At 36.5% G+C, this 107193-nt stretch overlaps 12 protein-coding genes, 1 long non-coding RNA gene and 5 other non-coding genes across 22 annotated transcripts; 10 read left to right on the top strand and 8 right to left on the bottom strand.

Moving 5' to 3' along the window:
- The first annotated feature begins 1892 nt into the window (after positions 1-1892).
- Positions 1893-3438, top strand: ATL63 (TOXICOS EN LEVADURA 63). The gene has a single exon (XM_021960643.2). The coding sequence runs from the start codon at positions 1992-1994 to the stop codon at positions 2967-2969; it is 978 nt and encodes a 325-aa protein (XP_021816335.1). The 5' UTR covers positions 1893-1991; the 3' UTR covers positions 2970-3438.
- A 4858-nt stretch (positions 3439-8296) lies between these two features.
- On the bottom strand, positions 8297-8370 carry TRNAI-UAU (transfer RNA isoleucine (anticodon UAU)). Its single transcript has one exon. It is a non-coding gene; the product is annotated as a tRNA-Ile (tRNA).
- Positions 8371-9127: 757 nt separating this feature from the next.
- On the bottom strand, positions 9128-11243 carry ZIP6 (ZIP metal ion transporter family). The gene is made up of 2 exons (XM_021960644.2): positions 10404-11243; positions 9128-9617 (listed from the first exon to the last, which is right to left on the bottom strand). The coding sequence occupies exons 1-2, from the start codon at positions 11130-11132 to the stop codon at positions 9303-9305; spliced, it is 1044 nt and encodes a 347-aa protein (XP_021816336.1). The 5' UTR covers positions 11133-11243; the 3' UTR covers positions 9128-9302.
- Positions 11244-12697: 1454 nt separating this feature from the next.
- LOC148294105 (uncharacterized) lies at positions 12698-16759 on the top strand. Its single transcript, XM_088254730.1, has 2 exons — positions 12698-13143; positions 13453-16759. The coding sequence occupies exons 1-2, from the start codon at positions 12698-12700 to the stop codon at positions 16757-16759; spliced, it is 3753 nt and encodes a 1250-aa protein (XP_088110856.1).
- A 1345-nt stretch (positions 16760-18104) lies between these two features.
- LOC110758726 (uncharacterized) lies at positions 18105-18827 on the top strand. The gene is made up of 2 exons (XR_002526981.2): positions 18105-18359; positions 18499-18827. It is a non-coding gene; the product is annotated as an uncharacterized LOC110758726 (long non-coding RNA).
- A 7882-nt stretch (positions 18828-26709) lies between these two features.
- Positions 26710-28468, top strand: LOC110758652 (Acyl-CoA N-acyltransferases (NAT) superfamily protein). Its single transcript, XM_021960562.2, has 2 exons — positions 26710-27162; positions 27288-28468. Exons 1-2 carry the CDS (start codon positions 26989-26991, stop codon positions 28299-28301), a joined length of 1188 nt encoding a protein of 395 aa, XP_021816254.1. The 5' UTR covers positions 26710-26988; the 3' UTR covers positions 28302-28468.
- Positions 28469-34570: 6102 nt separating this feature from the next.
- Positions 34571-37055, top strand: LOC110758642 (BAG family molecular chaperone regulator 4-like). Of its 2 annotated transcripts, none has more exons than XM_088254084.1 (4): positions 34571-34973; positions 35623-35771; positions 35848-35994; positions 36663-37055. In XM_088254084.1, the coding sequence occupies exons 1-4, from the start codon at positions 34781-34783 to the stop codon at positions 36861-36863; spliced, it is 690 nt and encodes a 229-aa protein (XP_088110210.1). In that variant the 5' UTR covers positions 34571-34780; the 3' UTR covers positions 36864-37055. The 2 variants fall into 2 exon arrangements, with proteins under 2 accessions (XP_088110210.1, XP_021816243.2); XM_021960551.2 differs by having other exon boundaries at positions 34579-34973; positions 35515-35771.
- A 531-nt stretch (positions 37056-37586) lies between these two features.
- On the top strand, positions 37587-37659 carry TRNAE-CUC (transfer RNA glutamic acid (anticodon CUC)). Its single transcript has one exon. It is a non-coding gene; the product is annotated as a tRNA-Glu (tRNA).
- A 2466-nt stretch (positions 37660-40125) lies between these two features.
- Positions 40126-44452, top strand: LOC110758723 (BRAP2 RING ZnF UBP domain-containing protein 1). The gene is made up of 11 exons (XM_021960642.2): positions 40126-41079; positions 41505-41613; positions 41711-41825; positions 41943-42040; positions 42417-42523; positions 42689-42941; positions 43052-43105; positions 43208-43351; positions 43487-43551; positions 43882-43936; positions 44026-44452. Exons 1-11 carry the CDS (start codon positions 40766-40768, stop codon positions 44185-44187), a joined length of 1476 nt encoding a protein of 491 aa, XP_021816334.2. The 5' UTR covers positions 40126-40765; the 3' UTR covers positions 44188-44452.
- A 3696-nt stretch (positions 44453-48148) lies between these two features.
- Positions 48149-48221, top strand: TRNAE-CUC (transfer RNA glutamic acid (anticodon CUC)). The gene has a single exon. It is a non-coding gene; the product is annotated as a tRNA-Glu (tRNA).
- A 1307-nt stretch (positions 48222-49528) lies between these two features.
- LOC110758647 (SAGA-associated factor-like protein) lies at positions 49529-51629 on the bottom strand. The gene is made up of 4 exons (XM_021960559.2): positions 51472-51629; positions 51197-51268; positions 50098-50409; positions 49529-49963 (listed from the first exon to the last, which is right to left on the bottom strand). The coding sequence occupies exons 2-4, from the start codon at positions 51242-51244 to the stop codon at positions 49781-49783; spliced, it is 543 nt and encodes a 180-aa protein (XP_021816251.1). The 5' UTR covers positions 51245-51268; positions 51472-51629; the 3' UTR covers positions 49529-49780.
- A 77-nt stretch (positions 51630-51706) lies between these two features.
- TRNAE-UUC (transfer RNA glutamic acid (anticodon UUC)) lies at positions 51707-51778 on the bottom strand. Its single transcript has one exon. It is a non-coding gene; the product is annotated as a tRNA-Glu (tRNA).
- Positions 51779-51852: 74 nt separating this feature from the next.
- Positions 51853-51924, bottom strand: TRNAE-UUC (transfer RNA glutamic acid (anticodon UUC)). Its single transcript has one exon. It is a non-coding gene; the product is annotated as a tRNA-Glu (tRNA).
- Positions 51925-64938: 13014 nt separating this feature from the next.
- On the bottom strand, positions 64939-68215 carry FOLK (Phosphatidate cytidylyltransferase family protein). The gene is made up of 6 exons (XM_088255772.1): positions 67805-68215; positions 66783-66850; positions 66572-66703; positions 65705-65820; positions 65434-65548; positions 64939-65343 (listed from the first exon to the last, which is right to left on the bottom strand). The coding sequence occupies exons 1-6, from the start codon at positions 68168-68170 to the stop codon at positions 65166-65168; spliced, it is 975 nt and encodes a 324-aa protein (XP_088111898.1). The 5' UTR covers positions 68171-68215; the 3' UTR covers positions 64939-65165.
- Positions 68216-80329: 12114 nt separating this feature from the next.
- LOC110758664 (pentatricopeptide (PPR) repeat-containing protein) lies at positions 80330-83120 on the top strand. The gene is made up of 2 exons (XM_021960576.2): positions 80330-81594; positions 82080-83120. Exons 1-2 carry the CDS (start codon positions 80866-80868, stop codon positions 82851-82853), a joined length of 1503 nt encoding a protein of 500 aa, XP_021816268.1. The 5' UTR covers positions 80330-80865; the 3' UTR covers positions 82854-83120.
- Positions 83121-85372: 2252 nt separating this feature from the next.
- On the top strand, positions 85373-89988 carry EOL2 (ETO1-like 2). Of its 3 annotated transcripts, XM_021960574.2 has the most exons (6): positions 85373-85751; positions 85839-87829; positions 88171-88462; positions 88545-88854; positions 89231-89349; positions 89483-89988. In XM_021960574.2, exons 2-6 carry the CDS (start codon positions 85860-85862, stop codon positions 89576-89578), a joined length of 2787 nt encoding a protein of 928 aa, XP_021816266.2. In that variant the 5' UTR covers positions 85373-85751; positions 85839-85859; the 3' UTR covers positions 89579-89988. The 3 variants fall into 3 exon arrangements, with proteins under 3 accessions (XP_021816266.2, XP_021816264.2, XP_021816265.2); XM_021960572.2 differs by having other exon boundaries at positions 85373-87829; XM_021960573.2 differs by having other exon boundaries at positions 85375-87829; positions 89231-89988.
- Positions 89989-93542: 3554 nt separating this feature from the next.
- Positions 93543-98220, bottom strand: LOC110758663 (Protein kinase superfamily protein). 2 transcript variants are annotated; one of them, XM_088254148.1, is made up of 10 exons: positions 98163-98220; positions 97849-97972; positions 97620-97758; positions 97023-97094; positions 96750-96893; positions 96518-96658; positions 95659-96260; positions 95037-95227; positions 94795-94927; positions 93543-94380 (listed from the first exon to the last, which is right to left on the bottom strand). In XM_088254148.1, the coding sequence occupies exons 2-10, from the start codon at positions 97967-97969 to the stop codon at positions 93782-93784; spliced, it is 2142 nt and encodes a 713-aa protein (XP_088110274.1). In that variant the 5' UTR covers positions 97970-97972; positions 98163-98220; the 3' UTR covers positions 93543-93781. The 2 variants fall into 2 exon arrangements, with proteins under 2 accessions (XP_088110274.1, XP_021816267.1); XM_021960575.2 differs by having other exon boundaries at positions 97849-98048; positions 98163-98219.
- A 4973-nt stretch (positions 98221-103193) lies between these two features.
- Positions 103194-104648, bottom strand: LOC110758666 (Glutaredoxin family protein). The gene has a single exon (XM_021960579.2). The coding sequence runs from the start codon at positions 104175-104177 to the stop codon at positions 103434-103436; it is 744 nt and encodes a 247-aa protein (XP_021816271.1). The 5' UTR covers positions 104178-104648; the 3' UTR covers positions 103194-103433.
- Positions 104649-107193: the final 2545 nt, after the last annotated feature.

The raw sequence follows: 107193 nt of genomic DNA on the forward strand, positions 1-107193 counted from the left end.
ATTTGTTATTGTACACTAAAAATAATCGAGTATGTCAATAAATGAGATCAAAATTGAAGAAAATTTGCGGATTCGTCCGGTCTTTGAAAGGGTTAGCAGGAAAAGGTTTTGCTGGGAAATCGGGGGTTGTCTTTGATTGTTGAATAGATCTTGACCTATCAGCTTATTTGACCCCCAAAACTTTGCGTGAGGGGGGTGGGGTCCTGGTCTAAGTGAAGAATCTCATGAAAGAGAGCCAAGTGTGTCACAGAATCGTTTTGCCGCTGAGACTTGACTGGGTCAGGGGAGAAGTCACGAGCCAGAGGCCAGAGTCTATACCTACCGTTTAAAGGTTAAAATCAGCACCAAAAAACATGCATCAAAAAAGGGTAAGAAGAAGCCATTAAAGATCCACCGGTATTTATGGAGCAAACAGAAAAAAGTCTGGCTACTTTCACATGGGATCCCTCATCTAAGAATTGACACCTCAGAGGAAGAATCTTACCACAATTTGGGCCCCCTCCCTTCTCCATAGTTTTCTGCCATGAAGAAAAAGAAAACATAAACACACCCAAAAGAGCATTAAGAAAAGATTATTCTAATGTTTTTGCTTGATCAAACAAATGATTCCATTCTAGTACGTTTCTCAAGACGATTTAATCATCATTTAATCTAATGACATTTAGCTTCTACTTTCTTAGAGAAGCTGTTGAACTCAAATTATGTGAATGACAATTTCTCTTTATGGGCAAGACTCAAAACCTTATTATGAATGTGAGGTAAAAATGTTCCAATGATACTAGTGATTGTGTATTCGTCAATGAATTCCTGTTAATCGTTGATGTATGTGAATTTCAAGTACGTATTTTGACCAATGCATGTTAAGAGATTTATTTTAAAATTTACGCTTATTAATGATTCAAATTGTGTGACGTGATCATATGTGCACGACTAATACTAGCAATAAATGGCTAATATATTATAAAATGAGACAAAGATTGTCATACGTTATACAATGAGACAAAGACTGTCAAAGAGCAAACCTCTTTTGAACACTAATATACAATGAGACGATTTAACCATAATCCCAATTATAATCATCTCACAAGCAAAAGACAAAGGAACATTACAAAAAGACACAAGCAAAAACAAAAACACTGAAAAAAGAAGGTGAAGGAAAATGTGGTTGATTGGATAGATCTCAAGGTTCTCGGGATTCCAGCACCTTCATTAAAGAAATACCACATGAATCCAATACTTCCTCTTCCGCTGCTGCCGTCGCCTTCACGAGTCTACCGTTGCATTATGCATAGAGTCTCCCCATTCCCATTCCCCGGCCATCCCCTTGGATATAGGGATCTTTCCTTTGACTTCCAACCGCTTCCCCCATTATTTTATTCCCATTTGCATTAATCTACTGAAACCCACAGACCCTTTGGCAACCATTACACGCAAATGTAGGAGCACACCAAGCAAATCCCCCCCAAAACCCACAATTTAATCCCATTACAACAACCCCTTTTTCTTCATTTTCACGTCAACTCAATTCTCTCTCTCAGCAGCACATGATCACAGAAAATACTTGACCCAAAAAAAAAAAAGGATCACAGAAATAAATAACAAAAAAATTTAATTTAATTTAATTTAAATACTTTGGCTTCTTTATATCTCATTCGTTAAACTTATGTAGCCATATTTATCCATCAAATAATGTGTCTGTACACGTATTCATATCTCATATTTGAATGAATAAATTACTATCACCTTATTGAATTAGTGAGTGTTTTAAACATACTATATTAAGAGAAAGAAATCGAACAAAAGACATCATGTGCATAGATAAATGCTACCAACCATTAAAAGTTAAAACTATTAAGCCCACTACATTGTACTCTTCAACCTTCATTGCTTGCACCTTTTGTTTTTTGGGTATTCTTCATTGGTTTTTTAATTTTTTTTGTTGGGTAATTGGCAGTTTCTTCAGTCTTCATTTATTGACTAGCTCCATTCATATGACCCCATTATATCTATCTAACCTTTTTCAGTTTTCAATTCTCACTCCCATCATCATCATCAGTCCCCTCCACACTTACACCAACTTAGCAAAACACCAATCCCTCGTAATGTTCAGTCCCACAGACACGCAGCAGCAGCAGCAGCAACCCATCAACCCACTCAAACAACTCTTTGCCACCATTTTCTCATACGACGGCAATGTCTTGCTTGCTGCCTTGGTCTCTCTTCTTCTCGTCATTCTCTTTGTCCTCCTCCTCCATGTCTACGCAAAATGGTTCTTAGCCCAAGCTCACCACAGGCGCCGCCGCAGCTCCATGACCGTCACCCGGGTTCTCGGCCCTAACCGGTTCCAGCATTTCCACACCTTCACCTTGGACCCAACGTCAACAAACATCAACAGCCTCTCGGGCTCTGCGTCGTCGAAAGGCCTCGATTTGAAAACAATCTCTGCAATTCCTCTGTTCGTGTACAAAACAGAGGAGGAGAAGGAGGAGGAGAGAAATTATGAAAATGGGTTTTTGGAGATGGAGTGTGTGATTTGTTTGAGCCCGTTTGAGGACAACGACGTGGGGAGGAATTTGCCCAAATGTGGTCACTCTTTTCATGTGGAGTGCATCGATATGTGGCTGGGTTCACACATGAACTGCCCAATTTGCAGAGCTCCGATAGTGACCAGCGCTGATGGGATTGGGATGGGGATTGATACGACGTCGGATCAGTTGGTGGGTGAAGAAGAATCGGTTGTAATTGATGTTTTGGATTCTGGGTATGTTGAAAATGATGATCTTGTTCGTGTTGGGGTGATGAGAACTGATTCTGAACCCACATCTTCATCTTCTTCTTCATCCTCGTCCTCATCGCCATTAACGGTGGGTTGTTCATTGAAGAGAATGCTGAGCAGAAACAGGCCAGAAATCAGCAAGGTTTTCCCAACCACAAATGGGAATGATCACAGCAACCAAATGGATGATTGATTCAAATCAGAGTGAGATTTGGGGTTTGTTTGTAAACCAAATTTGTATAGATTTCTTGCAAGCAAGCAAGCCATACATGGAATCTGTTTTTGTGTGTGTTGTTTATTTTTGGTGCGTCTCAGGGATGCCTTTTATTGACGTGAGTTATTGAGTGACTTGTTCATACTTCTATCTTTCCTGTTGTTTATGATTTTCTGATGCGACTTCTGCTCAAAATTTTGGGTCAGTTTCAGTTTTTGAGATGCAAAGGCAGGAAGATATCAAGTCTCAGATGTGACATTTATAAATAGTGTAGAGTATGGTGGGGGGTTTTAACAAGTATGCCAGTCTGCAGTTTTGTTACACCAAAATGACTAAATAGTCTCCAATCTTCTCATCCCAAAGACTCCATTTTCAGGCACAACACAATGCTGCAAAGTTCAGAAACACACAAAGGTGATTGGAGGAGCCTCATCTTCCTTCATTTGGACATTGTTGCACTAAACTAATTGGTCTTATTGGTTGGCATTCTCTCATCAAGTTTGTAATCTTTGAGAAAACAGTCTTAGCTTAGAGCCAAGTTTGTAATCCCTTGTCAATTCGGCAAAGGGTTATCAATTGGCATATAAAGAAAAAGTAGGCCATACACACTAATATGGAGCCCTTTTGGCAAAACCTCATGTTTGTTTAGTGCGTCTTAAATTAGAAGAAATATCGACATGTTTAGTGTGTGTGAGTTCACGGAAGTTCTTAATCAAACTATCAAACAACAAAAAGCTTGGATTATGAATTCGAGGAATGAATTCGGATAAATTCGAATTAAACTCGAGTGGTTCAACGAAGATGTAATCCAATCTATATATACTTGAATTTGGGGTTTAAGCTCAAGCGTTTTTGTGGAGGATATTGATATGGTAGTTGGGTTGTGACCAGTTGATCAATAATAGAATAGGTAATAGGGGGGTGGGGTGGAAGGAAGAGAGGTGCTGTGGGTGACGTGGGTGAGGACGAGGACAAAGGGTGCTGTCAAGTCAAATCGTCCATGTTTTCTGGTCAATGTTTTGGACCATTGCTTTCGCATATATGTGAAGGACAATGGTCAAGAAGAAGAACGAACTCTTCTCTCATGGTGCCTTTTCTCTTACATTTAATACATATCCTTGCCTGGACTTCCGGTCCTCCTGCATTAAATTTCCCAAAAAAATATTGCCCTTTATTTTGTGGACGAATCATGATCTCTACGCAAAAAAAAAAAAAAACAAAAAAAAAGTGTAATATGTGTGTTATACAAATCATTCATGTGATTATAGGTAAATCTTAAGGTAACCCGTGTGGTAAAAGAATCATACACGTGAGAGTCCGTTATTAATCTTAGTCAAAATCAATATGAATTTCATTCAAAAGTTGTACGAGCGGCATACCATGTATGGACAAAATTTGAGCCTTACTATTAACTTTTGGATGAAATTTGAATGATGAAACCATGATTTTGACCAAGATTGATAAAGGACTCTTAACACATTTGTATAATTCACACTTTTCTTACTGCACAGGTGACTTCGAGACATCCCTATAATCATAAGGAATAGGAAATTCAATGTTAACTTAGAGCAAGTCCAGCAGTGGAGGCTGGGCTCGGTCTGGGGGGTTTGGGTGAAAAAATGATTTCCAGCAGAGCAGGCAGGCCCGGGCAGGAGGTGGATCCTAGCAAACTGGACTGGCCTGAGGGTGAGTTCAGCATGTGTTGTGAGTTCAAGCCCGGGTTTGTTAACGTTAGCGATGACATCAGCAACAAAAATAATTTTAAAAAAATCTAAAAGAAAATATAAAAAAATTCAAATTTTTTAAAAATAAATAAATACTTGATCATATTTTTCACTTCCCACATCAACACTCTATACAAATTTATCTCCTCATATCTTATGTGAATAGTTGTTGCCATGGCAATTGATGGACACACCACAACCTTTTGCAAGGACAGCCACTATTCATGTGAATAGTAGCTGCTCCATTCCCCACTTGCCATGGCAAAGAATTCACTGCTAGAAGTGCTCTTATGAGAAGGAGCCGCCTGAGAAAGGCATATGGGTTGTAAGAAATATATTTTCCTCGAGAAAAGCAAATGTTCAAAAAACTATTCTTCAGCATAATTGATCGTACGGGAAGTGGATGTTCATCCAACTGCCATATACACATGCATGCTGCAATTAACCTGTAGCAATTTGGAAACGCCAACTTTATCTTTTGTTTCTTTTTTTATTTTTTCTTTCCAATTTGGTGAATAACTTGCATATGCAATTGCCAGGGTTTGTGTCAAAAGACACGTTGACACAATGGGACTTTTTACTCATGGAAGGAAATTAAATATACAGGACCCTCTAAAGTCTAAACCGCAATTTCGGCACCTTATAAATATATAGGACCCTTTAGATTTACTTATTTGGACAAGTGAAAGAAGATTCATACATGTAAAGTTATATAAGCAACAATATAAATTACTGCCTTTAAAAAGTAAAAATAAAAACTATATACGGTACCTTACTAGTTTCATTTCAAGTTGTGCTTCGTGAATTTTTTTTTTATCCCGTACGGTGTGCTTGTTTTACATTAAATTAGATTGGATAATTCACTAAGGGGGTGTATTCAATTGTGATTTTAATGGATTGTTTTGAAGCTTAAAAGTACATCGGTATTCAATTAGGACTTTTAAGTAATCAAAAGAAAAAGTACCGTGGTATTCAAAAACGTACTGATTTTGAGGTATTTCATTAAATGATGTATTGTGTGAGACTTTTGAGTGTGTAATATAAATACAAAATCACATAACAAATCTCATCTTCCTATGCATGATTCTCATATACGCTCTCATACTTTTTTTTCCCACTATTTTTGTATGCTTTCGACTGTACATAAAAAAAAACTTTTCATAAGAGAGACGATAAAGAAACATTAACAAGAAAGACGATATTGCCTTTTCTGGAGCTAATGGGCATTTTCCAATAGCTCTTCTTTCCTTGTAGACAAGCTTATTTGTAGCAAAATTATATTTTCGATACTTTTTTTTTAATATTTTTAGAATCTCCTGCTCATTGTAGACATTTCCTTGCAAGGAGTTGCAGCCCTCCACAACTCTGGTGGTGTGCCCACAAGTTGCTTGATCTAATGCGTCAAAGAGGCTTTTTTTTTTTTTACTTTTTTTTTTAATTTTATGCGTAGCTGCTGCACATACAGCGCACATGGCTAAATATTTTTTCTAATTCCCTGTCCCAAAACGTTTGGGACCAGGACAAAACAAAAAAAGAAAGAAGAAGCCTTACCCACAGTCTAGAAGAAACGTTGATAAGGTGCAAGGTGTTTTTTTCACTCCACAGTTTTGGTTCATGCTTTGACAAAAACTAGGAGTAGTCATCGGGTTGGGCTAGGAGTTTTCAGTATGTTTCGTTATTTGTATTTATGGTGCTATCTGTTTTGCATTAGGTGTTGGTGGTTTTGGATGTAGCTTTTAGCCTCTACTTAAGCTTTTGTATTTCTATTGTTGGTTTCTCAGTTGTGTTGTGTTTCTTTAACGTATTCATTCTGGCCATGTGTGGCTATGTTGGGACATTGTTGATGTCGGTGTACTCTCCCTGGACTAACCTTTGATGGTTATTGTGCCTCCATCTTTGTATTAACCCTAAAAATTGGGTATCTTTATCCTAAAAATTGGGTATATTCCTTCAAGTTATGTATTTAGATGAATGACGATGGGTGATAGAGTTCAAGTTTGTATAGAAATATAAGCAAAATTATGTAATTGCAATTTATTAAAATCATAAGTAAATTTAAAATCATAAGTAAAATCATGTAATTACAATCTATTAAAATCATGAGTAAAATCATATAATTACAAATCCGGCTGAAATCCATTACATTAAAATCATGCAATTAAAATCTATTAAAATCTCAATTGAATACACCCCCTAAATTCCTAAATACCAAACGCGAACCAGAACCCACAATAATCATCACCAGAATAACTCAACTTTCAAAACTATAAACGATCTCCGTGTAATATTTTGCTTATTTCAATCCTTTTCAATATATATATGCGGTACCAAAAAAAATAGTAAGATAATTAGTAGATGCGGTAAAATTCAAGATTGACGAAATTTTGCATAAAACTTATAGCTATTGTAGTTGTGTGGTTATTCAAATCATCATATGCGTACAAAACCTAAGGAGAGTTAATCATAAATTCAATGAAGAGATAGATGTATATATAAATATATCTAGGGAGAGTTGATGACTCGGAGGGATAATCTACAAAGCGGGCAGCTTGACTGAACTCTGAGCCACTTGTCCACGCACTCAGAATGATATGCATGGTGGCACTTTGGTAACACCTTGACCTTCTCTTCTCCTTCAAATACCACAAGACAAATACAGCATTCAATTTCAGTGGCTTCAATGTCACCGGCATTAGGGTTAGCGATGACCACCGACCGATGCAAATAAACTGGCAAGCTTTCAATGGTGGCAGCATCAAGCCCATGAGAGTGTATTGATGATGCAGAATTTGCAGCCACGGAGGTTGTTGTTGTTGAGGAGACGACCTACACAAGCCCAATAAGCATGGAAGAAGAAGATGGTTATGGTGAAGATGAGAGAGAAGAATAGGAGGAGTAGAAAGAGGCCTCGGCTGTAGATGTGGAAGTCAGAGTGGTTGAGGTCGGTGAAATGCCACTCAAAGAGTTTTGGGAGGCCATAAGAAAGAAGTAAAGCTTTTGGATAGGTTCTCTTGGTTTTGAATAAATGGTGGTGATAATTGTGGCGGTGGGGTGCTTTGTATGCGCTTTCTTAGTACTCTGTAGGGTATGTTCGGTAGTACTTACGTACAAAGCACTTTCATCAGAAGTCCTTCTATGAAAAATACGTTGGAATTAAAGCGTTTTTGGTTATCTGAAAACGCTTTATCGGTGGAATCCAAGAAAGGGAGATTATATTGATTGCAAGTAAGGGCTCCCATTTTGAGTAGATGCCCATATACACACGTCTAGTGCCTTTAGGCGTTAGGTAGTTGCGAGCATTTGTGTTAGTGCCATTTCTGTGTGCTCTCACTTGAGGCTGTTTCTTCTTCTTTTACTTTGGTGAGTGTCGATTTGAGCTTTGTTTAAAGAGATTGTTGTCTAACCAAAGATGAGAAAGAAGAGCTTTTCTAACAAATATGTGTTTAATTTGGTCATCTACTTCTTATATTGGGCCAACTTCAATGAAACAAAACCAAACTTCCTGGGCCTTTTGTTGGTCCAGAATGTTCTCTTTTTCAAGTAGTCCAAAAAAATAGAGGATTAAAAGTAATCGAATCAAATTGGTCCCGGCGGGGCTCGAACCCGCGACCTTCGGCTCATAAGACCAACGCTCTAACCAACTGAGCTACGGGACCGACTTGCTAACAAGTATCGCTTTAATTTATTAATGTGAAAATCGGATCCAATTAACCAATTAAATGTTTGCTTCTATCTCCCCTATGATACATTTATGGCTTCTAAATATGTAAGCTTATACTACCTTCAATCTCGCCGCGGATCTGAATTGAGTAATGTTTAATAGAATTCAATGACGCCTATTTTCTAAACGCCATTAAAATTACGTCATCAAAAGATATTTCTGTTGTATAGTAATTAGCAGAAATATGCTGAAATGAATTACTTATCCACAGAAGAGTAAGGCTCAAAACTGTTTTATCATTCGAAACGAAAACTTGAAAGGTGATAGTGAAATATATGCAGAAGTTCATAAAGACGCTGTCCATTGAACCACTGACTGAACAAACGTATCAATCTGTATGATCTGCTGCATGCACTTTTACTTTTCGTGTTTATTAGTTGGAGATGACATAGAAGGCAGAAACTGGAAGTAAAGCAAAGTTAAAGAGAGTGGGGCCAACGATGTGTCATGAGCCTAAACCACTAACCAAACCGATTTTGTCCTTAATTACTTTCTAAACCATAACCAACGAAAATATACATGCAAATGTGAATTAGGTTAGTTGGTCATAATTGTGTACCCGCCATGTTTCACTTGAGTTCAAAACCCTTCCTCGTCAAACAAATAAAAGAAATTAAAGGCACAGACTAAGAAGATTCATAAGCTTGCACAAAGTTCTTTGGTACGTCGATCGTTTCACAACTCACACTCCATCTCATATAAGTGGATTGCATCTCTATTAGAAGATTTCGTGATCACCAAATTGTACATGTACGTAACACTACTACTCACAACAAGCTTGCCTAGTCGCCTAATCGATGAACATTTCACACTTCACATTATACAACCCATGATATGATTATTATTATTTGCAAAACAGAGGAAATTTTAGGCCCAAAGGGCAAGGATAGACATAGAGATAGAGCCGAGAACAAGAGCAATGAATGATATTTTTCGCAGCCATGAATCAGAGCTCATCAACTTGTTGTGGAAGAAATCAAGGGCTATAAGATCCACGAGAGCCATGTAGATAAGTACACCAGAGGACAAGGAGCCCAACAAGCCCTCCAAGATGAGGGCATTAGGGTTACTGTCGTCATAACCTGTCACTGAGAATAAGATCATCCCCAACACTATCCCCATCGGTGTTGTCACTGCAAACATGAAGCACATGTAGGCTGTTGTTCCCAACTTAAATCCTGCCTGCAATATCCTAACCCATATATGTCAGATACTATATCAAAATCAGTCCCTTTTATTCAGGAATCCGTTGATCAACGGTTCCGATTATTAAAAAATATAAGATGTAATTAACCCTAACAACGGTGTCTCACAAATAAACTTAAGCCATCAGAATTAATTCTGTACCCAAAAGAAAAATGATGATGTTAATATGAAGTTTTCAAACTAATCTATTTTTTACCCACTTCCGCATACATGTAAAGCACTTTAGTTTGTTAAAGTTAGCAACATTCATTCCAGGTGGTCTGAGAATTTTTTTAAGCCACGCGTCAATATCTGTCACGGGGGACTGAGATTTTTATCGTTTATTTTAGAATATTCATAGAATCCTACCAATCTAAATCTGCTTCGTTATTTTTGGCTATTAGTTTCTGATATTGTAAAATATTAGTTTGTGGATTCTTTCTTTCTGTACTTTTTAAAGTTTAAATCAACCACAAAACACTTCTTTATTATTTTACTCATTCGTTTCATAATTGAATGAATTCAAAACCCAAATTGCCTATTCATATCTGATGAAAGCAAAATTTGATATATTTTAATTTTAAAAGATTATTATTTTTAATATAAGCGATAATCTAAATTATAAAAGAAGAAGTATCTCACGCGTGCTATGTAAGTTCGAACTTAACATCACTCGTCTACATGTCACTAGAATAGACTAACTCATTTTAATTCTAAAGAGAACATCAGCATAATCGTTTCTTTCTTCTTATCTTATAATTAATGGATATAGTAGTCAATTACCTGAGCAATGCAGCCCCCAAGACCCATGCCTTCAAAGATCTGGTGAAACGCAAGCGCAGCAACCAAAGGCCTAATGGTGCACTGATTCTGCGACATCCCCAAAGTGACCCCAATAATCACCGAGTGGAAAATAATCCCAATCTCCAACACCTGAGACACAAGCCTCTGCTTCAGCCTCACCAACATTTCCTCACTACCCCCACTGCTATTGCTCTCCGCACCCCCCGCCACCGACTCCACATCCATCGCCAATTTACTACTATTACTAATACTATTCTTTCCCCCCAATTCCTCCCTCGCCCCAATCGGAACGACCTCGTATTGCCCGTGGTGGCCGCCACCGGGCTGCGATTCCATGTGGGAGGTCGCCGTGAGGTCGACGAGGAGCGCCAGCAGGGCGCCGACCATGGTCACGAGCCCCGAGAAGGGGTAGTCTTTCCAGGGGTGGTGGGAGGACACGCGGCAGTCGGAGAGCGCGATGAAGGCGTCGGGGAGCACGTGGACCAGGGAGGTGGAGAGGATGACCCCTGCCGCGAAGCACTTGATCAGAAGCGTGGTTTTTTCGTATGCGGGCTTTCCCTGGAAGTAGCGGGACAGGAGGACTGGCGACGAAATTCCGACGACGCTCGTGATGAAGATGACGATGATCGAAATTAGCTTCAGCTGCGAGGCGGCGTGCCCGTCTCGGCACGATAGGGTCCGAGACGTGTCCGATGCGCAAGCAGCCATGTCCGATATCCGAAACGCACGACTCGGGGCCGATATGTGTGGGTAGACTTGTAGTCTTCCGGAGGAGAAGATGAGAAATTAAGGAGGGAGAGAGAGGGAGGGAGAGTTGCTTGACCCGGGTGTTAAATGGTGTGGGGCCAAGAGGTGGGGCCTAGCAGTTACGTTGATGACGTGTTCACTAGACCGTGCTGGGCTATTGCATTATCCGTGAGTTTCCATTGTTGTGAAGTGTGAAGTGTGAAGTGTGTGTGTTTTCCACTTCCAAAATTTCTTCTTTTTTAGTAAGAAAAGTTTTCTACTTTTTATACAAAAAGATAAAAAAAAAAGAAAAAAAAGGAAGCAAAGTTATCTGCTTTTGTTGGTGTGTGGATTTGATTTTGATTTGTGTTAAATTTTAACTTAGCCCTTCGAAAATTTGTATATTTTAAATTAATCCAAAGTTGAACTTCCATTATATTTTTTTACTGTAAAAAATACAGAGATTTTTGTTTTCTTTTGAATTTGGTCATGTACGGATTCCATTTTGTTGAATGAAGGCGACTTGAGAAGAAAAAACAATACACAACAATTTGTTTTTGGTGGGTTCTATTGCTTTCACCAATTCAACAGCCATTGGATTCATGACACCTCATCTATTAGAATTGAGAAGGCAAACATTTCCTAGAAATTCATTAGAAAATGCAACAACTTTTCTTAGTGCCTTATTTTTTTAATTACAAGGGCATTTGGGATTATTATTTATATTCATCCCACCTCATTCATGCTATTTGAGCTTGAGCAAAACTTTTTTTATTTTTAAATAATTTCATTTCATTTGAGGGAATTTGCAAAATAGAATACTCCCAATGGCCAAGAAAGCAGAAGAGCCTTTGTATGTTTTAGGGCCTGAAGAATAAAGATAACGAGAGAGCACATTGGGACAAGCTCTTATACTTTGAGGCCAGATTTTTTGTTACGCAAGGCCAAATCAAAATGGAAAACATAGGCCCAGCAACAACTAACCAAGGCCTAACAAATTCAAGCTTAGCCAGCCCTGCCCTATTTGGTGGGTTCATTCAGAATTTCAACTATCCAAAAACAGATAAGCATAAGTCAGAAGAAATATGACAGACCACAAAACCCAACTCTTGATCAAATGTAGGGATTGAAGTTTTCTCAATGGGTAAGGGTTTTTGCAGGGCTTTGATTTTAATGGGTCAGGTATGAAGGATAAAAAATGAGTATAGAGACAGATATGGGGAATTTTTCGGGTATAGTGTTCAGGGAGGAGTGGGGATGGTATTCTAATGCCCCATTTTGAATATATATAATTTATTTTTCATATAAATATATTATTAAGATGGATGATGTCTTGGACAAGTAGTTTTGACACATATTAATTATTTTTTTAAATAGTCTTAAAGTTTAGTTAATAAAATTTGAATTGATAGATATGTTGTGCATATAGTACTTTTTTCTCATTCAACAAAGTATTTTATGTTGACTTTTTTTTTTTCATTATGGGGCAAGTTTGGGAACTCGTTCCCCAACAAAGGCGGGAATTGGGAATTCCCAATTTTAATATTATGGGTATAAAGGTGAGAATGCTTAACGAGAATGAGGATGGGAATGGTATACCCACCCCTAATGAGGATGGGAATGTTGATCTTGTGGGGTTGGTTGGTGGCCTAAGCTTTGGTGCCCTCGATCTTGTTTGCGGACTCAATTTTATGTTTATGTGCTTACAGGTTTTTGATATGCTTTTTCTCCTCCCACCTCTGGCAGCTGCGTCCCGGCGTCTTGTCTTCACCACCATCGCCAGCTCCTCGACTCCACGAAGGTCTCTTTTACTTGGTGACTCTTATGGGGTGGGGGATGTTTTTAAAGTGCTTTTGTCACTTATTACTTGGATTATGGTAGTGCTCTTTGTAGCTTTGGTGGCTTGTCCACCACCATTTTCTGTTCATAGCTTTGGTTACTGGTTCCTCTTCGGTGGGTGTGGTCGTGCGTCGATGCTGTTCAGTTATGGGTGGTGTGGCATCCAGGGCCGGCCCTTGGCTAGGGCAACTAGGGCCACGATTGAGAAGGGCACAAAAAAATATATATATTTGCTTATATATATATGTGTATATGATCAGACAAAAAATATATATATATATGTATGCCAACAGAGAGAGTAGACTGAAAAATCAAGAGAGAGAGGCATGCATATGGGTATGCCAACAAATCTTTTTTCTTTTTAGATTCTCTATGAAAACTGACTTGGTAGTCTACATTAATTGTTTTCCAAGAAGCACATGGACTCTTTATCTGTTTTGTCTGCTAAGCTTGGCGCCTGCAGGTATGAACTTCAGAATTGGAGCAGAAGAAAGTTTCCAAATAATCTTTCTCGCATTAACTATTTGACGAAGGAACTGGAGGTTCTTCAGTTAGGTGTGCATGGGGATAATTTTCGCCATCAGGAAGCTGCTATTTGGGATGAGCTTTCTTGCTTATGGAGCAGAGAGGAAATTTATTGGAAACAACGTTCTCGTTTAAACTGGTTGCAGGCTGGCGATGCGAACACAAAATTTTTCCATCTTTCGACCCTCCACCGCAGGCAACGTAATCGTATTGAGTCTTTACTGAACTCAGAGGGGGCTTGCATCATTGGGGACCAAGCAGTCGGGGATGAGTTTTGTCACTTCTTTGACGATCTCTTTAAGTCTCGGGGTCCTAGAAATTGGGGGGGTATCCTTCATTGCGTTCAGGGTAAAGTCTCAGATGCAAATAATACAAGGTTAACCGCTCCTTACTCTGTGGATGAAGTCCGAACAGCGGTCAAACAGCTTGGCTCACTAAAGGCGCCCGGCCCGGATGGCTTCCCGGGTCTCTTCTATGATCATTTCTGGGATATCGTTCAGCGCTCTATTAATGACTTGGTATCCGAGTTCTTTTCTGGTAATTGCAGGCTGGATCTCCTGAATCATACACACATTGTCCTAATCCCCAAGGTTCCTAAGCCAACCTCTGTTAATCATTTCAGACCAATCAGTTTGTGTAACAACTCTTACAAGATCCTATCTAAACTTATGGCAAACCGTCTCAAGCCCCTACTCCCGAATCTGATTAGCATGCATCAGAATGCCTTTGTCCCTGGGAGGCAAATTCAGGACAATATCCTGCTGGCCCACGAGGCTTTCCATTATTTGCGGCTCAAATCCTCCAGGAAGTCTTTTGAGCTTGGTTTGAAACTTGACATGAATAAGGCGTATGACCGCGTCGAATGGGATTTTTTGGAGGACACTCTTCGTAAATTTGGATTCGATAGCCGGTGGTGTTCTCTGGTCATGTTATGTATAAAATCTGTCTCCTTCTCCTTGGTCCTAAATGGGTCCCCTGGTAATCGCTTCTTCCCCTCTAGAGGCTTGAGGCAAGGAGACCCCCTGTCTCCATACCTTTTTCTTCTTGTCTCTGAAGTTCTCTCACTCAACATTATTAAGGCTACAGATAACGGGGTGATCCAAGGTATCAAATTGAGTAGGGGTTGTCCAGGACTATCCCACCTTTTCTTCGCAGATGACTCTCTATTTTTTCTGCAGGCTAGGCCATCCAATTGTATCGCTCTCAAATCTATTCTGGACGATTATTGCGCTGCCTCAGGCCAGGAGGTGAATCCTCTCAAGTCTAGTTTATATTTCTCCCCCACCACTGATCACGGTACCAGAATTGGCTGTGGTAGTATCTTTGGGATCCCTGCGACCTGTGATCCTGGGCCCTACCTCGGCCTCCCTACCTTTTGGGGCCGATCGAAGGTTGATGCCTTGGCCTATGTTCGGGACAGAATTACTCATAAGATCGCGGGTTGGAAACTAAATCTGTTATCTCAAGCGGGCAGGGAGGTCCTTATCAAGTCAGTTGCTACGGCCGTCCCAGCTTACCCCATGTCTTGTTTTTTACTACCAACCACTCTTTGCAATACAATCAATGCCGACTTGGCTCGCTTTTGGTGGGGCCAAGATGGAGATCATGGCAAAATTCATTGGCACTCATGGAGGAAGCTTTGCACCCCCAAGGCCGCTGGGGGTATGGGCTTTCGTGATCTACATACTTTCAATAAATCCTTACTTGCCAAGCAGTGTTGGCGGCTCTTGCGCAATCCAAATGCTCTCTGGGCTAGAATCTTGAAAGCTCGTTATTTTCCAAATTGCAGTTTCCTGGACGCGAAAAAAGGGGGTCGTGCATCTTGGGCCTGGAACAGTCTCTTAGTTGGTCGTGAAATTATTGCGTCTGGTGCTCGCTGGCAGATTGGCAATGGCCTCTTGGTGGATGTTTGGAAGGATCGGTGGTTAACTGGCAATGGCTCGGGAAAACTCTCCCCTATTCCCACCAATAACCGCTTTACTCCTCTGCTGGTTTCTGATATCATCAATGCGGACAACGGTACCTGGAACATCTCCCACATTGAGCCTTTTATTCCTTCCTGTGAGGCTGCCAAAATTCGTGCTACTCCCATTGGCACCCCGTCCACTTGTGACCGCTTGGTTTGGCCTGAGGTGAAATCGGGGGACTACTCTGTAAAATCCGGGTACTGTCATGCCATTGGTGATTCTCCCCTTGTCTCGATGGATAGAGCATCGTCCTCTCATGTCGTGAATAAGGAGATTTGGCGGGTGCTATGGGGGGCTCGCGTCACCCCAAAAATCCGTAATTTTATGTGGCGAGCTATTACGAACTCCATTCCCACGGGTGCAAATCTCTTTAAGAGGAAACTATCCCTCTCCCCACTGTGTCGCTTATGTGGCCTTTTTCCCGAGACTGTGGAGCATTTGCTTCTACTCTGCCCTTGGACACGAGCTGTCTGGTTCGGCAGCCCATTGGGGTACTCTCCTGACTTGGCGTCTATTTCCACCCTTGACTCCTGGTTATCTCGCCTTCTGAGTGGTATTTTTACGAACGATGATCATCTGAATTGGGGAATCTCCCATTTCATGTTCTGCTCTTGGGAGATCTGGAAGGCGAGGTGTCAGGCTATATTTAGGGGTCTCATGCCCTCTCCCCTACTGGTTCTCTCACAGGCCAACAGCCTCCATAAGGAATTTTCCCAGGCCAAGGATTTGGCAACTGCTGCTCCTCTCTTTATCAGGGGTGTTCCCCCCAGATTGCACTGGTCCCCTCCACTGTCTCCTTTCGTCAAAGTGAATATTGACGGTGCATGGGAGGCCAATTCTGGTTTGGGTGGGGTCGGTGTGGTCATTCGGGATCACAATGGATCTTTTATTGGCGCCACGATACAGCCTTGCAATCTCTCTTCTGCGGTGGAATGCGAAGCCCATGCTGCGATCGTGGGTCTTTCCTTTGCCTCTTCCCTGCAGTTTCAACATATTGTGGTGGAAACTGATTGCTTTGAGCTCTTTTCATGTATTAAGAATGATTCTGCAACTAGTAACTGGAGGTTCTATACTTTTCTTGCTGAGTTTCGTCGGTTGGAAGCTTCTTTCAGCCACTGTGATTGGAACTGGATTCGTCGTGAAGCTAACGGAGCTGCTGATGCTGCCGCCAAGCTAGCCAAACGGAGGTTGCGCCTTTGCAGTTGGGTTAATACTCCCCAACCCTCCTTGGTGTCTGTCCTATCGAGTGATGGCTTGCCTGCCCCTCCCTCTGGTTGAAGGCAAACCCGTGCAACCCGTGCTCTCCTTTTTACTCATTCCTACTTTTACTGTTCTTTTTCCTGGTTGTTGCCTTTGTTTGGCTTTTCCTTTTCTTTGTTGGCTGCTTTTGCGGTCCCTTTGCCTTTCTGCTCTTTTGAGCTTTTGTCTTTGTTGGGTTCTGTTTGGCCTCTTTTTGGGGCTTTTTATGGTAGTATCCGTTTGACCAAAAAAAAAAAAAGAAGCACATGGAGCAAACTCTTGAAATTAAAAGAACTTTTTTGTTGTTGTTGTGATTCTCTCTCTCTCCCCGAAAACAAAACTGAGTTGGAAAACAAAGCCATTTTGAGAAGTTGAAACTCACTGATTCTACTCTCACATAATCAAAAGCACCCATTGACATACAGAAACATCTAAAATACAGGTTTTATTGTTCTTTGTCTTCAAACATTTTTCCCTATTAATGAACACTGGAGACATTTTTCCTCACATTATTATCTTCGAACATTACAAAATAAGACCCAACGTTAAAAAAAGGTTCTAATAAGACCCAACGTGTTCTTCATTGCCTTTTGTAAACTCTTATAATTTGAATAAAATTAATTATTTGATTAAAAAAAATTAATTTATGAATAAAGGGCACACTCTTAGAGTTTTGCCCTGGCCTTCAATCACCCAGGCCCGGCCCTGGTGGCATCTACCTATTATTTTTCCTAGGTTTTCTTTTGTTTGTGTTGTGTTGTTTTGGGTTCTCTCCCTCTTGTGTTTTGTTTTTGTTGCTTTCTAGGAACTCTTCTTTGTCTGGGCGAGAAGCTTGGTTCTAGCCTTGTGCCTTTGAGGTCTAGCTGCTTCTACCTAGTTTTTGTGTTTTGCTTTTGAGCTTCTGGCTCTGTTTGTATTTTGTTTTCTCTGGGTTTTTTTAATGAGATCATACTTCGACCAAAAAAAAAAATTAGTCACTATTATTTATGTCTAATAATTTAAATATAATAAATTTTGTTGTAGCTAACACATGAATAGTAATAATGTAATAAAATATAAGAGGATAATCTTTCCCATAATAAAATATTAGCCTCTTTGCAAGCGCTTCCGCGCCTGCGAGAGGCTTTTTTAAGAAAATTTTAAATTTATTTTAGAATTAAAAAAGATAATGGGTAGTTGTGTTCCATAAAAATAGGATATATTATCTTATTTTTCTTTTAATTTTAATTTTTTAATATGAAAAAGTGTGAATTTACCATATTATCCTCATTTAATTAATAATTTCAATTCTTAATATTTGCATTAACCAAGTGCATTTTCTGGTATTTTGAATGTTTCACCGTTCTCTGCCTTTTGCTTTATATATATAGATTTACAACCCTTCCCTCTTTTGTTCACCTTTTCTCATCCTCAACCGTTAGGCTTTTATATTTTTGTATGAACCTCAATTCCTTTACCTTTCTTCTTTCTCACTTTCTAATCCAACTTCTTTCACCATTCTATCTTCTCCTTCTCTTTTCAATCTCGGAATTATCAATCCTTGGTATGTTGTTAGTTCATCTTGCCCTTCTCTGTTTATCTGTAATCTTATATTCCTAACTCAAATATTCATATCTAAACCGCATCTCCCCTTAGAAAGGTAAAGGTTTTTGTTTTTTGAAGTTTTCATGTGGTTTCATTTCAGGAATGGTTTTGGGTTTTATTTATGTGTGGGTTTGATTTATGAGACTCAATTGGAAAGCTTCCATCTCTTAAACTTCTATTGAAATCCTTTTCAGATCAGGATTTTTTATATGTGAAGCTCAACCGACGCCGACATCAACGATTGTCTTTTTGACAGCCACGTTGAAGCCCAACCAATGATGACGTCAACGCCGTCAGTGTGAACCTTCATGTGTTCAAACGATGTTGGCCTAGATCCTGTTGTCTCTGTCTTTGGTTTAGTGTTTGAAGAACATTTGTTTCCTACATATGTAGCTGGACTGTGTTTGGAATTTTTTCTTTTGGTTTCTTGGTCTGAATTATTTGGTTAAAATTTCAACTCTTATGAAAGGATGATATATATATATATATATATATAATATGGGTCTTGACTCAGATTTTTTAAGCTTTGATTGTGATTTCAGCTAAGAATTGGGTGATGGGTATTTTGGTTTGAGTGTTGTAATATGGTTTTCGTTAAGGGATTTGGTTTTCGGTAAGAGATCTGATTTCAGCTAAAAATAAAAATAAAAAGGAATTGGAAATTATTATAATTGTGAAAAATATAATGCACAAATATAACACAAATAATAATGGAAAGGATTTCTATTTTTTTTAAAAAGAGGATAATGGAATGATGTTAAAAAAAAAAAAAGGATAATGGAATGATGTTGGACGTCAGCGCAATCAAATAAAATAAAATAATAAGATATAAATATAGTTTGATTAGACATGATGTGGGGCCCACTTTGGAGCTATAGGATGGTCAACACAATTTGTCACGAAATGGTGGTTTAATCGTGACAAAACCCAACTGTCACGCGATCAAAAATTGTAACAGCATCGTTACTATTAGCTTTAGTCACGAATATTCGTGACTAATACTGCCAAAAGTCACGAAAAAAAAGTGATTGATGTGTTTGTTTTTTGTAGTGATTCAAACTGGAAAACAGAGTCGAATTGGGCCCCAAAAAAATAAAATTGGACGGACCGATTTGGTCCGGTTCTAGTTTTGATTCTTAAAGTGAAAAAATTAGACTAGGCAAAATCAGAACGTCTGTGTGTTTTTTAATACATATTTAATTCAAATGCTAAATTTCTAAGCCCATAATTAATTTTTTTCTAAACCCAACTCGAAATCACCTCTCTTGTCTAGGCACAATCAGCTCCATTTGTATGAAATTGGACCATTTGTGAATTTTTAAGCCCAAAAAATAACATTTTAGTTGGGTTTTGTAAAAAAAAAAAATCAAATAATTAAAAACAAAAAAGATTTTGGTCCAAAACCGAAAAAACGGAAACCAAACAAGTTATATATATATATATATATAAATAGCGAAAACCAGATTGAATGAATAGTGTCATTTTCAATTTCGGTTTGGAGTGAGAACCTGACCGTGCCCATCCCTAACGCCAAAAGTCCCACATCAAAGTAATAACCCAAGGTGTTCCCCATCTCTCCTCTATAAATAGGGCTCTTGCCCCAATGCATAAGATAATATTAATTTAGCACTTGTACCCTTACTCTATCAGTATTTTCTCACTGCATCCTTAAGCTAACTTAAACATTAAAAAACATTTGATCGGTACCACATCGGTGTCAAGGTCCTCATCTTTGCACTCTTCTTTTGCATATCTATCCTAGACGTATTGCAGGACACACCCGACTGAAGGCAAACCCACTAGGTTGAATTTATTTTCCGACATGAACACTTTCCATGTAAAATTAAAGCATCAATAGAAAACAAGAGCAAAGTAGGGCTAACTCCTTCTAATTTATCTTTTATTTATTTATTATTATTTCATCACAACCTATGTATCTTATCTTATTGATATTGTAAAGCCGCATATAAAATGATGGTGGATTTGATCCTAATACGATTTGAATGGCTCACTTAAATTGAACTCTAAAAGTAGAGAACAAGGATGTAAGCTTGAATCAACTCTTATATTCGGCTCTCGTTTGGTTCGGTTATGCTATTAGTTTGAAACTTAAATTAAACCAACTCAAATTGTGATTATATTAATTAGATTGGGAGTATGTAGGGGTGGGCATCAATCCGGCCGATCCGGTTACACCGGCCGAACCGATTATATTGGTTTGGTTTGGTTTGGTTTTGATCAAAGAAAAAGTCAACAGTTTCAAAAACCGATCCGAACCGGTTTGGTTTGGTTCGGCTGCGGTTTGGGAGTTTTGAAAACTGTCCTAAACCAAACCGGACCGATTATAAATCAATTTATTATTTGTTTAATTTAATTTACATGTGGCAAGGCTTGAGTGGTTAGTTGAAAGTGTACCATGTACCTTAGCACACCTGATTGGACTCCAAAACTAATACTCACAGACTCCATTCTCTCTCTTGAGCCTCTCTCTCTTCTTCCTTCGTTTCAACCCAAGCCGCAACTCCCTCTCATCATCACTCTCTCTCTCTCTGTCTCTCTGCTCTACACTCCACCTCTACCTCTCCCGCCCCTAGCCGTCAATCGTCGTTCGAAAGGGCAGTAGGTTGTTGCTTCTGGCAGCTAAAAGCAATTTATGTCATCTCGTCGTTGCGGTGGGGAAGGACGTGAAGGAGAGCGAAACGACGCTGCTTTGGGCGGTAAAGAACTTCTCGGGGAAGAAGATATGCCTGCTCACAAGCCTTCCCGCGTGCTTTCACTTTGTGAGTTTTTGATTTTGAATGTTGATTTTCGATCAATGTCTTCTGGTTTATGTTCTGTGAGAGCTTGAGCTTGTGTTTGGCTGCTGAGATAATACAACAAAAGCTAGGGGAGTTGAATTCTGAGTCAATTGTGGAGTAGTTTCCATCTTCAATTTCTAGTTGTAATTTATTTGTCATCAGAGCTTTTAATTATTGTGATTTTGCTATTCTTTGCAGCAGAAGGAAATGGTCCTGCCAGTAAATTGAAACAAGGAGCCATCAATTATGTGTGTTCATCGTCATCTCGTTGATATATGAATTTTCTATTTCAGCTGGACGCTTTGAAACTATTCATACTCGAAGAAGATATTCAGGTATTTTTTATTTTTTCATCTGATTATTTCAATATGTAAATTAGATTGGGTTCCTTGGATTTTGGTTTCTGTTTGGGTACTGAGAAAGTAGTGGGAAAATGAACTAGATTATCTTATGCATCAATATTGAGTTGTTTGCATAGTTAACGTAGTGTTCCTAATGATTACTATGGTTTTAGGTTTTTGAGCATTTCACTACATTGGTTTCAGAGTTGGAATGGGGGTCGTAGAGGCAATGCAACATTTGGAGTTGTTGAGAACAATTGCTTCACTTAATGGTAGTCATTCTGATGTAAGATTGGGACAATTGCCCATGGAAAATGGAGAGCGCTCTTTCCATTCCCAGTCACCTAAGTTAAAGAGGCGCAGAATCCCTGCAATCTATATCTAAATGTTATGCAGAGAATAATCTTTGGACTCAACAATTTTTACCTGTTTGTTCCTGTTTATGTGACTTTTTGAGTTGATTTGGCATGATCCTTAATGTAGTGAAAATTGGGAATGGATACACCTATGTTTTTTTTTATTGATCCTTGTATTCTACTGCAGTGCAAATGTTTTTGGGGTTTCAACAGAGTCTATGCAGCTTTCATTTGATGCCAGAGGAAATGCATTTATTATTTCTCTTAATGCATCAGAGTGGTCCTCTTTAGTCCAGTAACTCGCCTTCAGTTTGGGTTGGTTTGTTATTGTAGGGCTCAGATTCATCTCTACGTTCCATAAGGAGATAAAATGAGTAATATGCTATGTGTTTATGTTGCTGGACTAGTATTCTTAAGAAACAGAGCTTGTGTCATACAATACTCTTATGAAACTCATTATTGTTGTTTTTATTTGCAGAATGAGAATGTCAGCAGAGGGAGAGAAGTTCTATTTTACTGTTTTGATGTGCAGAATGTTGTGTTGAATCTGATGGGGCTGCTGTTTGGAAGGATTCACTGTTTTTTAAATCATGATTTGTAATAACTATATAATTAAGCACAATAGGATTGTATTTCTTTGAGAATCATGTTCTGTAATAATTATTATTGCTTGCAGCTTGTTTTCTTTCTTCTGTTTTTTCTTTACCTCTTTAGGTTGTATGATTAGTGAATGTTTTATGTGTTTGATATTAGGAAACTTGAGAATGAACATGTTCGGTTACATGGAGAAAATGATGTTTTCTTTTATGCCTAAACCGGCCGAACCAAACCGCACCAAACCGGATATGAATGGTTTGGTTTGGTTTGGTTTTCATTTTGATTTTAGCTCAAACCGAACCACACCGAACCGTAAAACTTTAATTGGTTCAGCTGTGGTTTGAGGATGAAACCGGACCAAACCGGACCGTGCCCACTCCTAGGAGTATGTATACTAAAGTAAACTTCAAATGTTTTTTTTGGTGAACGAAAGTTTAGGGGGAGGGGAGGCTACTCTATCCCAGAAAAAAGGCATATTAAGACTTCTTTGAGGACTTACATAAGGGGTTTTAGCTCATTTTTAGGTTTTTACAGATTATCCACCAAGAGGGATTGTTGGCATCATGACTCGAACTTAGGGCTTAATAGCGAAGAGAATGATCCTTATAAACTCAACCAACTTTTGTTGGCAACTTCAATTTTTATTAATTGTGGTGGAACATTGCATAAAGAACGCATCCTTTGTCACTGAATGGCCACACAGGGGTCGGGACATGTTTGTTGCGGACAGTGGTAGGCCATTGAGCATTCAAAAGAAGCACACAGATGGGCCAACAAAACACCCACACCACAAAGTCTATGGCTCACCTTGGGATTTTTGGTGTCCGTTAAAATTTCCAACAAGCAATTCATTCATAGAAATGAAAAACCCAGTAATTAACCAGAATTATTGCTCGTCAAAGGCAGATTTTCCCTCTATAAAAAAAAAGTAGGGGCCCTAGGGCCAATCAAACTCCATAAACCATACACCAGAAGAAGTATTAATACTTTTCTTTTGTGCCTTCAAATGAGACGTTTTGACCAAATTTCTACATCTGTTATACAAATCCGGTGCACAAAATATTTTTGGAGATTGAGATGTACAAATAAGTTGCTTGCCTATTCTCAATAACAAATCCATTAATCTTGCTCCTCCTTGTGCTGTGTCCCTTTATAGCTAAACTTCAAAAGGTTCTTCATTCGGATATGGACCACAAAAACACAAAGATCTATACCTCATACCAAAATAGCACGTGGCAATGGATGTGTCACATAGAACATTGCTTATCTTCTTATAAGTAAGGAACTAATGCAAACTCCAGGTGGACATGTGCACCACATTCTTCACGCCTTTGTGATTAACTAATATTTATTATAAACATGTTATAATCGGAATCGTTTATTTTTTTTATGATGTGGCTCATCATGAGTATTTTAATTGTTGATTTGTTCGACGCATATAGAAAATAAAGAGTTTCAAGGTTCATCATGAGTATTTTAATTGTCGATTTGTTCGACATAAAGGGTTTCAATTATGACATGTGTGGTGAAAATTCGTTAGTCACAAGTTCACAACACAATGAAATGCGATTAGATATCGTCCATTACAAACTGTGGTTCATTAAAGGGATAAAAAGTAGATAAAGTTTATGCAACTAAGTATTTTTCTATCATGATGATCAGTGCTCTTGTACTATGAATACCCACCCATTCATATCACTAAAATGTGATAAAAGCACTGAGGCTCGTTTGGTGTTGATGGCCACCCAAAAAAGAAAAATAATGAGAAAATAAAAATGAATGGTTCGATTGCTTATTATATTTGTGGCTATGTACATGGCAGAGATTGCGTACTAAAATTGATCTTTTAATTAGTTTTTTTATTAAAATTTTAAATATCTGAATAATCTTTTAATTCATGAGTCATGTCTTTATCTCCATCATCACCCTATTAACCTCAAATATTAGCCTCACCATCCAATTCAGAAATCTCAAATTTTGGACCTAGACTCTAGTAGCTTCTCCAATGTACTCTGTGCACCAAATGTGGACACGTCCTACGAACATAAAACTAGGGGCCATGGGGGCACCTGTCTCATTCTTATGTTTCCACGTGTCAATATCTTGATCAAAGTTATGGCATCTGATCTAGGGTTGCATCTAGGAGGTATGGATAACGATGATTAAGAGGCCAGAATCCCTTCTAGAACATACTAAGAAGCAACGCCACAGCATTCCCTATAGAGTTAAACATCTGTAAAGAAGATGGTATAGAATCCAATCCATATGGAATATATTTCTACTCTAAAACGTTAACAAAATTGAGGAGAATGATGAGGAAAAAAGTCTTTTGTTAATGTGTCAATTGATTATCTCTTATGCTTATAGTCTTATTATATGCGGATATACTTTAGTATATTGTGTACGAGAAAAGTGAATCTGTCGATTTAACGGCTACAATTATGTTCGCATGCCAACTGCGATGAATTTTTTTATGCAATATGCACTTGATGTGTGAATTAACAACCGATTATAATAATTATCCTCATAAGGATAAATTAACTTAAAAAAAGACTCTATGATTCCTTTATTACTCATTTGATCCATATTGAAGGAGAATCAAGGAATCCACACCCCCAATCATGCATTCCCCTCTCAAGTGAATTTGGGAAAGGACCTACTATCTTTCCCAAGACCCGCAAAGAAAAAGTGGATCCCTCCCTACTCATTGGGCATATTATGAATGCTAATTAGCTAGCTTTAAAACATCCAATTATCCATTAAAGAAAAGCATAAGTATGGGGACAACATAATGCATGCAAAGAAAGACACAAAGCAGAAAAGTTTGTACACTTCTTGGAAGATGCACTTGTTGTGGAGTGTTGAATCATTAGAGAAGGGACCCTCAATTTTTTTGTAAAAAGATGTAATGGAAAAGATCACAACCCCCCTTGGTGGTAGTGGGTTGGGCCAAGTGTGATTTTCTGGTGATAGAGCTAGCCTTACACACACACGTGTACACATTGCCGTTGGTGAATGGAGCATATATATTTGGTGTACGTGTCTTTTCTAATTATAATGGAAGGCCTTATGATTAAGGAAGAAAAGTAAGTGAGTTGGAATGGAACTAAGTAGCTTAGAGGGCCACAAAATTATGAAAAAGGAAGAAGGAAAAAGAGCACAATAGCGATGGTTAGGGTTCAGTGCTTAGTGAAATGAAGGTGAATGTGCTATTTGCTATTGGGGTTTCTGTTGTACCTTTTGTTTTCTTATGAATGATTAGTCAGTCATATTACGTACCAAACCCTAACCAACACGTGGAGAGACAAAATTAAGATAATGAAGTTCTCTCTTCGATACCATATATTTTGGTGAATTGGAGAATCGAATATATGATTTCGAGTGTAAAGATAAACTAATATGCTTGATCGCCAAGCGAAAAATGGATTTATCTTAATGACCACCTAACCCCTCCCAAATTTGTGTTCCCTTTTTCTTATTTTTGTTTTGTACATTTTGTTCCCAATTCCTGTCTTTCATCAAATATATAAATTTTGTTTCATCTCTTATTTCTTCATTATTATTATTATTATTCAAAATTGCCACGCACTAAAGGGCGTTAGGTAAGTATTATCATTAGTGAAAAGAATTTGCTTAGCAGAAAAGAGGAATGGGACACACACACACACCAAATCCTAGTTAAAATAGTGCAAAAACAGATTAATTAATTTAATCCCTACACTGATTAATCATATGCTAATATACACCATGCACATCAACAACTATACGACATATACGTACCCCCGCAACGCAATCTTATACGGTACCCTCTTTAATTAATTAGGCAAAATTGCATCTTCAATTTATTAATTACATACAAACATCCAGTTATCCATATGCCCCAAATTCTATAATATCCATGTATCTTATGCCCTGCCGACTGTACGGACGTATGAATGGGGTTGAGGACGTTGTGGGGCAGGTATACCTGTATAATATTAGGCAACAGTGGTACAATTTTTTTTTATAAGGCTAATGAATTTGGGGGTCGGCCAACGACATAATATAAATCTGAGAGTTCTTAGGTGTGCAAAGTGTCGTGAACCTGAGGTTATTTAACTGCTTAAGCTTCTTTTTTTATAAAAAAAACTTAGGACATTTAAGAACGATAACATACTAAACTCACATACACGACACGGATGTCAGCTAGGATTCTCGTTAGCTAGGATTCGAACCTAGCATCTTTGCACTACACTAGTGGGACCTTTAAACTTCATTAAAAGGTAGAGACAAAAAACACATTCCATTATTATATTATATTTATCACCTTATTTTTTGGGTACAAGTATAATAATAATATTATTCTTCAAGCTATAAGCCTAGTTGATGTTGATGACAGAGAACATTCCCAAGTGCCCCCCAGCTCCATATATAAATGCAGCTCCATGATCATTAAGGAAAATTATTCAAGCCAATTTTACCTGCACTCCATTTTTATCTACCTCTTAAGCTAATACAGCTTATAGCTTTGCTCTCTCTCCACAAATCCTCTCTTTGTTTCTGTTTCTGCTTGTGATCAAGCTCACAAATCTTGGGTTTAGGGCTAAATTCAAATGGGAATTCAGGAGCCGATAATTCGAAGCTATGATGGGGTGGCTGACAGAGGCAGAGTGGAAGATCTCGAACGAAGATGCGAAGTAGGGCCATCTGAGCGTGTGTTCCTCTTCACAGATACGATGGGTGACCCCATCTGTAGGATCCGAAACAGTCCGATGCACAAGATGCTGGTACCTCGCAACATTCCTTTTTTTTTTTATTATCTTCCAATAGTTTTCTTCTATAATTTCCATTGACAAGATCGATATCACTTGTCGAAACAATTTAGTTTTGTGATCATATATTATTCATATAGGTGGCAGAGCTGGACAATCAGTTGGTCGGGGTCATCCAAGGCTCTATAAAGTTGGTCACATTTCATCCCAACAAGCCACCACCTAAAGATCAAGCAAAGGTAGGCTACATCTTAGGCCTGAGGGTCTCGCCGCTGTACAGAAGAAAAGGGATTGGTTCGAGCCTCGTGCGTCGACTAGAAGAATGGTTCGTTTGCAATGATGTAGATTATGCATACATGGCCACAGAGAAAGATAACCAGGCCTCAGCCAGGCTTTTCATGAACAAATTTGGCTATATCAAGTTCAGGACCCCGGCCATTCTTGTGAACCCGGTTCGATACAGGCCGTGTCGTGTGTCGTCGGGTGTCGAAATTGCAAAGCTGAGGATTGAGGAAGCTGTGTATCTGTACAGAAAATTTATGGCTTCCACTGAGTTTTTTTCACATGACATAGATAAAGTGCTTGGAAATAAGCTGAGTTTGGGGACTTGGGTGGCTTATCCAAGAGGAGATGGGTTGAGGGTTGGAGATTTTGGGTCAAATGGTGATGAGGTGGTGCCTAGCAATTGGGCCATGCTTAGTGTATGGAACAGTGGGGAGCTTTTTAACCTGAGGCTAGGGAAAGCACCCTTATCTTGCTTAATGTATGCAAAAAGTTGGAAATTGATGGATAGGTTTTTACCCTGCTTTAAATTACTGCCTTCCATGCCTGATTTTTTTACCCCTTTTGGGTTTTACTTCATGTATGGCTTGCACCATGAAGGACCCTTGTCAGGGAAATTGGTGAGGAATTTGTGCCAGTTTGTGCACAACATGGCTGCTAATAGTAGTTCAGAGTATAGCTCTAAGAATTGCAAGGTTGTAGTGACAGAAGTTGGGGGCTGTGATCCAGTGAAACATTACATACCACATTGGAAATTGCTCTCTTGTTCTGAAGATTTGTGGTGCATAAAACCCTTGAAAAATGATAGCCTCCATGAACTGACAAAAACCCACCCAACAAAATCTCTTTTTGTAGACCCAAGAGAGGTATGAAATGAAATATGAACCCAAAACCTCCTGTCCTGGGTAGTTTTGATGACCTGAATTTCTTTGACCCTTTTGCAGCCTAGCTCTAATTGAGAGAAGAACCCAAACCTTAACCCCACCTCATATTGTTTTCTTTGATAAGTCTACCAATCAATGTTCCAATTCCATGACCACCTCTCTCTCTCTCTCTCTCTCTCTCTCTCTCTCTCTCTCTCTCTCTCAAAGGTTGGGGATTTAATTTTCTCTTGTTCCTTTCACATCGGTGACACAAAATCTCGAAAGATTTCCTTAATTAGGTGCCACCATCGGTTTTCTTGTGGTTATTTCGTGATTTTGATCCTGAGTTACACGATTCAGACGAATCAGTTTGGCCATGGTGGTCCAAGTTTTGTACCCATCCTCCTCTCTTATGAGGTAAAGATTTTAGCTGGACCCTCCAATGCTTTTCTCCCGTCACATTCAAGATGGACACACTAACGTGCCATTGTACAAAATTTGGAGAACTCAATTCAGAACTACCCCATTTAAATGAAAGAGCTATATTGCACACTCTCTTCAGTACCAGTACACATGACATGATGGTTGCATATATGAAACAAAACAATAATACAAATACGATCTATACTTGGGTCGTCAGTCCTCAACCCGCTAGTTGGCAACTCCCTATCATTGATGCATGCGCGTGAACGATTGTTCTTAGCGTTTCTCTACAGTTATAGAGTACTAGTTGAAATTTCGGCTCATTTTCCATCCTATCTTTTGGGGCATTGTCGTTAGCCTAATGTGGGAGCCTACAAATTCTGATCCCTCTCTTTTTTCGTGGGAAAAAAACAAAGTTTGTTAAGGTTTCAAGTCATTAGTCGTGGTCCTGACTAAGATTAGATAAAACAGCGTTAGTTAAGCGTCTTTGTGTTCTCATCTCCTGCCAAACATGGAATTAAAGGCTCTTTGGTTTCTTGTGGTGCTGGCTGGTCATTTATTAGAGGCTGATAAATTTGCAATTGAATTAGTCTTCTGATGCATGCATGTGTGTGTTGATTATCAACAGGGAATTTTGTATTAGCCACTAATTATGGTGGTTAGCATCTTGATAATGCATTATATACATATGACATGTACATATGGTCACACTGTGACAGTAGGGTTGACAGTGATCGAGAGGCCTCGTTGTCGTCTCTCATCAATTTCTAATGGACATGATGATGACAGAGGAAAAGCCGGCTGGCATGGGGAAGTGAATTACAAAGCCAGCTAGATAACATCATGTTTCAGTGGACTTCAATTCTTCTCACAAACTTTATTTGTTTGTTTTCTTTTTCTTTCTCTTTCTTTGGGAGAAAAAGACTTTGTATAGGGTGCATGGTGATTAAGTGGTATCTTATTCGTATTGGTAGGCGTCTTTGCGCCTAACAAGTGGATAATTATTATTAGATGACGTGAAAGCATAATAGTTTGACAAGATATGATAAGAGAAGATTACCGTCAAGCATATTCTTGACCAGGAAGAGTTTAAGAGTTTTAATCATGATAATGTAATAATTAAGCTAACCACAGAATAATCAGATATCACAAATAAGAAATCCCATCCCAAGAGGACTAAACCAATCTAATTTCCAAGTGGAGACCACACCAAGATGCTGATATATATCTAGTTTTTTTCTACCTTTTCTTCTGATAACAAAATGATTGACTTAAAGTTGTAATTCTCTCTGCAGTTGAGCGAGACAGTCTCTTGGTCTTTGGACCACTATGACTTCTAACTTTCAACATACAACCAGACGAACAAAAAATACTTTGGCTCCTCGCATATAAGAAAGGCTTATTATCACAAAACATCCCTGACGTTTGTGAAATTATCACATTGCATCCCTAACGTTTTTTTGTATCATTAATGGTCCCTAACGTTAATACATGTACTCTTAAATAATCCTTCTGTCAAAAAAACCGTTAAATCTAGGGGTATAATCGTCAAATCAATCCAAAATTATAATTTTTTTTTCTTCCCTTCTCTCTCTCTCTCTCTGTGTTTCTTTTTTTTTCTCCTCTCTTTCCTCCTCTTTTCTTCTTCTTTTCCTTCGCTGTTTCTTCTTTCTCTCCCTTTTTTTTTTTTCTTCTTTCCTTCTTTGTTCCTCATTTTTCTTCTTTCCTTCTTTCTCTTTTTTTCTTTTTTCTTTTTTCTCTTTTTTCTTCCTCTTTCGTTCTCTCGGGGTGGTGATTTGGGTGGCTAGAGTGCTGGGTTGGTGGGCTGTGGAATGGGGCAGGGAGAGAGTTGCAGAGAAAGTACATAGAGGGGCAGGGGTATAAGATCCCACGGTGGTGGTTATGGAGGTCGAGGTGGTGGTTTGGGTGGCTAGAGTGGATGGGTTGGTGGGCTGTGGGAGGGGGCAGGGAGAGAGTTGCAGACAGAGAGAGGGGCAGGGATATAAGATCCCACGGTGGTGGCTTTGGTGGTTTGGGTGGCTAGAGGAGACAAAGAGAGAGAGAGAGAGAGAGAGAAGGGAAGGAAAAAAGAAAGAAAGAAGAAGAGTGAGCGGGGCCAGGCGGAGAGAAAGAAGAAAGAAGAAAGAAAAAAAGAGAGAAGGGAAGGAAAAAAAAAATTATAGTTTTGGATTGATTTGACGATTATACCCTTGAATTTAACGGTTTTTTTGACAGAGGGACTATTTAAGAGTACCTGTATTAACGTTAGGGACCATTAATGATACAAAAAAACATTAGGGATGCAATGTGATAATTTCGCAAACGTCAGGGATGTTTTGTGATAATAAGCCTATAAGAAATTATTTTTCTTGGTTGACAAATCAAAGCCTCACATGTATGTGGAAAAATTTAATTTTGTTGTGATTTAATGAATTGTTTTTTTATATGTGTTGTCTAACGTGTGTAAGATAAGTCTAAAAAGTATTTCAGATTCTTCCTATACAAGTATACGTGCATGTACTATTCTTTGAAAAATTTGCCTGCCTTGGAAATTTTGTTAGGAGTATATTCAAAACATTTAATTGGACCAATGACTAAACTTCGCGCAGTCGTGTTAGCTTAGCTATATATTATTTAGGGTCAGTTTGAAATTACTGTCATTTAAAAAAAAAAAAAAATTGCTTTTGTTGTGCTTTGAAAATAATGAGCTGTAAAGTAAAGCAGCTTCATGTTTAATAAACAATATTTTTAAAGTATTGTTAGTACAAAAAGCAGTGTAAAAACCGTTTGGTAAATTTTAATATAAAACTGTTGTAACTGTGAGTAATGACTAAAATAGACATGTTATTGAAAGTATTATGCGCTAATCATGTGGTGGTAATGATAATGGTGGAGGTGGTGGTGAAAGAGATAGAAGTGAAGGTGGTTGTACAAGAGATGGTGGTGGTGATGAAGGAGGAGGCAGGGATGGAGGCTATGGAGGTAGAGGTGGAGGTTGAGGAGGAGGAGGAGGTGGTGGTGGAGGTGGAGATGGAGGAAGAGGTGGTGGTAGAGAAGGAGGATGTGGTGGCGGTGGAGGTGGAGGTGGTGGCGAAGGAGGAGGAGGAGGAGAAAGAGGGTGATGTAGTGGTGGTGGTGGTAGTGATGGTGGAGTTGGATGTGGAGGAAGTTGTGTTGGCGGTGGAGGTGGAGGTGGTGGCGAAGGAGGAGGAGAAGGAGGAAGAGGACGATGTGGTGGTGGCAGTGGTAGTGATGGTGGAGGTGGTGGAGTTGGATGTGGAGGTGGAGATGGTGTCATTTTTAAAAATTAATGATGCTATTTTGGGAATTAAAAAAATTCATTAAAAGCTCACCTCTGCTTCTTTCAAAAGTAACTCACAAAGCTTGCTTTTAAAAGTTACTGTCAGAAAGCCAATGCTTTTAAAATAATTAGGATATTTTATTTTTACCAAACACCTTAAACTGCTTAACTTTAAAGTGAAGCAGGTTTTTTATGAAAAAAAAACAATCCTAAACGGGGCCTTAGTTTATAGCCTTAGCATATATATATGGTCGATATTTTTTTTAGTTTTTTTTATACAAAATTAGTTTGTTTAGTTTAATATTTGTAACTAAGTAATATCTTAGCCTTACTTAGTTATTTTAATTAGTAATTATGTTTTAATTATTATTTATTTAGTGAATAATTAGTATTTAAATATTTTAATTAATTTCATAAATTACTTCATAAATAGTAATTGATTAATTATTTTAATTAGTAATTATATTTTAATTATTATTTATTTAGTGAATAATTAGTATTTAAATATTTTAATTAATTTCATAAATTACTTCATAAATAGTAATTGATTAATTATTTTAATTAGTAATTATGTTTTAATTATTATTTATTTAGTGAATAATTAGTCTTTAAATATTTTAATTAATTCATAAATTACTTCATAAATAGTAATTGATTATATTTAATTATCACAAATTATTTTAAAAATAGTATTCCAAACCATAAAGCCAAGTCTGGCACCAAAAACCCTAGCTTCCAAACTTGCCTGAACTTGTTCCAAAACTGTTTGCAAGCCTCGAACCCTAATACTAAACCTACTTTAGGTCACTTAGGACTCGATTAGGTTTGGATACTCGCGTAACTTGACCTAGGGCTTTATGATTAATGTTTTGATCTCAATTTGGAGTTAGTATGACCTAACAGGACCTAATCTTGACATGTCTCGACGAATTTTAGACGGGATAGAAATACCTCGGTAAATTATTTTTTTATGGATATACCTACCCCAACGAACTTTTTGTATGAGTCACGATAGATCTTTCCCGGTGAAATTTGTTGAGATTCTGACAACAAACCACTTGTTAAAATCGACCTCAATGTGTATCTAAACTATTTTAAAAATACTTTTGGAAATTAAAAACAATTTTTGAAGTCCACAACAGAATTTAAAATAATTAAATACTATTTATTAAGTAATTTATGAAATTAATTAAAATATTTAATTATTAAGTATTCACTAAAGAAATAATTACTAAAAGCTAATTACTAATTAAAGTAATTAAATAATGCTAAGATATTACTTAATTACAATCATTAAATAATTAGCTTTTCCGATGAAAATTTTGTCGAGACAAAGACAAACATATGCCGACAAAAATTCGGGTCCTAAGTGCCCTATAGTAAGTTTTAGGGCTAGGGATCGAGGATTATGAATGGTTTTGGAACAAGTTCGGAAGCTAGAGTGTTTATTTCGAGACTTGAATTTAGGGTTTGGAGGGTAAAATTTATTTTTGGAATACAAAAATAATTTTTTAGGATTTAAAAATAATTTCGAAAGGCATAATTGTAGACAATTGGGCATATTTATGATTGCTTAACTCACCGGATCAAACCCAACTCGCCAAAAGAAGTTCAGAGGAGTTCGCGGGCGACAATGGGGTGGATGGGCAGTGGGTTGGTGAGTTAGGTGCGACTTGACTGGGCGGGTGATGGGTTTGGTGCTACTGTTGGGTGGTGGTGGAGAGAAAAAGGGAGAGGGAGGAAGGTATAGAGAGAGACAGGGGAAATGGGTCAATGACTCAGTGCGAGGTAGGAATAGGCTGGGTTTTATTTATTTATTATTCAATAAAATATTAGTTTATTATTATTTGAAGAATATTTTATTAATTTTTATTTATACATCAGCACAAAAATAGATCCCTTATTTGCCACATCATCAATTTAACAGAAGAATAAATGATCAAATTAACGGAGAGTGTAAATTATCAAATCTTAAAACTTTTACGCTAAGGTGAAAATTAATGAAATTGAAACCATGTGACTCATTTCGAGAATACCCCTAAATCTGCAAGGCCTGAAATGTCGTTAGCCCAAAAAAGATCTATGTTAAAATTCTTTCAAAAGAGCTCATAATCTGAAAGATTAGACAAAACTATTTAAATAAGCTTGTAATTGAATATGAAACAAAATAAATGGCGACGGTAAATTGTAAATTGACAAGAGTTAAAATTTTATCCACCCCTAGTTCAAGTTACTTAATAAATTTTTCGAAATTATAAATTCAGCTACTGTTTTATCAAAACAAGAGTTCAAGTTACTATTTAATGCATATTTTCCAAGCAAATGTTTTTGTTTTGTTAAAAATGAAATTAGCCCACCTCAAACCCATGTCCAAATTCTTTCAAACAAGCCCACATCTTAATCTTCATATTCACAAAACAAAGCCCACTTAGTTTCTAAGAAACATTCTCAGTCCAGTCGCACAAGTGCAAGTGTGACGCACTACTCTCTATCTCTGTATACCAACTTTTGAGTTGTACATACCGACCAACCGCTAGCTCCGAAGAGTCTGTTTCGAGGTCCCTGTCCTCAAGTGCCTTTTCTTTGCTTACTCAACCCTCCAACCCATCACACAGTCACAGACTCACAGACTCACAGACTCACAGACCCCTCTCTCTCTCTCTCTCTCTCTCTCTCTCTCTCTACCGACTCCACCTTTTCCATTTTCTCATAATTCAATTTCCTCTTTATTTTATGTTTCTCAGGTAAATATATTTGGTGGAGGATGAAAAAAAGATCAAAAGTTGGTGTTGAAAATGATGGGTTTGATAGGCAAATAGATTGGGAGCTGAGGCCTGGTGGAATGCTTGTCCAAAAGAGAGACATTGGGGATGCCTCTTCTGGGCCTATGATCAAGATCAAGGTTTCTCATGGTTCTTATTACCATGATGTCATTGTTCATGCTCAATCCACATTTGGTACTCATCTTTTTAATTTCATTTACTTTCTGGGTTCCTCTTATTTTCTTTCTGATTTTCGTGGGTACATTCCTCATTTTCAAGTTGGGTTCTTTTTCCTTCATGGAAAATTTGACAATTGTCATTCAAGCCAATTTCTTTATTTTATAATTAAAATCTGTAAAAAATATATGCATGGACAATGCTGGGTCTGGAGTTGTTGTTGGCCTAGATAAATAATCTGTGAAATTGTAGTTTTTCACCTAGTGTTTGTTAGCATTGTTGTCTGTTTCTTCTTTAATATTTCAATATATGCCATGAATTATTAAAGGTTGCTTCTTGGGTTTTTCTCATATTTTATTTTTCATGATTTTCTTTGCTTCTTGCTTCAGAAACATATATTCTGCCACATTATTTATTTTTAAGGGTAGTACTTTGCTTCATCCTTTGGTGTGCTGGGCGGCTTGTCATTTTGAGTTTTATGTGGTGTGGTAGACTGTAGAACTTTTGGTTTATCATTCTGCATTTTGGAATTTATTTTTAGTTTTTGGTTAAATGCAAGGTGATTTGAAAAGAGTTCTTGCCCATGAGACTGGCTTGGAGCCAAAGGAGCAAAGGTTGTTGTTTAGAGGGAAGGAGAAGGAAGATAATGAATGTTTGCACATGGCAGGTGTAAAAGATATGTCTAAGATTATATTACTAGAAGACCCAGCTAGCAAAGAGAAGAAGCTTGAAGAGATGAAGAAAAATCAAGGTGTATTGAAAGCATATGAAGAGGTTGCCAAAGTTAGGGCAGAGGTTGACAAGCTCTCTCAAAAGGTTGGTATCTGCTGTTTGATTAAGTACTTTTCGTGTGGCATCCTATGAACTAATTGGCGCTGTTAATGGTTGTTAGATTGTTGATTTCGAGGCAACTCTGCTCAGTGGCACCAAGGTTTCAGATAAGGAAATTGGGGTCTTAACAGAGTTGCTCATGGTGGAGTTGCTTAAATTGGATGCAATTGCGGCTGATGGAGAAGCAAAAGTACAGAGGCGGGTCGAGGTTGGTGATACTTTCTTCCTTTCAAAACTTTACCATGATTCATAGGATTTCCATGTGTATGGGAACCTTATCCATATGTCCTGAACAATAGTGTTGCTTTAGGATAAATCATGCTTGAGATTTATGCTCTATAAAGTTAAACAAGAGCTAGACTAGTGTCATACTGTCTTATCGAAGATTCATCGGTGATGTAGAGCTAGAAAATGGAGTGTTTTTTGCAGAGACTGAAAACCTGATGTGAGTATGATTTGAAGCTCAAGTTTGTGCAAATTGAAACGAAATCTAGTTTTAGTTTGTTGATAATACTTGAGAAAAGGATGTGAGGGTCAGATTCTTCCATTTGAACGAAAGGATGGGTGGGGGCTGGTTCTTTTGCTCCCAGGGTCAGATTCATACCTAATTATTTCACATGTGCATAATTTGAGTGGTCATAGAAAGGAATCCTAGGATTTAAAACCACTACAAACAAAATGCTGTTGCTTTGCTGTCCTGCAGCAAAATAGAGAAATTTCAATCCTGCAGACTGCAGTTGTGTGCAACTTTTATGCTTTTTAGTCCATCTGTGCCTTAGAAGTGCCTGCTTGAGATTTTCACTTGACAAAAATTCGTCTGATTCACATATAGCAATGGAGAATCACAATGTTTATAAACTTTATATTTGTGCACAGGTTCGTCGTGTGCAGAGCTTTGTCGACACACTCGACAAACTAAAGGCAAGAAACTCTAATCCATTCAGCAAGAAGAGCAGCAATGCAGTCTCAGTCACTACAAAATGGGAGAGGTTTGAGTTGGGGGTTGGAAGCCTAAATGCCCCAACCCCATTGCCATCTTCTACCAAAATAACTCAGGATTGGGAATTGTTTGACTAAGCTTATTATGATAAGCCAATTATACTGGTTTTGTATAAATTTCGAAGGACTTATATATATATACACACATATAATGTTGTCATAGGACCCAAACCCATTTGGTACAATTTTGCTTGTTGAAAGGGTGTTTTTGGTAGCAACTGAGGGAAGGGTCCTTGAACAAATTATATATCTGTAAATATGGTTTTACCATATATTGCGTACTTCTGATGCTTGTGTGCAGGTTGAAAAGCAAAATCTTTTTTAAGGACTTTTCTTATTGAGAGGGATGAGAGTATACTAAACCCACGCACACAACATGGATGCTAGAACTCGAACCCAGGATCTTGCCTAGGAGAGTAATTACTCCAAACCACTACATTAGTGGGTCTTTGCAAAAAGAAAAAAAGAACTTTTTTAATCTCGCCCTATCAAACTTCAATAATCAATAAACAATTGATACAATAAATAAATACTTTAACATTTAAAAAAAATTATAACTCGAGACCATCTTAAATCAACAAAATTCAGAGGATACAAATAACTAAAATACTATAATATTATTATTGACAAATTATTCATATTTTGTAAAAATAGGAATTAAGTTGGTGGGCTAGTATCTGAAGATCATGTTAATACTAAACAAAGGCCGCCCCACTTTTAGCATAATCATTTTTGGAGGAAGAAAAGAGTGTGAGATGTAAATACTATAAGTATGCTATTGATTACAATTATATCAACTAATCCGTTGTAGTCTAGTTGGTCAGGATATTCGGCTCTCACCCGAAAGACCCGGGTTCAAGTCCCGGCAACGGAACTTATTTTAGCCATATGCACAACACTTTCTTTTCTCCAGCATTTTAGGTTTCTTTCTCTCTCAACGCCAAACTTGTAACGTCTATCTCTTCTTCTCCATTGTCACATAAATTTTTTCTTCTTCACTTTTCTTTTTAGCTTCAAATTACAGAAATCTTTTCTCTCACAAAATAACTCTTCATATCCATATTGACCTTATTTGTGGCTAGAAAACAGCATCCATAGCAAGGGAAAGAAGGAATAGTCAATTTTTGACCTTAGTGGCTTCCAATTTTCATTACTTTTGAAGTTTTCTAACCGATGCTATGTTGCAAAATAATGAAAGGTATTGGGATTGGGATTGTGGTGTCGATTTTCATATTTTAGATGAATTTTAAATGATATGTCATCTTTCTAATAAATAAAAAATATTATACCCGTTGCAAGAGAGTTTCTCTCCTCAACAAAAGAATCTGAATGTTTTATTTATTGTAAATCACACAAATTTAACTTACAACTATACATCTATCACACAAATTTTACATATCATATGTTCCACATTTATTGCAGTTATAATTACTTCACCCACCATTTTCTACTACTTGTTGTACTACCACATTGATTTGTAAGAGTTTACTCTAATCGAAATACATAAATTATTAATTGTATTGCCATCATATGATATGTTTCAAGCAAAAGTAGGTGCAAAGGTTATAAACAATGAAGATGTTCGAGGAAATCAAAATAAACAAGTGTCCTATCAGAAATGGCTGTTATTGTTTGGGTCAACACAAATTTGACCACTATCAAGCCATCCCCAAACTTTCCACACCAAATATTAAAATTTCACATTTCGGCTTGGGTTCCTTCTCTAACCATTGCATGCAGCCAGGCCAAATATCAATCCATGCAAAAACCCAGGCCAAATAGTAGCTTGGCTCTTTGCCCGTACAGAAAATAAGTGGAGTACAAGCGCAAGTCACTTTCCAGCCCACATGATTGTGCAGACCATTGCCCAATTCACGTCATAGTTGAGGGCCACAAATTCGAGGACGAGCGTGTGGCATCTAATATCTCAGTTTGAACAACTTGTTCTTTTATTTTTTTAATGGCTTATTATCACAAAAGGTCCCTAAGGTTTAGGAAACTATCAGATTGCATCCTTAATGTTTTTTTGTGTCATTGGTGGTCCTCAAGGTTAGTATGTGTAATCACAAATGGTCCCTGCCGTTAGGTTCCGTCAAAAACTCCGTTAGTTTGCTGATGTGGCATATATATCACAAAACATCCCTAAGGTTTACTCAACTATCACAAATGGTCCCTGCAATTTTTTTTAATTTTTTTCATTTAAAATTCATAAAATTTTGGTTTTCTTTTTTAAATCTTATGAATTTTAAATTATTTTAAAATATACATTGTATTTTAAATACACATGACACTATATTATTTTAGATGTGGGTTCCACATATATGCCACATCAACAAATTAATGGAGTTTTTAAAAATTAATTTAAAATTCATAAAATTTAAAAATGAAAAAAAATCAAGGGTTTAGGGTTTATAAATGGTCCTCAAGGTTAAAATCCTTATATAAATGGTTTTTTCATTTTTAAATTTTATGAATTTTAGATTATTTTTAAAAAAAACTTCATTAGTTTGTTGGTGTGGCATATATGTGGAGCCCTCATCTTCAAAAATATAGTATCATATGTATTTAAAATACTATATATATTTTTAAATATTATAAAAAACAAAAACAAAATTTTATGAATTTTAAATTAAAAAATTTAAAAAATTTGCAGGGACCATTTGTGATAGATATGTTAACCTCAGGGATGTTTTGTGATATGTATATATGCCACGTCAGCAAACTAACGGAGTTTTTGACGGAACCTAACGGCAGGGACCATTTGTGATCACACATACTAACATTGAGGACCATAAGTGACACAAAAAAATATTAAGGATGCAATCTGATAGTTTCGTAAACCTTAGGGACCTTTTGTGATAATAAGCCTTTTTTAATTCCAACCGAGGACTATGAGATCCAACGGTTGTTAGATTTGTTTTTAATATAGGTCATGTGTTACTTGTTATTACTTTCGAAGTCTCTGAAATAAAATGTTGTTATACTTTTTTTTTTATTTTTCAGTGAAATTATATGATGTTTTAGGTTAAAATATTCAAAAAATGAAATCACGAATGTTGAAACAAAAATAATATCAAGAAAAATAAACGACAAAAAAGAAGAAGGGATTAACCGTTTTTAAACAATTTAATGCAGTTGCGGACTCAAATAATGAGTCTGCATGGTTGGAGGAAAAAACAATTTGAGTTTGGTTCATAAATAAATAGTTGTATTTTGAAGGGTGAAATTTTGAATTAAGCCCTAACATGTTTAGAGATGGTCCAAGTACATCTAAGAGAGTGAGTGACTCTCAACACTAGTACGTAGGGGTGCAAGTTGGATTGAAAATTCTGATTTCGTCCAGAAAATTTTCAATTTTGGTGAGTCCAAATCAATTCCGACATTTGAAAGTTTTGAAATTTGAGAATTCCAATGAAAAAAAAATTGTATTGGAATAGGAATGTATTTCAAGATTTTGAAAATTCTGAATTTCGAAATATATTGAGATTTTAAGCTTAAACTAGACTAGTTTTATGTTGAATTTGATATGACTTAATGATCAAATAAACATAGATAGCTATTTTATAAAGGATAATATCATATGACAGGTTTTCGAGCTTTTCTGTATAGTTTTTCAATTTTGAGCTAAATTTAACATTTTGAATCGTTAGATATGTTTAAAATTTTCAATGATTTTCTGAAACTTGCCAAAAAGATTCCAAAATATGTAAGTTAAGAAATTTTCCAATAATTTCGAAAATTCTGAGTTTTCCGAATTATAATGAATGTTGAAATTCCGAAAGTTTTTAGAAAATAATTTTCACTCTGAACTTTTTCGGAATGGAATTGAATCCCCTAATTCCGATCCGATCTGATCCGTCTGAAAATCAGCCGTACTAGTAAGCTTTGTAGCATAAATAGCTTTGCCATTCAAATTTGTCAATTCTATTTTCTTTTTCTCTTTTCTCTTTCCCCCAACCAAGTCGACTCAGAAAAACACAATGTTCTTCCTCCGAGTCCACTCAGTGGACACCAATCACCCCCTCAGCCTCGAAGACGCCGAGTTCACCACTATCACAACTTCCAAGATCACCAGTGCTACTCAATCAAACCCTAACACCAGCCCCAAATTCAGCGAGCGAAGAGGCATAGCTCACCTGTTCCGAAGCATAGGACACTCGTCGCTGCCAAACAGTCCTGCCTCTCGATCCACTCTCCTCTTCGTCATTGCTGTTCCCAACTACCTCTCCTTCGACGACTTCATCCGCTTCTGTGGGTCCCGAGTCGACCATGTCCTCGAACTCGTCTTCATCAGGTACCGCTTCTAGATTTTCTTTGTTTACCGAGAAATTAAGAACTTTTGAATTGAGGAAATCTTCGGTTGGTTGCTTGATCAAAACCCTGAAATGGATTTCTGACGAAATTGAGGAAATAGCAAAATTTGTTTTTTTTCTTCTTTAAAATTAAAAAAAAAACGCGGGTAGGATTTTACTTCAATTGAGCCACTGAGTTGTGCCGGGCTTACATTGATAATTTTCATAAATATAATAAATCACATTTAAAAGATAAACTTGAGCTGACAATCTAAAAAAGCAATGCTGTGAAGTAAAGGGAAAAAAAAGGGTCTATGTATCAGTTCAGTGAATATCTTTGTTTGAAATTCAAGTTTCATTTTATCTATGTTTTTGTTTCCTTAGTGATCAAACAAAGTCCAATTTAGTATTTGCTTAATTGGATTAGGAACGATGGGATGGAAGATCGGTACAGTGTTTTAGTTGAGCTGAAGAATCAGATGACCGCCGACGGATTTTATCACACTTTAAATGGGAAGAAGTATTCGCCTGGAGAGGTAATGAGTTTTTCTTATTGTCGTTTATATTCATGTATGATGTATATTGTACATCTTATGTGTGCGATTTTCTTTGTTTGTTTGTGTTTTTTTTCAGGCTGAGGTGTGCCACATTCTGTTTCTGCTTTCTGTGGACTACACAGATTCAGATGAAATAGCTGGGACTCCACCAGAAGGATGTACTGAATTACCTACTTGCCCAGTTTGCCTTGGTGAGTCACAATTTTGTTTGGTGGGATGGGGGTTCTTCTGTTTATTTTTTTCAGAGATTTGATATTCTTGTGCCCAGTATTTATATGATTTTGGTTTAACTTTTGTTTCAATGTCAGAGAGATTGGATGCAGACACTAGTGGAATAGCAAGTACACTTTGTGACCATTCATTTCAATGTCCATGCATTTCAAAATGGACTTATTTATCTTGTCAGGTGAGTTGGTTTTCTGTTCCAAAATTTTGTCTTATGTGTTTAAGTTTATTAGAGATCTTGGTTGAGAGCATTGTTGACTGCACTACTGATATCAATTGCTACTTGCAGGTACTGAGGGACTCAAAATCCATTAAACTGGACCAACCACTGATGGTTTCAGTAGTTAGAAAAAATAAATAAATTTCTTTTGTAGATTATAATGAAATATTTCTATGTAACGATTGTGGTCTTAATTGGGTTTATCAATTTCAGCTTGAGTTTCCCTTGAGTTGGCATTGAGCCCTTTGTAACTCTGATATGTTTTAGGACTCAAGCAAAGTTTGAGAGTCCAGCTATATAGAAGAAAGTTGCTGATTTAATATTTGTGTGCCACTAGGTTTGCCGATTTTGTCAGCAGCAGGATGAAAAGCCAGCTTGCTCTGTATGTGGAATATCTGTGAATCCCTGGGTTTGCGTAATATGTGGTTTTGTAGGATGTGGAAGGTAAAGATGATGCACTCTTTTTTCTTCTTATATCTTTGGTTATTTCTGTCTCCAAAGCAAGAAAACAATATAGCCTACGCATCATTTACTTGATGAGCTATGGCGTTGTCTTAATTAAATTTGTCCAGCACGGAAAATTATTGATATTATTTGTTCTTCAAAAAGATATACAGAAGGCCATGCTGTTAGGCACTGGAAGGATACACAACATTGCTATTCTCTTGAGTTGAACAGGCAGCAGATCTGGGATTACGTTGGTGATGCTTATGTTCACCGCCTGAACCAATCGAAAATTGATGGCAAGCTAATAACTGATACGGATTCTCAATGTTTGTCAGTGGAAGGGGATTGTGACAGGTGTGAATGCAGTGACGATTCTGGAATTAGTGGAGCCCTCTATAGCAGCAAAGTTGAAACTGTATGTATTTATTTGAAGAATTTTTTTTTACTTTTACTCTACCTTGCACTATCCATTATTTGATGTTTTCTTATTCACATAACTGATCTTTTGATGTTGTGCTACAACAGATTGTAGACGAGTATAACCGACTTCTTGCAAGTCAGCTTGAGACTCAAAGACAAGTAGGTTGTCACCAAACCCACTTCTTCTTTGTGTTTTTATTTTTCCCTCTACCTAATTGGCTGTTGATCAAGTAATATCCTTTTCTTTTTCTTTGAATTCAGTATTATGAAGCTCTACTTATGGAGGCCAAAAGTAAAAAGGAAAGTTCAATTTTAGAAGCAGTGGAGAAGGCTGTAAATTCCAAGATGCTGGATATTCAAGCGAAACTAGAGAAATGTCTTGAGGAAAGAAATGCTGTTGAAGATGTGAGTTTGTAATGTGCTCGTCTTTATTTTGGGGTTTGGCATTGGAGTACTGTGTTTATGTGAAATCAAATTTTTTTTTTCTTTCTGAAAGTTCATTTTATTTTATTGTGCCTATTTTTTGTGTTTGTTTCTTAGATCAACCGTAATCTCATCAAGGACCAAGAAACCCGGCGCAGGAAGTTGAAGGAAATTGAAGTGAGGTACATATTGTTTTCTCTCCTTCATTGATGGATGTCAAGTCTCCCTTTGTTTAGATACTAACACTTCGGATAGGACCATGACGGTAATAAGGGGTTGTCCAAAATCTGAAAGTGAAATATGGAGAGCCATTTAGTATTTGCCAAAACTTCTGTTAGTTTCTTTCTTCCCATCCTGTCCCCTCCTCTCCCACACAACAGATAGCGATCATTTCAGGACCCATGTGCCAGTGCTAGATCTATAGGATATGGCATAGAGGCAAGTCTGTGATTATTAATAGCGGAACTGGATTCTTTGGTTTTTATATCCTCCATGATTTAAACTCCTTTTAGGGAAGCTGCATTACTGAGGTTAAGAGAGGAGAAGATGGTTGATCTGGAAGAACAGGTATTGATGTTACGAGTTTCTGCATGTTAGCCACTATTTAGAGGTTGCTGGTTTCTCATCTTAACAAGTCTAAATGATGGTGGTGACAGATTAGAGATCTTACAGTCTACATCGAAGCCCAAAAAACACTTAATCACATGACGGATTCAGATGGCATCAAAGGGGGAACACTCTTGCCTGTACCTTCTTCAAAGCAATCTTCTCCTGCCAACTCTAGAAGACAAACAAAATCTGGCCGAAGACGGAACTAAAAGATGGGCACTCAACATGTCGTGTATAGTAATAATTGTGTGTCCAGTTGATTTTGGATCATGTAGCGATTTCAGCGAGTCTGAATCAACCAGTTGGCTAGGATATGGGTCCCTAGCCATTGTATCTTTTTCTTTTCTTCTAGCGAGTTCATTACATTGGAGATACTTCTTCCAACCTCCATAGTTCCTATAAATATTTGTACTAACATATCTTTGGTCAGTTGAACCACCATCAACCTGGCACAATACATCTACAGATTTCCTATACCTAAACAACATAGTTATTTTAAATTATTTAAATTATTATAATTTATTGAGTACAAGTACGGATTTTGTGTCTAGTGTGTCACATCTATTAGATTAAAAAGCAGTTTTTTTTTTCTGTACTTCCACAGTTAATTTAGCTGATTTCTTATGTTAGATGTAAAATTGTGTTCCATATCTGACACTTATTTAAGTTTTATAGGATGTTGAATTTCACATAATTATTTATGTTTGATAGAATTGTTGGGATGTTGAATTTCATTGAAAGTTATGAGTACAAATATATATATATATTTTTGACACAAATTTTGACACAAGCTTTAAACCCTTGGATTAGCCCACTATCAAAGGATGTGATTAAACAAATTAATTATTTTATTCTTTAAATAAGGACACAAGGCACTTCTTCTTCGTGCCTTCTCATTTACACCACCTCCCTTCTTCTTCTTCTTGCTTTTTCAGTAACCCTGAAATCACAAACTAGCCATCCAATTTCAGCAAACCATTCCATCCAAATCACAAACTAGCAATTAATCCTTAGAGTTAAGATTTATATTGATAAATCATTGTTTTAATAATCTACACAACAAGTTGCATAGTAAATCACATAAATCTAGCCAATTTGTGGGCGTTGGAGAGAAACTGGGTCTTTGTTTCTGTTCAATCAAAATTACTTCAGAGTTAGGGAAATAACGCGCCTTAGTTTTCATTCTCTTTATTTCCTATTTGGCTCTTTCCCTTCGTCGCTCTACATCTCTATGTCTCTCTCTTCTTCTCCATTCATTCATCTCCCCTCTACGTCTTACAATTTCCCACCAATAATTTTTACTTTTAAAAAAAAAAAAAAAAATGTTATATTTTAATCTATAGTAACGTACAATCCAGTTTCTTCTTCGTAATATTTTATTTTTATCACATAATAAATTTTTTCAATAAATATTGGTTATTTAGATGTTGAATATAAGTTAAAGCTAAAACATAGCATAGCATATGAGAAACTCGAAGAAAATCCAAATTAGTAGAGAAAATATGGAAGATTTCTTTGTTCCAACAGACCATATAGAAGATATAGCTACTTTTTTCCCCCCCCCCTCTCATTTGCTTCAAGCCACAAATTAATTAGTAGAGAAGAGAAGATCGCAGGTGGATGATGAATGTAGAAGAAAGAGAGAGCAAAAAATGCAGAGGCTGCGATGGAACAAAAGAGTCTAGTGGGAAAGGGAAAGAACTAAATAAAAATAATTAATGAGATGAGAGAGAGAATGAATTCTTAATTAATATAGTATCAGAATTTTAATCCCAATGTATAAATATTAATTGAAGAAAATTTATTGTTTTGAGAAATGAAAATACATCACAACCATTAAAAGTTTATAGATCTAAAGGCCTAAAACTTGTGTCAAAACTTGTGTTAAAAATATGGTGCCCGGATCCGCAGTTGTGATATAATACGACGGCTCTTGGCGCTAGAGACCAAGCAACATATATAAGTAAGTTATAACACACGGCTAAATTATAGGAAGGAAACCAACAAGAATTAAATGGCTAACAACTTCGATAGCAAGTAAGAAACTTGCATTGCGGGTAAACCTAGAAATCCTATAGACTGATAGGGTATAGCCGCGCGGCTGTACTTAAAAAAAATTCAATTCATAGCATATTTCATACGTATAGCCGTACGTATAGCCGCACGGCTATACAATTAATTAAAAACATTTTAAAAAAACATCGGAGTATAGCCGCGCGGCAATACATTTTATTTTTAAAAAAAAGAATCCCCGTATAGCCGAGCGGCTATACTGTTAATTAAATTAAAAAAGGGCCCCCAGTATAGCCAGGCGGCCATCCTATTAATTTTAATAAAAAAGGACCCAATATTGCCACGCAGCTGTACTATTCGCACACTTTCTTTCGAACATGAGACTACTCGTTTGCGAATCAAATTCTTTTTTCATTTGGTTGGAATAGTAAGTTACAAGTTATAAAGTGATAAAACTCAAATCACTTTAATTTTCTTGGAAACTTTTGCGATGTTGTGTTTGAAGTTCATTTGAAATTTTTGTAAATTCAAGCCAACTGATTACTGATCGTATGAAATCAATGTTTAAGCCAATCCCAACTTGACTCATCTTGGCTTGCTATAAGGAAACTTGTCATTAGAAAAATAAAAAATAATGAAACACTTGTCAAATTATGATTGAATTATAAAGAGAAATGACTTTTTCTTGATTACACGTAAAAAGCCAAGCATTTTCATTGTCTTGGGAAGCCATTCCCATGAAACCCAAACATAAATCATAATCATCTTTGTTTTGGGATAGTATTTGGAACTCAGTGTAGGAGAAAAAGAAATCTGGTTTCAATGGAGCAATGGTTTTCGTTTGTGGAGAATGAGTTATAGATGCGCTTATTATAATGTCTACTGGATCCCGTACTGATTAAATTTCATCTTATATTTGTTCCATGTTATGGTTATTATGCTAAAGCAAGTCTTCTTCATTTTGTTTTAGGATGATGGACTTTAATGATGAAGCATAAGCGTGGAGCTGGGAATGATTTAGATATAGCTCATGTGGTTGCAGACTTGCTATTTTTTTCTTTTTCCTTTTCTTTTTTAATCAGAAGACTTGTTTAATTGTATTCTCCTTTTAGTCTTCTAATTGACAATTGGTGTTGGATTATGCCATAAAATATGCAGGTTATTGATGTAGAACATATGGCATAAGTAATTGAAGAGGAGCTGGAGCGACGCGCACACAAGGGCAACTTGGGTAAACTGTAGATTTGAGCTCCGAGCTCAGAATCGAGCCCATGATTTGTCTATTCGAAGAGAACAGAGTCACGAGTAAAACACATAGCTTTGCTATAATATATGGGCTTTTTCGGGCATCCGAGATCATTTAGTAGCCTGAAATATAGTTTCTACAGTTTTTTGAAACTTTGTTATTTTCCTATTTTAATTCCTTTGTTTTTTTTTTTTTGGGTCAAATAACTCCTTCGTTATTCCTAGAGTTTATAGGAGTATTTAAACATACTTTACATGTGGTTAGGATTATGTTTTGTTATTCCAGTTTATCAAATAAATCTTGAGGTTTCCTCATATCTTCCTGGTGGATTCCAGAGTTTCATACTCTAAGCTAAGATTTTAGCCATTTATTTGTCACACTGCCATTGAAAAGCTAGTGATCTAGTGAGCTTCATTTAAGCTTATTTGAGGGACACTCTTGTAAAACTCACCCGTGCTATATTTAATTTAAATCTGAAATCATATTTGACCCTAAAGGGTGTTTCTCAAATGCTTATCAGAAGAGGACTTATATATATCATATAAGACAGGCAAGCAAAACCAGCAGCTAGGCACAAAAATGAAAAACCAGCTCACCATTAACAAACAGAGAAAGTACAAACTTGTAACACTCGGCAGCTAAAGGCCATAACATCAAACTACACTAGTCGTATGCATATATGCGCGACCAATTTTGTATTTTCTCAACCTTTTCTTATGGATAGTAAATTCATAATGATTGGACGCTGAGGAGTGTGTGCTGCTAGGAAATCCTGTGTTGAGTCCATCATATGGACCCCAACAAAATAAATGAGGAAAAGAGGCGTCAAATTACTTTTGACAGGGAAACCCAAGAAGGTGAGGAATCCGTACATGGTTAATATAATTTCAAGCACACATGCTGTCATTAAATCCGTTGTAGTCTAGTTGGTCAGGATATTCGGCTCTCACCCGAAAGACCCGGGTTCAAGTCCCGGCAACGGAACTCTATTTTTTATTTTTGTATCTTTCTTCATCGAAAGAGGTCTATATCAAATCTCTGCTTCACTAATATCATATAATATTCATGCAAAATTAATATTGATGTGCCCTTACTAATAAAATAATTTTGCAAGAAACCTATTCACAACTTTTTTGTTTTTTGTTTTTTTTTTTTGATAGCTAGTCACACAAATTTAACTTATCACTCCATTTGATGACACAAAACTTTTATATCTATCATAAGCTGCACATTTATTGCAGCCATAACTTAATGTTAAGAGTTTCTTTTAACATTCTTAATGCATTGGTAAAGTACAGAGTCTGTCATGGTTGCAAATGTTATAAATAATAAGATTTTGGAGGAAAACCAAAACAAAAGGGTATACTATATGAGAAAGTAATTAAAATGTGTGATTATGATGTCACGTGTGTAGAAAATAATTTTTCATATCATTTTTCTATTGTATTAAGTATCATTAAGGATTAGTCAAGGATATTACTTTGTATTGCTTCAAGATATTTTATTTAAAGACTGAAACTTCATTTTTATTATTGTCTAATATGAGGTATTTTGTTTTCATTTAACAATTAGTTAAGAAATATAGTTTATTTTAAAAAGGGTGAAACTAGTCATGTATGTTAAAACGGGTGAAACGAGTCATGTTTTTAAAAAATGAATCACTATTATTAACGGATGAAATAGATCGTGTTCATGTATGATACTTTCCACCCCTTAACCCAACATGTCGTATTCGTGTCAACCCATTAAGAAAGCAGATTGACATAAACACGACACGAGAAAGACAAATACGACATGTTTGCCAAGTCTAAGGTTATGTATAGAATACCCATTATTACATTTATCAGTTCCGATCCGAGCTATGATTCATTCTGCAATATCATACCACATAAAATGTTAACAATATTTCATTGGTTGCCTCTATCACTGTGTATACGTTCCCAAAGGAACATGTTATTATTCAAAGTATAGTAATCCCTACAACAAAATTAGTCATGGAAACGATCGAACATTTTAATTTATCCCAATCATCACCCATTTTCTCACACTCTTACTACTTAAACTAAACCGAAGAGTAATTAGTCAAAGAAGTTCTAGTTGACATCAAACATTTATACCAACGGTTGCTCCTCGTCAAAAGCTGTGGTTGGAGACTAAGTGCTTTATGTTGTATTTCAACATGCATTCCCCACCAATTTATTTTTCCACTTCTTTGGAAGAGGTGGTTCCTTAATCCCTTCAATTCAAGACCTTTATCGCGTTTGTATTGATAGCTCAGGAAATAGTTAGAATTTGAAGCCGAAATCAACTTGTATAAGATTCCAAATTATCATTCGAGACATGGTCAAGAATGTTATATACAAGGCTCTTCTTCATACTGAAAAAAAGAATGTGATCACTATACTCTCCAAGTCAGATTATATCGCAGTGCCTAAACCAACAAAAGCCTACTCAAAATTTGCCTTCACTTTACACAAACATGACGATCTAAGCAAGTAACGATATCCATTGCTTCCAAGTAGCTCACCAGTGCTTAAAATGTTTTATGGCTCTTCCAATGCACCATTTGAATACTCCTCCCCTGCGACACCGGATGTTCCATTTGATAACCGGCTTGTGCTGTTGGAATTAGAATAAGTGGAGTATGTGGAAGCAGGGTTGCCTCGTGACTGCCGGGTCTGTGCAGCTGTACTACTTCTTGTCACTTTGGCACGAGCCTTTCTACCCTGTGGTGGAGGAAAGAACCAAAACATTTTTTAGTTTCCACCCTAGCGTTCTCATTCAAGGAACTTTCTATTTTTGTCTTCTTAACCATAAAATACGAACAAGTGTCTAACATATGAAGATATCAGAGAATCACCTTTCCCATACACTTCTCCAGATGAGGAGCGAACCTCCCAGCCATGATAGCTCGACCACAATTCATGCACTCAAATACTTCATTGGCTACAGAAGGATGGGTCTGTCCAAATATGTCAACCACATACTTGCTATTTGCTTCACCACTATTACTAGGATCAGCTACCCTTACCCGTGCTTGGGCTGACAGCCTTAGTTCTTCTTCCTCTTCTTCAAAATTACGATCAAGACCCAACTTTGCTATTCGATGACACTCAGATGCAACATCAACAATAATGGAATCAAGGAGATCCCCAAAAATATGTGACGTAATCTGCAACCACAAGCCAGAAGAGAAAGGCACTATGAGAACTATATTGTCAGCTGATTTTTACATGCACAGATGAAATATTCAAATTTTTATGTTCTGAATTACATTACACAAGACCAAGAATAACACTGAATTATCCATATTCTAGCCTTCACATACACAAGAACCATTCCACTATGAACGGAAAAGTCTTATAGTGCATTGAAGTAGCAACTTATGATAATGCCAAAGGGATTGACCTTTGAATATCCCTTGTGTAAAACATATATTAGAAATGTTAATTCCATCATTTGCTTCCATTAAGATAAGCAAATTCATATTTTCTTTCCTTTGTTCTGTTTTGGTAACTACAGAACACAACCCTTGGATCACGAGCATTTGCTCTTTACCCAAAAGCAGTGATCAGCAAACCAAGCATATGATGCCCCAGGACCATGTCCACAATCTACAATGAACAATTTACTAGTACAAACTACTTGGCTATCAAACACTATAGCTAGTGATGTCAAGAACATATAAATTTGATTAATGACTTGAACTGGTGCATCAACTATAACTAAACATAATCAGTCCTTAAATAAGGTTGTTAAACCGTCTATAGGTTGATAAGATGCATATCAATGCACTTCAAGACATAACAATTGAAAACCCACAAAAATCACCAAGCCATTCTCATACAGACCCAAAACAAAACTTCAAAATCCATCACCTTCTTCTGGGTCAGAAACCACAAAACCAAAATAAAAAGAAGGAACAAAGGGTGTTCCTTTGAATGTAAATGAATAAATACCTGAGTATCAGAGGAAGAAGACATATCACCTTCATTTGGAAGCGACATGAGGGAGCTAAATGGGATTATAACCTACCCAAAAACAGAAAAATTGTTAAAATTAATCATCCAAGGAAAACAAGAAATCATTTTTATGACAGCAACTTTGGTACAACCCAAGAATTTATAAGAACCCAAAGTAGTCCTTTACTTATAATGAAATTTAAGCGAGATTGATATGAACTGATCGATCTAAGCAGCAAAACTCTGCAATACGTGAGAGAGAGAGGACTCACTGATTGTTCGAAAGGAAAAGGGGAAAGTGCTCAGAAGCTGCTCTGAGACTGAGGCAGAGAGGGAAGTGATCCCAAATCGATGGAATTGGGATTTTGGGAAGGAGAACAGAGATTATCCACTGCGACGCGCTTTCTTCTGTTCTTTCACTTCAACCTATGGGAGCTTGCCATGCCCCATTTTCTTAGCTTCTTGTAGAAGAAAAAAAAATTAAACAAAAGTAGAAAAAATAAAAAGTTCCGTTGCCGGGAATCGAACCCGGGTCTCCTGGGTGAAAGCCAGATATCCTAACCGCTGGACGACAACGGAATGTTGATTATAAGTTGATTTGAAAAGATATTTATTAGGATTTTGTGTAAAAAAAAAAAAAAAAAAAAAAAAAGTTCCATTGCCGGGAATCGAACCCGGGTCTCCTGGGTGAAAGCCAGATATCCTAACCGCTGGACGACAATGGATTGTTGTTTAGGTTTAACAAAATCTAAGTATATGCTCCGAATCAATTTCGTGCTGTTTGCTGTTTGCTTTTTGTCTTTTTTATTTTCTCCAAAATTAACTTTAGAATCAGTTTCAATACTAGATTATATTACGTACAATAGGAAACTAATGAATAAATGTAAATGTACCAAGATTCTTATGCACCAGTTCATCCTCCTCGTTTGGTACACAGGATTGGCTTGGACTAAATTTAGTACCATGTTTGCTTTATCTAATCCTAGTCTTAGATGGGATTGCTAATACCGGGCCCACCAAAAACACCTCCTTAGGAGGGGACTACTAATCCCATGTGGAAAGGGAGGATTAGCTAGTCCTAATGGTGACCAATGTATAAAATGCATATATTATATTGTAAAATTAATAACATATATTATTATTATTAAACTTACTTACACATATACTATAATGTACATATATACATGTATATACACATAAATATATCATATATGTATATATGTATATATATACATATACATATATACATGTATATTATTATTATAATATACCCATATACACATATACAGATTAATATTATAATAATAGCATACGTGTATATATGTAATATATATTATAATATAATATACATATATTATACATATATTATATATATAATATAGCATACGTGTATATATATAATATACATATATATATATATGTATATTATATATACATGTATATACATGTATATATATGTATATTATATACATATACATGTATATATACCCATGTATGTATATTATATATATATATATACTAGTATATACATATACATGTATATACATATACATGTATATATATATACATATATATACATGTATATATGTATATTACAATATATATAATATATTGTAAAATACATATATATATATATATATATATATATTATAAAATACATATATATATATATATGTTATAAAATACATATATATATATATATGTATGTATTATACCCATGTATATATTATAATATACATATATACACCTATATACACATATATTATATATGTATAATGTATGTATATATATATATATATATATATATATATATATATATGTTATATATTTATATATAAAATATACATATATACATGGGTATAATATATATATATATATATATATATATACATATGTTTATATTATTTATAATATACATATATACATGTATATACACATACATGTCACATATATTATAAAATACATATGTACACATACATAATATATGTATTTATACATACATACATATACATAGATAGTTTTGAAATAAAAAATAAAAAATCTAGTCCTAGTCCAATCGTACACCAAACGCAGGATAAGTGTTATCCAACTTAGACCAAGCCAAGCCAAGCCAAGACAGTCCCTAAGCATAGTCCATGCCAAGACAGTCCCGTGTACCAAACGAGCCCCTAGAGTTCTATTTCCATCAGATTATTATGCTTTCCTTTCCTTTATACTGAAGTAACCTTATAAACTAATTATAATAGAATTATCTGTTCAATGACCATTATTTTATGAGATTATTATTTTGTCACTGAAATCATTGTGGTAAGGTTTTTATTGCTCCAGAATCCAGATTATATAGGAAATAAACTTTAGGCTTTTTATCACAAATGGTCCTTTAGGTTTACAAAATTATCACGAATCGTCCTTCAGGTTATCATCAACCCATCAAAATAGTCCTTCTGTTAGTTTCTGTTAAAACTGAAGTTAAACTAACGTGCTCAGCCAGCTTCTTGAAAGGATAATCACATCATTCCACGCAACCTTTTTGCCCAAACCCAACTGACAGAACCCTTTCCCTCCATTTTGGTGCTCTAATCTGCAGTATATAACCTTTTCCCTCCATTTCCTCATCAGGCCTTCCTCTCTATTTGGGGGTTTCAGTTGGCACAATTAGGGTTTTTTGGGTATTGAATTGATAAAGCTGGTCTGCAAAAGGAATACCTGGGTTCGTAAGAGTACGCATTATTCTTCTTACAAAAGTGACTAGATGGATGAGCCCGAGGAGTTCTTTCGAAAGGGGGGGGGAGAAACAGCCAAAGTATACAGGTTAATTTTTCAGTCTTTGTTAAAGTGTAAAGTTTGATATGATTATGTTTTTCAGTTTGTCTTTGGTGTGGACCATATTTGTTTTATTTGGTTTGAGAATTTTTGAAATATGTCGTGTACTACTACTCTGTTTAATAGTAGTTGAGTTATGTATTGTTTCTTACTTAATTGTTAGGTCTATTTTTTGCCTAATTTTTTTTAGGTATGTGATGCTGATATAAAAAAAAGATAATTAAGTTAAAAGAAGGCTTTTGGCATTGATTAATTATTTCTTCTTAGCAGATCTTGATAAATTTAGTCTTGAGATTCACCATGGAGGCAAACTGATTAAAGGGGGAGGCATTGATGAATATGTAGGAGGGGAGGTTGTGTTTCTTGACGACGGTTTTTTCATAAAAGGGGTCGTCTATTATATGTAAAGACGACGGTTTTTTCATAAAAGGGGTCGTCTATTATATGTAAAGATGACGGTTTTTTTATAAAAAGGGTCGTCTATTATATGTAAAGACGACGGTTTTTTATAAAAGGGGTCGTCTATTATATGTAAAGACGACGGTTTTTTTATAAAAGGGGTCGTCTATTATATGTAAAGACGACGGTTTTTTTATAAAAAGGGTCATCTATTATATGTAAAGACGACCCTTTTTATATGAAAATGGTCGTATATTATGAATTAAAGACGACCCTTTTCATATAAAAAGGGTCGTCTATTATATGTAAAGACGACGGTTTTTTATAAAAAGGGTCGTCTATTATTAAGTAAAGAACTATGTTTTATTATATCCAAAGACGTCGGTTTTGTTAAAAAGCCATCATCTATTAAATGTGAAGACGACGATTTCTTGAAATATTGTCGTCTATTAACTCTAAAACAACGATTTTTTAGTAAAACCGTCGTTGATTGTATATAAAAAGACGTTATGGTGTTAAAAGAGGTCATTGATAATATATACAGATGACGGTTTTTCCAATAAAACCATCGTTTTATTATCTTTAGTTTTTTGAAGAGTCAATAGTTATTACATAGTCAACCAATCTTTATTCTATTACATACATACTTCCTACCTATAATTAGAAATAACGAAGCTCACAAATTCTACTAATTTGATTTTAACTTCATCAATTTGTTCTTGGGTTGACTTGCTCTGCCTTCTTGCACATTTTCCAAGTTGTTGGTGTCGGAAAAGGAAAGACCTGCACGAAAGAGACCCCAATACTCTTAAACATAAACTTGTTTAGTAGTAACCTAACCTTAGCAAAAAGATCTATGCAGCTCTAGAATGACAGCAGAACACAATTGGCATAATTGGCAAAGTACCTGTTCTTGTGGTGGCACCATAACCTGTTCTTGTGGTGGCACCATAACAAATGAAAAATCAGAGATTCAGAAAATTAACAATGAAATTCCAAAATAATTAAAGTAAACAACAAAAACAAAAAGTATTTTGGACCTGATGATGTTGTCGGTCCAAAAACAAACGGATCTAGTGAGGGATGGGTATGTTTTGCCTCATCTTCTTCGTCAGCTTCTTCTTGATTACGAAGGCCTTGTGGGACGGCTGTGCATATTTATAAAAAACCCAAATGAGAAACTCACTTAAATCCCACGAAATTAGCACAATACATGAACAAACATATATATATATATAGACCGATTTCCATAAGTCTTTCTAGATCTAGTCGCTGAGTTTGATGAGCGAGTTGAGTGCCTGAGAGCGAGATCTTCTTTGAAGAAAGTGAAGGTCGAGATCTTTCAAATCAAACCTTTCAACCAGCTTTGATTCTCAAATACAGAACCTCCCTCTACATCTTATGGATCTGCGAAGACCTCAATCTCTCAACTCCTTCATTGATATCGATTTTTTGATGATTTTGTAGAGAGTTTCATGAGGGTGTTTTAGAGAGTGCAGGAGGGTTTCAAGGAGGGAGAGATAAGGTTTTCAGAGACGGGGGAAAATCTGAAAATTTATTGAGCGCGAATTCACTTAAGTAGCCTTTTTTTAGCGTGTTTTAAAAGACGACGCTTGTTAATGAGAGATAAGGTTTTCAAAGACGGGTGAAAATTTGAAAATTTGTCGAGCGCGAATTCACTTAAGCGGCCATTTTTTCGCGTGTTTTAAAAGACGACCCTTTTTATCAAAAACCGTCGTCTTTACTTAATAATAGACGACCCTTTTTATAAAAAAAAACCGTCGTCTTTATATATAATAGACGACCCTTTTATAAAAAACCGTCGTCTTTACATATAATAGACGACCCTTTTATAAAAAAAAACCGTCGTCTTTACATATAATAGACGACCCTTTCATAAAAAAACCGTCGTCTTTACATATAATAGACGACCCTTTCATAAAAAAACCGTCGTCTTTACATATAATAGACGACCCTTTTATAAAAAAAACGTCGTCTTTACATATAATAGACGACCCTTTTTATAAAAAACCGTCGTCTTTACATATAATAGACGACCCTTTTTATTTATACTTTCATTAAATACAACATAAGATTTTGTGGTATCCACTAGTGTAAATATTTTAAATTGAAGATCAAATTGAGTCATTGTATTCATATAGGGTCAAGGAGTGTAGCTGTAAAAAATCATCAAAATCGGAGTTAAAATAACCGTTAAATCTTGATTTTTCGTTTATAACCGTCGAAATGTTTTGTCCCGTTACTTGTTCTCTGATTTATTTTTTTTCCCGATTTTTGGCGTATATGATCACGATGTGTAAACAAACAAGTTTGACGGTTGGATCGTTGAAACTAGTTTCGTAGAATGCGTATGCCATCAAAACAATATATTCACTAACAATTAAGAGTTTATTTATACTTTCACTAAATATAACATAAGATTTTGTGGTATCCACTAGTGTAAATATTTTAAATTGATGATCGAATGTAGTCATTGTATTCATATAGGGTCAAGGAGTGTAGCTGTAAAAAATCATCAAAATCGGAGTTAAAATAACCGTTAAATCTTGATTTTTCGTTTATAACCGTCGAAATGTTTTGTCGCATTACTTGATCTCTGATTTATTTTTTTTCCCGATTTTTGGCGTATATGATCACGATGTGTAAACAAACAAGTTTGACGGTTGGATCGTTGAAACTAGTTTCGTAGAATGCGTATGCCATCAAAACAATATATTCACTAACAATTAAGAGTTTATTTATACTTTCATTAAATATAACATAAGATTTTGTGGTATCCACTAGTGTAAATATTTTAAATTGATGATCGAATGCAGTCATTGTATTCATATAGGGTCAAGGAGTGTAGCTGTAAAAAATTATCAAAATCAGAATTCAAATAACCGTTAAATCTTGATTTTTCGTTTATAACCGTCGAAATGTTTTGTCCCGTTACTTGATCTTTGATTTATTTATTTTTCCCGATTTTTAGCGTATACGATCACGATGTGTAAACAAACAAGTTTGACGATTGGATCATTGAAACTAGTTTCGTAGAATGCGTATGCCATCAAAACAATATATTCACTAACAATTAAGAGTTTATTTATACTTTCATTAAACATAACATAAGATTTTGTGGTATCCACTAGTGTAAATATTTTAAATTGACGATCGAATGCAGTCATTGTATTCATATAGGGTCAAGGAGTGTAGCTGTAAAAAATCATCAAAATCAGAGTTGAAATAACCGTTAAATCTTGTTTTTAAAAAACCGTTATCTTTACTTCACAATAGATGACCCTTTTTAAAAACAAACCGTCATCTTTACATATAATAGACGACCCTTTTTAAAAAAACCGTCATCTTTACTTCATAATAGACGACCCTTTTCATATAAAAAGGGTCGTCTTTACTTAATAATAGACCTTTTTATAAAAAATCGTCGTCTTTACATATAATAGACGACCCTTTTATATGAAAAGTGTCGTCTTTACTTCATAATAGACGACCCTTTTCATATAAAAAGTGTCGTCTTTACTTAATAATAGACGACCCTTTTTATAAAAAAACCGTCATCTTTACATAATAGACAACCCTTTTTATATGAAAAGGGTCGTCTTTAATTCATAATAGACGACCATTTTCATATAACAAGGGTCGTCTTTACTTAATAATAGACGACCCTTTTTATAAAAAAAACCGTCGTCTTTACATATAATAGACGACCCCTTTATAAAAAAACCGTCGTCTTTACATATAATAGACGACCCTTTTTATAAAAAAAACGTCGTCTTTACTTAATAATAGACGACCCTTTTTGTCGTCTTTACATATAATAGACGACCCTTTTTATAAAAAACCGTCGTCTTTACTTAATAATAGACGACCCTTTTTATAAAAAAACCGTCGTCTTTACTTATAATAGACGACCCTTTCATAAAAAAACCGTCGTCTTTACATATAATAGACGACCCCTTTATAAAAAAACCGTCGTCTTTACATATAATAGACGACCCTTTTTATAAAAAAAACGTCGTCTTTACTTAATAATAGACGACCCTTTTTGTCGTCTTTACATATAATAGACGACCCTTTTTATAAAAAACCGTCGTCTTTACTTAATAATAGACGACTCTTTTTATAAAAAAACCGTCGTCTTTACTTATAATAGACGACCCTTTCATAAAAAAACCGTCGTCTTTACATATAATAGACGACCCTTTTTATACATATAATAGACGACCCTTTTCATAAAAAGGGTCGTCTTTACATATAATAGACGACCCTTTTATAAAAAAACCGTCGTCTTTACATATAATAGACGGCAGTTCTTTCAAAACAACCATGTCTTTACCAAAAAAAGGACACTTGATTTTTAAAAGACGACGCTTGTCATACCTGCTGTCGTTGTTTTTTGGTCAGATTTTAACTATGAAGAAAAGCTTTTTAATAAGACGACGCTTTTTTATTTGTGTGCGTCGTTATAAAAAAATTCTCAACAGTATCTCCATTTTTTAGTTGTTTAAGTCACTTATCCACGACGGTTTTTTGTTACCGTCGTCTTTTTAAAAACAACGACGGTTTTTTGTTCTTCCGTCGTCTTTTTCTGGTCGTCTTTTGCCCTTTTTGTAGTAGTATGTTGTTGGTGGTTTTATGTGCTGTTTACATTGCCTTTGGTAGCTTTTTATGTAACTTTCATTTGTGTTGGCTTTTGCGTGTATTTTTTGTGTGGCAACTGACATTTCTTCGGTGTCATTTTTTATTTCAGGAAGGAAAGAATGACTAGTGTAGTGTGTCTATGTAGAAACAATAACTATAATGTGTGTATAATGTGCATGCTAGATAGATTGGCAAGATCATAAACGACAATGTTGTGTGTATGTTAGATGATTGTTTAGTGTCTAATGTTGAAGGGCACAAAACCCAAAAGAAATAGAATTGTTATGCAGTTTCTGTTTTTCGTTGTGTTTTTATTATAGTTGTAAATGATTTTTATTTTCGTTTTACTTAATTGATATATGCATTTGTTTTGTTTTAGAGTGGTAGTTTATTGCAATTTATATATAATTCTAGAGTATGATGGATTTGTAAACAAATCGATGTTGAATTGATTTTTATTTTATTTTAAAAAAAACCTTTGATTGTGAATATAAATATTGTGTTACATATTAAATATTACAAAAGCAAGGTTGGTGTAGTAGTTTGTGATTGAGGTATCATCCCTTGAGGGTTAAGGTTCAAGTTCCTTTAATTTCACAAAATTTTCTTTATTTTTTAGGGTGAATAAGGGGCGCCGGAGGTGGTGGCGCGGCTGACCAGCAAGGGGCTGGATGGAAGCGGCGGCGGTGGCGGTGGTGGTGGCCAGCTAGAGGTGGATCGCTGCACATGTGGCATAAGTTGATTAAGTTCAAATAAATTTGTTAAGATATATAGGGAGTGGCATTGTGTGTAATTTATACGATTTGTTAGTTGTAGTTTAGTAATTTTAGGTACATTTATTAGTCATTAACCTCAAGTAAATTAGGTGAAATTAGTTTTGGAAAAAGAAAAAAAAAGTTGAAATTAATTTCCTATCAATCACAATAGGAAACTCTATAGTGACTATAAACCAAAAAGCAACAAATTTACATCAAGAAACTAATGAGAACTTACTGTAATTAACATTAGTTTATAGTCATTTCTGTATAGTGACAATAAACTAATGAATCTTGGTGCATAAGAATCAGTATACATTTGTTTCATTTCATTTAGACTTAAGATAAGATCTTTATTTTCGATCCACCCATTCCATATCACTTGAGTAACTCATGAATAATAATATAAACAGATTAGAGATAAGAGTTCGTCTACTTTTTTTTTTTCTATTTTCTTTTTCGTTGGAAACATAAATTAAAGCAAAAGATAGACAATACCTCTTCAATTACCAAATTCCTTCCCATGTTGTATATTTTTGTTTTTGTGAAAATTACTATCAAGTATTTTTGACATATACATTTCAACATCACACGATTTACTGGAAAACTTATTAAGGGGAACCATCAACTGCATGCCATGAGAAAAACTCTCTCTCCCAGCTGTTGCTGAGATCAAAACTATAAGTCTCAAGCTTTCCGCTCTTCCTACACTTTGAAACCCTCCGATCACCATGGGACGGCCATCACCCACCATCAAAATCGCTTACAAACGTTCATAAAACCAAGCATAGCCAACATCAAGAAAAATACGTGTATTCTTATTTGCTAAACTTGTGGGTCTTTAGCTACCACAGTTGACAGTTCATCACTCTCATGCCACCCTTTTCCAACATAACTCATTTATTGAACTTCTTTTCCATTGTTAGCTCAAGGAGACATTAAAGACACAACATTCCCTAAGATCCACACTCTCTCTGTGTTGTTTTGAGCCTGGTGACTTTTAACATCAAAAAATAGGGGATATGAAGGAGAAAAACTTATTTGCAACGGTAATAATACTGTTTTGCTATATTCGACCAATAATGTTATGTCACGTAGAAGTGTTATCACGTATATCATAGTGTTATTGGCCAAAGATTGCAAAATAGTGTTATCACCATTTCTTGAAAGTCTTTCTCGATATGAAGGCTTGATGGACCCTCTTTTGGGTAGTCTAACAACTATCGTGTCAATAAAGCCTTTAAAAAAAAAATCTCAACAATGAATGAACGACGAGTTTATATTTAAAGCTATAATATTAATTAATAAAAATACACATTTTTTTTTAATACAAGCGATAGTCTAAACCACATGAGAAGGGAAGTCTGTCACACGCATACACAACCAAGATGTCATAGGGGTTTGAATATGAGACCTCTGGTTTGCAAGTCAATGCCATTTTTCACTGAACTATACCATGTTCAAGAGTTGTATAGTGAGGGCTTTAGATGAGACCCTATCTCTTAACCGTAGATCCAAATTGGTTAGTTTTGATCCAAAAATTAAGAGATATGATCTCAACTAAGAACTTTAGATAAGCCCTCACTATAGAATGACTCCGACCCGTTAACAACATATTATTTATAGTAAATTGAGCTTAGACCCATAAAATTCATTTTAAATCACCTACAACCCTTTCCTTTAGTTTTCTATTTAAAATACCCAATTTTTTCAAATAATACCCGATGACTAGGATCCAACTAAGCAAGTTACCTAATATAACCTAAAATCTGATTTATTGTATTTTTCGGATTCCAAAACTACCCATATTTATGACTTAATGTGTTATTGGGGGTGTAATTAATGACACACGTTGAATTTGGAAAGATCACCAAATGGTTGTAATGGATGTAGGAATTAATTTGGAAACTTATTTGAAATTAAATATTAAATTCAACATTAACGTATTAGTAATGTATTTTACCACTAGTAATCTATTTTTGAATTAATGTTGTTTTCCTTTTATGAATTATGACTAGTAATCTATTTAACATATTAGTAATGTATTTTACGACTAGTAATCTATTTTTGAATTAATGTTGTTTTCCTTTTATGAATTATGACTAGTAATCTATTTAACGTATTAGTAATTTAAATTCAATGTTGAATTTAGAAATTAATGTTGTTTTCCTTTTATGAATTATACGACTAGTAATCCATTTTATTATAGTTTTATGAATAATAGTGTACATTTTAATTATGTTGAAAAATAATTTGATAATCTATTTATTGTTTGTTTTTTGAAAAACATTTTTTTTTAAATGAACCTATTTTTTCTCTAAATAATGTACTCTTTTTTTCTCTAAATAAAGCACCTATTACTTGTTTTATGAAAAATAATTTGATCATCTTTTTATTGTTTGTTTTATGAAAATAATTTTTTTTTTAAATGAACCTATTTTTTCTCTCCAAATAATGTATCTATTTTTTTTTCTCTAATAATGTACCTAGTAAAACAATTTACCTAGTATATAGAACCTATTTTTTCGCTAAATTTTGTATCTATTTTTTTCTCTAAATAATGTACCTTTTTTTTTCTCTAAATAATGTACCTATTTTTTTTTTTCTCTAATAATGTATACCTAGTAAAACAATTTACCTAGTATATAATGAACTTATTTTTTTTCTTCTAAATAATGTACCTATTTTTAATTTATAAAAAATGTGCATAAATTTCAATTATACAACGCAACTACCTAGTAAAACAATTTACCTAGTATAATGTACCTATTTTTAATTTATAAAAAAATGTGTATAAATTTCAATTATACAACGCACCTATTTTCTATAAATTATTGTGTATCTATTTTTAATTTATGAAAAATGTACGGAAATACCAATTACAAAGTAACTGACCTATTTTTTTAAAAAAAATTTGGTAAATAATATACCTATATATTTATATTTATATTTTTCATATGTACATTATTAGACATGTAATTTACATATATATATATATATATATATATATATTTTTGGTTTGCAATTTTAGGGGGCGATATGTTAGAGGGAATGGCAACCCGAAGAAATGGGGTGATTGATATGCTATTAATAGGGAGTTTTAATTACAATTGTAGCAGTTAATGAAATGCTTGGAATTAATTATAAATAAAATATGAAATATGATGGCAATGATGTAAAAACATAGGAATACTACGACCTCTTATATCTTACTGGTCATTTAAGTTTGAAATTGGATTTTACACATAGATTTATAGAATAATGGGTATATATCTAGGAAATAGAAATTGTAGGGACCTATATTGGACAAGCCCTATTATTTATATGTGAACTTCGACAGCACGTCGAATTGTAACGATCACACAAAAAAATTTATCGTTGTACACATGCGATAGATGAAGCCAACACGGAAAGAAACGAATAAGATAGAAAAACAATGAAGCAAGCATGGCCCCCCAATTCTGGAGTCTGAATTCCCTAGCAGCCTTTCAAAATTGGGCCAAGGTGATAGTCCCACTAACCGACTAGCCCACCCTCAAAAGCCAACTGAAAAGACAAAAATTGGAATAAGAAAAGAAGCTTGGCCTACGTGGGCTCAGAAAAACCCAGGATAGTACGTGTCACACTCCATTAATGGCAATGTGACATCTATACGATAGTCAAACATTTCACACTTTTGTTACTGCCAAAACTGAAAAACCCCCACATGGAAAATCACAATACCTTAGCAAGTAAGAGAATAGAAATCTAGAGATGATGAAGAAACCGACATCAACAGCAACATGGGCACTTGACAAATTGCTTAGCATGTCACCTGCCATGGCTCCCAACCAAGACCAAGACCAAGATGGGATTCTCTTCTTGCGTGATAGGCACTTTGCCTTGCATGGGGAGGTCATGATGGTTGTTGTGGTTGTTATCTTTGCTGCTTTCATTCTCTGCCTTCTTGTGCTTCCATGTCTCAAGCGAGCTAAGAGTCCTCGACCGCGATTGGATTCAGTTGATGAAGAAGACTCAGCTGTTGTTGCGAAGCCATTCAATTGTTTCTCACTGTGGTTGAAGAAAAAGAGGACAGATGATGTTGGTGCACAGGAAAATGGCGCAGCAGAGTTGCCATTGACTTCTTCTAGTTCATAACAAGTAATTTTGTTTTTAGAGAGATTTGCATATGGGGGGACTTGGTAAGTGCAGAGCAATTCTTTTTCGGCCTTGTCTGGCTAACATGTAATCTGGGCTGTGGCTGTGATGAGCCTTCCATGATGTCTGTGTCACGGTTAACTGTCCCTTATCTTGTGTTTTTATAATGTTTGAATTGTCAATCACACACCTAATATCTTCTATGTTCCATTATTTGTTTCTTGTATATAATTATATTTGCTACTTGAGTTAGTTGTCTCTTTTATTTTGCACCGTTAGTTTGGATGATTGATTTGTTTGGGAAATCAGAAGCTATCACTCTCTCATTAAGGAAGCTTGGAAGCTTGAGTTGGTAGGCTGACCTTATTAATCATTTGAACGACCAAGCGGCGGATATTCCAAGTTCGTAGGAGACGAGCATCTTTGATGCCTCTTGGCTCAAACTAGGAGTGGGCATGGATTCCGGCCGATTCAAACTGTAGTGGTCGGTTTGGATAGGTTTTAAACACACAAATATAAATTCAAACAGTTCAAAACTGGACGATAATGATTTCTTTAATTGCGTTTTAAACCGACCTAAACCAAAACAGTTCTTCAGGAATCCTGATGCCTTTATAATCATAATTAATGTGAGTGGTTATAACTGTTACCAAATGATAATCATAGTTAATTTACATAACACCTGGCTTGGATTAGGTGGCGTGATAATGCTACCTCTCGGTTAAATCTGGTGAACAAATTTGTTACCATTATCCTGCACGCCGTTTCGTCACTAGGACTGAAAATACAGCCCTTACTTCATTCTTTTGTGCTCCTCCTATCTATGATTTGAGTGTTTTCTGGGACTCAAAACATGCTAAAATCATAGAAGATGTGTAGCAAACATTTTCACTTGGTTAATTGTGGGTAAAGACTGTAAATAAACATAAAACACGTGCATTGATGCACGCTGAATGCCTCCGATTACAAGAAGAAACACAGTTGTCTTATTCATGCGGCGCTTATAAGTCACCTGCATTGTCATGAATTTTCACAAGAGAGCATCAAGGTTACATCATTTATGGGTACGTTATTATCCGTTACAGATCGTCAAGCTAAGAAACAATGCTATAGTACACATATTACAACACCCAATCAAGTTGGCCAAATGCAGTTGATTCTTTCGCCACCATTTACACGGATTACCCAAATCAGAAAACCAAACTGCCGACTAATATAGAAGTAAGTGGAACTGTTAGGTTGTCATCAAGGTCAGTGCTTATCGGGAGTGATTCTACCAGTGCCGAGGCAAGAGACACAACCAAGAAACCCAAAACCATACCCCAACTCTCCTGAACAAATCCAAATCTGGAGAAATAGTGCATATACCTGTCAACATTACCAACCAGTAAGAAACATGCTAGATTCTAAGGTTCAATCCAGTTCTAAACAGCAACAAAATAAGCAAGCAAAAGTTACCCGATAGATGTTAAAAAACCAGCAGATGCCATTGCAACACTACCAACTATGGATTTGTTTCTGTTGTACGGAATTTTCCGAGTACCAAACCGTCTACCAATAATGTCTGCTAAACCTGAAGGAAGTAAGTAAAATCAATTTTAATCCTTCAATAGAAGTTTGATAGAAGTCCTGAGCAGCTTAACCATGAAATCAAGTGTTTTACTAGAAAAGCTAAAAGTCAACCTAAATCAAGACAACAGAATGGACAAACTGAATCAATTAGATGTACCATCTCCAGCACACAGATTGCATATAAGAGCAATTGCAATGGGGGAGGTTCTCCAATAGATTATACAAGCCAAAGTTATTGTCGTGGCATAGTACAGTGGCCCCCTTAGAAGTTCCCTGATGCATGAAGGAAAGGGAAAATAAGAAATCATGTATGAAACTTGTTAGGTAATCAACAAATTGAAATAAGTATAAAGCAAACATTGTTTGTAGTCTTCGCTCATACATGGCTTACTTGTAGAAATTTGGTTCCCACCAGCAGGCATCAAAATTTCAAGGGCCAACAAATTGGTAAATAACCATAACCTATTCCTCTGCTGACCAATGAGAGGAAGTAGTTTCCTTTTGGAAGGATCTAGATTGGGCTATGTGTTGGGGAGTTGGGTAATGAGATAATTGGGTCTTCCATCATGTGGTAATCTCCAGCGTTAATTTTGGGATCCAGTTGTGAAGAAAGTAGAGAAGAGATTGAAATGCAGCAAAAGAAAGTTCTTATCTAGAGGCGGTAGTCTTACATTAGTTTGATCAGTTTTCACTTTGAGAAGTTTGTTGACTCATCATCTATCCCTTTACAATCCCGAGAAAAGTGACAAACAGATTTGAAAAACTAATGAGAGATTATTCGGGAATGTTTCGGAGAAGAGAAAGTAGGTCATTTGGTAAGGTGGGAAATTGGATTCTTGCCACTGCGTTTGTACTTGTTTTTATCTTATATTGATAAAATTATTTTGTGTCTCATAAAAAGAAGGGTCAAACAGCTGTGTAGCTACCTAGGAAATTAGCAATGAACTCTCCAGGTGGGACCAAGTCCAAGGACAGAGTCACTCCTATATGGGTTTATAGCAGAAAAGTCTTTCAAAATCACTACCTGTAGTCTCCATATCTGCTCATTGATTTCACTGTTGCTTCATCTTTCCATATACCGAGTCCCAATAGAAGCATACGGAAAATATTGATGCCTGGAGTAAGAGATGCTAAAAATGCTCCTTGAAGGCCAGAACTGTAATTATACGTAGTACCTATTATCAGTCAGATGCATGGTAAAGTTATTACAATGACTTATTTAGTCATGAGATTACCTGAATAGCGGCCAGCAAAGCATGAAAACTAGGCCAATGCTTACATGCACAAACTTTCTATTGAGTTTCTACAAAAGAAAAGATAACATACTCTTAGATGCACAGGCTTTTAGGACAGCAAGTTATGCTAAGAAGGAGAAGCTATCTGTCACAATATAGAAATTGAAGCAGAACCTGTGATAGGATCAGATTTCCCTTCTCCTACATGTGAAGAAGGCAAAAGGCATGCAAAAGTCTAAAAGCAATAAATTTACAAGAGCAAGCATGTCCCTAGTTAGGCTAAGAATTAGAGGGATGAGATCTTGCAGACGACAAAACTGTAAATACTGATACAACTCCTCGATTGTAAAACCATCTATCACACTCCATCTCAATTGATCACTCCCTTGTTTGAGGTATAATGAGACCTAATGACAGTGGATCCCCTTGCTGTAGCTTAAGTTCCCTAGCAGACAGACAATCTAGCAAACCCACTAAAATCAGCTATCAAAAGATGGTAAAAGATGAATAATCTGAAAGCACTTTCAGCAGGGATAACTACTACAGGCACACAGACAGTGAACCAGCAAACACTCACTGGTTAAGTTCATACAAGCTCACTCTTCAGCTATTACTTGCATAGGAAAATGCTAGCGGCCCCTTTTAACAAAAAAGCAACAACATTCAATCCTGCTACATGTGGCATGCTTTTGCTCCCCATTCTTCACATCAGCAGCACCTTTAGTGGTACAACCAATTATATTTCCGGTATACTTAAGCATAAATAGTATCTTTTGGAAGTTGTCAGTACACTAATTGAGGTGAGGTTTACAGTTTCAATTTTTAACCAATTTTGTAAAATCTTTTAGCTATGGTTCTTAATTATCAACAAAATCAGTGTTTTCCCACAAATCAATCAGAACCCAACACAACCCACCAAATTAGACGAAAAATTGTATATCGAAACAGAAAACGTATACAAACACGTACAAATACTCGTTACACTGGGTACCCAAAAGAGAAGAGAAAGATGGGATTTTGACCTGGTCGAAGACCCCACGTTTGGCGGTCTCTTCCCACAACAGAAGGAAGAACAGAGCAACACCACCGGCAATGAAGGTGGCGCAAATATCAGCGACGACCGGGTTTTGAGGAAGCATAGTGGCGGGAGCTGACGTCACTTGGCGGCAAGGACTCCGATGCTTGGTGGTGGTTGTTGTTAGTGGGTATCTGAGTGTGCCAGCGAAGAGAGAGTAGGAGGTAATGTCTGAGATTGATTTGGGAGTGAGAAGAAGAAGATCAAGTCTAAAGGTAGAAGACGGTCGAAGTAGGTGTCCTACCTGGCACGGAAACGAACATGGTGTGCCTATGCCTATGCCTACTGGATCTAAGGCGCGGCAAGAGTGCATTTTTGCTCCTATCAAATGCTCTGAACCAACTTACCCTTCCCCTTTTTGCACTAGCCTTTTTAAAATATATATATATATATAAAAATTTTGTTTGTTTTTGTGTAAATTCCACTTGTACTATAAACTTTTAGAGAAAAATTAGTGTAAGACCGTTATGCTGTGTAAAATTAGTCATTGCCACCTCCAGTAAAGTTATCCGTTTGAATGGGAGTATACGCTGACGCAGTTGTATTTGACACGTGGCTGTAATTGTGGTATTACCGTATCATTCTATAATTTCTCCCGAGATGGGTTGGCTATTATTTAATTTTCCTGGGCTAGAGCCTAACAAGTCAGTACTGGGCTAGAGCCCACTCTAACTCAAGCGTGGATCCACCTTTGCACATGAGCAACCCACGTAAGGAACTATTTGATTTTAAATTGGATGCTCTAATTCTTAGCAACATGTCGAGCGGTGATTTCTTTTTTCAGGGAATATATATTAAGTATTTTACTTATATATGTCTTTTAAAAAAAAAATCAAAATACTTATATATATAGGGTAAGAGAATGCTATCTACTTTGCCCTTTATACATTTTTCTATTATGTGGTTTGATGATCAAAACCGTCTATCTTCTAGGTCACCAGTAAAGATTATTTATGCAAAACATCAGACAAATAAAAAATCATTTGGCCATCGAACTGTTTTCGAATAAATAGACGAACCCTGGTGTTTGGATTAGACAATGAATTATCACACTATTAATCAAATGGCAAAAATGATTTTCAATTTGACTGATCTTTTTCATGAATGACCTTAAAAATGAACAATTTCGATTATCATACAAATTGCATAATAAGAAGGAGAAGGGGGAAGACACAAAGCAATGTAGCTAGTGTTTTCTATCTAAGGTAATGCCCTTTCAATAGACAGTCTGGCAGTATGGAATGTTCATCTTGCTAGATACTGAATATACAAATCAAATATTCAAAAAGTATTGATGTAAGCAATGATCGAAATTCACAGTATGACAATATATAAGTATTTTATGTCGCCAAACTGTCTATTCTGAATCTGGATCATTGATCATATTAATTATTGCAAGAATGTGTGTGGTACAAACTGGCAATGTGAAAATATAAGCATTTGTTTGGCGGCACAAGAATATTGCAATTATTCATGAATCTAATATACATAGTAAGTGTGAACTATTCTACATGGCTCATGAACCGATACTCTGCACGAGCTTATACTTTGCATGTATGTAGAGAAATTATTGCGTGCGCCCATTGTATATAATTTTTACAAGGTAATCGAATTAAGTATATAATTTTTTACAAGGCAATCATAGTTATCGAGAATACAAAAATTTGTACCCTGTAATTAAAATATTTGATACCAAACACAAATTTACATTGGAAACTCTAGCAGTCTATGGGGCATAACCTTAATGCATGCTCACCTTACTAGTCCAATTGTGACAAATACCAAACCATTGAGAAAAATGTATTTGAACCAAATACTTAATTAGTATATGTAGTGTGTCATATACCATGTGTAGAAATTATATTAGAAAACATATATATATACTCCAAGAAATGAAAATAAAGATAAAGATGTAGCCCTAGTAGTATAGTAAAAAAAACAAATCAATTGATCCGGATTAGAATTAATTGTCAAAACTATTCAGTCAAAACAAATAGTTCATTTTGACAAAATTAGTTGCTAAATTTCGATTTTTTACTTACGATCATACGTGTTTCAAAAGTCACTATAATTTTGATTTTATTTCAACTTATACGATCCCATGTTACTTAAATATAAGAATTAATTAAGATACATAATTATATGGAGCCAAGAGAGTAAAAATGGTAATTTTGATTAAAATGAAAGTAAAAACAAGACAACTAGAGAAACTATAGCTTGTTCATATCCAAGATTCTCTTGTTATTTCTTTTTGTTTAGTATCTATAAAAAGGGACATATAGAGAACCCTAATACTCACTTGCTCTAATCATTTTTCTTTTGTAATGTTGGTATCATATGAGTAATAACATTCTAGGCTTTGGTTTTCTAGGTTATAATTAATGTCATTTTGGCTAACATCTGTTTGGCTGCTTGGCTTTTTCAGGTGACAAAGATACAAATGGAGAGCTTCAACAAGAACACAAACTCCCAGCTTCCCCCACTGACACCTCTGCCACCCTCTCATCTAGGGTGGCAGAGCTCAAGCGCCAACTCTCCCATTATCCCATTGGCACCACCTTCCTATAATATCAGTGGTAACGCAGCTGACAAAACCAAAGGACTTGCACTAGCACTAGAAACTACTCATGAGCCCAACTTTGAGATCCAGATTGTTGATCTAGAGGATGATGACCTTGAAGAGATGGACGCCAAGCAGCAGAAAAAGTTTATTATCTAGCCTTCTTACCATAGATCTCCTTTCCCTAAATATTTAAGAAATTAAAACCGCGGTTGGAAATTTGAATTTTGACCTTTTTGTTAAAATTATAAGATCCAACCCGAAATTAATTGGTAATAGGTGGAGAGGCTCAATATCTTGTACTTAAGTACAAGTCAGACTTTGACATTCCATAAAACTTAAAACATGAAGAATCTAATTATACTGTAAAGATCCGCTCAAGAAACATGCATTTTCCTTCTGTCTTTTTCTAGATCCAATAATTTTTAAAAATGTTTGATCTGTTTTCTCTAGGGTTTTGGCTAGCAGAGAGTATTCACTCAGGTATCGGATCAAGCAGGCTGCATATGTTACGAAACTCGAAAGCGAAGTGAAAGTACTCCAGGTAACTTGCATCTCGTTCGTCCCGACATAAATTCTCCTTAATTATATGTGTTGTTCCGTTGTTCCACTTAATTTATATATGCATGTAAGTGTTGATCCTTTGCACACACATAAAAAAAGAGTTTGCTACATGGATGTGGGATTTTATATATACATCATGTGTGCAGACTGAAATAGCTGTCAACATTCCGAGAGTCAAATATGCGTGTCATCGTAATAAGTTGCTGAGAGCGGAAAACCATGCAATGAGACAAAAGCTTGCTGCCTATACTGACGAACTTAAGTTCAAACAAGGTTTCTCTTCTCTCTCTCTCTATCCAAATCTAAACACCGTTTTTGTTATTTGTATCATCTCAATTGATCATTTGCGAAACAAAAACATCGGCATATTATTTCAAATTTTCTTGATACATACATGAATGAACATAACCAAGGGTTAAACTTAAATCTTTGGGTATATGCAGCTCAGCATGAGGCACTGGTGAAGGAGAGAGACTATTTGAAGCAGCTCCATCAAGCTCTTCTACAACAAGGAGCAGCTGAGGCCTTCAACCCTCCAGATTATCAAATGGACTTCAACCCTCCACCAGATTATCAAATGGCCAATTTGGGTCTGGACCAGCCTGGATTTGGGCTTGGACTTGCTGATCAATTCACCGGGCCAGCTGGCCTGGTTGACACTCTGATGCCGAACCAACCTGCTGATGATCTGAACCAATATGGCTGGCCTGGACAGTCGTTTGTGGAGATGAATGATTTGGACATGCCTAATATGGGCACATTCATCGACCCTTTTGAAATGAATCATTTGGGTATGGACATGGATGATCACATGGCCATGAATCCGCTTAATTAACATGATCAATAATGATGATGATGATGATGATGGTGATCTGCATGACCCAGCTGGGCCCTCCTTCAGGTTCATGTGAAATTTCATATAGAAAGTCCTCCAGCTAGCTTGGTTTATTAGTAGTATTTTGTTGGAATTTTCCGGACACATATCCATGTTTTTGTGCATGGGATTTTAATTTTCTTTATGTTTCTTGCTTAAATTAATGAACTCAGTTTGGTGTTTGTTAAAGAGACACATGATTAATAATATTATGGAGGGCTTTTGTTTCCACTCGTTTACATTACTTGAATTTGAATTATTTACTTAGTTAATAGATCCATTAATTCTTCAAGTAGATTTTTTTTAAAATTACCCAAGACTTTAAAAAAGAAGAAAATTTTGAAGTGGTTGACATAACAAAATGACTTTATTTTTGTATAAATTTCAGGTTGTTTCTTTGTCAATTATAATTTGTTGTATGATAAATGAAATTGATTAATGAAGTATATGCTAGTCCTTTGTTTGTGGATTTATGTTGGGTAAATACCACGAGGTGTCCCCACATCTGAATGGTGGGATTAATCCCCGCTCAGGGTTTGGTTTGTCCTTGACCACAAAGTGCTTCAAACGGGTTTCGAACCCCTGTCATTGAGGCACTAGGTAATTCACCAGTTGAAGGTGGTAGTTTGCCAACTGCACCACACCTTGCGGTTTGTTTGTTTGTGGATTTATTTCTTATGTGAACACATAAAACATTGTTTTACACTATAGTATTTTGAGTAAATTAAAGGGAACTGATTTTCCCACTCCCCTTTTGTCTACTTACATTCCATTTGTTGAAAATTGTATGTTCTCACGTCTCTTTTATTCACTTACACTCTCTTTTATGTTATAATAAAAAATATTAAAAAAACAAAAAGGAGTGTAAGCAGACAAAAGGAGAGTGAGAAAATGATCACCCAAATTAAATTAGTATAAGTAAATTTAATCATTTAGTCTCTTTCTTCTTTGGATTTCTAGCATCCATTGTACCAAAACCAAAAATTAATAATTTCTTATTAAAACCATGACCCAAAACATAGTACCATATCTAAGTAAAATAGGAAATATACAAATACATAAAGAAATGTTGCCTTGCTTGACAGATTGACACATTGTAATACTAAGACTGTCAATGTGAACCTTTGGTTAGGTAGATTCAAGATTCAATAGATTAGGTAAATTTCTTATTTAAAATGACAAACTGTCTAACGAGAAAACATTTTATGTATGCACTGCATCCAGACAAAGCCTAAAATCTTCCTTTCTCGTTTTTTCCTTCTTTGCTGGGTGTCCCAAGGGCATGTACCATTTGGTAGCTATAGGATTTTTTTCCAGGACATATATCTAGTGTGTCTATGATGCCATTTAAAGGATATCCAGAAATTTCTCGGGAGGGGGGCTTGTACCAAAGATATTTTTAAGGTGCATTTTATGTTTCCTAATATGAATTTAGGTTAAAATCAAATGAGTTCTTATTTTATCTGGTTATATTTGAAGCTTTCACCTATCCTAATTCTAACTCATTAAAATTTGAATTAATTTACGTATATTGTAGGATGCTGAGGGTATAGCTTAGCTCAACCTTGAGGCAAAACATTTCCCAAGTACGATTTTAAACGTAAAAGCTCACATCATAATTAGTCCCCCTCCTCCAAGGCCCAGCACCCGCTCCCACCCTAACAATGTTTAATGATATCAACTCTTCAATTTTTTAAGTTCTTCTTCAAATAAGATCATATATGAAAATAATAATGATTCGTGAATAAATAAATACAGTTGATGAAACATTAATTGCCATGTACGATAGGAACTAAAGCCCTAGAAGTACTCTAGTTTTTCTATGAAACAAATGGTGCATGTTGATATAAGGGTTGGTGCTCCAATATGCATACATATATAGAGTTATTTGCACTAACCCTTTTATGTTTTCGGCTGTTTCACAAAACTCCCTAAGGTTTTGGAAATTACCCAAACACCCCCTAAGGTTTTAAATTATTTTCACAAAACCCATTGTCATTGATTTTCGTCAAAAGATTGATGATTTTATATAAAAAAATTCTCCAAATGACAAAGTTAGCCTTTGAGTTTAGATTGCACATACATTCATTGAGGTTGATTTTGTCATTTGCACACATTTTATTAGATGAAATCATCAAGTTTTGAACAAACAGTCAACGAAAATGGGTTTTGTGAAAACAATTTGAAACCTCAAGGAGTGTTCGTGTAATTTCTGAAACCTCGGGGGATTTAGTGAGAAAGTCAAAAACCGATGGGGGTATTAGTATAAATAACTCTTTAAACATTGCATACATATACAATATATATTAACAAATTATAATTAAAGACACTTGTCATCTACCTCTAAGTAAGTTGTTGGATGAAAATGTCACTACAAAAAAAAAGTGGTAACAATCATCATTATTTGGTGACAATCACCCAAGCAAATGTCACCAAATGTCACCAAATAATGGTGATTGTTGCCACTTTTTTTTGATAGTGTGTGATGGTTTAAGAACTATATAATTTAGTTACATGCTTTTAAATCGTTACCCTACATATCAACTGTTCAATTTTAATGAAATGCTAGCGTAATCTTATATATGTCTCGTTAAATTAGGTATATGTGAGTCCGCACTCAACATTTGATGTAGAACAGATAGTTGAGGTGAAACCGGCAAGTTTCAAGTTTGGGCCTCAAGCTCCGCTTTGGGCCCATGACCTACCGTTTTGAAGGGAACAAATGTATGGGCTTTTTTGGGTGTTCGAGATTGTTTAGCAACACAAACGAGCCTTTTAATATTTTGCTAGTTTTTGGAAACTTTTGTTATTTTTCCTTTTTAATTCCTTTTTGATTCCTAGGGTTTCTAGGAATATTTAAACCAGCTTTAGCACTTGGCTAGGGGATGATGTTATCATTCTAAATTCAATAAACGAGAGGTTTTCTCATATTTGGTGAATTTCATACTTTGATTCTCTTAGGCTAATCATTTGATTGCCTTGTTACGTTGTCAAGTTGTGTCAATATTTGTGGCTAATTAATAACTTATACTATAATTAAGAGAGAACTCAGTACGCGGAGACAAATATAACCGTCTAACCTTGAACATGGTTAAAGATAAATACAAATAACTAAATTTTAACTAATTATATGTCACTTTTAATTTCTACCCACTTATTAATTCTTTCTCTCGCACAAATTACTTCATCTCTCTGATTCCGTTGTAACTTCCATATATCATACTGCTCATGCATCGTATCTATGTGTACAATGTTTATAGTATTTTATACAATGTATTTCTTTAAAAGATCTCAAGAACTTCTTTTCTTTCCACTTGTATCCAATCAAACCATGCGAAATTCCACATGAAAATCGACCTTGGATTTGAATGCGGCCTTGGAGTCATATGAGAATATGCATTTTTCATCGATGCTTTTCTATTGGTAAAAGGGTAACAAGAGATTTTCTTTAGATCTTTCTTTGTTGTAGATTAATGCATGCCTCATTTGTATTTAAAGACATAATTTTTTGTTTGCTTTCTATTTTTAATTGTGTTTCCTTAGCTTCTTGTAAGATTTACTTGAACCAAGTTTTTGTGTAGGAATTAATCTAGAGTTAGAAAAGTCTTTACATGGCGGAGCTAGAATTGTAAAATTGGGGTGGCCGAAATAGAAAATAAAGTATATAAAATACATATGATTTAAAACTTACATGTTAGAGTTAAATATTTCGAACTTAATCATGTCTAATTTATTTTAGAGAGTCCATTAACTTAAATTACAAGTTGTCAATTATTAAGTATATATAATATATAATATTATATATAATATGGTAGAGGGAGGTAAAAAATTAGGGGGAGCCAAGGCCACTCCTGGCCTAGAAGTGGCTCCGCTCTACAATGAATTACATGAGAGCATACATATATATATATATATATATGCGTTACTTTATGTACCTGGATTTTTTTTTTCTTTTGTCAATCAAGCCATTTCTATATATAAAAATGATTGAAAATCCTTTAATTTTTCTTGATCCTCAGACCAGCAAGATTGAAAGCTAGTAACCTTAAGTGCATGTACTTCACTAGTATTAGGATCTTATTGTTGAAAATTTATTCAATGTGATGTCAGGCAGTCCACATGGCACAATGTGGCTGATGATCATATTGTTGTACTGTAATGATTAGGGCTAATCCATACCTTGCGTCAATTCATCAGTTTAATCCATATCAATTGTCTTCATTACAATTAGGAAAAATGTTTAAATTGAAATTTTTCATACAACGTTCTTCTCACAACACATAAAGGGTTGGCACAAAACAAACCTGATCGAGATGAGGTTATATACATGGAAGAAATTTTGAGGAAACCCCTTTAAGGGAAAACCAAGTTCAAATATGTTAAGCACCATCAGCACTTGTCTAAATGATGCTCTGCAAATTGACCAAACTACCCAACCCTACCTCAATCCAACATGATTTGTGTAAAAGACTAGTTTTGTAATTTGATCTATTAGATTTTTCAAATTGAGACTAAATGACAGCTTTGTAGGCGCCAATCAATAATGTGGGGGGATGGTAATATTTGGTAATTTTTCTGTATCTTGTCTGTATAAACATAGGTTAAGTGTACACATTGATTTCTGAGTGCTTTGTTCTCCATCACAAATTCCTGCTCTCCCCTTTATAAGGACATTATTTCTATACTCCTGGTGTGTGTCTGTGTTTTCTAGCATTTCTTGTTTTCTTTGCAAAGAAAGAGAAAAAGGAGAGAGTGAGAGTAAAACTATGGATCCAAACAAGAAGCTTAGCTTTAGCGAGGGATTTGGATCATGGGCTAATAGACCCATCGACCCGAGGCAATTCTCAATGATGCCTCCACCCAACCTTCCTTTACCCCCAACTGGTTCATTTCAAGGGTGGAGACAACAACCCTACTGGATGAGCCATGCTGAAGGAATGGGTGGTGCACGCAGCAGTAGTGCCAATAACATCCATGGCCAGTTTTCGGAGCTTAATCCAGGGATTAATGCCCTTAATCCCGGGATTAATGCTGGCATTGCCAACAGGCTCAACAATATTAATACCACTCCTTCTATTGCAGCAGCTGGTAATAATGGTGGAAAAAATCCAAGCTCTGATAGTGATGATGACCATGCTAATGGCAAAGCCAAAACTGTAACTGTGGATGGTGTTCAGGTCAAACTGGGCAAAAACGCGGACGCTGAGGCCATGGATCCAAAAAAGCTAAAACGGTAACCATCAACTATATACATTAGTTTGTTGTTCACCACATTAGAATAATTTTGTTTGTACCACTTTAAATTTGTTGACCACCTCTTTAATAGAGTCAAGTCATTTATGTATATTGTATTAATGTGGGTCCCAATTCTACTTTTATTAGAGCAGGAAAACTTATATAAAATAAAAATAACACTGTTTTGCTATTTCCGGTCAATCACAGAATGTCACGTTGAAAAGTTATCACACGAATGACATATTGTGATTAGCCGAAGATAGCAAAATAGTTTTATCCCCGTTTCATGTAAGTTTTTTTCCTATTAGGGGATTTTGTTAATAAGGTACGTAGTTAGAATATGTGGTCCAAATATATAACAGTAATTTTAGGTAACGTATTATTTTTGTTATTATATATCTAACATTTTCATGCGGATATTTGATGGTTTTTTTAGAATCATTTCAAACCGGGCCTCGGCGCAGAAATCTAGACTGAAGAAACTACAATATATCGCGGAGATGGAAAGGAAGGCGAAGGCTCTAGAGGTAACCATTGGGAGCTCTCACAGAAACCATACGATTCAGATATTTCCCTCAACATATATATGAATTAACTCAACTTCAAAATACATTGTATTTGCTACTTAATTTGAGTATGAAAAAAATATCTTAAATATAATTATTTGATATCTCATTTAATGTTTGTGTACATAGGCTCAAATAGCTTTTTTAGCTCCTCAAGTTGAGTTCTACACACACCACAAGCATTATCTACAAATGGAGCAAAAGGCCTTGAACCAACAGATAGCTGCTTACGCCAGGGACAAGTTAATGAAAGATGGTAAAACCCTAGCCAGTACCCCATATATATCTTCACCATCACTGATGGTTTATATATAGCCCCTTTCTATTAAAGACTTCTTCAAATAATTTTATTTGATGGACACTCTTTAGGGTACTTCACAAAAAAAAAAAATAAGCGATCCAAACTGTCTATTTTTCAAGTCTTCATTCATAGATCATCCTTACAAAAAATCAGACAAATTAAAAATCATTAAAGCATCTAATTGAGACAAACAAAATCACTTAACACAATGCTTCAAGATATCATATTCAATAATTTAATTGAATAGTCAAATAATATTGGATTCAAGTGATTTTTTGTAGAGATGATCTTTAAATGAATATCTACAAAATAGACGTTTGGATTAGTGAAATACAATGCGGGATGGGCTCTACAATGGTGTCCCTCAACCGAAACTCTTTGTATATATATATACACAGAGGTAGTTTGTGTGTTGGATAATGAAAAATGTGTTTTAATTTGGCAGCTGAAATCGAAGCGAACAAAAAAGAGGTGGCCAGGCTGAGGGAACTGCAGTTGAGCCAACAGAAGGCCCGCTTGCAGGCCAACGCAAATGAAAGCAGCAGGTTGATGAATTGGGAACAGGCAAGGTTAATGGAGCAGATGGCAAATTCAGGCCTTAATCAGTCTGGTCGACAGATGGAACCTTCAAACTCAAGGAAAGGTAAAAATAAAAAAATAAAAAATTATATCAACTTATATGAGGTAGCTAGCTAGATATACTAGCAAATTAAGTCCTTGATTTGAACCTTGTACAATTTATCTCTCGTCGTTCGTACTATTTTTCTTTCTGCTTTCTAGTTGCTTCTACGAAGTAGCATTTAATGTAAAATACGTTTTTCACTGTTAGATTGGTGAGTTTACTTTTCCTTCGTTTATGCAGCCAGATTATACTTTAGACAAAAAGAATAGATGTGCGAGTGAGTTCGAATCCCCCTTCTCCTAGTTTAGATTAGATTAAATTAGAATATCGTTTGCGTATAAAAAAAAGAAGAAAAATAAATAAATAAATATTCACTTCAATACAGATTTATGGAACTTTTGATAATATTAGGAAATAACACCAAAAAGCACCTGAGCAGTGCTTTTTCTTTTGGGTCTTTTCCTGTTTTAGAACATATCCTTTTAAACAGTCTCTTTTGTATATAAGTAATTGAGAGAGGATTATATGTTTTTCCTTTTAATTTATCTCTCATTTTCTATACAGAACAAGCTGGAGAAAGAGCAACAGAAGTGAAAGTGCAGAAGCAGCTCAATGTGGCAAAAGAGAAGGAGAAGCAACAAAACCAAAGCCAACAAAACCAGCTAGGGCAGGCCTCGATGGCTGGTCCGGATCCCGGGGCGGGGCAAACTGAAAATGCGAGCTCAAGTCAACCCAAGCCAGAGCCCAAGGGGAATGATGATGATGATATGAAGTCAGAGGATGGTGTGAAGGAGATGGAAGGTGTGGTGACCTTTAAGACCGAGCCGAACCAGAAGGAGCATACCTTCATATGAAATTTTATGAATTACATGGATTTATGTTGCTTTGTCTTTGGTTTGTTAGTTGCATTGTTTCCTTAGTAGTTTGGTGTGGCTTTTTGTTTTGTTCAAATACAAGTTGTTGGACTTTCATTTCTTTGGTTTTTTTGAATGGAGCTTGGACTCTTCTAATAATAATAATTAAAAAAGGATCTTGGCCTTTTATTTTGTGTTTAATGCATTTTATCCGTGGTGGGTTTGGATTTTTATTTTGGAAGTTGCTTGGGCTTGCCAGATATTTGGCCAGAACAATGATTAATAAAGTGGGTTTTAAATCGCTACCAAAAATAAAATTATTTTCATTGATACCTCATACCATTGTTTTTTTTTTCCATTTTTACAACATCTATGAGCTTTGTAATTTTACATGAGGTTTTTAAAAAAAATATATATATATATATAAGCGATAATATAAATTACAAGGGAGTGGAGGATTCCTTACACATACAATACCAAAGTGCTATGAAAATTCCAACCTGAAATCAATGATCTGCAAATTAAGACCCCAATTGACCAATGTCCTCAGATTTTCAATTGTTTTTACAAGATTCTTTCAATAATGTTTTGTTTAAAAACTATTGATGTTATACAAAAATTCTTCAAAATTACACCTTGGAATGTACGTGCAATTCAATGTTTGAGGTTAACTTTGGATTTGGAGAAATTCTTGTGATCAGTAAAACACATGTGAGAGTGGTCAATGGAAACAACTCACCAAAATAGCCGTCCACAGTCGTCCACGTGTCCACAACTCAATCAGGTATGACGCGCAGCAGAGGAGCATTTCTCGTATTCACACGTGGCCGTTCCGCGCCAGATTCCGCCGAGTAGTCTAACTTGGGCCACGTCACCTGGCGCAACGGTGAAAAAAAATCTAGAGAAAGGTTTGGGTGTCAATGTCACACAGGACAGTGGTGGCAAAGGCTCTCTCGGCCGTTGCAGGAGCACCTCACAAATCACGATCAATCCAAACCCTCCTAAATTCTCAATTTTAACTTTTATAGGGTTTTTGATGATCACACATCCGGCACATGTCTTCGGGCTCTCTCTCATTCCCTTTGCGTTCCTCGTCAATTCTCCCTTCTATTTCAGCTTGTCGAGCTGAAAATCCTAATACCCAGTTTGGTGGCCGAGAAATTTTAGGAATGAGAGAAAGAAAGTTAAGAACTTTGAATATTTGTTCTGGGTTTTCTTGAAAATTAAATTCCAGAGCGAGGCAAGGGTAGGCTTTACTTCACGGATGAATATTTGATAGCTGATATACCACTCTTTTGACTCGGTTGACGTGAGGTGTACTTTACAGCACGAAGCTTAAGATTCAAAATTTTTGTTTTCTTTTTAACTTCCCTTGATTTTCTCGGCAGCCAAACGCAGGGTATATTGTTTGGGTTTTCTCAATTGAAGAAAAATGGCATCTGCTCAGGGGCTTGCTTCGTTGACCCACTCGTTATTTTCAGTTAAACGGCAGCGTTTTATCGGTCTCCGTGGTTTCTCAGCACAATCCTGTGCTAGGATTTTTCCTAGAATCTGCAAGCACCAAAAACCCAACTTCATCGTTGCGAAGTCGAGTAAAGTTCGAGACTTTAGGCTGTTCAAATCTGTTGAATTGGACCAGTTCCTGACTAGCGACGACGAGGATGAAATGGGTGAAGGTTTCTTTGAGGCGATTGAAGAATTGGAGCGAATGACAAGGGAACCCTCCGATGTTCTTGAGGAAATGAACGACCGGTTATCGGCCAGAGAGTTACAGCTTGTGTTAGTCTACTTTTCTCAGGAGGGTAGGGACTCATGGTGTGCGCTTGAGGTGTTTGAGTGGCTCCGAAAGGAGAACCGGGTCGATAAGGAGACGATGGATCTTATGGTTTCCATAATGTGTAGTTGGGTCAAGAAATTGATTCAGGGGGAGCACGACACTGGGGATGTGGTTGACCTTCTTGTGGACATGGATTGTGTGGGTTTGAAGCCGAGTTTTAGCATGATGGAGAAGGTGATTTCTTTGTATTGGGAGATGGGTGAGAAGGAAAAGGCGGTTCTGTTTGTAAAAGAGGTGTTGAGACGTGGAATTGTGTATTCGGAGGAAGACGATACAGATGGGCATAAAGGAGGGCCAACTGGCTATCTTGCTTGGAAGATGATGGTAAGTGCTTGTTTAGTACTGTTCTCAATATTATGCTGTTGAATTGTTAAATGTATTAATCTTCCCTTACTAATTTAAATGCTGCTTAATTTGCGTTGTCCACGCTTCATTTTTAGTGATAAAATTTTCGGGTTGGGATCACTTTGGCTTTGAGTTGAATTTACCTTGTCCGCACTGAATTTTTAGGACAGTGTGTCCAGTTTTGAAGAATTTGGCGGCTCTTTTCACTCACAGTGCTAATGTTGTTAATAGATTATATAGATCAAAAGGATAATAGTTTGATTCTTCAACCCGTTATTGTCATCGGATTATACCCAATGGATACAAGTTGTCAATGATTACTGCTATACTGTTGGTTAGTTATCTGAACATATCTAGGTAGAAAGGAAAACTGTTAGCACTAGTTTGGGCTTGTAAGGTTTGTTCTGAAATCTTTAGAGTTTCCTAAGTTTATGTGAATGAAACTATTGAATGTGTTTCTGCAGGTTGGGGGCAACTATAGGGATTCAGTGAAGTTGGTGATTCATCTAAGGGAATCTGGGTTGAAGCCAGAGGTCTACAGCTACCTCATTGCAATGACAGCTGTGGTTAAGGAACTAAATGAACTTGCTAAAGCTTTGCGCAAGTTGAAAGGTTTTACAAGGGCTGGGCTGATAGCTGAATTTGATACAGAAAATGTTGGGCTTATCGAGAAGTATCAGTCAGATCTTCTATCTGATGGAGTACAGTTGTCCAATTGGGTGATTCAGGAGGGAAGTTCTTCACTCCATGGGGTGGTTCATGAGAGGCTCCTGGCAATGTATATCTGCTCTGGGCGTGGACTTGAGGCTGAAAGGCAGTTGTGGGAAATGAAACTTGTTGGTAAAGAGGCTGATGCAGACCTTTATGACATTGTTTTAGCCATCTGTGCTTCCCAAAAGGAGGCCAGTGCTATAGGACGGTTGCTTACGAGAACAGAGGTTACCAGCTCTCTGCGTAAAAAGAAAAGCCTATCATGGTTGCTAAGAGGGTACATTAAAGGGGGACATTTTGATGATGCTGCAGAAACAGTAATAAAAATGCTTGATTTGGGTTTGTGCCCGGAGTTTTTGGACAGGGCAGCTGTGCTGCAAGGGCTAAGGAAAAGCATCCAAGAATCTGGTGGTGTAGATTCTTACCTCAAACTTTGCAAGCGCCTCTCAGATGCCAGTTTGATTGGACCTTGTCTTGTATATCTGTTTATAAGGAAATATAAGCTTTGGATCATAAAAATGCTTTAAAGCACTTTGGGGGGAAGTACTGAGAATTTAGAAGTATAGTTTTGTTGGTCAACATTTTATAGCACAGGAACCTAAATCCTGCTTGCTTTTTACATGTTAATTTTGTATAGTTATGGATGGCTACAAGATTTGGCACGACCAAATCCTAGAGGCAGGTTAACTGTGTTGTGCAAAAATTGTTCTTGAATGTTTTGTTCTCGGGGATCTTTCACTTGTGTATATGGTGGCTGCTGTGAAACATAATAATGAAGTTTCAACACTAAGTAATTAAGTAGACTTCATATAAATGCAACAGGTATGTTTCTGCGGTTTCTCGATTTGTTCTGAATTTCTAAGTTCAAACTTCTCATGCATCTGTGTCCTTGACTTGCAGTTTTATCATAAAATTGATTTATCGATAATATGTGTTTAACAGTTGTGTGATATATGTTTCTTTTGTTGCATGGTTCTTACATCTGTTGTATGCTTGTGTGCATGACTAAATACAACTATGCTCTCCCGGGGCCAAATTTATGACCAAGGCCATTTAAACATTCCCAATAACTACCAATATTCTTCCTAGTTCTACTGATTTCATCTCATCCTTTTGGTTCCAACTCCTCCTTGAACTTTATTATGCTTTCGAAGGTCGCATCACGAACCGATCAGGAATGGTTGGTTTGCTTCTTCACTCGGCTGGCCTTTCGTTTCTTTCATAGCAGCACATATCCTGGGGTGCATACTGGAGCTGGTATTGTTTTATTTTATTTCCTCTAATTATTGTCTTTATAGCCAGTCATTTTAATGCTTAATTATATAAGTATAAAATTTGTAAGGAACCATAATCGAGTGGGTGCCATCTATCTTCTTCACGTGTGAATTATGTGATGAGTTTTGAAGTTGATAATTGTATGTAGTTTGTATTGCCTGCTGATATGGGAGCCGTATAGCTGGAAATCCATTCATGCTGTTTGCTAATTATCTAAAACATGTCTGATGCATTTATGCCCGTCTTCTTTCAGCCACATCTATTTTCCAATCTAATCTGAATTCATTTATTTGTATCCGGCGCCATCTTGTTTGACCTTATTCTATTGAACTTGTGATAACGTGACCCAAAATATTGTTGAACTTGTGATGACTGTCCTAAATATTTGACTAACATGAGCTGCGATACGGTTAGTCGCTCACACACTGAGTTGTGCTACGGTTAGTCGCTCGCATGCTGACCGTTGATGTGTACATTCCATCGACGGTCAAAAAGCACCCACGTGGGGGAGGGAGATTGTCCTTATCAAATTCTTAAACGTAGTAGAAATTTATAAGTTTCACAAGTACATATTGTTTTAGCAGACAATACTATCACTTACACAAGTTAGTGCAAACTGGCCTGCTGTCAAGAACTGGTGAGAAACAATGGCACTTTCAGAACACTCACATGGGTCTTTTAGACACGCCTTGTAAGCACGTGATCATATTTCCTGGCTCTTTTCTATACACTGTTTGTGATCTGGTTGGCCTATATTATTTGTTTTCCCCTCTGCCTTGTTATTATTTGTTGTGCTAGCATAATTCTTGTTTTTTTTTTAAAAAAAAAAAAATTTAGATAGGGTTGCAAGTTGCTGTGTTGTCGTAGACACAGATGCTCAACTAACTTCCAATATATTTTTGCCATTCAATATTTAAAGGTATGAGTAAGCTAGTGGCAGGAGAAAGACCACATAGTTTAAATTATCTGATTTATGAAAAGCAAAAATAAAATAAAATAAAAATAAAGAAGGTGTATTTAGATCTAATGTCTTCCTAACCCATTAATAATTTATTAATTTGGTCTATTCTCCCTTGCTTTATTTATTAATATTGATAAGTATTAGCTCCTTATTGTGATAATTCATGCATAATATATACAACCTAAGAGTTGGGATTTTTATAGGGTGGTGCCTTATGGTCCTTTAAAACCAACTTGTAGGACCATGTTTGATTTTGACATTTCACCATTGCACCAAACTATTCATTTTATTTGAGGATTTTCTCATCCCTACAACTTGAAAGTGAAGCTTTTAGAACAGAAACTATGCGCAAAATGCTTTTGTAGTCTGCTTCTGCAAGTAGTCCTTAACTAAAAGAAACCATCAAATTGCATTGTTCGTGAGAGGATCAAATTCGTACTGTATCGGACTTTAATAACAATTACATGAAATTTATTTAATAATAACTAGGCGAGATTTATGTTCATTAAGGCTCGATGCATTTATCTTGTTTAAGGAAAAGATTTCTCATGATAGAAATCAGAATTTAGTAAGTGTAACTAATTCACTTCTAATGTTGGTAAAGAAAGAAGTTTGCCTATTATAAGAATCTATTTGGTGCGGATGTGACGCGTGAACTTTTGTAACTACATTTCTTTACAAGCTTACTCAATGCCAAGGACCTTTGCTTAACATGCAATTTCTCCTTAATCTTCATTTTGTCGTTAATTAATTAGCAGTCAAGCTCAAGATAAGCTTAAATTGAAAATTATCCAGTTGACCAACTCACCTGGGCAGGCTAATTTTCCCATTTGGTAGATGACGTGGCAAGATTGGAGTGGTTAACAATGGTGGGTGATGAACTGACTCCGATAAACTCCTTGCTTTGGAGCTAGCCACCTAAACAACTAAACTTTCCGGTTAACCAAAACCCTTTGGAGCAGAGTGACAAAGACAGAGACAAGAGAGAAGGCTTTGCTGCTTTGCATAAAGAATATATCCACCCATGAATGAAAAGAGAAAACCCAAAAGCAGAGACCATTTTCTTCCATTTTTATTCTCGAGAAACTAACACCATCTTGGCCTGTAGCCTGCTTCACAGCCTCTCTCTCTCTCTCTCTCTCTCTCTCTTTCTCTCTGTGTTTCTCTGGGTGGTTTTTGCACGCCAGAGGTAAAAGCTCAACATTATTCGCTCTCTCTTGGTGGTGGTAAAGCTTGAAACTTTATAATCTTATTCTCTGTTTGTTCATATATGCAGAAGATTTATTGTCATTTAGATATGCGTGGTCTAAAGCTTTTAGACCGATTCACAAGTACCCAAGTCCACGCTCTCAATCCTACAGACACCTCCAATGGTAAAACCCATGTTGGTGTTTCAAGAGCTAAGCTTAACAGTCACCTGATTAAATCTTTTGGGTCAAATTCAAAGCCCAAAAGTTTCAACTCACTCTCTGTGACTGAAGCTCTTCTGCTGCCTTATGGACTTCCTGCAACTGACCTGCTTGAACCTTCCATAGAGCCTCACCTCAAGCCCACTGAATTTGTTGAAATCTTAGCTGACCTCTATCACCGCTTAGAGAATTGCTCGTCTCAATCTGATAAATCTTTGTTATGTATTGAGCAGTATTCTCTCTTGCGCAGTCTTGGTGACCCCAAGCTGCTTCGCCGGTGTCTTCGTGCTGCTCGTCAAAATGCTGTTGATGTAAACTCTAAGGTTGTGCTTTCGGCTTGGTTGAGGTTTGAGAGGAGAGAGGATGAGCTTGTGGGTATGTCTGCTATGGCTTGTAGTGGGCAAGTTCTTGAGTGTCCTCAGGTTGCTTTGGTAAATGGGTTTGATCCAAATTTGGTTTCTGGTCATTGCCAATGTGATCATGACCCCAGTAAAGCTGTCAATATGCTTATATTTGAGGGCAATGAGTGTGTGAGTTTGGAGGAGGAGGAGGAGGAAAGTGATGTTTCATTTTGTATTGGCAATGTAGAAATCAATTGTGCAAGGTGTAAAATTGCATCGCTTTCTAGTCCTTTTGAGGCTATGTTGTATGGATGTTTCAAAGAATCGAAAAAGGGTAAGATTGATTTTTCGGAAAATGGGATATCTGTGAAGGGAATGAGAGCTGTGGAAATGTATAGTAGGACTAGGAGATTGGACTTGTTTAGTCCTGAGATTGTTGTGGAGTTACTTTCTTTTGCAAATAGGTTCTGTTGTGAGGAGATGAAGTCTGCTTGTGATGCTTATTTAGCCTCACTGGTTGATAACATTGATGATGCATTGGTTCTTATTGAGTATGGTTTGGAGGAGATGGCATATCTTCTTGTAGCTGCCTGCTTGCAGGTATTGCTGAGAGGGCTCCCCAGTTCTCTGTATAATCCGAAGGTGATGAAATTTCTTTGTAGCTCCAAGGTCAGGGAGAGATTGGCCATGGCAGGGCATGGATTCTTATTGTATTATTTTCTAAGCCATGTGGCTATGGAGGAAAGTATGGTATCTAAGACAACTGTGATGATATTGGAGAGGTTGGAAGAATGTACAACCGAGAGGTGGCAGAAAACACTTGTGTTGCATCAATTGGGTTGTGTTTTGCTTGAGAGAAGAGAGTTTAAGGATGCCCAGTTTCGTTTTCTGGCGGCTGCTAAGGCAGGACATGTTTATTCAGTGGCTGGTGTTGCAAGGACCAAATACAAACAGGGGCAGCAGTATTCAGCATATACATTGATGAGCTCTATTATTTCCGAGTATAAACCCGCTGGGTGGATGTACCAGGAACGTGCCCTCTATAACATTGGGAAAGAGAAGATTTTGGATTTGAGCACTGCAACTGAATTAGATCCCACTCTTTTATTTCCATATAAATATAGAGCTGTCGCAAAGGCGGAGGAGAAGCAAATTAGAGCAGCTATTTTGGAGATTGATAGAACTGTTAGGTTTAAGCTCTCACCTGACTGCATTGAATTACGGGCTTGGTTCTTCATCGCACTTGAAGATTATGAAAGTGCTCTCCGAGATATCCGTGTGTTACTAACTTTAGAACCCAATTACATGATGTTTCATGGAAAGGTTAGTGGGGATTACTTGGTTGAGCTTCTCAGCCATCGGGTTAAGCAATTGAGCCAAGCTGATTGCTGGATGCACCTATATGATCAGTGGTCGTCTGTTGATGACATTGGATCTCTGGCAATCATACATCAGATGTTGGGACATAACCCTGGAAAGAGTCTCATTCAGTTTCGGCAATCTTTGCTTCTTTTACGGTATGTTTTCTGATCATAGCTATACTTTTCTGTGTTATCCAGCTACAATCTTTGTGTAGTAAACTTTCCATTATCTTGCACTTACAACATTTCATCACATAGTCATGATATCTGGATTCTTTGGAAGCCTAATTTGATTGAAATGTTTACAGTTTTCCTTAAGATATGATACCAGACCACCTACCCCACATTTGAATCACTTCATATCAAACAGCAGTTGGTTTAATGAAATGTTGTATGCTGCTTTGTCAATAATAATTGAAATGTGCTGGCCATGTAGAACTGTGGCTTCTGGCATCTTTTCTCACACGAAAGCTTCCTAATAAATACAACTATTTTAGGTTAAATTGTCAGAAGGCTGCAATGCGCAGTTTGCGGTTGGCAAGAAATAATTCTGGATCTGAGCATGAGAGGCTGGTCTATGAAGGATGGATTTTATATGACACTGGAAATCGTGAAGAAGCTCTCTCAAAGGCGGAAAAGTCAATTCACATTCAGAGGTCATTTGAAGCTTTTTTCCTTAAAGCATATGCATTGGCAGATACTAGCCTGGACTCTGAATCATCATCTTATGTTATTCAGCTGCTGGAGGAAGCTCTTAAATGTCCTTCAGATGGTCTTCGTAAAGGACAGGTGAGAATCATGAGTTATTCTTGCATTCTTCATCATTGTACCTTCATGTTCTTGTTTGATAGGGTATTCTGATATTTTGCAGGCACTAAATAACTTGGGGAGTATATATGTGGATTGTGGTAAGCTGGATAAGGCTGTGGACTGCTACATGAGTGCTCTTGACATCAAGCATACAAGAGCTCATCAAGGGTTGGCACGTGTTTATCACCTTAAAAATCAACGAAAAGCCGCATATGATGAGATGACCAAGCTAATAGAAAAAGCACAAAACAATGCATCAGCTTACGAAAAACGGTCAGAGTACTGTGATCCCGAGATGGCAAAGACTGATCTCAATATGGCAACACAATTGGATCCGTTGAGGACATACCCATACAGATACCGGGCAGCAGGTAATCTTTCTGATCCCTTACTCTAATTTCCTTTTTCCCCCAATTTTCTGCACGTCTGTTCTAAAAGAAGTGGTTGAAACTCCAATATTTTTAGTATAAACACACATCCATTCACTCATCTAGCTCTCTAAGTACCGAGAACAAGAAGCATTTTTCATTCTCCTTTAGGTTAGAATTCAACTGCACTTGGTTTCACATGACTTAGAATCTGTTAGAGTGATGGAGAAAAAAGGGAAAGCTTTTTATAGAAAACCAAACGGATATATAATGCTGAAGAAGAGAATTGCAATTGTCCCTTAGTAAAGGTAGTAGGAAGAGTTCTTTTACTTTTGTGAACTGAAACAATGTACTAATGTATGGAATCGCATGAAACTAGTTCTGATGGATGAACAAAAGGAGTCTGAAGCTGTAGAAGAGCTTACAAGGGCCATTGCTTTCAAGCCTGACTTGCAAATACTTCATCTTCGAGCTGCATTTCACGAGTCAATTGGAGAGGTAAGCTCTGCTCTCCAAGATTGTCAAGCAGCTCTCTGCATGGACCCCAACCACACAGACACTCTTGATTTGTATAATCGGGCACGGGACTGAGATGATATTTAACTTGTATATATGCTGCTCATGACTCCAGTGTGTCGGAGACTTCATGGTTAGCGTTGAAGAGAGAAAATTACCCTGGTTTCATTGTTCGAAAAAGTTTCCCAAAACTCACAATCTCTATGACTGAAACCCGTCTGGCAACGGTCAAGACGAAAAGATGACCAAGGAAATGCTATGTACATATGGCACACATGATGATGATTGTTGAACTGCAAGCGGCAAGCAGTCTCTTTGACCACTCTAGTCAAAGGTGGTTATGCAAGAAAGAATGAAATCAAATGTTCTTATAACTAGATAGGAGCATAGGTTGAAGATTAGAATTTTCTGTTGTAACTTTATTTTTTTCCAATCATAGTACCTTGAGAATTGTATGATGTCAATTGGTGAGGAAAGGGATCTCTACAGTCCCAGTGTACATTAACAGAGTCATTGAGGACATCCAAATATCTCAATTATTGTGTATTTCAGATTTTCTTTTACAATGGAGGGAGTGCTTCTCCTACCAAATAAAGGAGGTTTCTTTGTTTTGTTCTTTCAGCACCTTTCGTCCTTTCTTTCAATTTGTTTCTGTTTAATTTCACGGGCAAAACCATGCAGAAAATCTGCCAACTTATAGTTGCCCTTGAAAGGTTTACGGTAACTTTTAGGTTCTTGAATTCTAGAAAATGGAGGAAAAAGAGTCAAACAATATGGTAGAATATTTTCAGATGTTATTTCATTCTTCGAAACGAGGTATTTATTAGGGGTGATATTTTATACCGAAAAATCGCAAAAACCAACCGATAATTTACCGCAATGAAACCGCAATCGCGGTAAACCGAACCGCATTTGCGGTATTTAGAACCGAACCGCATTTGCGGTTGCGGTTGCGGTATTTGATTTTCAAAACTTGCGGTTACCGCAAACCGCGAATATATTTTAAATAATATTGTCTATATTATATTATATGTAAAATATCCTATTCTTTCACAAGTTGCCAAGGATATCTTTGCAATTCCAAGTTCTACGGTTTCTAGTGAAAATGCTTTTAGCCTAGGCAAGAGGATTGTGGATCCTTTTAAAAGTTCTTTGCATCCTAAAATGGTAGAGGCATTAGTGTGTACTAGTGATTGGCTTAGAGCGGACGAATTTTCCTTTTACAAGGAACCAACGGATGATGAGGTTGAATTCTACAAGGAAATGGAATATATGACAACTTGTAAGTAATTAGTTTATTTATGCTCATGTTATTTATGCTTCTTCTTATAATAAAATGTATTAAACTTATGTTGTTTTATTTGTAGATAGCATTGGTGCTCAAACAACACAACGGGGTTCTTCAAATCCACTCACCACCACCAACACTTGAGTTTGTAACATTGGTGCATTGCATTTTCCTTTTAGTTTGTAACTTTAATTAACTTTGAATTGGATTTTCTTTTGGGTTGTAACTTTAATTCATTTTGCATTGCATTTTCCTTTTGGTTTGTAACTTTAAAGAATTTGGAATGCTTGAGAAGTTTAACTTTAATTGGAATGCTTGGAATTGAACTTTAATTTTCTTTAGGTTGTGAATGCTTGAGAAGTTGAGGAAATTGTGAATTTATATATGCTTGAGAAGTTGGATTTTTATGACACAAAAAGAACTTGCGGTTTTAAACCGCTAATTCACGGTAACCGACTGCTTTTCGCAGTTTCAAAAATCACCATACAGCAAATAGTCGGTCGGTTTACGGTTTGGGCAAAAATTCGCGGTTACCGAACCGCAACCACCTCTAGTATTTATAATACAAGGTTACAAACCCTAGTAGGGTTGAATTAGGAAATAAGAGGAATCCTAATTACATAATATCTATACAAAATGGAAAAATAAATAAAACCCTAATAGAATAGGATATATCTCGCCAACACTCCCCCTCAAGTTGGAGCAAAGACGTCACGCATGTCCAACTTGTCAAGCGAGTTGCGAAAGATACTTGTAGAAACAGCTTTCGTAAGAACATCGGCTAACTGATACTCTGAGCGGATGAACGGAAAGGAAACAATCTCCGCATCCAACTTTTCTTTAATGAAATTTCGATCAACCTCCACATGCTTCGTACAATCATGTTGAACCGGGTTATGAGCAATTGCAATCGTAGCCGTATTGTCACAATATAAATCCATGGGTTTCTTAGGCCCAAAACCAAGGTCTCTCAATAATCTGCTCAACCATAGTAACTCAGATACACCATGAGCCATTCCCCGATACTCGGCCTCAACACTAGATCGAGACACTATCTTTTGTTTATTGCTCCTCCACGTAACAAGATTGCCACCAACAAACATAAAATACCCAGATGTTGAGCGCCTATCTGTAGCTGAACCTGCCCAATTAGCATCTGTGTACCCTTCCATATCTGTATGACCGTACTTGGAAAACATTAACCCCTTGCCAGGAGCCCCTTTGAGGTATCTCAAAATACGTGTCACGGCACCCATATGATCTTCACTCGGTAAGTGCATAAACAGACTCACTACACTCACTGCATATGCAATATCTGGACGTGTATGAGCCAAATAAATTAATTTTCCCACAAGCCGTTGATAACGCTCCTTATCAGTAGGAGCTTGATCAGGATACAACCCCAACTTGTGATTCTGTTCACTGGGAGTATCAATGGGTTTACAATCCAACATTCTAGTTTCTGCAAGTAAGTCCAAAACATATTTTCTTTGGGACAGAAAAATATCATGCTTAGATCTGGCAACTTCAATCCCAAGAAAGTATTTCAAGTCACCTAATGATTTCATCTCAAATTTAGATGCAAGATATTTCTGAAGATTCTGTATTTCTACCTGATCATCTCCAGTTACAATCATATCATCAACATAAATTATTAAAGCTGTCAATTTACCTCTGCGATGCTTCAGAAACAAAGTATGATCCGCATTACTTTGTACATACCCAGACTTCCTCATAGATGCAGCAAACCTCCCGAACCAAGCTCTTGGAGACTGCTTTAATCCATACAATGATTTCAGTAGCTTGCACACCATACCCTCTTTAGCGGTCGCCAGATGATAATTTTGGATTTTGTGAGCCTCTCTCAGAAGGACATAACAGTAATACTAGCGACTCTCGTACAGATGAAATTGATACAAGACCCCCCCTCTGTCCTACCATTGCCTCAATCAAGTCGTGATAATGAGGTACTTTCTAGTGATGTGCCTACCTATTCTTTGCCCCCACGTACTACCCGTGGGAAACCTAAAGTGCAATATTCTCCTGATATACATGCCAAGTCTAAATATCTCATTAACCATTATATGTCAACTCATCGTTTATCTAAGTCATATGCATCATATTTGTGTCAATTATCTAGTGTATGTGTGCCAACTAAGTTGCAAGATGCTCTATCTGATCAAAACTGGGTAGATGCAATGCATGTTGAGATGGAAGCCTTGAACAAGAATACTACTTGGGAGTTAGTTCCTTTACCAAAAGGAAAAAAGGCAGTTGGGTGTTTACTTTGAAGCATAAGGCTGATGGTTCCATTGACCGTTACAAGGCAAGATTGGTAGCAAAAGGGTATACTCAAACATATGGAGTGGATTACACAGAGACTTTTGCTCCAGTAGCTAAGCTCAACACTGTACGTGTACTCTTATCCTTAGCTGCTAATCATGACTGGCCGTTGTTACAATTTGATGTCAAGAATGCGTTCCTCCATGGTGATCTCAAAGAAGAAATATACATGGATCCTCCACCGGATATCCTTGTGACCGCTAAAGAGGGTATGGTGTGCAAGCTACTGAAATCATTGTATGGATTAAAGCAGTCTCCAAGTCAAACAATATGGTAGAATATTTTCAGATGTTATTTCATTCTCCGAAAGGAGGTATTTATAATACAAGGTTACAAACCCTAGTATGGTTGAATTAGGAAATAAGAGGAATCCTAATTACATAATATCTATACAAAAGGGAAAAATAAATAAAACCCTAATAGAATAGGATATATCTCGCCAACAAAAAGTTGGGGTGTTAGGTGTTGCAGGGGTTGTAAGGTTCAACTTGAAGAAACTATAAAACACTAAACCAAGAGACCACCAAACGGAAACCTTTACTGCTCAATGCTCAGAAAGTAAAAATTTTATTGATCTCAGAAGTATATTTCCATGTATAAACGCTTAAAATTTCACTTTCTAAGTTATTTACGACATCATTCCTCTTACTTAGATTAGAGACAGACAACACAATCTTATCTATCCTACTTGCATCCTGCTGCTATAAATCAATAACAGAACCAGATAAAAGAATAACGCACACAAATTATTAATGGACAAGACAATTAAATAGACTTTTATGATCAACTTCCTTCTGTTGACATAATTTCAAGTTCTGCCCACCAAAGAGGTGACAATTTTGGTATGGCTCCATCAGGGCCCATGGCTGTGATTTCTTTTAACCTGCCTGTGATCTCCGTCATTTTCGGTCTTTGTTTTGGGTCAGGATGGACACAATCTTTTATCACTTGAAACAATTCTCCTAGCTCTTCTTCTTGGAAAGATTTTAAGGTAGGATCAACTATTTCTCGTAAAGATTTATCCCCTTTCAGATAGTGTGCTGCCCAGTCTACAAGAGAACCATTTTCCACAGAGTATGGGATCCTACCAGTAATCATTTCGAACAATATAACCCCGAAGCTGTAGACATTGCTTTCTGGATCTGCAGATGTATTTTCACGAAGCTTCTTGTCAGCAGATCCCATCTTTGCTGCAGTCACTTCATTCAAGAAGGTAAAATCTGATATTTTGGCTGCGTAGTCTTCAGTCAGGTATACAGAGGATGATAGCAAGTTCTTCTGAGCTATTGGTGGAGTCAGTTGGTGCATATACTCTAGACAGTATGCCATTCCCATGGCTATCCGTAGTCTCATTCCCCAGTCCAAATGCTCCGCTTCTTTTACTGCAAGACACAGAATTTTGACATTATCAAAACTGTTGAAAATGCATCAGTTACTGCAAATTTGATGCTCCATTATCTTAAATCATATGTTCCATTAGCATTTTTTTTTTCTCCTGGAAAATAATGTGAGAACTATCTGTACTTTGAATTTATTTGAAATGTACGACTGCGTGTGACAGAAGTAGGATATGATCCTTCAACAGTGCATATGCTTAAAGTGAAGTATCCAACTCATTTTGAGCTTGGGAAAGAACCCTGGATCTCAGTGCGAGCACGCACACACTTAGCCATTCCTTTTGAGCTCATATAAGCTGGTCTCTGGTAATGCAACTTGATTATAGAAATGCTATATGAAGTTAGATTGATCAATTCATAAATTAACTTTCTTCACAACATAAAGAAGAAAGTACTCACTATGTAGATGCTCAAAGAGTGTTCCATTTGGAGCATATTCAAACACCATCATTCTTGTGAATGGTTTCTCTTCTTCACAATACCCAATAAGGTTTACAAAGTTCTTGTGGTTCACTTTGGACAATGTTTCTATCTGCAAAAAAAAAAAAAGCATATTATTATAAATATAATATACATCAATAGAGGTAACTAGTAGGGACTTTTGGACGCATCAAATCAGATGGGAATTATTTCTTATGTACCTTCTTTCTGAACTGAGCCTCCAAGTTTTTAGACCAGCCTACAGCAGATGTCATAGTGACACATGTTACCGCTATTTCAACCCCACTTGAAAGAGTTCCCTTATACACGTTGCCATCTGAAAAGGATCCAATTATGTTACTGAAATCTTCACAAGCTGCCTCAAGTTCTGATCGGTTGAGCTTTGGTACACCTGAAACACGGTTCATCAAGCTGAGTACTTGAAACATGTATGGAATAAGAATCGAAGTTCCTACTTCTTTTCCTTTCTTATTTTCTTGTATATATGCAATCCATGCAGAATGGGATTGAAAACTTTGCCCATGATTTTATCCAGGAGGGAAACCAATAAGCTATACTCTAGAGGACAAAGAAAATAGCCGTTAAGCTAGTTAGATATGAGAAGAAGAGGAAACCTAAGACTCAATTTGTCGCCTACATCAATATCAGGGTCAACCTATAGTCTTGGAATGCTCTTAAGTGTTGAGTAGTGAACAAGTGGACCAAGGGTCTAACCACATTTCATATTTATTGCCTAAACATGCCATAAATTTTCTGAATATAAACATGCATAAGAGTTTATATTTATTTGTGCAGGGGCCTGAGAATTCTCACGAATCTGACCTGATACAAATGCTTTCTGCAACTGCCCACTTAACCCTGTGACCCAGGGTTTCACGGTAACAACTTTACTGCTTCGGACGAGAAAAATGCCAATAACTGACATTAAAATGAACAAAGAACCCCCAACAACGCCTGCACAAATCATAACTACACGATGCCTTGACTTGGAAGAACTAGTCTTAACCCCTTGACTTGGACTTGAAGCAGGGGAAGGCATTGGTTCTTGATTGGACTGTGGTGCTGGAGAAATAGTAGTTGGTGGATTTATTGGGACAGGAGAGGCTGGAGTTGGTGCTACCAAAGGCGAGGGTGAAGGGGTCAGAAAGCTGCTTGAGGGAGATGCTGAAGGGGAATTTGATGACGGTGATGGTAAAGGGGAATTTGACAATGGTGATGAAAATAGTGAGGGTGGCATTGAGACTGAAAATGGTAATGGAGATGGTGAAGAAGGCTGATGAAGTGGTGGTGAGGAAGATGGTGGAGCTGACGTTGACAACAAACCGCGTTCATTTCCTTTAGCCCTTCTGACTCTGGATGGCGCTTTCTCATTTGCCACCTGCTGCAGCCTGCGGTAAGCTGTATCTTCAGGTTGGGCAGTGTTCCTAACAAACAAAAAAAGGTCATCATGAACTGAATGAAGGAAATAATATGGTACAAGCTTACAAGGTATGAGAAAATTTATTGTTCCTAATGTTGCTTTCCATAGAAAAGTTGTACAATGCCAGAACATAAAGAACTTGTCTGAGCTTACTGAACAGAATCATGGGCATTATTGGAAATAAGGTGAGAATTAGAAATGAACTAATTATTACTAAATTGGGTCTAAGCATATAATATTAGATCAGTTTCACTTTCTTACCAGCTGGTACATCTGCTCATAGACAGTGTCAGGCAAGTAGCATCTGTTAGCTGATCCTTATCTTCCTGGCATTCAGAAAGCATCTTCAGTTCATGGAGTTGAGGAGAAATGCAAACGAGAAATCTGTTATTGTCAAGTAAACTGCAAAAAGAATCACAATATGAGTTTAGTAAAACTGTAAAAGCCATTAATAAGACCTCCGAGTGCAACCAGTTTGAAATGATCAACATACAGGGTAGTTAGACACGGATTGTTGCTGAAGTCAGATGGAAATGGTCCACTAAAGTTATTATATCCCAAGTCCAAAACTTCCAGCTCCATTAACTCTGCAATCTCTTTTGGAATGTTTCCAGAAAAAGAATTATTGCGCAAAATACTGCATTAAAGAAGCACCGGATTCAGATTCAGAGGAATGCCTTGAAGCAAAAGGTTTTTTAAAAAAAAGAGAGATTAAAATAAACCATTGGAGTGCTTTTGTTGGACTAGTAACCAGTTTTGTTCTTACATAGATTTTATGTAAGCCAGCTTCCCTAGTTCAGGGGCCAATGTTCCTCCAAGACAAAGATCTTTCAAATTCCTGCAAGTTGATGAATTGAAATCTGACTTTAGGCTACCGAAACCATGATTTAATATAAGAGATAGAAGAGTCTCTACATTGATAGGATGAAATCCATAGCACATCCACATTAACTTTAAGGCTAACAATACCATATGTATGATATTCAAATATATAGAAATTCAAAGTTGACATAGAAAAATTAGTAAAAATTCATGCTTTCCAAACAATTTTCAAGCTTCAAGCTCAAACCATGTTGAAAAAAATCTTATTAGATGATCTTCACATGAAACCCCCACTTCAAATCAACTTGGTAAATCAATGCAGAAGTACTTCTTCACAGTGTAGAATGAACCCACATTTATTAATCAGCTAATCAGCAATAAACACTAACAAATTTAGAAAAACCATTTTTCTAGTTTGGCACAGAAGAACTTAAATGATTTAAGAGTTGTCTGGTTCAATTCAACCAAAACAAGATGCAGAAGCAAAAGCACACATAAATGATCTAAGAAAACATGAGACTTAGAAGCAAATGCCACTCACAAAATGACCACTTTTCCATCCGAGCACTCGACCCCAAACCAAGAACAAGGGTCGTCTTCTCCACCATCCTTGTTCCAATTTGACAAAGCCCCGTAAGGGTCTCTGACCACTCTGTCCCTGAACCTCAGCAAGGCCAAACCTGCACCCAAAAACAAAACCCATTAAGCAAAAACCATCAAGCAGCTGATTGAGAACTGTACGGACGTGCAGAAGAAGTAAATGTACGGACCTTCAACGTTGAGAGACCAACATGGGCTGAGAAGATGATGAAACAGTAGAAGAAACACCATCACCACCACCACACCCATCCGGTGCTCCTCTAACCCATCAAATCTCCACCGTCGATTCATTTCCTACGAGAACCAAGATCAAAATTTCCAAACTTGAATATTTATATACAGAGAAACAGAGGTTGTGGGAGTCTCTGCACTGCAAGGTAATTTGGACAGACGAAGAAGAAACCGCGTGTATCAGAGACTTTTTTAAATGATTTAGAATTTTAGAAAGTTCCTTTTTTTATTTAATGTCGGACCGAAAACGTACCGAAACGGGAACCGAAATATCGCGGAAGTTGAATGTTTCGGTCCGCTGCAATTCAGCAACGTTGGATTTGCTTCTTGTCTTGTAGCGGGTAGCCAGCGACCTGGCTCCAAATATATTTATAGCGCCGTCCCATCAGACCCCACGTGCCGGTCACGTGCTTTTTTTGGTGACTTTGCCCTTTCTTTCTATTTTCCTGGGGTCGCCACTTGCTGGTATATGCTACACTGCTTCTCAATTTGCATTTTCTCAGCAACATCATGACCGCCAGTTTGATATAATCAAAGAGCCCTTTTTCTTAATTATGATAATGCTCAAATTAATGAGTTTGATAATCATTCAATGATGATTTAGTCTAATACCACCCGTTTTTTATTTTGGTGAAAGAGATTTTAAGTTTGAATGTTATAAACGATATATACTTATTGAATTTTAAAAATATAGAATTGAGTTGGTGATCATACAGTTATATGTCTCATTGTATATGATTTGACTTGGTTTGAGCTACATTCTCATTGTACGTAATTTGACGTCGCAAAGAGGAAAATGATAAACCCTACGTTCTACACTCTTAGAATATTAGACCAATTTAACATGTATATCCCCAAAACTAAGACCAATTCTATCTTATAAACGATACTTACTGAATTTTTTAGAAAAGAATTGAGTTGGTGATGAAACAATTATATGTGTCACATGTTCTCATTGTGTATGATTTGACTTGGTGTGAGCTTACATTCTCATTGTACGTAATTTGACTTTATTTGAACTAAATTATGATTTTTGGGAAGAAAAAAATATATATACCATGTTTAGTGATCACGTCTCTCGTAAAGATAAACCCTAATTCTACTCTCTTAGAATATAAGATCAATTTAATATGTACATCCCCAAAACCAGACCAACTCTCTTTGTATAAGTATTTGAGATAGATTTAAATTTAATCACACAAATTGCCATGAATTGTGTGTATAAATTACACAACAAATCAATCAATGGAAATCATCCATTTTCATACTTACTTGAATGCCTTGATCAACACTCTCATCTCCATTTTTGCCTAAATGTATTTCCCCATTATTTTTCTGTAATCCTATTCATTCTGCATAGTTTCAGATTCAGCCACTGTATTTTTCTTTATTTTCTGGTATAAAAGTTAGAGCCACTTCCATTGACTCAGACTTAATCATAAAGGACCATATGGTATCATGCAATTCGTCATCAGAAGATGAAAACTTCTCTTCTGCTTCTTGTTGTTGTTTTTTATTTTAGGGTTTTGGGGTGAATCTGCTGTGTAACTTGCGAACTGGTCCACATCCCACATGACACGTATATAACTTGAAATGAGTGTTGGTTTAGTTCCGGCCTGCACAAGGCAAACCATTTAACAATTCGTAGCTCATAATGGTTGTATTATTTTGGCTGTACACTATGTTGATGCTCTTTTTGGGAGAGGGTCAACTTAGGTAAAGACTTGGGTCTTTGGAGAGGGTCAACTTAGGTAAAGACTTGGGTCTTCAGCAGTTTAGGTGGCTAGGACCTTCAGTATCTAGATACCCTGCAAAAGACAAAGTGGAAGAAACAGTCGTTAAGCTTCGGACACCGGTGTGGTGCCGGCCGAAGGCTCTCCGATGCTTGCCCCTCCACTTGGATGTGCTTCACGTGTGGACCTACATTTTATTTATTTATTTTTCATTGAAGATGAAACATGAACAAAAACTGTTTTGAAGTATGAGTGGCTCAGAGTGCCCCCTCTGCAGTAGTTTTCAAGTATTCAGGTGGGGAAGTGAGTTAGAGTCTTCCTCATCCAGCAACATGTTTTGCAAGTTACAATGACCTTAGTGGGCTCAGTTCCAAAGAAGCTCATAAAACTTGCAAATTAATTTCATGTTTTTATATTTTGGATACAAGCGATATGATGGGGAAGGAGGAATCGAACTTAGGAGATCGGGTGAAGCGATAAATCCTCTTAACTACTTGAGTTACAAGCCCCATGCAAATTAATTTCATTTTTTAAAGGCATTTTTGTTGTGAAAATTGCAAATTCTAACTTGGGTTAATAGAGGACAAGCCATTTGGAGTGTGTATGTATGATATATAGATGTGCCAGATATTTTTTTTTTTTTTTTTTTTTTTTATGTGTGTGGATTTTTACTATGGCTTTTGTAAGCTAATACGTTGTTATTAGAGGCCTTAGGGACTGGACCACATTAACTTGGTGTAGAATTTTTCTAGGGTTTGTGTTTGATTGAGTGGAGTTAGACCCATTACCTGAAGTGGGGCTTTTTTGGTCTCCTGATTGCTTCAGAAAATAGACAACACAACCTCCTGTTTTTAATAGAAAGTGTTGCACAACCAATATTTCAAGTGACATTGGATCAGCAATTTATGACTTTTGAGTCTCTCAGAAGTGCTTTTGAGAAGCTAGTTGGGTTTGTGATCATAATATTATCTAAGGCAACTTAAAGTTTTGATATGGACCTAACAAAGCAGATCACTTGAAGTTTTGATACAAGCAATCAGTACGGGAATGGTAACTTGAACTTGGGTGTAAGGATGCAGACACGTTACTTTGGTCCCTTATACCAAAGTTTAGATTTATGTTTGAGAAAAACAAGTTTATAATGACATATTTCTCACTCAAATCTGGTTCGATACTAAGAAACAGGTTTTAATTACTTAAAGAACTGCATTACAAAATAATAATACTGGAATAATTTATAAGCATTAAAAAAACAAAGAACAAATGTAATCCGGTCCGGTGTACAGCTTCGTTTTGAAAATAATGGCAGCCCATCCTTGTCAAAAGTAAAGCCCTTAGCCCCCATGATTGAAGAGGCGTAGGTACCACCACCATATCACATGCATGTGAGGTGGACCTAAATTCTCTTGCCAGTTTCGCAAAGTTCACCTTTCTTTTGTGAAATGGCAACCATGTCACATGTGCTTTGGTCAGCCTGCCCTAGCTCATGATACCTTCAACCTAAGGGATGTATTTTGTAAATTCATATGTACAGTTCGATTTCGTAGAATTTGTTTCAAGCTTCTTCGAGTTGGATTGAAAGGAAAAATAAGCTGAGCTTGAGCTTTGGTATGATGGTAAGTTCAAAATGGAGATTGAGTGTCATTAGATGAAATGAAACAATCGTGAGCGACGAATAAATGCCCATTAATTTTTAAGAGAAAATAGTATGGGGATGGATTAAATGGGCCTTGGGCTTCGCATCTTCGGGCCTTATGTTTTGGCTTATAATGGATTTCCAAATGGGACCTTGTTCATGAGCCAAGATTTAGAACTATACGCATCTCTTCTTCACAATTTTTTTTTGTTCTTTTTCTTCTTGACACAATATTTAGTTGGTTGGCTTATTATTCTAATAGGTTTATTACGCATATGGTAAAATGGTCCAATATTTGTAATAAAAATAAAAATATTTGATTGGAAAAATCTCTCGAAATAGGAGGGAAACATGGATGCATCATGTAATCACTTCAGTTTATTTATAGATCAAATTTTTGATATTAAACACAAAGATTTAAGCCTAGTATGGTTAGTAACCAAAAAACAGGCTTGTAAGTTTTAAGCTTTTCCGTTACAAATTTTAAGTCTCTCAATCTTAGCATAAGCCTAATCAACTAGCTCTTTGTCTAGTGATATTTCTCTTCACGATGTTAAAAGAGGTTCCAAGTTTGAATTCCCCCTTCCTAATGATAAATTAGAAGAATCTTAGAAGTCCAGCGTTCATATTCTCTTCCCGTTAATCATAAAAAATGTTACAAGTTTATTTGTTACTCGTATGCCAAGGGAGCAAACTTGGATTTCTATTTTTCTCAACGCTTTAAGCTTAATCTCAATCTAACTTTTATTTGTTGACAAGCACTTCAGAGTTTTGCACACAAGACCTCTCGGATATTTGAAACCTTCAATATCTTCATTCTCAACTTATATGAGATTGCACACGAAAAATAAAGGGAGATTCACTAATATACCCAATATAGGAGCCCAAATTATAAAAATACCCTATATGAAATGAACTTTAGAAACACACCAAAAACTCATTTATAACATAACAAAAAGGCTTTTAACTTCTTTTAAATTACAAAACTGTCATTGATTTCTCAAAACAAACCCAACCCCAAAACATATAAACAAGCCCAAAATACTCAATAGGACATCAAAGTAATTTAATAATCAAAATTAAATTCAATAGGGCAAATTGTCATTTTTTGGGTCTTTTTTGGGTTTGTTTATAGAAATTAAATTGTGTAGGGTTTATTTATAATTTTAGTGCTAAGAATGAGTATTTGACTAAATATCTCAAAAATAAAATGTTAGCTTAATATACATCTTTGGTCCATTTCCTAATTGTTGTTGTAGCATCGACTCTTTCATTTAAAACTATAAGATTAGCTACCTATTGATTGACTCAAGGTAAAGTTTCAACCTCCGTTTGTGCACCCAACCAATTAAGTTTTTTGCCTTTCCATCAAGAGTTTGGTTACGATTGCCGTACAAATTCGTACTCAATACGAACACTTGAAAATACCACACTGATTGATTTCAACTCACTATTTAAAGAGCCATCATGTCCTATACGATTTGATTGTTCATTTGTCACCAATTTGTATTCACTGCAAATTCGTACCACAGAAAAATCGCAATGTTTGAGCTTATACAACCAAACCCTGCAAATTCGTACCACAGAAAAATCGCAATGTTTGAGCTTATACAACCAAACCCACCCCCCCACCCCTGTTTGTGTTGTCTGTTCTATTCACATGTTTTTAGTCAAGTTGGCTAAAGCGAATATACCCTCCGCTTCGCATCCGAGTTCGAATCCCCTCCTCCAAAAAATTTCATTTTCACAAATAAAAACTTGTTGGCACCAAAAGTTCATAATAATCATGCACCTTTTTTCTTGTCTAAGTAATCATGCACCTTAAACTTGACTGGAAAAGAATAAATAAATAAATAAATAAATAAAGATAAAACTCAAAAGATGGAAAGTAAAATGTACTTAAACTAAGTTTAAAAATCATAAACAAAGTTAGCTGACATTAATCTTTATAAGCCATATAATCCATTGGGTGACATTAACATAGCACACCCCATATGTGCTGGGCCTACACATTCTTACACACCCACCAACATTTTTTTAATAACAAAAAAACTACAAAACTACTGCCACTCAAAAATGTCCAAATCAAAATAAAAAAGGAAAATGGGCATTTTTTTTCTTTTTTTTTTTGGTTATTTCTAAATTAGAGGGAAAATTAGAGTGGTGCGCATGAACAAGAAGGGCACCTGATGAGGCCGTTCTCATTGCACGAGGTACAACTCTTGAAGCCATTCTTCTCAGTGTACAACTTGTGGCTGCCACTACACTCGACACACAGAATAAACCTGTACCCTCCGCACGTGTCACAGACGCCCGGTTCCTGTGCGGGCAAGCCTTCCACGAACTTCTTGAGCTCGCCGGCCTCGTGCAGCGTTCTCACCTCGTCGGCCCCACCTATGTATCTCCCACCAATGAAAACCCGCGGCAAAGTCAACTTAGTGTGTTGACCCAGAATCTGCTGCAGCTCGGTTAAGAACCCGTGGTCCATCGCCAGATCTCGTTCGTCCAACGAGACACGAAACCCTCGGAGAATTGATCGGACGGTCCTGCAGTCCTCGAACGTCGGCCTCACCACGCGCAGGCTCGTGAAGTAAACGACAATGCGCTTCTCCGCGCCCGGGATGGAGCTGATGGACGGCTCAGATTGTTTTGGGGAATTTTCATCTTGGGGTTGGGTGGGTGGGCGAGTTGACCAGGCGCGGAGGAGTGAGTTGGCGACTCGGACGCGGTGAAAAATAGCAGAGGTTCTTCTGGCGGCGGCGTTTGTGGGTTGTTGAGAGTGTTCGTTGTCGTCGGCGCAGAGATTCTGGATGTCTTTGAAGGAGGAGAAGGAGAAGGGTGAGGATGGAGATGACGTGTTGTGAATCTGAACCGTTGATTTGCCCCACGGCCGCCACATTTGAGGGTTGGGATCAGAAGAAGTTGGATTGTAGGAAGACCCAGATGAAGAGGTGAGAGAAAATTGAAACTTTATGACTTGGGTTGAAGAAAGAGGGAGGGATATGAACTGGGTTTCTCTCTGTTTTTTAATTTTATTTTTTGGGGGATTTATTTTGTTTTCAGGGTTTTGCTTGCTTAAAGCGAAGGCCTTCGTGATTGAAATTTGAAAGCTCTACAAAGCTTTGGGGAGCTTTCCAGAGAGAGAGAGAGAGAGAGAGAGAGAGAGGGGATTTGATGGATGGGAATGGGATGGATAGATAGGTAAAATTGAATCGATGGGGTAGGGTTGGGGGGGTTAGGCGGTTGGTTAAGGTAGTTGAGAGAGGTGGTGTGTTTGTTTTGTTATTGCCTTAATGGGGGTTTAAGAGAGTATGGGGGGATGAGAGGTTCTAATTAGTAGATGGGGTAATTGGGATTTAAAGCCTAATTATAGATGAGAGGTCCTGTTTAGTAGATGGGTAACTTTTGCCTAATTCCATAGATTTTTCTGTGGACCGGATTCTAGTCTTTTCCTTGTTATGTAAATTGTAGTTGTCTACAACTCTGGCCTATATTTGGGGAACTTAAAATTTATCTTGGCTTGGCTTAAAAAATGAGATTTGGAGGGAGAAAACTACTTGAGTACAAGAGTTGGTGATGACTGATGACTGATGGTAATTGGTATCTGGTTAGTTTAACTTACCCCCATAGCCCACTTTTGACTGAATATGCAAGTGAATTAAGTTATTGTAAATGTAGGTAAATTCAATCTTATCGAGATTTATATATATATATTGGTGAATAATTAAAATAATTATAATTGTGTAAGGGGCTTGTAAAAAGTGATTAATAGTATTTATTTATGCATCTGACGCCTTATTCCCAATATTACTCGTATAATTAAGAAACAATTATAACTGTATGTTTGAATGGGATTCACATGTAATGAATAAACAAGGAGCAACATGGGGGATGGCTACCACTAGTATATGCATTCTGAGCTTTTATGAATCTAAATGAGTACAAGCTCCTGCAATGTAACAGCTTATCTCTGATTATTCTAAGTATAAGCAGGTTGGGGATTCTGAGTTCACATTCATAATAAATATACAATGCGCACAATGCAGGAGTATGGGAGCGTGCTGATTTCTTGCCAGCCCATTAATAGCAAGCAAGCACATTAGCTTCTGTGTCTCAAAGTCAGAAAAGCTTCACCTGCTCACACCTAGCACGATTAAAACTGATTGATATTTTGAGATATTTACTCGTATACTCATTCTTAGCATTAATAATATAGATAAATCCTACACCATTTAATTTCTATAAACAAACCCAAAAAATAACAGATGACCCTATTGAATTTAATTTTGATTATTAAATTACTTTGATGCCCTATTGAGTGTTTTGGGTTTTTTTTGTGAGATTTTGGGGTTGAGTTTGTTTTAAGAAATCAATGGCAGTTTTGCAACTTAAAAGAAGTTAAAAGCCTTTTTGTTATGTTGTAAATCGACTTTGGGTGTGTTTCTAAAGTCCATTTCATATAGGGTTTTTAAAAATAATTTGGGCTACTATATTGGGTATAATAGTGTATCTCCATAAAATTTTCTCGTGCATTAGAAATGTTATGTTTGATTTCTCCTTTCTCTTATTATTTTGACAATGCACTTACTCGTGCGCTTGAAATGTTAGGTTCAATTTCTCCCTCCTTTGTTATTGAACTGTTCACAATTGATTTCTCGCTCTCTTAATATCGCTTTTTAATTAAGAAAAACCAATTAGGGAATAATAAGAGAGGAGAGGGTGAATGTAATGATATATCCAACAAGTGTGATGGGGGACCATGTATAATTAACTGCAGAGTGGCGGAGGAGACATTGCATGTTTGGTAGTTCTGAAAGTCTGAATCTGCTTCTTCCAAAAGCAAAAGTTAAAAGTAGAAAGCCCACTCCACCCAGTGGGTGCGTTCTGAAAAGTTCACATGGAGGGTAGAAGAAGAGTAAGAAAGTAGGGTGGAAGCCACCCCACATGCCTGATTGATTGAACATAGAAGTTATAGAAGAGAGCCTAGAGATCCTCTTTCATTTCATGTGAACCAGTTAAAGGTATGTATGTATTTGTTTGTTTGTTTGTTCATTTCTTTCTTTTGTTCAAACCCAGAGGCACAGAGAGCCGGCAAAAATCCCTGGCTTGGTCCAAGTTCTACAGCTTCATATGGCAAGATCTAGTTGACCTACACCCGGCAAAACACTGTAATTGGACTTTGATTATTATTGTTATTATTGTTAATGCAACTGTTTTAATAAATTTAGTAATGAGTTTCTTGATTGCATGTTCTTGTGCACAGCTTAACACCTATTTTCTATTTATATATATATATATATACATAATTATCTGAAGCCATTAAAAACATGAATGAATGAACTCTCTAAATCGATGTGTATCGGATAGATGCAGCAGGTAGGGAGAAGACACAAAACATTTGATATAACGTGGTCTATAAATGTCGCCCTCACCACAAGAACCAACCAAGCATCCATCAAATCAAATAACACATACATATATACAGATAGATCATGTAGTTTTGAGATGTTCCAAAAGTCCTACGATCCATCCAATGTAAAAAAAGGATTTGTGTTTGAGAAACTAAAATTTTCCCTTACGACGACGACTATGATGATGATGAAGTGGTACAACAGTCCCATACAATATTTTGGGCTTAAAATTCTCATTCACATGATGACGCACAACACATGCACATGTTACAGCTTTAACAGATGCAGAAAAACAAAAGTAAATATGTAAAATAGCGGTGGGACTGTAGTCTTCAAATTTTGATATGTTACAGCTTTAAACAGATGCAGGAAAACAAAAGCAGTAAATATGTAAAATAGCGGGAGATACATATATCTAACCTCAAATATACATGCATGTTGCATGTAGAAGAGTGGCAAAGCCCGACAGATTTGTGAAAGGAAATAAGGTAAGCACAAAGGCAG

This window comes from Prunus avium, chromosome 6 (genome assembly GCF_965620075.1).
Source record: "Prunus avium chromosome 6, drPruAviu1.hap1.1, whole genome shotgun sequence".
Taxonomy (NCBI): domain Eukaryota; kingdom Viridiplantae; phylum Streptophyta; class Magnoliopsida; order Rosales; family Rosaceae; genus Prunus; species Prunus avium.

Coding starts and splice junctions, on each gene's coding strand:
- LOC110758664 (XM_021960576.2), top strand. CDS start 80,866: ATGGCATCTGCTCAGGGGCTTGCTTCGTTGACCCACTCGTTATTTTCA. Junction 81,595..82,079: donor ATCTTGCTTGGAAGATGATG/GTAAGTGCTTGT, acceptor GTGTTTCTGCAG/GTTGGGGGCAACTATAGGGA.
- LOC148294105 (XM_088254730.1), top strand. CDS start 12,698: ATGGGTATAAAGGTGAGAATGCTTAACGAGAATGAGGATGGGAATGGT. Junction 13,144..13,452: donor ATGCTGTTCAGTTATGGGTG/GTGTGGCATCCA, acceptor TGGCGCCTGCAG/GTATGAACTTCAGAATTGGA.
- LOC110758647 (XM_021960559.2), bottom strand. CDS start 51,244: ATGTCGCTTCCAAATGAAGGTGATATGTCTTCTTCCTCTGATACTCAG. Junction 50,410..51,196: donor CTTCTTCCTCTGATACTCAG/GTATTTATTCAT, acceptor TTGTGGTTGCAG/ATTACGTCACATATTTTTGG. Junction 49,964..50,097: donor TGGAGAAGTGTATGGGAAAG/GTGATTCTCTGA, acceptor CCTCCACCACAG/GGTAGAAAGGCTCGTGCCAA.
- ATL63 (XM_021960643.2), top strand. CDS start 1,992: ATGACCCCATTATATCTATCTAACCTTTTTCAGTTTTCAATTCTCACT.
- FOLK (XM_088255772.1), bottom strand. CDS start 68,170: ATGCACTCTTGCCGCGCCTTAGATCCAGTAGGCATAGGCATAGGCACA. Junction 66,704..66,782: donor CTTTGCTGGCCGCTATTCAG/GTAATCTCATGA, acceptor GTATAATTACAG/TTCTGGCCTTCAAGGAGCAT. Junction 65,821..66,571: donor AGCAGATATGGAGACTACAG/GTAGTGATTTTG, acceptor TTCATGCATCAG/GGAACTTCTAAGGGGGCCAC.
- LOC110758666 (XM_021960579.2), bottom strand. CDS start 104,177: ATGTGGCGGCCGTGGGGCAAATCAACGGTTCAGATTCACAACACGTCA.
- EOL2 (XM_021960572.2), top strand. CDS start 85,833: ATGCAGAAGATTTATTGTCATTTAGATATGCGTGGTCTAAAGCTTTTA. Junction 87,830..88,170: donor CAATCTTTGCTTCTTTTACG/GTATGTTTTCTG, acceptor CAACTATTTTAG/GTTAAATTGTCAGAAGGCTG. Junction 88,855..89,230: donor ATACAGATACCGGGCAGCAG/GTAATCTTTCTG, acceptor GCATGAAACTAG/TTCTGATGGATGAACAAAAG.
- LOC110758723 (XM_021960642.2), top strand. CDS start 40,766: ATGTTCTTCCTCCGAGTCCACTCAGTGGACACCAATCACCCCCTCAGC. Junction 41,826..41,942: donor TACTTGCCCAGTTTGCCTTG/GTGAGTCACAAT, acceptor TTTCAATGTCAG/AGAGATTGGATGCAGACACT. Junction 43,937..44,025: donor TGGTTGATCTGGAAGAACAG/GTATTGATGTTA, acceptor TGGTGGTGACAG/ATTAGAGATCTTACAGTCTA.
- LOC110758663 (XM_088254148.1), bottom strand. CDS start 97,969: ATGAATCGACGGTGGAGATTTGATGGGTTAGAGGAGCACCGGATGGGT. Junction 97,759..97,848: donor TTGGTCTCTCAACGTTGAAG/GTCCGTACATTT, acceptor TTTTGGGTGCAG/GTTTGGCCTTGCTGAGGTTC. Junction 94,381..94,794: donor ACTCTTTGAGCATCTACATA/GTGAGTACTTTC, acceptor TGTGTCTTGCAG/TAAAAGAAGCGGAGCATTTG.
- LOC110758652 (XM_021960562.2), top strand. CDS start 26,989: ATGGGAATTCAGGAGCCGATAATTCGAAGCTATGATGGGGTGGCTGAC. Junction 27,163..27,287: donor GTCCGATGCACAAGATGCTG/GTACCTCGCAAC, acceptor TTATTCATATAG/GTGGCAGAGCTGGACAATCA.
- LOC110758642 (XM_021960551.2), top strand. CDS start 34,781: ATGAAAAAAAGATCAAAAGTTGGTGTTGAAAATGATGGGTTTGATAGG. Junction 34,974..35,514: donor TCATGCTCAATCCACATTTG/GTACTCATCTTT, acceptor GTTAAATGCAAG/GTGATTTGAAAAGAGTTCTT. Junction 35,995..36,662: donor AAGTACAGAGGCGGGTCGAG/GTTGGTGATACT, acceptor ATTTGTGCACAG/GTTCGTCGTGTGCAGAGCTT.
- ZIP6 (XM_021960644.2), bottom strand. CDS start 11,132: ATGGCTGCTTGCGCATCGGACACGTCTCGGACCCTATCGTGCCGAGAC. Junction 9,618..10,403: donor TTGGGGGCTGCATTGCTCAG/GTAATTGACTAC, acceptor AGGATATTGCAG/GCAGGATTTAAGTTGGGAAC.